This window comes from Cuculus canorus, chromosome 16 (genome assembly GCF_017976375.1).
Source record: "Cuculus canorus isolate bCucCan1 chromosome 16, bCucCan1.pri, whole genome shotgun sequence".
In the NCBI taxonomy this organism is placed as follows: Eukaryota; Metazoa; Chordata; class Aves; order Cuculiformes; family Cuculidae; genus Cuculus; species Cuculus canorus.
In genome coordinates this window covers 13986736-14130914 of record NC_071416.1, presented here as the reverse complement: position 1 = coordinate 14130914, position 144179 = coordinate 13986736, and the positions used below count along the sequence as shown (strand labels likewise).

The window sequence follows — 144179 nt, the reverse complement described above, 5'->3', positions numbered from 1 at the left end:
TTGTGCTTCTTCCTAAAGTCAAAAGAGTAGAGCTACTTCCTTAGCCCTAAGTGTATCCTCCCAGGCATCTCAACTCCCTTCTCTTGCAGTGCTCCTCCCTATTTACAAAACTATTATATCACATATATGTTATACTATATATTACACAAGGACTATTTACAATAACGAGTATTCAATCACAGCTGCTGAATGTGTGACACTGGTGCTCAGGGCCATGATGTTCTTCCTCTCACAAAGCTTCAGCCTGTAGTCTGAGGTCCAACAGTTACAAACTTCATCCCTAATGAAGGCAGCCCATAAGAGTACAGAAAAAGGAGCGCCTCCGGGGGACCCCTTAGCCCACCCAAACTCTGCTCTATCTAGAAAGACCCAGTTCATCTCCACTGGAGTTACAGTGCAGCCAGCGCAACACCTCAACAGTTTCCAGGGACAGGTCCTGATACACTGTCGTTGATTATCAGCAAGTTCATAGCGTGTGGTTTTGTGGTTAGTTGGATTTCCTCTTCATCCTCTCTCTCTCAAATTGCTTTCTTTCCCCAGCCATCATTGCCCGGTCCTTTTGCAGCATGCATCCCTGGCATGTTTCATTCCAAGCTCTGGTAGTAGAAAGTTGTGTTTCATTTCTTTTTTCTACCTCTCTTATTTGCAATACTGTCTGCTAAATTAGGCATTCAAAATGTGCCTTACTTTGAGTCCTCAGAGAACAGCACACACGTTTTTTCCATTTGTATTTGCTCAGTGATAATTTCAGGATACGTCTCTTCAGTATTAGTCAAGCTTGTAACGCAGCAGTAACATGAACCCAGTGTTCAGGGAGCTGAATCAGCCCATTAAAACAATCCCTAGTGCATCATCCTGACTTCGAATGAGAGAGCTGCGACTTTGTACTCCAGTGTAGCATACTGGAACGAAACCTTTGCTCGGTGAGTCTGGATCTGTGCTTTACAGAAAGGGGGATCTCCAGTGCATTTCTTCTTTGGCAACGTGGAGATAAGCTTCTTTATGGAAGAGCATCATCCGACAGCAGCTGATCCATCAAACGCATCATCCCTGCTGCTTGCACAGGGAAAGAAAAAAAAAACCATAGCTGTGAACTGCAGTCATTGTGTGAGTAGACTTTGTTGTGCTAGAATGTCCTCTCCCGTGCACCAGCCCTGAAAATCCACCAGCAGACAGCTCAGCAGGCACTCAGAAGCCTTTCACACCTGCCTTTTCAGCTCACGTTCAGCCCAGATCAATAAAAACCACTAGTTGGATCAGGAATTCTTTTCACAGTGATTTTGCAAATCTCTATGAATCTGTGTGTTAGGGAAAGGAAACCTTACATGGGCTTATCCAAGATGTGATTTAAGTAAAATACTAAAATTTGGGCATGGGAGTGTTGTTTGTGATGTGTTCTGGGTTTGGACAGCCCTGACAGAGCGAAAAGGCAAAAAACCTTATCGTAGTTGAATGAAACTTATAATTTCCTTTTACAATAAATGAAATGACAAGCTGCGCTTCACTCAGCAGCATTGTCCAGGGGAATACAAGCCCCGGGGCAACTTGTCGGGGTGGCAGGTGAACTACTGGCTTGCACAGATGCCTCGTGGTAGAGCCTGATGGCTGCTTAAGGGGTCGGACCTTCTGTGACCATAGTTTGTCTACGAAGACTTTTAAGCCCAACCTGAGAGCATTTTGAAGAGCAGCAGCTGAATACAGTCAGAAATACTTTACTCCTCAGGTCATTCCAGTTTCCAAAGTAAATGTTGGGCTTGCTGACAAGCTGACTTATTTATTAAAGAAACTTTTTTCCTCCTTGGAGAGAAAAGCCAAGAAGTGGCATAAGAAAACATAGACAACAGATCCTTCAATTGCCTGTATTTTCTTCTGGTGGCTTTGAAATATTTGTCATCAAAACACTGATTTGATTACACGGTGCCACTAATGACATAACTAAAGATTTACACATGTAAGCAAGGCTTTAGTGAGATTAAACTCAGTGTTAACATTAGAAATGTGGTGTGACTACAGCCAGAGAGTTACAGGTGGAAAAACTATTAATTGTTTATTCATTCAATGATCCATTCCTTTGGATAGAAACAGAATTTAATCAGCCTTTCCATGGGGATTTTGTTTGTAAACATGCCTTTTCCTTATTCTCTGTATGAATATTAGAAAACGAACATAGAGCAAAATAAGCGGATTCCTTCAAACGTCTTGGAAATCGATTTTTTTTTTTTTTTTTTGAGTTGTATCTCCATACATTGATCCTTCTGTGGTCCTTTGCTGCTGCCTTCCATTTCAGCAATACCTATAAGCCCTGCAGACCAAAGCTGTGGTGGGAAAGGGGCCTTTCCCCTCTGCACTGGTGATTGGAGAGGAATGATCTAAGACCTGTTCATCAGCATTAGCAGGTGAACTGCTGCCACTGCCCAGAACCAGCGGGCAAACGAGCACAGAGGTGGAGGAGCCCGTTCCTGTGCTTCAAGCAGGGAGAGTTTGGAGTGAAGCAGTGTCTTTCTCTGAAACTCTAAATTCCTCCAGTGATGCTTTGTGAGCCAGCATAGCTGTATAAATGATACGAAGCAAATTAAGCAAGTGATTTAAATAGAGAAAGCAGTTTAGGTCTAGGAGATGGAAATTTTATGGTCTCTGTTTAGGAAGGCATCTCATCCACTGAAGGTTTTGTTACTTCAAATGGTGTGTTGGCACTCTGACGAGAAACAGAAGCGATGGTGTGGCACAGATAACACGGGGCTCCTTGAGGAGGATGTCAATAAGGAACCTTCCCCTGCAGTTGCAGAGGCTACAGCAGAGGAGAGAGAATTCACATAAGGCTGTTTCTCTGTAGTCAATAGGGGGAAAAAAAAGCTTTAGGATGTGGATTCCTAGCATTCAAGGAGACAACATTTCACAAAGGATTTGAGGCAGACCAATCCAAAGCTGCCTCAGGTCTGCACTCCCCACTGCCAGCTGAGTGCATGAGGAGTTCAGAGCACGGGGAAGGGAGAAAGACCTGTGGAGATTACGGTACCTAGCTGAGCTATATTTGTCCAGTTCATTTAGTTTGCTGTGTTTTCCTTTTTTTTTTTTTCTTCTCTGTTAAAATTTATCCCACTTCTCAGGCTCAATCTCTGTAGGCATTTGAGGATGACATTCAACAAACTTTGGAAATTCAACCATCTGATGATAGACTTGCACTAATAGCGACTATTCCGTGCTGCTGACAGCAGCGTCTGGTACTAGGGCATAATAGAATAGTTTGGGTTGGAAGGGACCTTAAAGATCATCCAGTTCCAACCCCCCTGCCATGGGCAGGGACACCTCCCACCGGATCAGGCTGCCCAAGGCCCATCCAACAGGGTAAAGGGATGCAGATCAAGATCCATCACCTATCGGTGATGTTCTCTTAGCAGTCCAATACAACTCCAGATCCCACTGTTTGTGATCACCTGAGTTTATGTATGAGTATTCATTTGTGTTTATCATTTTATCAGTTTAAAGTTCCTTTTCCAGCTGTCCTTGATACTTCAAATTGCACTTGGAGACCAGTGTCTGACACAAACACAGATCACTGCCTCCAAGAGGGGACAAGTAGCTGGCAAAGAACGCAATAAAACAATTTGCTCTGGTGATTTTATTGGAGTATGTAAGTAAAAGGGTTTTAATTCACCTCAGTAAATGCATTTTTATGATCTGTATCCCTGAAATCATACCGGTGATTAAAAGAAATTATTGAAAAATATATTCTCCTCTCTTCATTGTATTTATGATTAACAAAGTAAATGAAAATTCAGCCTTTTATCTGACATCAAATGGTATTGTACTTTGGAGTTAAATTGTGCATTCATCTTTTTCCAGTGAGTTTTTAAAGCTTAAATATACCTTTCTTTTCCTCCCTTTCCTTCCTCCTTGTGTTTCTGAATACTGGTAAATTAAAGATGACTAGAAACTGGAAATGCTTTCAGAAAAGGTCTTGAAACTCATACACATGCACACAAAAGAGGAAGAAAGAGAGAAAAAGAAATAAGTCCTGATCTTTCGTATTAGCATCACAATCAAGCAATTATTTGGAATACATCATGCATGTTCCTGCAATCTTTTTTTCCAGTCTGCATTAAATGACTTATTTCATGCTAATCTCAATTTACGGAATTACGCAGTAGTATTGTTTTACTTCTCTCTAGATTGAGAAACAACTAATTTGGCAAATAACAAGTTCCCTACTCCATAAACCCTCACGAGTAGTTTCTATACAGGAAGTCACTTAAAGGTTAGCATTTTCTAACAGAAAACAACTTCAAAGAGAAGGCAGTAGGAAATAATAGCATGTCACAGAAAATTTAACACTTGCAAATTTTAATGAGAGAATTATACAAAATATGGTAATTCTCATGTTCTTCTGTGTTCTTTTATAGTATGCAAAGGAATTACCTGAGTAACTGAGAAGAATCTAATTCTATTTCTCCAAATGACAGATTGCCCTTGGCCAGATTTTGTCACTGATGCAGACAGGAGCAAGATTTCCCCCCGACTGCATAGATGGCACATAGTGCGGAGTTAGGCACAGGACATAACTGTAGAAGGGAAGATGGGTAAGCAGAAAAGGGTGATATGACCTACTTGATCCTTGTGCCTTCTAATTCATGGATCCGTTTTTTTGCGACATTGGTTGTTCTGTGCTGATTTTGTACTCTTTTCATTCTTTGACAGACAGCCAACATAAAACTGACAAAATTGGGCTCTTGGCACTTTGTATGTGTCAAGTGTTTGACAGCACCATTTTGCTTGTAGTCTACCAACACCTACCTCGGAGATCAGCCGACTGCATATTGCTGTAATCCATCTTGTGCTAAAATGAATGAATTAAATCTCTGAAGATATCTGGTCAAGATGAGAATTCAAAGAATTCTTCTGGAACTTCCTGGGTGCTAAAAAGTGCGTGTTTTTGAGAAGGGAGGGCTGCAGCGTGGAGAACTGTGTGGCTGCAGAACAACACCTCAAGCAATAGGGCAAGCTTTACCTAAGACTATTTCTTACTCTGAGAAGCAACAGGCAGTTGCCTACATAAAAGCTGAGTAAAGATGTGGAAAAGCAGCCCCGTGTGCTTTCTATCATTTTGTCTTTGCAGTAGAAAAGATAGTATAACCAATGGAAATGCAGTGGGTAAACACTTCCGTGGTTTCTACTAACATCACAAAAGTTGACCTGCAGCCAGTCAGCCTTTCCTGAGGGCATCTCAACCCGTAGGTCTTTGGTTTTGTGACTGTAAGCTGACACAGTGCCGATACGTTGCAGAACAGGCCTTTGTCCTTGGTGCCTGACCTTGCCTTTTCACCGTTACTCCTCAGTACGCGGCTCTGCATTTCTTTGTGTGCAGTTTAGATTGTGCCGTGAGCACTGCCTCCCAAGTTCCTCGCTCATCTCATTAGCACAACTCGTGTCTTTGCCGGTGTTGTTAATGTAGTTAGTTGCTGATATTAAACAAGGTCAGTCCTGGGATATTTTTTTCCCCTTAAAATTTTGTTCTATAACCTTGTCTACGTCTGAAACTGGAATTACAGTCCTTTAATTGCCTGAATAACTTTATTGCGCTTTCATAAATTTAGGGACTACTCTCTCTGCTCTGGAGTAGTTCATTCAGAGTTCTGCAGTGGGGGGTTCCAGTCTTCCTGACATAAGCATTTTTTACTTGTAAATGCATCTATCAGAAAATATTTTGCACTTCCTACTCCATGGAACAGTTTTATATTTCAACTTCTTCTTCCTCTTCTGAGATTAGTACCAAGTAGGTCAAGTAGGTGCTTCATAATGATAAAATATTTTTCTTGAAAATATATACCTATATGTTTAAAATTATGCCCACGCATCTCACTTTTATAAGGAGGGTTGAATAATGAAGAAAAATGGAAGACAACAAAGACAACTGATTGGGTTTTTTTCTGTTGTTCTTTTGATGCAGTATGTAAAAAAAGAAAAAAGAAAAAAAAAAAAGAAAAAAATGAAGCCATGACTTCAAGTCAACTTCAAGTTGTTTCATTTTTCCTTAATAAAGAAATTTGTGAAGTTCTTTAAATAAGGAATCTGGGCTGCAGGTTTGCCATGCAGACTTTCCAGCATGCAATTAAAGCTCAACATTTACAGTTCGTTAGATGAACCAGATGTACCGTTGGCAAGGGAGGGCTTGAAAAGCAACAGATTTTGAAGTAGTATATTGACAGTCTTTAATCTTCAGACAGAAAAGCTCTGCTTAGGAGGCCCTCCAGTAAGTAAATTATTTAGTTCATCATATGTTACTTAGCTGTTCTGTTATTTAGACTTTTGATTGTTGGGGACTTCCTAAAAGAGTAAGAAAGCCCAATCTATTTTCAGCAGAAGAGAAGGGAAAAGTTCCCAGGGAATTAGATTAAGTCTTTAAGAACAACACAAACTGTTTTCTTCTCCTACCCTATTTTAAACCAAATGGCTGGGTTGCTCTTTTTTCTCTCTCTTAATGGCAGTAGATCTCCTATAATGTAGAGACACTCAGCAAAGTAATGTAGTGGGATTCTGCTAATGTGATTTGGCCAAAAGCAATCAGTATATGTTAGGTATTGTAGACAAGAAGGCAAGAAAATATTTTCTTTATAGCAGCTCCAAAATCAGGAGAAAAAAAATTGATCTTTCATGATGTAAGTGATAGATACTCATTCCTATTTTGAAGGAAAACATAAAAGAACATGAGCATTAACAAAATGAGGGAGTTGCGATGGACAGTGCAGGGATGTTTTGAGTCAGGGGAATCTTTACTGTAACAAAAGCATTTTCTGAGATGCAAGGCTGACGGCTCACAACCGTTCATCAGAGCATAAGACTTCCTGGTTTTAAATGTTAAATGGATCCAGCCTTTAGCCTGATGCAGGCATGGGTGTGACACTGTCTCCTCACTTGCTTAACACCCACTTCGGTGGTACCTTTGACTTTAGCGATCCTGGCTGGGTATAACCTCTGTGAACTGTTATCTCCTAACCTTGACTGTGAAATGGATAGGAACCATCAGCTTCACAGAGAGGAGGGTCTAAATATCTCTTGACCAAGACCAATCTTAGTTTTTTTCAGCAGGGATTATGTATTGCCAAGGAAAATATCAACAACAAAGTCCAGAGAATATCCTGAATAAAGCTGCCATATTTTCTGGGCTTGCTTCATAGACAACCAAAACTTATTTCAGTTTTCATTATTTTACTGTACTTTATAATATAAAAGTTATCAGTTTGCCTTGCCACAAGATATCCATTCATCATTCTGCTTTTGCCCAAAATAATTGGCATGCCCAGTGCCTTACTTTGGTTGCCATTGTTTACTAGAAGCAGTGTAGCTGAGGCACAGAAATGCAATCACACTCTTCCTGATCCTGCATCAGATACGACAGAGCAACGAACAGGCCAGAGTTATTTTTTCATTTCCATTTATATTTCTTTAGCTTTTTTTGTGATTAAACTCTGCTTTCGGTATTTTAGGGCATGAGTGCATCTCCCCCACCATACACCAAAGATCTGGGGAAAAAAACTCTTTCTCTACTGGACGGTTTGCTCGAGGAGTAGCGAGGGTCCCCCAGGAACAAGCTACAGCGATGTCAAAACCCGCTGATCTGCAGTAACCTGAACCTTTCCAGCCACTTCATATCTGATTAAAAATGAATCTTTGGCTAGGTCACTTTGATGAAGGAGGGCATTGGGAACTCATTTTCCACTGCTACGCCTGAAAAATTATTTAATGCAGACATTTCTTATTTCATAGGTGGAGAAGTCCATTTGGCTTAAAACTTCCAGTTATTTTGCAACTATTGTTGCAGAAAAAAATAGGCTTGTTTTCAAGAACAGTCTCAATTTGAGAGTGTATTTTGCTGTATAATGAATTCTCTGATTTGTGGCAGCCTCAGAGGCTGTAGAAACTCTTCCAGCTTGCAAACCTGAAGTGCTATAAAAGTTTTAAGACGTTAGATATTATTTAGTGAATTATTGAAAATGGTATTGTTTGAAAGGCTTGCAAGCTTAGTAGAAAGGGAGAGAAACAAAGTTTGAATTTGAAAACAAAAAGAAAGAAACTGCCGGGGGGTTGTCACCGAGCCAGGGAAGAAAGAGTTATCCCGGAGAGCACTGCATGCTGCTCCAACACCTTTTTAATGTGCACAACAACTACTACACAACTCTTTCTTTGTAGGGAAAATCAAGAGTGGGCACACATACAAGAGTCATACTGAATAAGTAAGTTTCATATTTAATGCTTTTTGTCTCTGGGGATGCAAAGTCCGTGTTGATGCTATTCAAATAATTAGAGATGAACCGAATACCTGCCTGCCACGGGATTTTGTCGAGAGACACTTTTTTTTTTTTTTTTAGGACACATTTATCAAAAACCTGTCTTTTTATCTGTGACTTTTACCTCTGACAGACTTGAGTTATAAATCTATTCAACTAATTAATCTACCTGGTCTTAGTTTAGTGCTTGCTATTGATCGTTGTAGGCAGCTCTCGGCTCTGCAAGCCGGGGTTTTGAAGTGCCCTTTGGAAGCACTTATCTTCCCCGTCCGTGTAAGAGGTCTAGAAGTCTTGCCTAGGTTTGGAGTGATCTCCGGTGTAAAGTCTGCAGCGCCTCTGTGATGGGTATTCAATTACTTTACTTATTCTGGCTGTTTGTCTCTTTAACATCACACGTGCTGTAGTACCTTAGATCTTGGGTAGCAATTTCAAATAATCCTATTCCTCAGCGATCTGAAGCACTATCCCCTTCACTAGTTTTCCCCTAGTGATTTTGACTTGTGTTTTCTTCTGCAAGTCAATGAAGATATGACAATTACTGACCTGAAGCAGACTTCTGTGTCAAGAATCAAGAAGCCGCCAACACCATTACTGTATTAGCATTGCAAGTGTAAAGCTTATAATTAAAAAAAGAAGTAGAAGAACTAATATTTAATCTTGTTCTTATTTCACCTAAGCTGTTTGAATTCAAAATGTGACTGAAAATTATTTTCACTGAAAATTTTCTGATGGAAAAATTACAATAACCAGAGGGAAGTGTTTAGATTTTAAATGAATTGAGTATAGCAGAGATAAAGAGTAAAGTATCCACTTGCTACATAATGCAAACATAACTTTAAATGAGACAAAGTAGTTCTTTTGATTAATAAAGGCAAAGAACTTTCTTGTCTTAGGGCTAATAATTCATTTAAGCTGACAGTTACTTCAGAGGGTTTGGATGACTGAAAATGGAGGTTTCCGGGGGATGCTCTGCACAGACAGATTTTTTGTACTTGGCAGCTACTATAGCATTTTATTCCTGAAGAAAAGATTTTGTACTCCAGGCATACAATTAGATACAAAGCACTGCATTTATCATCTCTTTCCCAACTTACTATCATTATTTGTCAAAATCTTTTCTGTAATCTTTTTGAGGCCTTTCAAAACTGGATTACTTTCCTTTTCGAAAAGTGTGTGATTTGGCTGAACTTAAATTAGGAGGAACGTTTTTTTTTCTGGACCACATTTAGGATTAGCACTGCCGGTCCTGGTTTTACTGAAACAAACTGGAGAACTCACAACTATTTCAGTGGGGCGAGTTTTAATATGTCATCTCTTTTGAGATACTTTTTGTCTTTTGTTTCTTTCTCCTACTGCCAGCTATAAAATATTTCTATTTTGTTAGTTGATATGAAATAGTATTCTGAAGACATGTTACAAATATGCTGCTGTTTGCTAAGATCAAGTGGCATGACAAAGCACTTTGTAATTCTTTTTCATTCCATAGCTCCGTACAACTTATATTTATCCTGTGATGCTGATTTACACTTAAAAAAAAAAAGAAGTTACTGATATCCTTATAATAGCTGACAGAATAACATACTGGCAAGGGAAAATTTTTAACTAGAGAATTATTTCCTTCTATTTTAACTCTGCGTGGGTACTTATCAGAAAAGTTAGACTGAGTGAACTGCAAGACTGATTTTATTTTTTTTTCCCTCTTTAACTGATCAATTAATTGTGTGAGTATTGTGATTTAATAGGAGGAAGGTTGCTAGTCTCTAAGCAGAGATTACTGACATCTATAAATGCATTTAATTTTTCAGCCTTGGGATTTCACTGAGAGCAGTTCAGTACAATAGCAACAGAGAGAGAAAGGAATGTCCTGATAATTTTCCGTAGCAAATTCCAGCAGAATCATTGCACATAATAAACTGCCAGGAAACAATAGTAAATCTGAGAATGGGGGAAATACAGCCATATTACCTCACTTCAGAGGAGATGGAAATATTCTCCATAAATACTTCTGGATATAATGTATCGATTCTTAGCTGAAATTTACTGTTCAACATAATCATATTTATTCACTGCTCAGACATGAATTATAAAATTTGTAGCTGATGATAACCAAAGGAGAGGAAAAAGTCCATTTCAGCCAGAAAACTTCAAGGATTCCATCATCCATAAAATCAATGGAGAAAAAGTAATAATCTTTAGGGTGTTTTCAGTAATGAAGGTTTTACAGTGGAATGAATTCCCAGTGTGAATTAGACTAATTCAGAGACTGATTGCTTATAGAAAATGCTGTGAGGCTTTCACTGTAGATTAATGTTATATTCAAAATCTATTTGCAATAATCTCAGGGGTGGGAGGAAATCCCATATTGTGCAAAGACAGCTTAAACACTGGCAAAAAGGAGGCTGAACAGTACCACTGCCATCAAAGAGGGTGAAATCCTGCCACCTCTTCCTGAGGAATTTTTGGCAATGACCTAACTAGATATTAAATTGACTTATCTAAAATCCTCCCATTTCAGTTACGCATATGAGGCTGGGTGGACTATCGGTATGAGGCGGAGTGGCCCGTGAACCCCTCTCCCAGCTGCCAGGATGCCGTGTTTGGGGCAGGCAGCCATCAGCTGTTGGCAAGCTGCTCCCAGACCAGCTTCTCCTTCTGGGTGTCCCATGCACTCAGCGCAATCGCAATGACTTGTGCTGCAGAGGCAGGATGCGCAAATCCAGCTGTCGGGCACAGAGTGAGAGGAGAGCCAGGGCAGGGCTGTTCCATCTCCGGTTAGGGATGCCTTTGCCCTTAGCTGCTTCCTCTGAGGATTGAATTTTATACGTGCCTCTTGAGCTCACGTTATAGTTAATGTGTTAAAATGGTCCGATCTGCAGAGGGTGCAGTTTTGATTGTACCAGCTCTGCTGTACCATTGTTAAGCCAAGGATCCCCAAAGGACACAGCTGGGCTGCTGCCAGATGGTAAACAGAAATGCAGAGTCTCTGCAAAGAAGCACAGCCCAGCGCCAAAGGAGAAAACTGCCCGGTTAGCCCAAGAATGTTTACTCTGTGCAAGCAGTCTGGTGCCAAATACACAGAGGGCAGAGGTGCACACTGCAGATAATATCAATATATTCCCATTTATCCCATGTTTCCAATTACAGTGGAGCAAATTTCTTTCCAACGGCTCTTAATCCAGAGCATGAGCGTTTGCTTTTGCCTTTTTAGTGGTAAGAACAATTGGTTATTTTTAAAATTCAGTGCTATGATTCACAGCAGTGAACGCATACTTCATACCTTCAAGATGATCTGCGCTACTCCAAATATGAGATGTAGTTAAGGTGTAGAAAATCATCCAACCCCAAATACTGGTAAAAGCTCATCTTGTACCTCCCGTATGTTACCATGCTCTTCTGAATATCCAACTATTCTAGATGGAGAAAAGCCCTTTCCTGTAGAATTATGAAATCAGTAGTGCCCCTGGCTTCTGCGAGTCCTTAAACAATGTTCAGGTTATGAGTTGTATTGATGATGAATAGTGAGCCAAAAAAAAGTGAAGTAATCCTTGAACTCTTGCTTATACCAAGTCTGCCTGTGAAACAGTGGTGGCGGCTGCTGTGTGAAGTTCTCATGGCAGTGACAATGCTGGCCCACAGAAAATCCCTGGGTCTTAAAAAGCCAATGAAATGCCTCTTGCAGAGACCTTTCCACTATAGCTTCCATCTCAGTGTAAGTGTAAATAGAAGGGTCATCACCCACTTCTTCCCAGACAAAGCTACAAAACCCTTTCCCTAACCCGACTGCTCATGGATTGTCTGTCTACAAGTCATTTGTTCCAGTTTTCTCGCCAGCGTATTTGCTCAGCTGAGGCCATACTAAGAAAGAGCTGTTGGCAGCAGTAACACAGTAATGGCTTCATGCCTGAGATAACGTTGCCCTACACTGTCTTCTCATCATGGCAGGGCTGAGGTCTCCCCACTCCACCCAGTGCTGACATCTCAGCGATGCCTGGTGGGAATGGCTGAGAGCTGGTTCTGCCGTGGTTGGAGGGAGGCACAGCTCACCAGGATGCGTCAGACCTGAGTCAGGGTGATCTCTTCAAAATGTGTTCAAAGCTGCCTAACAAGCGCTAACTCTGGTTGGTCATAAATTGCACAGCATCTGATAAATACACCCAGAGCATCCCTCCTTCATTACACACAATTGTACTATCTGTAAGGACAAAACACTAAATAATTGAACAGTATTGATCTTAAAATTGAGTTACTAGAATGAGTCTTTCCTGTATGCTTTCAAGATAAAGTCACTGCGTTCCTGTCTATAATCATTGGATGAGCCCACTGACAGGCTCAATAGTCTCAGCTTGGCAGACTTTAAAAGTCAATACAGAGAACAAGTGTGTGTGTTTTCAAATATCAAATAAATTTTAATTGTTCTTATTTAAAGCTACAAGTCCTCAATCAAATGCCCTTCTATCTTAGAGCAAAGCCTCCTGCAGTAGCACAGCCATGTGTTACCTAAATCAAGTCTAAAGACTTGCATTAACCATGAAAACTGTAGTACATCTGATTTAAAATGCCATTTCCCCTATGTCCAGTTATGTTGCCAACTTTATGAAGACAGGTTTTTTCCTTTATCTTCAGGAGATGAGCCATACAGCTTTCAAAGGTGAATATAGGCGGTGTTACACTTGGTCTACGGACTGCTAAGGACAGGTCAAATAACGTGAGTTATAAGTTAGGAGCTTTCAAAATATCACTTTACAATGGCAGATACAAGTTAGATATTTATCAACTATGTAATAAAGTAACAACAGTTACTGTTTGAAATATGGGAACCTGCCTGCATTATCAAAGATTTGGACGCCAGAGTTGGATGTGAAATTCCCTACGCTCTCACAACACTGCATCTTTAATTTTGGTTTTCGCTTGTGCCTTATCCAAGCAAATATCTGCATGTATTGCAATCACCCGATGTTATTTGCACACAATTTAGTTCTATATAGAAATACAGAACATGCAGAGGGCCTTATATTTTTTCTACAACAAATTTCCTGCCTTTCTGAGAACTTCGGAGCAGGCCATGGATTTTTTTTTTTTGCATGGATTGCAAAGAAGGTCAAGGCAGCTACTGGCAAACGTGTAGACTGCGCCTCTTTTTTGCTACTAAGTCAAGGTTCCTTAAAACACAAAACTGAAGAAAACCATAAGCTTGAAGTTATTGTTCCTTTCTGGGTGGCTCTGTACACACATAGCACTAGTAAAGCTCGTGACTGCTCAGATGAATCCTTCTCTGATCTCTAATATTCTTACTGTCCTTCAGCTATGTTATTCTATTGGAATATGAGTGGGAATATGAATAGGAAGAGGTGTGCAGCCAGATGAAATAGCTATGGTCAGGACTTCCATTTTTGCTGATGTCCAAACTTTTTCAAAGAGTAATTCAGTTTCCAGATAAACTTTATTGTTGGGCTTTTTTTTTTTTTATCTACAGGATAAAATAACTCCTTTTATGGTAAAACGTTAACTTTCACTGTAGAAATCTCTAGACTGAAGTGATAAAAAAAAATACAACTTTGAATTGTTCCAAACATTTCTTACTTTAGTTTTGTTTGGGATCGGTGTTGAAAGGTTTTGTTGAATGGTGGTTTCAGTATGGTTAAGATCTTCTGTCAGGAGTTGAAAGCGGAAGGGCAGGTGCTTTTGGTTTGTTTTTTTTTTTAAGCTATAGCATTAAAAAGCACTGACACCTCAATAATTGCCAGATTTTGGACAGGTTTTTTATGTATTAAGGGCAATAACTTTGGCAGGTGAAAAGCAACATAGAGATGTGTATGTCAGATGAGAGGTATCAACTTATTCTAAGTGTTGTGTTGTAGCCCCAAACCTTAACTTTGTGTTTAATTATTCTCACTTGTAGATTTAATATAGGAAAGAAAACCCACACATACCAATGCGAGAGTAGTAACCTGGACTGCAGTTTCTTCAAGGTTACGGACAAAGGGAAATTACTGCGCAGTAAAACCGTCGCAAGGGTGCAGCTTTTCTAACTGTTACGGAGAATCTGCTGCTAAACTTGAAATGACAGGCTCATTGCCAGCTTGGGAGAAGTCTACACGAGTTTATTGGGAAGTAAACCTTGTAAGAAGCATCTCCAGATTCATTTTGATACAGAAATGTTTTACAGATTAAAATCTTTTAAATGTGAAAATAGAATTTGCCACGTCAATCATCGGCAATTGAGAAAAGCCCAAACCTAGGGAAATAACTTCTAATGAAATCAGTCTCTTACAGACTTTTGAGAGTGGCATTCTAGGGCAGTTTTACCTTTTATGCTCTCATAATTCCCTATTTGACTTTTACTGCCAATTGCTTTAGCTATTGATTAGAAAAGAAAGAATGTGAATGCATTTTTGAGTTATAGTTACACAATGCTGTTAAATATGACTTGGAAATATCAGCAGTCGGGATTCATCCACCTAAGGAACATTGTACCATATGAAAAACCCTCACCATCAGGAAATGTCAGAGAAATGTGATGCCAAACAGGAAATTCTTAAATTATCACATGCACCATTCAGGAAACTGATAGACAGATAATCCAGGCAGTATTAATTTCTCCCTATGTAGCTTAATAATATTTTGTGTTTCCCACTAACATATCATCTCTGGGCAATCTCTTGACCAGATGTAAAGTCATGCTAAGGTTCTGTGATAGTGTTGATGGCTCTCTTGAACAACAACAAAGGCTTTTATGCCTTAAAATCTAACACAAAAAAAAGTCTAATCTCAGCTTTCTACATTCTCCAATTTTGTCTCCCTCATCTCTCTATCACGCATTCCTTAACTTGATCCCTTGGAGTCATTTGGAGGGAAGGCAAAGCTGTTTTTACTTTAGAAAGATATTGAGGAGACAGGGACTGGAGGCAAAGGAGTTAAAATTTAGAGGTTTGAAATGAACAAGATGATCATAAGAGTACAGGAAAGGAAAGAAAAACTCATGAAGGGCTGGGATTTTGGATGATTTGTTAGCAGCATTTTTTCTCCGAGTTATCTTAGCGTGTGTAAATAGTTTTCTCTGAAGATATTACTAAAAGATGGACCTGGAAAAATTATAAAGGTGCATAGAGAGACTCATAGGCATGATTATTCAAATAATAATATCTAATCAAGAAAGAGGTACAATGGACACATCTTTTTTTAAGACTGAAAGGAAATATCCATAAAAGGAGGAGTAATTTTATATGTTCATATTTATCTATATCAGAAGCAGAAGGATGTAATTTATCCCATGGTGGTTTTTTGCTATGAATGGTTTATAGGTAAGGGTCAGCCAAAAGAGACGATGGTCAGCTAATAATAGTATGAATTCTCTAAATGAAATATAATGCAAGTTGGTCCTCATAAGAGAACAAAATAATACTGATCCAACTGGTAAGTGGATCACTGAACAAGTCAGTGCTTTTTGGTACAGGGCAAAAAGCAAGAGGCTTAGCAAACGCTGCTCTTCTCTGGTGCACTCAAGGTGCTTATTCCTCAAATATTAAAAAGTGTGAGCTAGGCAGTGTGGGGTTTAGGGATTCTGAAATTCCTTTCTTCTGAGGAAGCTTAGCCCACTAATGAGATGGGAGCCGTGCGTGGGGGCAGAAGTACCTGAATGCTTGGGGAACATCTTGCCCTGCAGACAGTGGCGCAGCCCCCAGTCACTGCCTGTTGTGACCTCAGCGGCACCAACTCAACCAACCTTAGCACCAGTCGCGCAGGATGCGTAGAAATGTCTTTTCTCATTCTTTTAGAAATTAAATTTAAATATTTGGCGTTGTCATGTCTTTGTCTCAGAAATGAAACCACCTCCTTGTGCTTGTTCTATTCAACTTTCCCCTTGTAACAGTGCATTCCACCTTAAAAAAAAAGAAAAAAAAAAAATCTGTTTGTTAATCATATGGAGACTTGTTTTGACGAGTTTTTGGTTGATAACCATTTTACTACTTTTCATACTGTTATTCAATATCCGTATTGCAGTCTATTTCTCATCCAATAAGCTGCTTCAAAGATGAAGGGAGAAGCAGTTCAATAACCACAAATAATTCAAAATTATGTATTATAAGGATTAGGACAGTTGGAGAAAAGGGAATAAAAGCTGTGAAGTTTCAGGTCTGTTTCCAAGCAAAATTTCTCATGGGAGAAGGAAAAAATTACACTGCAGCTAAAAATGAAAATGGCAAAATAAAATATACAAGAAGGTGAGAATCGGGTATTAACTTTGAAATTTGATTTTGTGCTTTCCCAGCTAGAGAACTGGAGCTTTTTGGAAGCAGATTACAAACCAAAACATGAGGGGGAGAGGGGGGAGAGAAGAGAAAAGTAGAAGAGGAGGTGATTGATATAAAAGATTCAGTATACAGTTTTTTTATGAGATATCTCCATTTATGATGTGAGACTTAGATACATGGTACCATTTAAGTATTGTGTATATTGTACTGTCTCGGGCAGCTTGGTTTTGATTAATTCCTCATATCCCACAGACCATTTCTGATATGTTTGACTGAATCTTTGCATAAAACAACCATAGAGGGGCAACAGTAGCAGCAATGCTCTGGATTTTACTGTGGAGAACGTAGAGTGTAGTGCTTTATTTACCTTTTTCATGACTTATGCCAATATTTACTTTATTTCTCAGTAGATGACAAGGCTATGCTAATAAGCACTTTAATGAAGCGGTAGAAAATGACACCAAAGAGAAACAAGAATAAATACGAAATCATTGTGTCCATTTATTTTCTCCTTCATGCCACATTCTGTGTGAATCCAAGCCCTAAATTGTCAAAGATTTTTGCAACAGAGGGTCCTGTGGAGAACTGGAAGAAAATTAATCAGGAAAACTCATATTGCTAATGTTCAGCATACACTCAAATACTTTGCTGATATGGGGTGTGAGCAAAACTGTTGGGTGAAGACTTCCTCAAAGAAAGTTGTGAACATCAGTAGAAGAATCTTCCTCCCAATCCTACAGTTTCTGTCTCAGTTGTGACCCGTAAAATCTAGAACAGGCCTCTCTGCTGAGGCTTTCAATGAGGTTGTCGAATGTACCAAGATATTTTAGGTTGTAGGTACTCTTTCCTTTTTGAACTGAGCTCCTTTCATGAAGAACACCAAAGAGGCCTCAGATGACAGCAATGTGCCATTATACTCAGTCTATTTTAACAGCTACTTGGAAATCTAAACTCAATCACTTGAAACTGAGTTTTCTATTCACTGTAAAAGCCCGAGATAGTGAAATTCCTTTATAATCTGTGCAGGAGAAATAAAACTATTATAACCCTTAAAGCAAAAGCTTTTGGACTTTTCCCTTCTCCTCTCTGACTTGCTTTGTATCTTGGGTTCTGGATCTGTTAATATTAGTGTGGGAATTGATCGAGTTGCAGCTATTCAGGTGTCAGGGATGTTGCAATGAAGAGGTTGTAACAGAGCACAATTACCAGCAGTGACTATTTCACTGCTTTCATCCGCGCACCGGGCACTGGTGGACTAGGGCAGAAAGGGCTAACTTTGTTTGGTGGACAACTCTCTGCAGTTTTAATATGAAGTTACGATTACACTCTTTTATCCCTAGGGAGGAGATGACGCATGCTTACTACGTGCAAATTATGGTCCCTTAATATTTAACATGATTTAATAAAATAATGATACTAATTGGGTTAACTCATAACTTGGCTTAAGATCTACTAGCAAAGATCTGGAGTAGACACTCTTAAGGGACTAATCCTGATTCTCTGGACTACCAAAGTCCAGAGCACCTTTCCCTGACTCTATAAATAAAAGTGGACAAAGGCAGGATTTCAGACAGTGTGCCACCAAGCTACATGCAAGATGAGGGCATTTTACCCTCTAACAATTTCTCTTCAGGGTATATGTGTAATTCCAGTTGTTCACATAGGAGTGCAACATGAGCAAAGTGGAGTTTGGTTACATGCTTGTAGTATACATTTGTGGTTTTCTGCATTTAAAAGGGTATAACAGCCAGACCTTACCGTGGAAATCTCTCACTCCTAAGTACTTAAAGAGGCCAGAGTCTCCCTGATAACAAAGTTTAGTGTTAAAAGATGAAGTGGTTTTATGTACAGAAAATGGAGACAGAAGAAAGCAATTTCTAATGATGTATTTTGGCCTATTTTCTGAATTCTGATTGTCTCCCATCCTGCTCCATCCTTTTCTGGACAAAGGCTGCCAACAGAAGTGTTGAGGGCTTCTGTGATCTTTGCATGTGTCTGCACAAATTGCGGTGGCATCCCCAGTGCTGGCTGCAGAGTCTGGCACTGCAGCTGGCAGATGCTGCCTACAACACACTGATCACTAATGCCCTATGCTCCAGCCCCAGCTTCGTCAGCAGGAGTTTATGCCACTTCATCACCAAGCAACCCAGTCCCTACCACAAACCGATGGTTGCGCTGCTTTCTGCATTACCATTTGCACAATTTCTATAATAAGGACTAATCATGTGTCTTGTATGCAGAAAAAATATATGTTGGAGGTTTCTATTTCATAATTTACCATTAAAGAGGAAAAAAAGGAAAAAGTAAATACAAAACAAACAAAAAGCCCTACTTGTAATGCCGCTTCCAATTGCTTAATGCCAACAGAAAACTTGTAGTTTACATCCAGTTGATGTTAATGTAATTTTGAAATTTAATTTGTTCTTGAGTAAGACTGAAAGGAGAGCTGTCCCATGGGGTGGATGAGTAAGAAAAGCATGAGAGGCACTTGAGATTTCTGGCTTGTATTTATCCTCTCAAACATACTCGATACAAATATATGATTTCCTGGATAACTTCTTCAAAGGCCATCTGGTTCAGAGGCACTGGGCCCACTCCTAACTTTGCCAAATTCCCTCCTTAGAGGATAAATATCAGTAATTGTAATTTATATGTGAAGCCGGCATAACAGTGCAATTGCCCTGGCTCTCCATAGGAAGTCTGCCCTTGTGAGATCCGGGAGCCACGCTGTGCCATATGTACCTATCAATTGGATCCTACTCTTGGCATTTAACTGCCACCAGAAATTGTAATTGCTGGAAGAATGTGGAAAGTGTTTGAAACTGGTGAAGGCCATCTAGGCAAGGTCAAAATGTACATAGCGGGAAGCTGCTGCCTGCACATAATTGGGAAAGGGAGAGTCTCTTGTAGAGAAGATTCTCATGAGCAAACAGGCAGACAGCAGCAGGCAGGGAACAGGCTGAATATTCACCCTCAGATGTTGGTTATAAACTACCTGGACATGCTCTCTGACTGGTTATTAGGTTATACACCATTTTCTGTCCTAAAGCAACCGTCATGTTTCATGCTTCCCCATGAAAAATCTTGTGCAGACAGACAGGGAGAAGCTCTGCTGGGCCTGGGATCCACATGGAGCTGCCCTGGACTCATCCTGAGCCAGCTGGATATTGTGATGCTGAGCTGGTACTGGAGAGCAAGCCCTGGTCCTCAGTCCCATGGCATTGTCACTGATCGGTTTTCCCTTTGGATCAGGTGTATATTTAATATTTCAATGCAAACCAAGGCTCCCAGGCAACCTCTCACACACCATCAGGCAGATTTACCCCGATTTGAAAGACCTATTTCAACAGATAGAGGGTCATCTACTCCTGTAGTTGAAATAGAAACTGTAAGAGACTTTTACGGTTATGAGTAACCCAATCCACAGATCGCGTTGCTTTGTATTATATCACCAGGTAATGCCTGCAGCTCAAAATCGAGCTCATCAAAGCTGTTAGGTTTTTCAGTTTTTCCCTTACACTATCAAATCTTTATCTAAAGCCAGAAGAAAAAATTCTTACCCATTTTGTCTCGCATATCATTAACACTTATTAGGAGTTTTCAGGGCTGTAAACAAGCCCTCTGGCCCTGCTACAGCTTTGTCACCATTACCTGCATGCAACAGAGCACATAAACATATCATCCTCTTGGTAGGCACAGACGAATGTCATACATAGAGTAACAGATATCTCTTAACATGTGCAGGCACAATTCCTTGAAAAATAATAAAGAAAAATTAGTAAGTCGATCTGCAAAACAGTGTTCAGCAGAGTCCAATGGCAGGCAGCACGTCTGAGTATTTCCAGAAACTCTTGGATGGACTGCCAGCGTGTTGCAAATCTCACCTCAAAGCTGCTCGTGTATTTACATCAGAATTTTGTAATACTGTTGATATTTTCTTGGTGTCATTTTTCTACCAGCTGTGGTGTAATGGCAGCTCAGGCAGAGTAGACCCAAACCATGAAAGTTACATGGACGTCATTTTGTCAAATGTAATGAGACAGAAATGCTGTTCAGTGTGTTTTGTTCTGCGGTTACTGTCAAGACGGCTGCAGCCTGAGTTGGGTCTTCAAGGCAGATCCAGTGTCAAAGGGGTTCGTTGCCTGTAACCGGTTATGGAAGGGACTTGGCTTCTTAGTGTAATGATCTAATCCTACATCTCTACCAAACGATATTTTGATGGAGCCGTTATATACAATTTCTTGCAGAGTAGAGGGTCTTACCCTTCCTTAGCAGAGCAGACTATGGACATCTTGTGAGAGGATGGTTGGAATTCAGGTTGAAGTCATAGCCCATAAATCTGATGTCTCTGGGGAAAATTGTGTGTTTTCTACTCTACTGTTTGTGTCATATGGCTTCAGAGTACGCTGCAGACTTCAAAAATTAGGCTGAGATTTTGGTCAGGAAATGTTTGCTGTTATTCAGATTCTCGGTGGGAAAAGAAACTTGGGTGTGAGTGGTGGGGAGGGATTTCAGTATTGTTAGTAACTGCTCGGAGGAGACTTAAACTCCCTCAAAGATACACTTTCCTTTAAACAATATATTATTTCAGAGTAAGCAAGGAAAGCCTTTTGTTTTAGAACTCTGCAGATACCACTAAAAGCTATGTGGTATCCCAGGATAATCAAAGAAATACCCTTCTATGTACTATAATCCGTACAGTATTTGAAGCTGAGGGATTTGTAAGCCATCCTTTTTCGCTGGCACATTTTGAAATGGAATTTCACTGTATACTCACAAATAAAATGTTGTTAAGAAGACATCAGAATGGTTCCCAGTCAACAATTTTTCTTTTCTTTGGGTGAAGTTATGGATAAAAACTTGAACAGAAACATTGACTTCAATTTATTGTTCCTCTTAAGGCAGTTAAGTATTCCATTAACTGTAAGCTAAGGCGTAATACAGGAGGTGAGTGATGGAAGATTAATGACCCAGTTTAAAGGTACACATTAAGTCATTTTATTTCAGCAGAGCAGAGTGAGAAGTTTGCAATTGAACTAAGTCCATGTAAGGAAAAAAAAACTTGACCCTTAGGAGGGAAAATGTTTTTCACTGTTAAACAAACCGGGTTATAGTCTGAGCCACGCTGCATTTCTCGAAAGAGCCATTAGGTTTATTGCCTCACTTAATATTTTTGTGAACTGGTACCCAGCCACCTCGCCCAAGGTCACCGACTACCCCACTGCAGCGACTGCCCTGCAATCAGATCTGAATTTCAGATTTTCTGTTTTAAGTGCTTTGCTTCGGCTTACCAGTGCAAGGAATTCTGTAAACTATAACTACTTGCCTGTAGTTCTTGTTGATCATTTAATGAAGTGAATTGTTATTGCTCTTTGTCAGTGACTTATAGCAACTGCAGTTAATTGAGGTCCCTTCAGGTGAGCAAAGAGAGGACGGCACAAATGTGCCCACGCGGGGTACAGGTGAGAGGGTTCAGGCTATGCTGAGAGTGACAAGTCTAGAGCTCAGCTCGGAGTGTAGGCTTCTTCTCAAGGCAGGAGGGAAAGCAGAATCTCCACTGACATTAGACCCCCCCTGAAGACTGTGCAATTGCTACCAAGAGGTTTGTGTTTCCCTCTCTCAGCTCTGGAAGGAGACGAGCTGCCTGGCTTTCCCTACAGATGGATTTGTCTTCCCAGGGTTGAAATTCAAGGAGCCAAATCACAACCTAAATGTCTAGACCAGGGGAACAATAGTCTAGTTGAAATGGATTATGGCAAGGCACACAGCAGAGAATCTGCATGATAGGGCTGCGAAATAATTCTGCTTAGAGTGAATTATGATTTAACGTAGACACCGCATCTTTGTAAACAAGCCTTCCGTTGCAATAGTGTGTTAGACCGGGCAGCTTTGGGAGGGGAGAGGAGAGGGGAGCAGGAGGTCACTCATAAATCTTCACAGTGTTTTTTATTTATAGGCTGTGAATCTAGGAAAGAAGAGTGCTTTTGGGTGCATTTTCATCCTGTTTGGTAAAGCTGGGTGGTATTTCAATAGTAGTTTGTTATGCAGAACTGGGAGAACATGGCAACTGTGGGGAATTATGGAGGCACTGGGGGCAAACTTTGTTACTATGTAGTGCTGAGCTTGTTTTACAAAAGAAAATGTTGATTTTAAATAACAATCTTTAGGCTGTGAAACATTATTTTCTGTTAAGTAAGGCATCGTAACTTCTGTGAAATATGAAAGATAAGTCATGCACTCTTGCCAGTAGGTTCTACACCACAAGCTTTATTTTAGTAGCAGTATAGAGCATAATATTTACTTTAAGGCCTAAATTGAGCACAGAATCTGCAATAAAAATATTTTTAAGTGCACCAACAGTAAACAAAGCAACCGAAAAGAAAAAGGAAAACGAGTCTGCAGTAGTGTATTGGGTTTTTATCATCAAGGCAAATATACTGCCAGAAATACTCTTAAAAAATAAAGAAGTTCACACTATTCCTGGATCCTTCCTTAATAACATTAGAATAAACAATGAAGAACTTTGTAGGGCTGCAGCTTCTAGTGATGCAGCTTTTCTGGAAGCATAAATATCCACACAAAAAGCAAAGATATCTTTTTCAACGGCATTTTAACAAGAAATAGTGAGTTCTGGAGACATTTCGGAGATTTGTCTTTCCCAGCTCCTGCATAAATGCCTCCTGCTGTGAGGTTGTTAACCTGCCTCAGTTTATTCCATGGGCAGGTCACGCCTGCGAATAACACAAGTTAGTCTGACACACCTTACGTGGAATAATGTAGCAGAGCATATCTCCTGTACGGAATGAGGACATACTTGGATTGTACTGGTGGTTACGGAGGTAGAGGACTTGCATATGGCATGTGTAGGTTCCTTCCAGGAAAGGAAGATTTAAGATTCTTTAAGAAATCAGCATTGCATTAATCATAGAAATATCACATTTAATGTGAAGTCAGTTTGCGTTCTGTAAGCTTGAACTTTGAGAACTAGCAGGGAACTCTTTTCTTAGGGATGATTTCAAAATGTCTCTTTGATCTGTAGACCTCAAAGGTAAAGATAGTCATTATCAATATACAGATCGGTAAGTGAGGACATATTGTCATCAAAGGCTAAAGGGTCAGAGATATTTCCATCCCTTCAAATTCACATAAATGTCAAATGTCACTTTTAAAAGTGTCGAAGCCAGAAAAGTCCAAAGACAACTTGAAACGAGCTTGACTTAGACTGTTGCTCTTCTCTAGTGTTATATCGAGATATTATTGCTCCTTATTAAAAAAGTAAGGAAATGCCATATCTGATTGATTTCATAGTATCCTAGCTTTTTAATAGCATGTGGTAGATATACTCTGACTACACCTTTCTTTGATTGCATTCCTCAATAGATCTAGTCAAAGGAAAACTTTGTTTCTGGATCAATATCAAGTCTCTGGCAGAAGCTGAGAACTGATTAATCAGCAGGGACTGGTCATCACCCTACCTTTGCTAAAAAGTCTTGTTGAGCATCTGCCATCCAAAGGTTCACCCATGTAAATTAATTATTTTGTCATACAACATGATCAATAAATTAGTAGGAAGAAAACAATTACCCAGGAAAACTGGGTATCTCACAAAAAAATGCCTACCCCAGCAAGGTTCCTCTGGCTCTTCCAGATATTGGGTGCTAAACCTTTAGCTAAATGCTAATGATAACATTTTTCCTGTAAACTTAACAGGACAGTACAGGAATGAAAAATTTTGCTTGTAGATATTCCCCATTAGGATGACCACAGTTGTGAATATGCAAAAGAGATTTTCAACAGGTTTCTGTACAGATATATGGAAGCTGAAGATACTGTTTGTCCCTCAGTGACAATAATGTCTCAAAGAACATTTTCTCCCCTAAATTTATTGATTTGCTATTAACAATAAATCAGTGGAAGGTTTCATATTTCATCAGTCATTTGAGTTTAAAGCTCCCAAGAGGAGCACAGGACAGAGAGAGCGTTTAAGTGTTTATATCAATAAAGTGGTGTGCTTTTTAACACTTTAAGATATGGTATATATCTTCTGGTATATGTGCATTTTTGTATATATAACCTATAAATTTTTACATACTGATGAATCTCTACTGATACATATATTTGGACAAGCAGTGAGGAGTAGGCATTTTATTCCCACAAACTGGAAACAGAATTTTGACGCAGGATTCTGAGCAGGATTAATCCTCATTGATATCAATACAGAACTGTTGGGATTGAAATTTCTCCATGGCTGCAATTAGCCACATATTACCTTCAGCGCTGCATGACTTATATTCATTAAATAGTGGTGTTTGACTGGGAGTAGTAAATGATATCTGTTAGACACTGAATCAGGAGCAGGCAGAGAACGTACCACATTTGGGGGCTGGGGTAATGCTTTGAATTTGCTGTTCCACTCAGCAAAAGCCAAGCACGGACCTGCAATGAGACCACACCAAGAACCAGATATTCTTTAGCTCCGTTTCAAGCTCTGAGGACCAAAGGGAGAGTTTGCCTTTGGGCTTGATCTGTCAGAAGATTGTAAAAGATAAATAGCTTCACTGTTACACAGATTGAGTGCAAAATTTTACCGACCAAAGCTTTTGAGGAAGATTCGCTTTGTAATCTGGACCTCGATGTTTCAAATATTGTAAGCAGAGGTGCCTCTGAGGAAAGGCTCATGTTTTGCCCAGCACTTATTTTGTATGGATGTGTGCATGACTGTGCACGTATGGTGTTAACCATATTTTTAACAGTTTTAATTGAGTAAAACTTTAGATGAGTGAAGTCTCCAAGGTTCTGAGCCAGTTTCAGCACACGTCGTAACTACTAATTTACAAAATCTTTCATTTCTCTAGTTTTCAGCTATACAGTGAAGTCTGAAATTAGCCTGATTCAGCAGATGGAGTGGCTGAAAATTAAATGGCAGAAGCCTAAAAGATTAAATGATATTGTTTCCTTTTTTCTCTGTCTTTTTCTTGCTCTCTCACTCACACACAAGTTCTATATTAAAAGACCAAAGCCTAAAGTTTCAGATCTATTTAACACTTCATTACATTCTATTTAATTACTTGGCACCAACTAAATGCAACCTTATTAATTTCTAATATTGTTCTGATAAGACAGCAGATATGGTTATATTGACTTGCCCTCCGGGAGATATCTCAGTAACGTGACTGTCTAGGGTTTTGTCCAGTGTTTGCAGTGACATAGAATGTGGACAAATAATGGGGAAGGTCATTTATGCTCTCACCCTGTAGGTCCTATGAGTATTTACATCTGAGTAACATCACAGAGCAAAAAACTAATCTTATTCCTAAAATCTTGTGATGCCAGAGTAATTTAATGTAAAATCATTTAGGATTCACAAAACTATTGCTGAAGTGAGTACTCATCAAAGAAAATGGGGTTTTGCTTGTATGATGACTGACTTTTTCAATTGATACGGAGATTCCTGTGGATTTCAAATCAAGCAGGGCTGGGCCCGTGGATGGTACATGGTAAATGGCACACGGTGTCTGGAAGAGCTTCAGTAACAAATGAAAAAAAGATCCATGAGTAAAAATATTTGCTAATGAAAAATGTGAGGTATAACGAGTCTTCAAGTTTAATCAGCCTTTTAATTAAATGATTCATTTGGTTTCCTTTTATTACTTTACCTTCACACTCTCACCTCCTGTTTTTTCTTCATGCTCCTAATCATATAACCAGCAAAAACTTTGCATTTTAATAATCCTACCTTCAGACTTCCTTTCTAATGTGCTGATGTAATTAGAGAGGAATATTTGATCCGTTCAGACTTGCATGTTATTTTGAAATTCTTCTCATACTATAGCTATTACAAAGTATATGAGGCTCTGGTTATTCCTGAATTCAATAGATTGATTGGCTAGGGATTGATTAGTCATCAGTCTACATTTGGGAATACTTAAATACTTCAGCTAGTAGATAAAAATGTGCATTTTATAGAGTTTAAAGCGCATAAGGGAATTGTTTCATTGACCCTGTGAATACATTGTGATTTGTTTTTCCTAGAGGTTTGAAGAGGATGTTTTCTAGTGTGGGTTTGGGTTTTGTCCTTATTCTAGGGTTATTTGGTTTTCTTTAAGCGGGCTGCTAGATGGGCTTCTGATGAGAATAAGAAACTGGAGTGTCATTAAACCAAGGCCATGCTGTCTGGGTCTGTCACTTGTTTGATCAGTGATTTCAGAAAACACACTACATCTGACATTGTCTCCGCTTATCCATTTCAGTTAATCCATCTCTATAAAGGAGAACTGACCAATGCACCATAGAAAACTCCTTCTGTATGCAAATACGGGAAGAAAAGTGGCTTCTTGTTCCAGGCTAGCTAATCTGTGGAGGGGGATCTGGGGCCCACATCTCCTCCTTCTCAAGAAAATATCCTCTGCTGTAACATTGATGGATCTAGGGTGTCTTTTTATTTGTTTAGCTGAATGAACACCCTCCATCTGTTTTGTGAATTGAGGTCTTGCTTTGTCAGTCCTTTGAAGAGGTGGCTCTGGACATGCCATTCATCAGGCAGGTAGGAGCAGTGCTGGTGAAAGCCAGGGCTCTAAGAACCATAAGCCAGTCTACAGTCAGACCATCTAAATTTAACATCAAATCCTGTCAGGGGTGTTAGCTCTACTGTGCTTCTATTATTCCAGCCCATAGTCATACAATATTACAAGTATTTTAGTAGAGAAAAGCCTGTAAGTTGCACACAAATCTGGATAGAAAATGCCCACTCTGTTCGCAAGCCAACAGATATCCTGCTGACTAGCTCACAAAATTAATTGCAAGTAACTGGCGTATTTCCAAACAAGCACTATTCATCCCTTTATTATCACAAATCTTTGCTGTCACTTCTTAATCAACCCTTCATTCATAATTCTACTGCTTCTATTTTGTTTTCGTTCCTAGAATGATTGATGTAAACACACTTTATGCTCAGCAGTTATTTTGCATTAAGATTAAAACTGTAGCAAGCAGTTTGTAAGATATTGAGTCTTGACATAAAAGGAGATCAAAAGGCAAAAGTCTGTAGCAAGACAGGGAACACAGAAGTAAACCTCCTTCATCCAAATTGTCTTTTTTCCTGCCTGATTCCTTGGAACCAAATTTAAACCAAGTTTTCTTGCTTTTAAAAGGCCAGCATTACTAATTTTTTTCTGCCTTCTGCATATAAAGGAAAATTTGTCCCATGTCTTAGCCCGGAAAAGGAAAAGTAAAGGAATTTTTCTAAATAAGCAAGGAGAAGCAAGCAAGCAAGATGACGGCAGGAAAATTAACTGCCAGCATTTTAGCATGGTTCAGTTATTTCCCTGTATCTTTTTATTAGTTGTCAAGTAGGCAAATTCCTGTTGCTACTTGTTGTGTTATCAAGCTAATGGCAAGGAGTTCTCCTTCATGTGTCATGCAAATGAACACAAGACTATGTGTATCTGAAGACCTGGCCATGATGCATGCATAGTGTTTAATGCCGCCTTTTCCAATTCTTGTGTGATTAGCTTCTTAATTTTGTAACTTCTAGTTAAATTAAAGCCTTCATTCTTCTGGTTAATTATTTACTTTTATTTTACAGCTTTTGGCTTCAGTTTTTGTCTCCAGAGCCCATTACAGCTTTCCTTTAGCTCCCTAGAATCTAAGGGTTTTCATTCCTAGCAGCCAAAAACCCTCCCCTGACTTCTGCTGGACTTAATTGTGCTTTCAGCACTTCCAAAATTCAAATTGCTCGATGTGAGGAAATCCATTGGAACAGTAGCTCTTTAAGCTGTACCAGTCAAAGTCCTCAAGTCAAAAATCCCTAATTTTAACCTGCAGATCCACAGAACTGCAGTAATGTTAACTTATGCAAATATTGAAGCGTTTTCTTGATCAATGTTGAGACTTCATTCGTTTCACTTTGTCAAATTTGCTTAAGATCCATATGTGTCATAGTAATCAAAGTGTGTATAGTGGAGAGGGGGATAAAGGAGAGTGTCTAAAGAGACCGTTACAGAATAGATCAAGAAACAGAGCTGCGTTTTTGTGCCGTCACTTTTAATATACTCAGAAGCTCTGATATTGCCAAATCTGTTAACGTAAATTGAAAAAAGTCATGATAGCAAAAATGAATAAGGAAGGAGTGCACCAGGAGGCAGAAGGATAATTAAAAAAGCTCTCTTTATCTAAAAATTTCATTAAAAACAAAGAAACACTCAAACACACAAAGATAAACAGGACATAAGTTTTTATTAAAAGTGTAGCTGTTAACTTTGCAGTCTCGGTGTAGAGCGCACACTTGTTTCTTCTGACAACTACTGTCTGGCTCTAATATTTCACCCAGGTGCCTCTGGGTCTGACGTTGCCAGAAAATTTCACAATGGGGTACAAAACCAATTAAAGCACTGAGCCAGGGGTGCAGGAGAGGGACTGCAGCACAGTGCTCCTCCCTCAAATCAGAGTGAAGGCTAAGCATCCTCACCCACACCACACGTCCTGATGTTCTGCCACAACCGGGACAACTCTGAGCCAGCGTCTGGAACCACAGTAATGCCAACGCTATGGATTTTTAATCTGGAGTTTCTGAGGATTATTTTCCAGATGACGCATGAGCTATTAAGCTAATGAAAAGCCATACAGCAATATAAACTCACCAATTCAGTATTTAACAGAAACAGAACCGTTTTCTTAAACTGACTCTTTTGGGGTGAATTTGTTTGAGTTAAATCCCTATGGAATGCAGAAGTATAAATGCTTCAGCTTTGAACAGAATTTGGAAGGCAAGGTAAGAGTGCAGAGGCATGTGAGGGCTCTTTCCCAAATAGAATACTTTTAGAGCAAGAATAAGGAGTTACACTGAAGTGGAAACTTTAGAACTAACTACTCCATTGGTTTGGGTAAGACCACAGAGAGTCTTGACCCAGTTCTGTGTGCATCCTGCTCTGGTACAGTAAAAATATTTGCAAGCTTCAGTCATTTTAGACAAAGTTTTCTGACTTAAACTAAGCATGGTTTCTTCCAGCTCTGCCTTTCAGATTTACTTCATGACGTAATATTTTATTTATTTCCCCTATCTGTATGAGAAATATCAAATCAGATTGAGATACTCACATGTTGTCTAGTTATAGACTCTTTAAATAACCTCTTCCTCTTAAAGGTCACATGTCTTACGGCAAAAATCACCCATCAGTAAAATTAAGGACTCGATGATGATTTGCCTTTGCAAACTGAGAAGCTCTGCTTTTGGAATAAGCTTCTTCAAGAAGCTTTGCACACTCCCTTTCTCAGCTAAGACGGCAAACATATTTCCAGGTCAGACTGCAGCGATTTTCCCCTTCACTGGACCAAAACAAGATCCAATGTAGTATTTACATCTTCAGAGGGGAAGCAGGATAAGGCTTCACGCTGATGTTTGCCATAGAGATGACACTCATCAGTATTTCACTGTTACTTTCGCTAGACAAACTTAGGAGAAACTTTACAAAATACTGGAGCAGCTGCAAAATCGTAGGATGTCAATTTGGAGTGAGATTAATTTTACCTCTTTGGTTACTTTCACACTTTAAATTGGTCTCTTGTCTCATTCCAGATCATTTGATTAATGCACAAGCAGAGCACTGGAAGATATTCATGCATTGTTAGGAACTTGCTTAGAGATGGATCAGAAGGGCTTTGGGATATTTTCAAATTTTAATTTTGCATTTATTTATTTATTTTAATGCTGTGTATTGATTTTCCTTCTTGAGTTTTCGCAGACCTGTCACAAGTGTCCTTCATAAATCCTCATGTCTGGTTTCTCACATAAATTCAAGCCAAAGATTTATTAAGAAAATATTAATTTACACTTCTGCCAAGGATCTTAACCTTCCCTTTTCATATACAGCACAAATATGTCAAGGAAAATTCCAAAATAAAGGCAGCATGTTAAAAAAATATATTACCTGCTGCCAATAGACAATCTTGATGGGATAAAAATGAATCGTATCTCCCTGTTATATCTTATGTAGCAAATTTTTCACAGTGAGAGCCAAGGTTAGTGTTCACTGGTCTTGTATTAAGGTCTCTATCCTTGGCACTGAGACGGACAGAGACGCCAGTGTGAAAAGTATAAAGCAAGTAAACATGACTAATTCTGTGAAATTCAGGAGACTCCTCGCTATGGTAACTGCTGCAGGACTGGGAAGATGCTATGACTTTCACTGAGATGAGCACCTTGCAGGGGTGCAATACCAGTGCCGTGGCAGCGTCGCAGGGACTCCTGGGGTTCGATACCATCATGGCAGTGGCTATCGGGACAGCTGTCAGTGTTCAGTATGATATAAGCTTCCAAAAGGAGTTATTTGTTGCTAGTGCCATCCGCATGACTTTCACACAAACAAAAAAAAAGCATTTTACAAAATTGGTTTCCATAATTAACGACAGAATAAGGTTTCCATTCCCATATTCTAATCCCTTCTTTGCCCTTATTTGCCCTCTTATTTGAAACAGTAAGCACTTCTATGCATCTGAGGCGTTTTTGATGCTCATCTGAGCCAAGGGAATGCTGTTCCTGCTGCTGGTTTGGCACCTCAAAGCCCCACCTGTGTCTCCAATTTAGAAACCAACCCACAGCATTTGCTTGGAGCACAGTCTTACTGCCAGCCCTTGAGTGAAACGCTAGATTTTATTTGGATTTGTATTTCTTCGACACAGAGATGTCTATGCTGCATGTCAGGCTGGGAGGTGACCCTTAATGTATGCAATATCCAGAGGACGTTCTGTAAGCATCAGAGAGAGCAGCTCTTTTCCTTTCCTCTATTAGCCTCCAGTGTGCAGTGCGTTATATGAAGTTCTTCAAATCATGGCTTAATATAAGCCTCAGAGTTATGTTTGTGTCTTCACATCTTGGCCAGTAAACCCAATTTAATCTAATTTATCTGTTCTAGTTGATCTGAGGAGCTTCAAAAAATGAGCGTTGGTGAATACAGTCGCAGAAAGAAAGTAATAAAAGTTAATTTTGTTGTTAACAAATATCACTGTTGGTGAACAAGGGTTTATGGAGGTCATTTGGGAATCTGATACATATTATTTCAGTGCTTCAGTAGTTTGATAGGGATCTTGCTGGTTTACAGTTGCTATTCTGGCTGAGCTTCATAGCAGTCACGTATTATTAAACTGCAAGTAAAAGAGTACAGTATTATACATAATGGACATTTTTAGCTGAAATAAACAAGTGAGGGTGCAGAGGCTGCACTCCATCAGTGGAATAAAGCATCCTCTCTTTCAAGTCTTTCCCAGCTAACATCTGATTGAGTTTGGTGTATACATTTGGTGCAGGAGAATTTTAAATTGGGTCCTGAAGCCACTGTACGGTTTCAGGAGGTCTCATCGGAAAGCTGAGCAATAAGGCAGGATAACAAAGTTACCTGAGCATCTCGCCAAGTGTGAGGGCCAAATGAGGAGCTGCTTCTGAGCCTGCAGGTTGGGTAGAGGCAAAGACAACCCACCAGGTCAGTGATGCTGCCAGCTACCCACGGGGAGGGCTTTCAGGTTGTGGAAAGTGCTGTTATAGGATGTATTGACATACTTCAGTGTCATGGATGATGTCAAGGAAAAGCACCCCAGCTGGGGTTGCTGTACACATAACCACAGCGTTGGGAGGATTCAGATGCCCTTAAGTGCAATTGCTGAGAGTCTCTGTGTCTCAGGCTGCTGTCTCCCTAATTCCAACCTCTGTGCAGGGATTGCTCTGCAGTTCAAGTCGCCTCTCAGTCACAACCAGAACTAACCGATAGATCTTATGAGATACTTTAAAAACTCCCATTTTCGCACAATTTATTTTTTCTTGAGATACTGCCATAAAAGCTCTGTACAACTCCTTACTTAAAGAAGCATCAATACTTGGTATCCAAGGAAAAATCCCAGTCTGTTCATTACCCGTGCCAAAGCATGGGTGGCAGATAGGGCATTGCAGGTGCTGTTTGAAAGGGACTTGGCTTCTGAATTTCCAGCTGTTTGAGCTTGTGTTTTAAGTTCCATCTTTGCAAATTATAAAGTTCATATCAAACTGTGAGTCACTGCATTTATCGCTTTAGTTCTCATGTCTGAGGTATTTTTCTTTATAGATGAATACTGTATAATTAGATAACCCATATGGCAGCTGAGTTATGACACTTGAAAGCGGTTGCAGTATGGATGCATAAGTTAATGACTTTCATGAAAAATGATCAGTAAGATATTGCAGTAGTCAGAATGTTTACAATTAATGATAATCAATAATAAATAAATAGAAATAGACAGGTAAATGGTTTTTCAACAAGTTTGGATTGTTGACCATGGAGGTTTGCTTCCTAATCATTAACTGCATCTACCTCACAACCTTATTTTATACCCACATGCTGTGGGAATATAAGTCTTCAACAGTTTTGAAAATATTGGCTTCTAGTGCAAATAGTGCTTGTTTGACATCTGCCCAGATCTTCTCTTTCCTTAAATTTAGCAGTAATGACCACATCCAGCTTCTCAAATTTCTGTGGCTCTGCCTAAATGAAGGGACTCTTCTAGTGGATTCTAATGAGAACGTAAAAATACCCAGGCAGATTCCAAAAAACAGACGGACTGAAAGTTCCTTTAAACAAGGCTTCAGTGTGTTTAATCTTAGTTATTCAGCTATTCCCTGTGGAGATATTTTTGAAGTGTATGCCTGGAGTGGGTTCGCAGGGTTGTTCCTAACACGCTGTTTCCCGTGCGCTCACTGCAACGCAGAGGTGGTTACAAACCAAAACTTCAGGCAAAACCTCCTGAAACTGTTGGTAAAATACAGAACTTGGAAATCTTCAGGCACGGGTGCATGATTTTCCTTCTCTTTAAGAACAGGATCGACTCTCAAATCTGTGCTTTAGGCCCTAAAAATTGCATTCAGGAAGTTTCTACCCATTTTGTTGTTGGGTTTTTTTGGATCAATCCAAATCTAATAAACACACTCCCATTTATTTGAACTAACTTTTGTGCAGCAAAAATGCTACCCATCAGCTTTGTCTTGTAATTTATGCACTGCATGTTTTCCAACCTATCCAAACAGATTAATCACAGAGATAGCTGAAGTTGTCAGTTAGTTACTGGGTGACTATCACTGTATCTTTCTTTTATTTTCTTTTTCTCTTTTTTTTTTAAAGAAAATATTATTTGAATGATGGGAAAAGTGGCTGTACGTTTAATGGAGTGAAAGTGAATTTTAAATCAGAGCCTAATAATTTTGTTCAGAAGAATATGTTAATGACTTAACACTCACGGTAATGTTAATTAGATTATTCTGAAATAGAAACGCATGTTTCTAACAGTTGGCACACTTTGTCAGTATTCGAACAACAATGTTTATCTCCTTGCTAGTTTCCTGATCTTTCAGTATGAATAATTGAAACATTTTAGTAATGGAAACTCAGTATTTCATCTCAAGCCAAACTTAACACTTTTCCTTTTTATTTTCAAATGCAGCAATACATCAAAACAATGAGAGTTTGGAAATCCATGGGTATGCTTCTATGATTGCAGCTGAAAGTATTTGTAGGAAGAAAGCCGTGCCATCCTTTCTGTGCTATCTTATTAAATGGGTCTTTCTACGCATATTCCATCTAGGCTCTTCTTTTATTTAAAGCTACTGAATGGGGTAATTCATTGTTTATATTCTACAAAGACGCAGAGCTGTGATCAGTAGAAACTGAGGGCACTCAGTATCTTTCAAATGCTTGTAGACTATATATTGTATATAGAATTTGCTGCTTCAAAGGAGGTTCCCAAGTGATCAAGTTATCAACCAAAAGGATATATTTGTATTGTTTTTCTTTCTCGGTAATCTGCAATACTTGTCAGATACCCACTTTACAGTTTAAAGTTCAAGCCTCACCAATATATGCCATCGTGCAGACATGTTCGAATTTTCCATACTTCATTTGAATTTTTTTTTCCTCTGCCAGTCCTGAGTGGTTCGTTTCCTGTAACTTGCTGATTAGGTACAGAAGTAAAATGCTCCTGCTGATATCTAATGATCTGCAGGCCATATTTACAAATAAGGCTGAACTGGAGATGCTTTGACGCAACTCAACTGTCTCTTGGGTTTGAAAGAAAGTATGTGGGAAAAGCCTCTTTGGTCACACGGGTTGACTGGGGTGACCTCTTTCAGCTGTAACAACACCTTCAACAAAACTGCATTTAGTGGGTTATTTATTGGGCTGAAAGCCAGGAATGGCTCGCCAATCCAATTGGCGGCAGGATTTCCTTATTTCCAGACTAATTCCTCAGGCAACACACAATTTTAGGCACATGTATTTTGTATTTGAAGTGCAAACCCCTCGGTCAGACTTGAACATACTTCTTACCTGCGCTGTGCGGACGGGAGGACAAGTTTGAGTTAGGAGAAAATATAGAAGAGCCAAGAGGGGAAAGCTCAACCCCAGGCTGTTTGTCAAAATCAGCTGAACAAGATCTGTGGGCAATGGGTCTGCAGAAAGCTGGATCAGAAAGGACTGCAGTCTCTTAACCGTGTTGTAGTCCATGGTCAGGACCCACCACAAACCTACAAACGAGAGTCAATGCAAAAGCTGTGTTTCCAGACCAAGCCATTCAAAGCAGAATTACTGAACTACAGATATTTTACTTCTCAATGTGCCAGATAGTCTATAAAGGACCTTCAGAAAACAGGGAAAAAATGCAAAATCCCTTTAATTTAAGGAATTCATAAATTTTATCTGACTTTCTCTGAAATGTCATATTACTTTAACAGACCTGAACTGGAGCTGTACTCGGATCTTTTTTGGATCAAAGGCTCAGGTTTGCTTTCAGCGTAAGGGTTTTATGTGAAACCTCAAAGAGAAAGTCAAAAGCTACAACTTGAAAACCATGGCCATTTTCTCCCTTCAAACCGTGTTCTTAATTCACAATGACCCTTAAAATAAGAGGAAAGGCCAAAAAAACGGAGAGGCAGGCATTTTTATTGAAAGCTGTGGGAAACAGTTGGGGAGAAGGTATGCGAGACTTTCCAAAATGAGGCATTATATACACGGCCCCAAATGGGAACTGTCAGGTTGAAAAATAGAGAACAACCTCAGTGTATTTCTGCTTACTCTACTCTTAGATTATGCTGAATCCAAGCATTGTGCTTCCAATCCGGGTTGTTTTGTTACCTCTGTCTCAGGAGACAGAATTAAAATTGGGATAAGTTTACTTCCCAGCTACTTTCTCGACTGAATGCCAACATTTTCATTCTTGTCCAGGGATGTTTAAATTCCTTTTCCATATAGAGATGAACAATGTCAGAGAACATTTTTTTAAGCTTAAGTTTTTTTCAGGATTCTTAAGGGAAGAGCTACTGTGTTCTAAATTTCCAAGCAAAAAAATCAGAAACCAGTCCAACACCTTCGGAGAATTAGATGGTGATTATGAGTGAACTTCTGCTTTCTTTGACGAGGCAAAGGGAAATTGCCTATCTCCCATTTTCTGCGTTAGAAATTTCCACTTAGTGCAATCCTAAATTTTGTTACTGAGCACTGCCTCATACAGATCTAACAGTTAGTTTGTAATTGTTTTCTTTTATCTGTGTGATTAATGAAATGTACATGATAAAGGACTGTACTAAGAGGCAAATGAGGATATTAGGAGTGAGTTTTTCTATGTTATGAGTTTTATATATTGTATGTGGAAATTAAATTAGGCTTCAGTCTCCTAGAAATTTATGTCTTGGCCTTTGTTATACTTCATACATTTAATTAAAATGATAATATATTTGGCTGCAGTTGTAAAATTATTTTAAAAGAAAGCAATTTCTTCTGGGGCCTTATTTGGGTTGTGAATTAAAAGATGTAGAGATGCAGAAATAATAACAAGATCTGTTGGGAAAGCGGTCAGAGTCTATTACTGAGAGTTTATTTAGGCTTCCAGTAAATTCAGATTAAAATGCCTCTAGAAATTAAGGTTTCCTATAATTGTGGCTATTGCATTAACGTTAGAAACAGAGACATTTTCCTGATGCTTTTCCCTTGCTTAGCTGTTACAATTACAGTCCCAGAACCATGCTTGGGATTTCATAAATCCCAGAACAACACTCTAATGTATCCATTTCCTTCATCTTTTAGTGTAGTTAAAAGTAGAGCTGTCTTTTCAAAGACACTGTGATTGGAGTGACTTATGCTGACCAGTTCCAATTTTCTCTCCTTGTAAACTCTATTTAGTGTTACAAAAACAATTCAAAGGCAGATTGTAGGTGCCACACATCTCCCCTGACCTTTAAATCAAATTTAGTATTTCACTCTGTAGTGGGCCACCAAGCAAAACTTGACAGCTTAATAAAGTAGAAATTTTAGGCAATAAATCTGAGAATTCTTCCATCATTCATGAGACCAGAGATCAAAGCTTTGCCTTATTGTTGAATATTTCCCAAACAAGAGCTTCTGAAACTTGGGTAGAATAAAAACTTGTATTGTCAAAAGTGAATTTTCCTGCCCTAAATAAAAGAACATCCTACAGTCTAGTTTAGCTCTGGAACAGCCTGCATGACAATCAGTGGTTGTCTGGGTAAGATAAATGATTGCAATGCTGTTATTACATAACCAATGATAAGCTGTGCATTTCAACGCATAACAATCCTGAAAGAACTCTCTTTCTCAAAAAAATAAAGGGTAGGATATACTTCAGAAAGATATTTGGTTGAACACCCAATAATCTGGGTCAAACTATGGAATAATGTCACTCCCCCGAACTAATGTAAAATGATATTTCCCTGCCTTGGACTCAGTGAGAGGAGTTCCTGTCAGTCCTTGTCAGGAGTGACATGATGCAGATATTTATGAAAACAGCTGCACTTTTTTTTCACTGACAAAGCAGTTTTACTGAAATACCTTTTTTTTGACATGATATATATGCCCGAGGTTAAGGGCATCATGAAAGGCACTTGAGGTAATGACAATGGGAAATGCAGCTTTGGGGTTAAAGGCAGAACAAAACCTAAGGAGAACAATTAAAATGTTTGAGACTGCATTACAAACAAATATCACTTCTGAGCAGAAAAAAAAAAGCCCTTCAGGTAGAAAACTACTAGGTCAGAGAAGGTCTGGCTTTTATTCAAGGAAGTCTGTGGTTATATGATTTGCCTGAATCGTGTTCTTCAGTGAATCGCTAAAGCAAGACCTGATGCACCATAGAACAGGAAAGAATGACGGCCAGCTGTGCAAACCCACGCTCTATATACCTGCCTCGCACAAAGGCAGGGCTTTCCCTTGAATCCTTCCAGGGATTTGCCATGATTTGTTGCTGTGTTACTACAGCCACTGTATATTTATTATATTGCATATTTATTATATTGCATGTGCTATATCCCATTTAATTTCTCCCCAAACGTTACCGCCCTTGCTCTGCAGATCCCATAAGAGGTTTTGCACTTTTACCTTTGTCATTCCCCAATCACAGGCTGAACTAGCCTGGAAGAGACATTTCTCAGCAATTTACTGAAGGTACAAAAGAAACTGAAGTGCTAGAGGTAGGCCACTGAGGAACTGTACTAAATGAACCACTGTCTGACATAGCTTTAAATAACATTTGTCAGCAAACGCTTTTGAAGATCAGGTCTGTCTTGACTAAATATAGGGGTTTCCAGGATTAAATCTTTCTTTTCTATAAGATTTGGCACTTAAAAAAAAAAACAAATCCAAAAAATCAGGTGATGCACACAGCAATGGACAGATGTGCATGAGAGGGTGGGCTGAGCGCAGTGGTGCTGTTTGTCTTTGCGGCTGAGAGGACTGTATGTAGTTGTTGGTATTTAGAAGTCCTCCCCAAAGAAAGACAGATTTAAGCTCCTTGATTTCAGAAATCATATTTGTCTAGGAATAGATATTTTGTAAAATACTGGGAGTTCTGAAGTAGATTTTTTTTGTTATGAGATAGAATGAAACTCCAATCTCTTGAAATTGTTCAGGAAAGACTGTGAGATCAGCCCCAGATACCCAGAGCTCTGCACTTAATACGTTTACCTGGACAGAATCAGATGGGTTGGGACGTGACCTCAGATTTTCTGTGTCTTGTGTAAGTTCTTCTCATGGTTTTGTTAGAATTTTTACTTTGAACTTGGAAAATGTTCTTATTTCAAAGAGTCAACATGTTCTAATGGAAGGGATAAGGGGCTATTTCACTTTCCACACAAAATTCTTGTCTTTAACTCTTGGGTGAAGTAGTCTAGTGGTACAGAGAGTGTGATTTTTCAGAACCAAGGGATCCTTCCGTGTTTGTTTTATCTGCTATGTATCTGTTTGACCTGTGTTTCCCTGGAAAATCCTGCTTAGCTTAGAAAGGAATGTAGAAGGATGATGTCTGCACTCCTCCTCTTGTAGAAGTCACTTAATGGGGCTTTCAAGAATTTACAGAGGATGTAAACCAGGGCTGGAAACCCTGTTTTTTTGAAAAGAATGGCAATGCTGCCACACTCATTCCCATTATTCTAAGTTCTTAAAGCAGAGTTTAAACAAGTCCCAGGACCGTTTTGCAGATCCTCTGTCTCAGGATGAGTTTTGTAGTCAGAGAGAACATATGCTTCCCGTTTGCTTGCCAGGCTCCTTTTTATCTCTTTTGAGATAAATCATTAAGTTCTTGTGTAATACTAGAACTGTGAATGAGCCTAGAAGTACCACCTCTCTGTGTCTCCTCTAAAGAATCAAACCAGGCTTCAAACATTACAAATACATTCTCTATAAACCCATGGACATTACTAAGGTGTTAATCTTCCAGTGAAGATGAGAAACCATTGTCCACCATATGAGTCACTTACAGTGACTGTCTCTGATAAAAATAGCAAAGGAATTGGAATTTGCTTTTATCAGTTAAGTGTAAGTGAGAATTCTGATGGGATCCATTGTTACGGAATTCATTTATTGTCTATTATTAGCAAAAAATCCATTACCTCAACAGAAATATCAGGAGAGCTATGTGTAATTACATTTCTTTTCTCCTTTTTTTTGCATGCATGAAAGGGGGACACTTACACTAAAGGACAGTAAAATCTGCACACAGGAAGGGAAGGTGATCTGCAGGGAGAAGCCAAACGATTCACACCCACTATATTTGTAGGAACTGTTAAAGAGAATAAACAGTTAAAGCTGAGAGGATGAGTCCATTAAACATTTCCAGCAACGGAGGATCCCAAACCTTTCCAAACCATAGTAGAGTTTGCACTGATTTTTTTTGTGTGAGCCTGGAAGGAGAATGTGTAGGGGAAGAGGATGAGGAAAAGCAGGTGGCTTGAAGGAGCCACTGAGAGCCACAGCCTCTCCTGATTGACTGTGTCTGTTCCCTTACTCTCCCACACTGGTGGGAACGCAGTTGCTAACATCTGTTTTCAAGCCCAAGTACTATCAGTCCCACCGCATGGAGGTGTTTTTGCAGCTATAATCAGATGCATGGACGAAAACGAGTGCCAGCGTGATGAGCAGGTTATTTCAGATGCGCGTTATAAAGCAATACGTTTTTACAGGAGCACGGGTCAGAGGCTGAACTGGGAACCGATCCAAAACAGTTATCCAAATCAAAAGATTGACATCTGCTTTTATTGTAGTAAGGGTTGTCTGAGAGGGATTGCTGGTTAAGGAGCAAAGGGGGTGGAGGAACATACCTACCTCCATCCCTCCATAGGGTACTGTGGCCCCAAATTCAAGGTTTAAAATGTTGTCTACTTTTCACATAGATCATTGAAGCGGACAGTCAGTGTAGGTGTTAGACTTTGTAGGATTCTTCAGTTTTTCCGACCATTGCTTTAAGCAACCACAGAAAATCAAATAAAGAAAACAACCAAAAGCACCCTATTATATTACAGAAAATACAATTTTTTTTGTCAACCTTGCAAATAGGAGAAAGAGGCTTAAGTTCTTTCTTTTGAATATTATTAATAAAATAATAAAAGATTAATTTGCTCCCAAAGTAAAGATATATTATTTCAAATTGGTCCTATATTTAAATATGAAATGAGCTAGCATTTTGTCATGTCAGCTAATGAAACTGCTGGGGAAAATCTGAGAATGAAAAATAGACAATTAAATGGTTTCTTTGAAAACAAAAGAGGGATTTGCATATCTCTTCATAATGATGAGTATGCAGTTCTTTTCTTCCAGGGTGCCAACAAAGTGTAAATGTAAATCTGTAATGCGTCTGAGATCCAGAGCCCTTCAGGTTAGTGGGATATGAATGTTTTGTGTTATTGCCGTCATCTGCAAAGACAGATGCCCCAGGCTGGGAAACACTGAAAAAGTAACAGATAACCCTTCCCTTTTACAACGCTCGAATTCTAATTCCATCAAATATTTGGCTTGCGAAAAAAGAACTATAAGAAGTGAACACAATGGGTACTGTTAAAAGCTCAGAAGTCATTGCCTTAGGTGTTTGCAGCAATTGTAACACATACCTATACTTTAAAAAGGAGATATTGCAATTTAGGAGATTTTAACAGCTCCCATGGCATGTTTCAGTGTAGGCGGGTCTAGGAAATAGTGGTTTGGTCCAGACTGCTGATCGGTCTGATCCTCTGCACAACAAAATTTCAGCAAGACCAGGAGACTGGATTATGGCAGATGGGCTGTGATTTAGGTGAAATGATGTCTATGGGAGGGGGGAAAGATTTTTAAGGAAATCAGTAGGGGAAAAAAAGTGTTTGCATGGTTTAATGCTACACTCCAATGTTCCAGATAACCGTAATCGGGGACTACCTACAGTAGGGACGAAGAGGCACAGGATAACAGACAGCCCTGACACTTAAATTCTAATAAAAAGAAATCTAGTGGAAGAAGATCACGTATAAGATGATGCAGTGGCTTGCCGTGGCCAATACAGTAGGAGCATGGCTGGGAATAAAGACCAGATCCAAGGCCCTGTCCCCTGAACCGTTCACTTTCACAGTTTCAGAAGGGATTTGCTGACAGTTTTGTGTCTTGGATATAAAAATCTACTGTCTTACTGTCATAGCAGTACTAATACCTGAGATACGTTCTCATACAGCCGTACAGATGATGGATATTATGTGTCTTCACAAGTTTGCCTTGCTAATCTTTCACGGTTTCCTAGGCAATGAAAAGGTATTGTACAATGGACCACAGATTTTCATTTAGTTTGTATTCAACAGTAATGGAAGTGTCTGTATTGGCAATAAAAGGAAGAATGTAGAATCAGAAAAATAAATAAGATACATAAGAAAATAAGCCAGCACTGATGGCCAGAAAACATAATGTTTATTTCATTTTTAATATGGATTGAAAACAAACAACCACAAAAATAAAACACACAGTAACCCTTTCCCAAACAAACTGAAATCTCACCAATTTTCCAGCCAACATTTTTTCCAGGAAAAAAAAAAAAAAAAAAAGGAGAGAAAGAGTTCAAATGCACATTTTGGCATCTGGTTTTCACATTTTCCTGGAAGGGATTATGATGCCAGATGCATCATTTGGACTCTTTTGATGAAAATTACATTTTCTCAGAGAAAATGCTGAGTTTGAAACCACCATTCTTATTGAAAAGTCCTGACTGCCTTCATCTTTATGTTCCATCTTCTTGCATAAAATTCCATGGAATACAACACTGACTGTATTTGAAGGACCATTTTAAAGCACTAGTTTTACTCAGTGTTGTTTGACCAAGCCCTCTCAGATCTGTGGAAAAAAGAGCTCAAATGTGAGCTGATATCCAAAAGACCTTTAAGAATACACTCTTGGTGCTTTCTGGTGAACCTGCTGATAAGCCTAACCATTCACAATATAGTCCGATAGACAGGGGTTTAGAAAAGGAAAGTAAGTAGTCTCAATAGTTTGACTCTCATAGTGTGTTTTGTGAAAGGATTTGTGCTAAATTCATGTTACATTTACCATCAAGAATGTGCTTCCGTGCGCTCTTACAGTGCTTAGTCCTTTAAGGTTGCTTCTAAACCATTGCTGTTCCACTGACCCCAATGGCATTGTTTCTGATTTATCCAGGAGAAGTGTAATAAATTAAAATCAAAGATATGAGACCGAACCTGGGATTTGGGGAATCGTCTAAATTCAAAGTCTTTGAAAAATCTGCGTATCCTGGGTGGTTTTGTACAGGACTTGATAAATTTAGAAGCTTACCAGCATCTTGCACGGCACAGTCCCACGTGCCATCTTATACTGTAGGCCAAGAATGAGAACTGTTTTTGAACTAATGAGACCTCGCAAATCACTCACAAGCGGCATCACCCCTGCATAAGGTGCTTGCACACACAAATACATTGTTATGCTGGTTTTCCATCCCAAAATAAGCATTAAACATTACCAAAAGTATGAAATATCCAACTTGGTGAGTTGGCAAAATTCCCCTGAGTTTGCCTACAACTCAAGGTTACAGACCATTAATTATAATGAAGTTTTATCTACATACATGCAATAAGCATATCTCAGACACGGAATACAACTACCTGCAGGTTTGGTGGTGCACGCCTACTACTGCCTCCCACTCTACACGGCAAGCAGACTCTGGAGATACACACAAGTCTTGGCAATACATGGTAGTCTCCCAATTATAGGTGTTAACATGAAAACTTTATGCAAATAAATATTTTTTTAACATTAGGGTGAAAGATGGGGATTCCAAAAGTACTGTCAGTTAAGAACATCTGTTCCTGGCTGGTTGTTTCCTGTCTTGGGCCTTTCTTCAGTCTTTAACAAACTCAAATTGGGGAATATTGCAACCAGCAAACGGATAGGCTTTCTTTTTTAGACATGAGGTATCATCTCTGATTTTGCAAAATATCATAAGTAATTATAGTTAGTCGGGTTGTGTCACAGTTGGCATTCTTGGCACATTTGAGAAATGTCTGTTATCACAGTGAAAAAATGCTTTAGTCTGACTGAAACTGAAAGTTCTTTACATTTATTTTCTAAACCATTGCTCTGGGCTGACAGTTTTTCAAAAAAATATTCTGTGTATTGACTCCTTGGAATGACTGTCTCGTGTACTGAGCGGTGAAACCATAGTTTCTTGGAAATGTTAGTAAAGTCTAGCGTAAGCACAGCAGGTGAGATCTGTTGGACCGGCAGCTATAGCAAAATGCCAGACTATCTGAGCTATGTGAAGAGACACGAATGTTAAGCCTCAGAGCTACAGGAAGGCCTTGACCCTCATGGTTTGCCCAGAGTCACCTAGAGAGGAAATAGGACAATTAGGGAGGGGGTCTGGCACCCCTATCAAGCCTTTGAGCACCCCCATCGTCATCCTCCCTGGTGGGAAAAGGAAGCATCGCAAGCTTTTTCCATCAAGACTTTCCTGATTTAATAATTAATCTCTACAGAAGCCGAGATCCCTTTTTTTTTTTTCACCTATGCTATCTTCCCAGGGAGTGCAGCCCTGGTCTCTTTGAACCAATTGTTTGGCTCCGTGGAGGCTGTGATCTCCAGCTAATTTGCTGCCAGTGCTGTAGAGAGGAGGCTTCTTGCCTGCTGCCAACTGTGCCTGTTGGCAGGAAAACCCCATTCCCTGAAAAAAATGCACACGCATCAAAAGAGGGAAAGAGATGATAGTGGGGTAATATTGTCAAGAATTTTCCTTGTATACTCAGTCGTGAGCCAGATAGTCAATCAACCTTTACTGATCCTTGGGAAACTCCAGGTGAGTGCACAACTGACAGTTCCTGATGCTGACAAGTCAAGTAGATGAGCCCTAACCATCTGTATGAGCTGTGGAAGAGAACCTCTCCAGCTTCAGAAGCGGTTTTCAGTAGCACAGTCTCAGCAGGACCTTCTTTAAGCACTGGCAGAAATTCAGACAGTGTCTGAGTATGCAAAAGGCATTTCTGCACCTGGCATATCTAATCAACCCATTCTCAACACAAAAAAAAAGGCTCTGGCTACACACTTCGAAAGCAGTGTCTATAACAGATTAGCACATGGTAGCTTAATAAAATCTCGAATATGTATTTTTTGCTGCTGACATTTGCTGAAGGATTGTTCTGCTCTTCAGTGTCTTTTATAGCAGAAAGAGAAAAGCTCATTCTGCTAAAAATGCTTGAATGTTGTATTGAGCTGGATAACTACTACAAATTCCTTCACTGTATGTTATACCTTTAAATCTCTAAGGAATCCTCTGGCTTTCGAGGTAGACATCCATTTTTGTATTCAAGGCTGCACAGCCTCTTGCAGAGATATACAAACACTGGGAGTTTTCTTAGGTATATTTTCTCTCATTTTTAGCCTGGTTCCCTAAGGAAAACCTCATGTTTTGGGGGTGGGTGGGAGGTTTATGTATCTGTTCTTCTGTGTTCTCTTCTAAAAACTCCCATTGTGTGATTTCAGTTTTCTCAGGCAAACAAGCAGGAGGGAAAAGCTGCAGCGGGCGTTTGCAGCTTATTAGACACCAGAGAACCTATACCACCCAGCAGCATTATAAGCACTTAAAGTTTCAAAATACGGAAAAAGCTTTACCATCTCAAGCTTCAAAAATCAACCTGGGGGAATTTGTGACCTGGGGGAAAACAGCTTTCAGACTCCAAACACACCAGGCATCAGGCAAGTGCTACACTCAAGGCGATGTAAAGTCCTTAACCAGTGAGTCTGGGGACTTCAGTGCTTGGAGCTGGTGGGATTGGAAGGAAGGAAGAGATAGTGGATTGCTTTAGTCCTTAGCATTCAGAAACCACTATTTGCAGGGATTTAGGAGAGGCTGTGTAAAGCCAGGCGGCTCAAGACTCCTCTGTAAGCGTAGCAACTCCAGGCTCCAGGGGTTTGTCTATGCTAGAAAATATTGCACAGAATCAATATGTATCAATATAACTAACTTGGGAGATGGTAGTATATGCAGAAACCAGTAGATGTGGATGAAGGGAAACCTTAGTAGAATTCAGGCAGAATTAGTTAATCAGACAACACAAATCCATAAGAATCAGAATTCATTAGTTCTTGTGCTCAGCAGCCTACTTATTTTTCTCATTTTCTCTTGTTCAGACCAGTTTTAAGAAGTTGCTTCTCAAGGAGGGAAACCCACAAACCCTCTATTCTAGATTTAAAGCATGTCCCGAATCCTTTCAAGTTACAAGTTTGTTTAGCTCTTATAAAATATACGTTTAGAGCCACAACATATTTCTCGGTCGTACTCCCTGATCTTTCGAGAGGCCAGGTAATAATTATTTTCAAACAAGTTTCCTTGCTACACGATCGTAGCAGGCTCTGAGTTTCTGTGCCAGTATCAGGAAAGTTGAAATCTACAGGCTTTTGTCCTTAGCTTTGTATGAGTGAGATCCTTTCGTTAATACCTACAAGTGGATCCCCTGGGTATCTAAGCTGCAGCCTTCTGGGCTCTATTCAGCAATCTCGCCTTGTGGCCTCCCTCACGCTGGGATGAAGAGAGGGAGCCAAGGTTTTTACAGCCCTTCCTACCCTTGGGACAAAATCAAAGTGCAAGGAGAGAGCTTCCATGTCCACTGGTACTTGGATGACTTGGTAGAGCTGGAGCGCGGTGCACGTGGTGTGTAGCGTAGGGAGCAGAGCTGAGTCCTCAGTGTTAACCGCAGGAGCTGTGGGAAACAAGGGCGATTAGCAACTCTTGACTGTTTATTCATAAAGCTGACAAAATGAATGGCTATTAGGAGCTTTTTAAAAGTTTATTAGGAAGAAAATTAATTGCAAATTGGGTTTAGCTGCCTTTTCCCTAACGAAACAGAGTAAAAAAATCTATTCCCACAGTGTCAGGTAGAGGAAGGGAAACTTTTTTCTTTTCTTATCTTTTATCCCTTCTGCTTTCATAGGTCTGGCTTCACCTGATTTTCTGACTTCTTTCATTGTCATCATCCCAGGGCACCAATCCATGATTATTGGCAGATTGCAAGACAAAAGCTCAATAATTTCTCTTGATACATTCCCCCTCTCTACCATCTGCTTCAGTATTAGTACTTTTTATCATGAAAATACCAAATCCTCATCCTGTGTCTGAGTTTCACTTATGAGAGTTTCAATTGGAACTGTGTGCACGGGGGTAAGGGATTTAGAAGGTGGTAGGCATTGGTTGATGCTACCCAGGGCTTCATCCAGCCCTACCCAATCAGCGCTCATTGGCCCCCTCACACTGACCTGAACAGGTTTAGTATCTCCTTTAGTAAGAGTCTTCTGGCAAGCTTTGGTAAGGTAGTAAATACATAGAGAAGAGTATCAGAGCCACTATATGAGAGACTGGTGGATTACCAGTTGAATAAATAATTCAATCAAGGGTTCACTCCTGTCTGTACAACTTAGCGGAAACCTCTGTCCAGAGGCTGAGTGAAGATAAAATAACCTGACACTGACACTGGCACACTAGGAGAAAGCTTTTTGTATCCTTCCTGGATTATCCATTTAGGACCCTGGAAATAGCAGTAAGAAAATAAGATAATATTAACTATTGTAGATTAAGAGAATGCATTAGAATTACCCTTGTTTTCTATTAATGTATCTGTGTTTGACTGAAAAGATATTCATATTTAAACACATATATCTTTTTATTCTGGAGTCTAAGGTGAAAAAGATATAAAAGCAGAATTCACACCCTATTCCCTGTTATCTGTGGAAGTTGGTTTACAGGCTTCTCAGGAGTGAGAAGGTAGAAATATTTTAATTATTTTATCTAAAAACGGCAGAAAAACAAAAGCTATTGTAGGCTGACGAATACTTGAAACAAATTATCACTCTGAATATGATATGAAGAAAGGCTTTTCAGAGCTTAATCAGAATAAAAATGAATAAGACTGAAAATTAAGGGGAAAATATAAGAAAAGAGACCAAAACAATTTCTGGGAGAAGCCAGGAAAAAGAACTTGAGGGGAATTAAGGAGTTCTGAGTTGTATGATAAGATTCTGTGTTACAGCTAAGTATTCCTTTAATTGAAAGGTTATACTGAAACTAAGTACCACACTTTACATACTGAGAAAAAACACCATAGTTTTGCTACCCAAACCACACTGTATTACATTTCTGAGCCTCCGATCTAGGAATCGGTATACTTTGCATCCATTTTTCCATGAATAAAAAAGTTGAGTGATAAAATGAAAATTATATTCTTGGACTGAGAATGTCAAGGACAGACACCTGCACGTATGGTGGCTGCACACCACTGCACGTCCCCTGTTGCCTGTTTGTTCACCAGTGCTTCTGTTAGTCATTTATTACTTGTTTACGGACCTTCACACCTCAGCTGGATGGTCTGCTTTCTCCAGCATACTCCAAACATCCTCTGCCTTCTGTAAGATATATCCCATTAACTTAATACTGCAAGATTTGAGTAGAGGCCTTCAGCACCTGGTCCTGTTTCTTGCTCTCATTCCCAGCCTAATCACATCATTTTAATCATCTCTAAGAAATACTATCCTATTCCAACACCGATAACCTAACGGCACAAGCAATACGATGAACACTTTGACATAGGTGATTCATAGCTGGGAAATGTAGCAGTACCTGATGTGCATTCACTGAGCAGCGTTTGCACATTGCACACAAAAGCATTGCTGAAATCGGTGCTTGGTGAATTTGGAGTGAGATGAGCAGTGAGATTGCAGGGAATCCTCTAATTTAGCAAAACTGTGAGTTGCAGCTCACATTGATAAAGTCCAACTTTGGCATTGGTAAAGTCCAACTTTATCGACAAAGTAACAAACGTGCACTTTACACCCACCGAATGCAATGAGAGTTGATCATATTCTTCTAATTAATCACATTGGAAATGAGTTTTTTTTTCAAATCAGGATATTTATTCACAGGGAGAAGAATAGTGCAGGTTTTGCTGCTTCTCTTTTGGACCTCGAGAGAGAAAAGCAGAAGGGAGTTCATTTGCTTTCTCTGCAAGTGCTGCTGTGTCAGAGCAGAGTGATCTCAGCTTCTTCCTGCCTTCAGCACGACTTGTGCAGTACTCCCACTGCTGAAAACCAGCCAGGCTCCAGTTTCTGATACCTACAGAAACGTAGCTGAGAAAGTTTAATCTCTAGGCCAAGGTGAAAACTTTCATACTGACTTTAGAAAAGTGAAAAGAAATTGAGTTTTGCTGACTGAAATGCTTTCTGAATTAGCAAAGGCAAAAGCTGAGGGAGCTCTAGATACTGTTCTGGGTGTTATGACTCTCCGTTCTGCCTAACAGCCGGCTGAAACCAAGGGGAGAAAATAGTTTCAGGGTGATTTCTTTTAGTTTCTTAAAACTTGATACTGCAAATAGCACCTCTGAAGTCAATAGCATTGCTTTTACAGAAAATACCTATTCAGCAAGGATAAGGGTATAAGAGTCCATCCCAAGGTACTCGGAAAAGGCTGCTCAATACAGTATTTGTATCTAGTGTGTAATTTGAAAAATATCAGCGTTTCAACAGCGCCACAAGTGTGCAAATGTTTCAATAGGCTTCTTATAATTGCCTGGAGTTGCACAAGGCAGTTTTCACGCAGTCAAAATTGCATTTCCTGTTGATTAGCAACATTTTCTCTCTGTAGCTGAAAAAGTGGAAAAGAAACTCGGGGCTATAGCTGCTTTGCTTTAACACAACTTTTGCATCTTTCTGTTAAATTGAATGCTAGGAGTTAGAAATGCAAAGTGGAAGAATCTGTCACAGCTCAGTTTGAGTCCAGGAAAAAAGAATTCAAGCATAGCACCTTGATTTCAGGTGGACTGAACTAATTGAATTAACCACCATGAAATTATTTAAGTAAGATCTAGTAAATTGTCAGAGCTGCAGTCAAAAGGATACTAATAAGTCGATTCTATTTGGGTAAGCGTGGACCCTTGGTCTGGTGGGCTTCGCCTCTCCCTTCTCTCTGGCTTGTGCCCAGGAGAAAGGTCGCGCTTGGTGCTCCCATAGCCACAACCAGTCTCGTTGACTCCCACCTCCATCCAGCTCTTTCTCATCGCTCACCCATCGTGCCTGGTGGGAGCTTTGTTTGGGGTTTTATCTCTTTGGGATACCTGTCAATGACAGCCCATATCGAAGACATCCAAAATGGGATCTCAGTGTATCTGCATAACTCTTAAAGTATTTACTATATAGTGTAGAAATACAGAGGTGCAATTAAAATCATAAGATGTTAATATTAGTTACCTGCTTCAACAACGATCTGTGGCTTTATTTAGGCTTCGATCAGTGCTATAGGCTCCTCCTGTCCCTTCCTCCTACCTGAATGTTTCCGAAGCAGCAGAACCACCAGGGATGCAGGCAACGCTCCTCCTCCTGTGCTGCAGACCAGGGCACGCTGCACGTTGTCCTGAGCAATCCTTGAACCCTTGCACAAGTGTGGCAGGCTCTTTTGAACACCGTCTGCTCAGGGGCGTTGCTGCTACTGAGGTGACAGCAGGCAAATGCTCTAACATCAAAGGAAACAAAAAAAAAATTCAAGGATTTTTTAATATAAAAATTTTGAGAACGTTTTTAGGATACTTCTACATTACCAGCATGGGAGGCAGAGCTCTCATAAATATATTTAGACTATCTGTGTTGGCCTTGTCCAGTCTTGGGAGGTTTAAAACCAGCTTTACTTATCACCTTTTGTCCAATGTAAAATATGAGTCATGGTCAGTGCCTTTTATGCATATTGAAAGGATTCTTATCCACATCATTGAGAGCAGTATTTTGCCTCGGGCTTGCGGACAGAGTGAAAGTCATTTTGTTACAATACAAAATTCAGAGTTACTGAGGTCTTGTTTTATTATAGTAACCTCTCTTTGCATAAGGTCCAGAAAAGTTTTAAAGTTTAGCAGTTTAATTTTTAAAAAAATCTTTTTCTATTCAATCTCTTCCATGGAGTTGATAAAATACTCATAGACTTTTAAACAAAGTAGGTTTCACGTAAATATCTTCCTTGTGAGAAGCTTCTTTGTACTGTGTTGGTACTATTTGGATCAGCTCTTGACTTCAGCAGGACCAGAATTTCATCCTAAAGATTTAGGACTCAATCCAGAAAGCTTTTACTCATACGGGTCTGTGTCCCAATGACTTATGCCAGCTTGACAGTAGTTCTCGTGGAAGTACTATTTTCTCTGCTTTTGTATATATATTCACAACTGGGCTGCAAGGAATTCTTAGGCCAAGTGATGGTTCGTATCTGTACCGGAAACACAGTTACTGCCACACATCATCTGGAATTTGCTGTGATTGTTCAAGCCATTAATAATAAAATTAGAAGAATCACATTATAATTACGTCCTGTATTTAACACCACTGGTTAGCATTAGCACATGACAATAGACTTTGCTGTGAGAAAGGCACAGTGCATTGCTGTCTGCTGGAAAAATAAGATGCTGTTAATTTCAGTACCTCGGGAAATATATGAAGCAGCCTAAGTTTGTCATAATTACAGTACGTAATAAAGATACATTTTAATAGAAGAAACTAATAGTGGATGACATTTTTACAGATGATGTATAGCTGTGTTCTGCATATTTTTTGTAAAGTAGGATGGTAAAACATTTTATTTGGGGCACTAAATAAGTTATGAGAATGTAATAAAAGACTGACTGTGGCTTTAAAAATATTTGTCCTTTTAAAATACCTCCTACAAACGATACAGAAATAAATAGATTGTGGGAGATAATAAACGCTAGCTCTCCACTCCAGCAGGTATTTAGTTTTCTTTCTTTCCTTAGTAGCCCATCAGAACAGAACCACATTTGAATTCTGGTTGCTCATAAACCAGTCAGTCTGGTGCTCCCGGTCGTGTTATAGTTTCTCTGGTGAGCAAATATACAGTGCAGGTTGGTGATGAAGCATGCTCCAAGCAGTGAGTTTATCAAAGGCGTGTTCATCTCCTATTGCTGGAGACACAGAATCACAACAATAGCCCTGGTAGGGCTCTGCTCATGAGGATCACCAAAAGGCATTGGAAGAAAAGGAACATAAAAATTATTAACTCTCTCTGCTATAAGATCTTGTAGCTAAGCTTATATTTGAGGAGAATAAAGAAAATCAACCAAAAAAACCCCCCAAGAGCTCATTAAGGTGCCCAGCTGTGCTCCAAACGTGTATTAACCTAGAAGGAAAGCAGCCTCTGAGAGTGGAGATGACATAATTTGACTTGCAGGAAGAAGCAGCAGCATTCAACACTGGCAGTGACGAGTGCAGGACAATATCAACTTCTTGAAAAAAAATCTAAGTTCCTTTATTACAAGGGCTACTTTCTCATGAAAATGGTGAGAAAAATATCTATTTTTAACAAATCTAGAAAAAAGTTATACTCCAGGATTAACTATATTTAATCGTACCTCTTGTTCTTACATAGAGACAGATTGCCTTAAGGAATGAAATGGCACCATTCCATAAAAAGTTAATGCAGATTTTGTCAGTTCATACCTTCTAAGAGTTTAATCCATAAAAATATAACATAATTTCAGAAATCATTAAAAGTGAAAGGCATTTCTGGCTCTTCATCCCAAACCATTCTACACAGGGAAACTGTCAACACTGTTCTTATTCAAAGAGATTTCTAAGTTGAAGTGATAATTAACAGCACTTAATGTGTTTATTCTGCAATGCATTCATGCTACTTCCATTAACACTGATGTGGCTGATGCATTTCCTATGTCCGATACATAGACTCCTTTAAAGATGATGCTCTTTGTTTTTTCTGTCCATAAAGACTGACTTGGTAAAATGAGAAATGTAGAAAAGTCTCCTGGATCTTTGATCAATGTTAGTTCAGAGTCTTGTGCATTAGGCTGATGATGGAAAGGGTGGGAACTTGACTTCTGCCTATGTGTGTGAAAGGTGATGCTAAAGCTCAATAACACTCATAACGGTCAATTTTTCCTTAATTTTTTTTTTTTCTCTAATAAACAAGGGAATCTGGGCCACAGTTCCTTTGGGATGGAGCACACTCACCCAGCTCATTTCCACCCTCTGCCTGGAAAGCCAAGACAGAGCCTGGGAATGTGACCTTGTTCCCAGGTCAGTGCTCGTCTCACTCTCCCTGTTGAAGACACTCAGACTTCAAAAAGGGATAAAGACTTAACACTCCCATGGGGTGGAGTGAAATCTTACCTTCAGCAGAGGAGTTCTACTTCCAAATCCTGTTCAAACCACCTACTCTTTGTTTGTCTCCAAGCAGTTTGGGGCAGGTGCGGTTGAGGCCTTAGGTGATAAAACAAACAGATGATTAATAATTAATTCATTAAAAAAAAAAGGAGGAATCTGAAAAAAACAATAAGAGAGTGCAGTAGAGGAAGAGAAGGCCACAGACGTGAAAAGAATGAGAAACAAAGAAAGTTATATTCTATTATTTTTCTATTAGCTTCCTACGTAAACATTCAATTTTCCTCACAAACTTTATATTTTACTGTCATCAGTGGTAGACAAGAAATAACTGGATCAGTGTGTGTTCTTTTAGCTTTATTAATTACATGAGAGATTTATCTAAAGCCCCTCCAGAAACTGTTTGATTAATTATCTCAGTTTAAAGTGAAAAATTTACATTATTCGTTCTGAATGAGGAATGGCCAACATCCACTTTAAATACAACAATGTGAAATGTATTACAAAAGTCAGATAAAATAAAGACCTGGAGGTCTGATTCTCAGATTGTCCCTCTAAGATGTAAAATAGTGCTCTTAGTTTTCATGCACAGTAATTGTACATGCCAACTGGATGACAGAAGATATGCAAATGGTTATTTAAGTCTGCAATTACCTGATTGGGATGCACAGCCATGGGAATTGCTTAATCAGTTTAGGAAAGCAATTACATACGCATTTTTAGAAGTGCATGGCTTAACTTCACAGAGATCAGTCTCTTGAATGATCAAATCTGGGCCCAGTGACCATTCTGTGATACACGCATTATTAGTTCATACTTTTAAGACTCTTGTATTTTTTCTACATATTTAATATTTTTCATCCCCAGAAATTTTCCAGCTGCGCTTTTAAATATGAAAGAACAAAGCTATGGGAAGATGATCATATCAACCATATTATTCTGTCTCCAAAGTCTGTAATACACGATTATAAAATGGCTGGAGCTATTTGTGAAGAAAAAAAGCCCTATCGTAGTCATTTATTCAGAAATTCTAAGTCATGTTTGTGTTTTGCATTGCTCAAGGCAGATCCAGGAAGACCTGGAGGAGTAAACATTTGTCATCCACAGATCAGCTGCTCTCTCTAATTTGGATGGGTTTGATACTTTCTAATTTTTTCGAGCCCTGTTTCTTCTCTGAGATTAGAGGGATTTGGTGCACAGCATTGTTTAAATGAACTCAGCTGGCACCGCTTCAGGAGGTAGCAAGGTAATTGTATCGATAAGCTACCAATCCAAAGGAAGACCGTTTCTATTCACAACGGGGAAATATAAAAGACAGAGCTTTTTTCTTCAGGGCTTTTTAAAGTGGAAAGCATTTAAAATGTCTGAAGATGCAGCAGTGGAAGAAATCTCTGCTCATATTCCTTTTTCAAATGCGATTCAAGTATATAAGAAGTTAGGGACCCACTGACTCAGCCCTAGTGGCTACCTCCTCTTTAAATTTCATGTAGGAATATTTTATAATGTTGTTAGGATAACATTTCCATGTTTATTATTATGGCAGTGAAATATATATATTTGGGTGTTGCTATGGCTTTCTGAATATAGATGCTATGTAACAAATACAAATTTTTTCCTGGTGTAAAAGGAATGTATGTATGTTTATTTACTAGACGCTAATTCCTTGGCCAGCTAGGTTTGTGCAATGTTTTACACTTAAGTGGAACTATTAATATGAAATAGTTCAGGCTACTGGAAAATGTTCATCTTTTTTTATTTAGTAATGTTGCCTTTTTCAGAATACTTAAAAGCATTTTCATCAAATCACTATGATTATAAATAACTTAGCGTTAGCTAATATATCAGTGTAAATAGATAAAACCTGAATGAGTCTCACTTCAAAGATTTAGATATTTTTCACTGAGGCAAATTTACCCTATCTTAATGTGTTTTCGAGTCCATTTTACTTCTACTAAATGCAAACATATTGAAGGGAGAGCATTTTTATTCAAAACTCGAGGATTTGTTCACTGATTTATCCCAATGGAATTTAGGAGCAATTCCAGCTCCACTCTAGGAAGTCAAACAACACGGCTCCTTCTGGGGCCAGGGTAATCATGCCTTTCATAGGTTACATTAAAGAAAATTATAGGACTATATCATCACTATTAATAATCTTGCCAAAGCAGAGCTATAGTTGTATAAAAACCTCTCTGAATACTTTGCTGGTACTTCAGGACATGAGCACTCCATCGCTCTCCAAAACCACTAAAATAGATCAGTAACTGAGTTTCTGTAAGTTCATCTTCTCTGTGGACTCTAACAATTTAATACATTTTCTAGTGCCAGCCTGAACCCTCCTTCCAGCTGCAGCTGATACAGCTGAGAGCTCTTCTGATTTTTCTAATGGCTAAATCAATTTCTTTAGTCTTTGCAATACCGTTAGCTCGCTCCGCGTGACAGTTTAGAGAAGGAAACCTGAAGAGCAGATGCCACAAGGAAACCCAGTTCTTCGCCTTCTCCCTGCCGTTCTCTGCCGGTAAATAGAATTGATTTGGCAACGCTTGTTGTCGTGGGTTACCTGGGTCTGCCCACAGAACTGAGGACATCTGGGAGCTTCGCCAAATTCCTCCTCCAGCACAGCCGAACATCTGGAAAGGTGTGTGGAGTTCCTCTGTGGTCCAGCGCAGCTCGGGAAGGTCCCAGCAGCCCCGCGCTGGCTGGCACCGCTCAGACTCCTGCCAAGGCCACGGTAGCTTTTAGAACTGTAGATCACAATGTGACAGTTTTAGGCAAAACTCACCTAATTCTAAAATTTACTCACGACTATCCCTAAATACTTACACCTCGATATGTTCTGATTTTCTCAGTGAAAGCACGCCTTCTTCCTCTTCCCCAGAAGATGCACCTCATGTCACTTTCTAAAACTGTGAAAAGCTATTACCATATACACAATAAAAAAATCAGAGACTTCTCAGGAAAGCCTGATAAGAAAAATACATGTTCTACCTCCTCCCCTTTCTCTCGGTGAGCTCAAATGAGATAGTTTCCTCTGTCATATTGTGAAAGAGTCAATATGTAATCATAGGAAAGTCCTAATGCAATATTATTCTTACAGAGCTCGCAGGAAATGTAAAGTCCTTTTCTACATACTGAATCCACAACATTACCCACCAGAACATCATCGGCATCTCAGGAAGGCAGTGTTTCTCACAAAGGGATATCCGCTGCTGACTTTGGAGGTGCGGTTGCTCAGCCTGTGGGCTAGGCTATTTCTGTTCCCTGACAGAGGCAGAAGTTAATTTCCTTTCTACAAGTTAGGCAACAAATCCTCAAATGACATAAATTGTCCTGGTTCTGCTGAAGCCAGTTCAACATTTTGCACCACCTGTGATGTGCATGAAATTGAAATCATTTATTCCAATCTGCCTCCATCCTTAATCCAGGATTCCACTATACTCAGCCAGGATAGAAATTTAACCCAAGAGTAGAAGACATCAAGATGGGATGAATGCCTGATTTATTAAATAGATTTTTTTTTAAATTGATGATTATGGGGGAGTTAAGATTATAATAATATCCAAAATTTTGCTCTTTATCAATTTGCCTGCAAGAGGAAAGAATAAAACGACCTTCTCTGTCAATATGTATTATACCAAATATTTAACAACTATTTCTTAGAACCTAGTATGTAAATCAGGACTGTTGCTCTCGAATCAAATTGTTTGTATTATTAGACTACAAGTGAAATCTGCAAATGGCAAAAAATATGCTTAAACAACAGGAAAATTTATGCAGCAATTGCTGTATAATGAGGAAGCTCAATAGTAGATAATTGCATATAAAGCACTTTAACGTTAACAACCTACTTGAAAAAATTGTTGCGAAATTGGGTTCATAATTAAATTATAATTACAAGCAAACATGAAGTGGTGATTATTGTTAGAAATTTGTATGTTTTACTTTCAAAGTTCTGTAGCTTCTTTTTCCTGTGTGACTCACCTGGGTGAGGGTTACTGTGCTCCTTGTTTTGCATGGAATATGCTACCTATTATATTGATTTATAATCTAGTATTTATTTCAAGTAATGTACATTTCTCCTCAGACATGTTTCTCCTTCCTTCCCTTCCAGACAATACAAAACCAACTCATCATTCCTTTCTTGAAACAGTCGCATAGCCAGCAATATGTTACTAGTTGTGTCCTTTTCCTTTTTTACCTTCTCTTTTTTTTGTAGAAATACAACATCACAGCAATTCCACTCACTCTGAATAAAAGGCATCTCTTGTATTAATATTATTTGGGAACTGAGTTCCAATTTAGCTACTTTCTGCCATAAAACCAGAAATGGGTAGCCCTGATACAGGTGCAAGCAATCTCAGTTTTATTTATAGATAATCTGGTTTACTCATTTACTATCCCCGATTTTTAAAGGTAAAACATTTTTGGTTGTGGAAGAGAAAAAACACAATGCCTTGTGGAAGACAATAAACGTAATGAATTGAATCAGTGTTCAATTAAAACATCCTTTGGTTATATGCTCTTTTATTTGCATCCTTATGATACGTATCTTTGTCTTTCTGCGCTGACAAAAGACAATTTCATTTTCTCTCTCTCTTTTTTTTTTTCCCCCTCTTCCTCCTACACACTCTCCATTAGCACTATCCAAATCCCTCACATTGCATTAGAGGCTCATTTTATTGATAATTAAGCAGTGATGCAGTCATATGTATTGTTGCATTTGAAAGATGCTCTCAGCTATGTTGGAAAGCTGGAGATTCTGAGCAGGGTGCATTAAGGTTAATTACCTAATAATTTACAGTATAAAATGCATCTGCAGGCACTTTGATTTTCACTAATTGTGGCACTGAACAAAGTAAAGAAGAATTTGCTTATATTCAGCAATGCGACCGTGGAAAAAAATAATAAAACCAAACCCCTTTATGGCATTTATGATGTCCTTTCTTTCCCCTTGCCTTCAGTGGCCCATGAGCAGCCTTCAGTAGAGCATCATCCAGAGTGCTGGAATCTCACCATATTCGTTTTATAATGATTTTCCTTTCAGATGTCAAATATAAACCAGCTGACTTTTATTGCATTATAGGATATCAAACATGTTACGCTATAGAAGCAATACTAATAGGGTTTGACAGTGTTGGAAAGACAATTTTGAGGGTCTCAGGACAAAATGGAAGGACGTGAAGCCATGAGCATGAATCTTGAAAGTCAGAGAAACTCCTCACTACAGGATATTTGTCTTTTTTCTGAGACTATACAACAGCATATGGTCCCAGGTCTCCAGGTGGTATGAATCTGTGTAGCTTTGCTGAAGCCATAAAACCAGGCAGAACATTAAATGTGAAAGGAAACATGTTTAATTGTTCTAATGTGTAAATGCCATTCACGCTGTAAGTCTGCTGTCACCACTGCGTGTGGTTTGTGATAACTGGGACCTAAAGCACAGACCTTGCTCACAGTCGTCCCCTTGAAGACATTCCCAAATCAAGAGTATGGACAGGTGACATTTCCAACTCCTACTTTATGTCTCACTAACAGCATCTTTTAGAGATTCTAAGCTGAATAAAATGAGCTCAGCTCTACATAGGGCAACGTAGAGCAAAAGGACTGGGAAAAAGCACACCAAGCAAAACCAAATATCTGCAAGGGAAAGAACAACTTAGGGACCGGCCTCTGTACCTCTCCCAGCTTATCTCCAGCAAAAATACGCAGTATCTCATGTTGCCACAATAATTCATTAATATCTTACTTTGACAGAAATAAATACTCTGGTTCTTTTGGGAGTTTTTATATTAGAAGTATCATTTGGAGTTTAAATGTTCCACGACATCTAGCAGCATCATTTCTTGTACACTTTTTCAACTCCTGATAAAGTTTCCTCTTAATTCTCTTATGAATTTTACCCCTTTGCATAGCAGCAATGCAAGGATTTTGTGTCTCTGAATCCCCAGTTCCCTACCCCTCAGTACAGGACTGAACTTCATTCACGGGGCCTGGAAAGACCTTCTTGGATTCTTATAGCTTCTTTTTTTCTGGTGCTGACTATGCAGAGCAGGTGAGAAAGAAATTAGTGTATTTTTTGATACTATAAATAAATGCATTTCACACATCGTGGCAAGCTGACTGTTATTTTCTATTTGGTGTAAACTGTGTGCAAAAGCATTAATTGCATTTAATAAATATTAATGTTTCAGAATGAGCCTCACCAGCTTTCCAGATTTCTATGCTCAAGCAAAACCAGCACAAAGTACTGAACAGCAGAAACTGAGAAATACCACTCCTGAGGAGACATCAGCTTTTCCTTACAGAAAGGATAAAGAGCAAACTTCAACATTTCATACCGCAAATGGTCAAATGCTTTGCTTTCTTTTTCCTAGAATTCTTTTTGGTGTTGAAAACCCATTCAGAAATTTTCCATTAAAGGTTTCTCAAGAGTTTTAACTCAGGATGAAATAGGCATTCTTCTTTCAGCTGGATTCCAGACTAATAATCTGAATTAAAAATTTGGATCATTTCAATTTCTTACATAGGAAAATGGGACTTATTTGAGGAATAGATTCCCCTCACTACTACCACTATAACATCTCTTAAATCATTTTTAAGGAAGATGTAGCAAAGTGAAACAGGAAAAATATAAAGATATTTTTCTTTTTTTTTTGGTCTTCATTTACCGTAGGAAAAACTCGATTAAAAACAGAAAAGGGATGAGGAACTGGGGCTGGCTATGAATACATGCTTAGTTATTAATGTTTTTAAGTACTTCAAATGTAAACACTCAACAGACAAGAGGATGAGTGTTGAGTTTTTTTGGAGCTTACTTGCTTTAGACCTTTTCCTCTAAAACTTTTGATGAAAAAGACTTAGAAAAGTGAAGAAAGGAGGAGCTTTTAATTGTCTTTAGTTGTTGATAGGCTCTTAATTGTTCATAATTCAATCAAACATAGAAAGCAGAAAGGGGAGAGTATTTTAAAAGAACAGGATAGGAGAAGCAAATCCAAAGCAGCCCAGGAATTCCAGATCATGGCTTTTCTAAGACAAAACAAAAGAAAAAAAAATCAAACAAAAAAAAAATAGCAAACCAGAAACCCCATCACTAAACGCTATAGATATTCATTTTGAATGGCCAGGAAATGAGGGGATCAGAGCAAAACATTGAAACCCCAAATTTATTGTCTAAAGGTAGTTTAAAAGTAGTTTAGCTGTTATTTCCTGTTCCACCTGTTATCATAACATTGTTATGGCAACAATCTCAGCATCCTGCAGCCCAGCCTGAGCGCCTGGAAGCCAGGGCTGCTCCCTGGGTCCAGCCTGGCCCCGCAGCAGCCGCACTCCCTCAACCCAACCGCTGGTATTTATACACGTAGCAGTGAACCAGATTCCATTCAAACACTCTGAGAAGCGCTTACACACCCAGTGAGCCCAAGATGACACAAATCCAACTCAGGACAAAGTGGTGATGATTAGGGCTTGCTGATATGCACATAAAACTAATTTGCCACTATGGTAATTTACTTAAATAAAACTTAATTAGAAAAAAATAACCCAGAGTGTGCAGAGGGGGCCTTGGAAACTGATAAAGCCTTGATTTTAAAGCATAAAAAGCTTTCACTATTAAGGATGGAAAGCCTTATGTTCACGAAGATTCATTCTAAACAAAATTGTTAAACAAATATATTGTGAAGAGACCTCAACGAACCAGGCAGTCACTTCACGTTTAAAATACTGTTGTTGCATCCAGTGTTGAACTGTGCAATCTTTATATTTAAAGGGAAATCAATATCATTGATTAAACAAAATAAAAGCTGCTCCATAAGAAACTATTCCTAAATTTGGCTGTTGGAAAAATATATTATTTTTAAATCAAACTGATAAAAATCAGTGTGAGTCTGTTATAGATAAACACAATGACTAAAATGCACAATGAGAAGCAGAGAATTACACACTTCATCATGAAAATATATGCCACTAGACTGAAAAAGCTTCCTATGTCCTTGCTTCTTTCTCATGCAAACAGCTCTCTGCAGCAAACAATTTGCTGGGGGCTTTTATTTAAGTGTAACATTTTAATGGATTTTTTTTCCCTCTTCCAGAAGATGCATACAGCAGTCAATCATTAGTGTCAAAACCTAACAGCAATAAAATAGCGAGCTTAGTACAATTCTTGAAGGTACAGCTCTCATATTTATCTCTAAGTCTCCATAATATGATCACGGGCTTCCATTCAGCAATACTTACACCAAACACCTTTTCTGTTGGAAGGAAATTTAGCCGTGCCAGGACTGCTGACAGAACTAAAGGGCTATTTTTCAATTTTAGTAGCACGTTTCCACTCTAGCACTGAATTTAGGTTTTAATAGTTTTATCAGTCTTACTGAAGCTGACATTAGATAATTAAACTGGCATCCAGATCACCAATGTAAATGGACAATGGTATATTTAAAGGAGCAGAATAAAGTAAATTATGATCTAAGCTGACATAAACCAAAATTTTATATGCAAAGTAGTTTCTCATAAATTTATTTAAAGCATCATTAAAGCAGCACAGTTCCTTGAAAAAAAAAAACCTGTCTGTCAAAGATACTTCAAATATCTTTTATTTTACATTGTTTTTCTTCTAGAAATAATAGAAATAAGGTGCTCTGAATGCTTTTATCTGAAGCAATAAACCTTCAGAATGCTCAAGTATAATTAATTCCATTGCTTAAAAGTAAGGGCTCCTAGCAGAATATACGGGCCTTGACATTTTTGTTATGCACGAACTCTACTAGGCTTATGCCATAATTAAGCATCAGGATTATATTTTCATTACATTCTTAAAATTTTCATTAAAACTAGAATAAGGAAAACGTACAACAAACGCTGACACTTGAATAAAAGTCATGACTCATTCCAAGATTGAGGTATATGAGAACTGAGATGATAGTGTCGTTAATACAATTATTTCTCATTTGTCAGAAGAGCTATTAACTTGAAGTTTTAAAAAGACAGTAAATGCTCCAAAAAGCAAGCAGAGGTTTTGTGTGTTGCAAGAAATAATAGCAAAGTCTCCTTTTATAACACAGTTAAATCAACACAATTTGCTTCTGAGTTATAAAGCAATTAAATGTTATTAGGCAGCTGCATAGATGGACTTGGTTATGGCCTAGTTTATGGCACTGCAAGGCAAAAAAAGATATCGTCAGGTTTTCACGGGAGAGTTTATGTATTAACAAACCTCTCTCTGCATCTTACAGAGGGGCAAGATAGCACCAGGTGAAAAATGCTGCGACACAACACACACCGGAGTGTGTTTCGCCAGATGTTGCTGCTCTTTCTCCGCTTCATAAAAGACAATAAGATGTGGTTTATTTTTACCTGAATTGACACAGACTGAGGATTCAAACAGGGGCCTGAACCCTAAAGACCCTACCCAGCAATAATCCCTACGTGCTGGTGAGGACAGGAGGAAAACCGGTGAGAACTTAAGCGTTTAACTGAACAAATGACTTGCAAAGAACTCACATTTCCAGGTTCTTGCTCAATGGTGTTTTTCAAACGCTGATTTGAAGATGTTTAGCGATCTGGATCACACCCGAGGTTTTTATAGAAACTGCCTACACCTCTGAACTGTTCTTAATAAAGGGTTTTAGCTGCTTAGCCTGAAATGTTATTCTTCTACCTTTAATCTTCTATTTTGACCTTCAATCTATCCGTTTAGATCGAGACTACACACAGGTTGTGATCCAACATTATGGTTTCTGTTAACAATAGGATTTTTTTCCTAATAATAGATCAGTACCAATTTTTCCTGTTACATGAGTTCTCTCTCTGTTCATAGTCCTTACAACACTTACAATCTCTTACTAACAAGACAATATCTGTTCACACAAGTGAGTAGAGTCATTTATAAACTACCTTGGCCTCAATTACGTGCTGCCAGGCATGTGGTATGGCCCTGTTGACTGAACCCAAACATGCACCTATGTGCCCACCTGTGGTTTTACTTCAGCCATTGAAGACACCGAGCAATGAGCTGATGGGAATAGGGAAGCAAGGTGGATTCCCAGGGTCCCGTACAGAATGCTCTTTGTCTTTTTCTGCTCTTTATTCCCACTCCTTTCTTCTTTAGCGTGCAACTCCATATGAGCAAATAGGCCTAAGATTACCTGGATCGCAGTCTGCTGTTTGTTTAGGATCGTACTATCTATGCATACACAATAAATTCAGAAAACCTTGGCAGACAGCAGAACTTTAGAAAAGCAGTTGGTAAGATACAAGGGGGATGCTGAGCTCATTAGTGACTCAATATATCTTTGTTAACAATTAGGACTAATTTTGTTCCTGTGCTTTCTTCATGTTGGAGAATGCGGAATTATTGACCAAGTTCCTTGGAGTACAGCTTTTCTAAGCTATGCCCGCATACTAAGTGCCTGAAGTATTCAAAAAGGATGAGGCAAATAGGTTTGTTACCACCACACAAAGAAAGCAAGTGCCAGTCTGCTCAGACAGAAATGTCCTGTTAGAAAATACGTCTCCATGTCCTTGTTTTTAAGCCTGTTAATTTGACTTCGGTTGCATAGGCTCATAATGCTTCTCATCAAGAAAAGGTCTTATCTGTGATGCTGAAATGTCATCAAATCTAGGTTTGGAGAAAGCAAACACAGTTCAGTTCCAGGGTAGGAATAGGCTGAGTCTATACAGGTTTAGATCAAAACTCAATGCAAAGTATCGCGGACACTTCCTAAGAAACTGCAAACCGAGTAAATGAAAGGTTTGAGTCAAAGCCACATGAAAGCAAGTAAGATGGATTTTAGCCATGTCAAACGGAAAGCAGAAACAGGCAGAGCTGGCCCAGCTCACAGATCAGCAAGTCAGATTCTTGTGAATCAGCCTCTCTATTTGCAAATATATCTTGCATTTAAAAGGGTTGAACAGGTATCATGAGGTAGCCAGCTGCTGGCCTGCAAAGGAGCCAGAGATGTGGTTCAGTCACAGCATTCACGCCTTGCTGGCCACAGCGATCGCTTGCTCTCTGCCCCTGACCGCTGCTCCCCAAGGTCAAACTTGCTCAGCCCACGGACCACAACACACCACTGCCCAAATGGTCGATGCAAAACGCAACCAAAGACATAAAGTATATAAGTTAGGAGTACGCTAAAAATGATTAATGCTCAGGAGTCAAGTATCATAAGTATTGGACAGCATAAACCTCCCAGACCCTCCTCAGAAATTTATCTACATTCATCTAAGGTTATTTTACCCCTGACCAGAGCATTCACACTGAGACCCTAACATGCTGCTTCACAATAAAGGCATGGGTTGCATAAAGCAGTGTAAATGGACATCCATATTATTGTCTCAAATACACGTAGCTGCTGACAAATGCTATATATATCAAGACAAATCATCCGGTCCACCCTGAGAGCCTTGAAAAGCTGTAAATATGCAGAAACAGGAATAAGAATGAGTCAAGTTGAAGTCCCAGTATGAAATATGCATGATTTTTTTCCCACAATTTCTGTAAAAGTAATTTCATTTTGGGTTTGGATATGACTTTTACTAAAAAGCTCAAGGGTGAATTAGGACTCTATGCATTTAATTCAGCACTCCCATCCCTAGAAATCTGAAATTCAATATTGCCACTTGGAACTCTTCAGACATCACTCTGCAATACATACCACTTTCTAGAGGGAGTTTCCTGTATCAGGAAAGAACATTGTATTTTAAGGCTCTGTTAAGCACAGAGATCATCTGTTGAGTAGATCAGTTCTGCGAAGTCCACTGTGAAAAAGCATAGGGTTTCCTACTTTTGTGTGTTTGTGGCCATAATACAAAAAAAAAAAACCCACACCAGTAGCTAGCACTCATGTCAACTCATTCATGAACTTCTTTATCCTGTTCCTTTTATAACAATAAACACTCCAAGGTTGGCAAATTAAGTAGCCAAGGTGAGTCTGAGTGTATCCCTCAGCTTGAACCGTCCCTCCTCCAGCTCCTCTTGCGCTGACAGCTCTTGTAGCCATCCCTCCCCTAACTATGAGCTGATCTGGACTGAAGTAGAAGCAAGTTTTAAGGACTTTGAGCTCTGACCCTTAGTGCATTGATCTGCTTATGCAGTTCATAAGCATTTCTGCAGCCTAAAGAACGATAGTAATGAGCACAGAGCAAAGAAAAACTTTGCCAAACTGCACTGTTTAATTCTGTAATGTTTTTGTAAGATAGCTGGGAACAAAGCTGGGAGTAAAGAAACAGCCCTGGGCTCCCTGGTTCTCAATTTCTCTGTGACCAAGAGATTTTAATTTAGAGTCTAGCCATAAATTAAGATGATTTAATCCTGTTTCATTTCAGGTCCTCAGTGCTGGTTTTTGCTTAGGTGGCCAACAAGAATATGTAGCCTTCTCCTATCAAAACCTCATGTTGCAGGTGAATTAAATGCAGTCATATGGCCAATACTGAAAGCCATTCATAATTGTCTCTCAAGTACTGCTTTTACTGCATTTTAACCACAATTCAAGGCCAGTGACCCGGCAGCTCATTGCCACATAAATCAATCTTGCTTACAAAACAGTTCCTAGCAGCAATAGTCATATTCTGCAGTATTACAACATCACCCAGGCTTACATCTATAAGTCTAAACTGGGACTCCTTTTCTGTCTGTAAAGAATAAGCATCTAAAAACCACGATGCATAAATACATAAATAATCCAGTTTCTAATCATTTCAAAGATAAATGCCAACCATTCGCCTCAATCTGTGTAGACAACTTCAGACAGAATGCCAAAGCGCATTTGTGTATACCCAATGCCAGTATAAATTTTGAGAAAGCATCTTTAACACATTAAAGCGTAATGTCTTTTGTAACCCACTCCATGCTGGTACTTCTGCATTGGCGATAATCTTGGTTACTTGGGGGAATAAAAATGTTTGAAATGTTTAGGGGTAGATTTCCAAAACTTATATAATGACTCAGATGTATCAAGTCTAGTGTTTCTCTCTAGAAAACACAGTCCTAGACTGCACAGGAAGGATTAAATTGTAGACTCCCACTCCTGCAGGACATAACAATAACCTGCTTCATCCTCTGAATCATGCTCCATCCACAAAAGATATTAAAAAACCCATCTTGGTGAATTTGCAGGAGGCCAGATTTGACTGCCCAGGCAGATTTTGTGCTCTGTTCCTCTAGATGTTTTCTGGCATGCCCCTATGCAATAGAAATGCTTTTTCCCCCCCCCAAGTCATGACCCTGCTCATCTTCCAACTGCATTTTTTCACCTGTGTAACTCCCTGTTTTCCCTTCTTTACTCCAGAGATCACAGTGAAGATCATTGTTTAAAATAGTTCTAATTACTAAAGACAAAAGAATTATTAGAGCTGAGGGAAAAGGGGGAATTTGGGAAACCTGAGTTCTGTGTCTCTTTCTGATAACCATTCCCTGAGTGACTGGGGTTAAACCAAACAAATAAATTGTCTATGACTCAGTTTCTTTTTCTCTGCAGTGTTAGATTATTTTGAGATAAGAGAGGCTCCACAGATGGAGAAAGTGGTATAAAATGTCATTATTATTACCATGACTCATTCAAAGAATAGGAAAAATCTTTTGTAAAACTTCTCCACTTTCTTGCAATAATACGAAGGAAGAAATAATAGTGAATTTTGCTGGTGGAAAACCCTTCTGAATCTTTGTTTTCACCCTTTCTTTCTTTGAACAAAATAGTTTGGCTTTTATAAATTTGTAGGGGCTCATTTTACAGTGCTTTGCCAGAGCAAACTTTCTTGTCACAGACCGCAGAGAGAAAAGCAGGGTGGCAGTCGTTAGCCCAGCATCGCTCTGCCTACCCAGGCCAACGGGAGGAGCCTGTTGGTGCAGGGATGCACACCAGGACCAAACTCAGTTCTTAGAGCACCTAGAAACAGGTCTTTTCAAGAGCACCCGAAGTGATTTAGGAGCATTCCAGGAAAAGCCATTAGGCATGATCTAATGTGATCTAGAAAAACAAAATCTAACTGCAGTCTTCTTGAAAACTGGAGAAGGGATGAAAAGGCAAAGCTAAAGCAAAGAGAAATTCTGTGGGGCTTACCTTCCTATCAGATGGGCACCAAGGAACACTCCCAAATGAGGGAGAGCTCACCAGTGCTGACTGGACGAGGACAGCCTCTGGAGTTGGGTACGATGATGCTCAAGAGAAAGAAACAATCCCTGGTGAGAACAGCTTTAAGAGAAGAAACAGCCATGAGCCTCATCCTGGGCGTTGTTCCTCTTCCCAGCTGAGCCCCCAGGTGGGGCTGGGGTTTGGGCAGCTCTGATGAAGCCAAAGCAACACCTGCTCCCACCAGCCCACCTGGGCTAAAGACGGTGTGGTTTTAATATTTCTTATTTTGTCACATCCCTTCCTTTGCCAGAAAACAGCAGATTTTTGAACTATATGTGAATCATCTTAACTCGGTCCTTCTCTGAAGGCAGGGTCCAGTGCTCTGTTTTACAGGTTTTTTTCTTTTTACAGTTCAATCAGAGACTCCTGAAAGAAGGGAGATTCTATCTTTGAGCTATGTCCTTAGTTTAGCACAGCAGGAAAAATGTGGTTGGTTGAATACATGTCAAATGACTCTTTAAAGCATTAACTATCCCTGTAAACTCTTTCCTGTCGGCTGCAACAAAAAATCAAGGAGACACAGAACTTTAGACGTGGAAGCATGTATATCAAAATCTGTGGAACCACTTCAGCTTTCAGCATCATATGTGTGTTTAACCGTCTGCTGGATCTTGTCCTGCTTACGTGTGTAATGATTATGTAAAGACTACTCAAGCTCTGGCTTACAATTATAAATAGCTATGGATCTTTTTTAAAGTCTTTATTTTTCCAGTACCAGAAAGACTATGATACTCAAGAATTTCTCCAGTAGATTGGTCTGCCTCTTGCAATTCAGGAGACATAAATAACGCCTATAGTTTTCAAGTTCATTTAAGTTGGATTCGGTGTGCCATCAGTCTAAATCTCACCCCAAAATTGAATCAATCTTTAGTCAGTTTCAGAATGTGCTAAATTGTTCAGATATTCTAAAACTCTTCTTCCTTAAGGCTTCTGAGTGAAATTCTACATTTATTTAATAAAGCAGTTAGGATTTACTACACCAGTAGTGGTAAGCACTTTTTGCTTTCCTCAAGACAGATTAGAGTTGACTGTATACTTTTTTTGCTACAACTGCACAAGTTTACAAGTCACAATTGAATTACCAAACTGAGGAAAAGAAAGATTATTCCTGTGGGTGCAATGCAGGTTGCAGACTTGTTTTCTTTTAAAGAAGGGTTTAAAGAATTAGCAATAAATGTTATCAACTGCAGCTAGAAAATGATGCTGACTTATTACTTTCTGGGGACCCTGAGGGGCGTCATGAAAACCAAATTCCTTAGCAGAGCTTTCCAGAAGAAAATAGAAAAAAAAAAATCTAACGATGCATTTGAACACCTTTAACTCAGATTTACTGTAGAGGAAAGGACTAAGCCTATAGGCGTCCCTAGCTTGCCCCTAAAGTTACACAACTCTACAGTGCTTAAATGGTTACTGATTTATTTAATGCTTAAACACTGTGTTCCCATTGTCACTAACAATGTATAAGATGACGATGTTTCTGTTGACAATCATCATAACAGGGGAAGGCAGACAGCTTTCTCTCCTTCAGTGGAAACCTCCAGCAAAGCATATGCTCTCCTGGCAGAAAGGAGCACCAGGAAGGGCTGTAACTGTATTTCATATCACACTTAGGTGAATGCTCTGCAGATTTGGACAGACATCACTCCTCTGAAGACATTCCCCTTGTTACCTATCACCAAATAACCCAGTGGCTTTAAGGATATATTTGAGATCTGGAAGAAAACTGCCAGAAATTAGACCTGACTCTTCCATGTATCAGCTGGGTGGCCCTAACTTCAGGTGATATCACTATGTTCCAAGTGCAAAGGTGTTACTCAAAAGGCTTTTTGGATGTTATTTTGGGATTTTTTTTCAGGTGCTGTTGCACATCAGGGGTTTCTTTCTTGTATCAGAAGGAAAACAATACTGTGAGCCTTCTTTCTTTTTTTTTTTTCTCAATGAAAGGTACTTGCTACATTTTGTCCAGCTCTGCTGAGCAGTCTTTCATTTTAAAACTCTTTGACTATGTGCTCAGTAAAATTTCTCATCTCAGGGTGAGTTTTTGACAAATTTTGATATTCAATACAGCTTACATAAATTTGAGACTTGGATTGCAGCCTACAAGTGAGAATTTTAAACTCAACATATTTTCTGTTTCTAACATTGTTATTCCATCAAAGTTATATACACTCAGCTGTCTGTCAGAGACCTAAAGAAAAGTGTCTTCTAAACTCATTCAGTTAAGTAATTCCTGTACAAAAAGTACACGACAGCTGAATCATGCCCAGTGAATCACTGTTTCCAACAGACTAAACCTTTACTATCTTACTTAACCTGTATTGAGTTCAAGTCAGCTAAGATAGATGGTCTTGGAGTTATCTTCTTCAGAAAGCTTTATTATTTTTGTAGGAATCCATTTAATCCATCCACAAAAGCTAGAAGAGGATGCCACTGCAGAATTCATTTCTCTTATACAGCTGTGACTGCCTTAACATTCCTGTGGTTCAGATATTCATTCTTCAAGCCTTTTCATTATTTGGATCACATTTTTGCATTCTAGAGATGATGCAGAGCTTATTTCTCTCATAACCATGAGAAATGAGGTGTCTTTAAACAGGCTACACGTACATCAGGTTATCTTCTCCCTCTCTAGCTCAAAATCTGCATTGCATTGGGTACTTCCACCTGTACACTGAGGACTACACCTGCTCTGTATGACTTTTTGGCAGTTGCCAAGCCTGGAGTTGAATGCCTTGTTAAGCAGCTGGTTACGGTCTTTCTTCAGTCCCTACAGAGGCTGTCTTATTTAAAAAAAAAAGAAAAGAAAAATAAAAAAGATTGTCCAACAGGACCAAATTGTGTAGTGGTTGTTTGGTACTAACAAACACCTCTACCAATAGCCACTGAATTAAGCCAAGATATTTATCAATATTTCAATAATGATATTGATTACAATATCAATGTTTCTGTTTGGCCACAAGTCCACAGAGAGTAAAGGTTCATGGGCAGCATGACGCCCGCCATGCAAAGGGTGAAAGGACAAATGTCCCTCTCACTAAGCTTTGCAAGGACTGCTAATGGTTCTTGGCCAGACACCGCGACACTTCTGAGCATCCAGCAAGACAATCAGAACTTGAATCTTTGAAAAAGCTTAAACAAATAAAATAGATTGGCCACCAAGATCACATTAGGAAGTATAGCTGAGGGTGAAGGTGGAGTCGGGTTGTAGACACAAAGAAAAGTGATTTTTATGTGAAACCTGCACCCCTTCTACAGCCTGACCTTGAAGCGTCAAAGGTCTTCCTGAAAATTTCACTGAACTCAAATACTAATATGAGCCTCTAGTGAAATCTTTAAGCCAGGCGTGCTTAATGTGAGTTGGGTTTTCTCAACAGAGGAAAGCTGCAGTGTTTGATCCTCCCTGAAGATGAAAACGGTGTTCCCCACGGCATCAAAGATATATTCTGAAATAAAAAAAAAAAAAAGTTTATGAAATCTTTGTGCAGACCTCTCGGGAGACAGTTTTGTATGCTTTAGGAAATCAATTATCAAGATGAAAGAAAAGGGAAAACCTTTACTTTCTGCTAAAAATAAATAAAGGAGAGAGATTTGGAAATACATTAATCAAAAAAATCTGAACAACCTTCCAAGATTATATCATTTTTACCCAAATGAAATTCTGGTGACAAAAATCATTTTAGAGCAGCCTAATGTTTTCTTTTCAAACACTTATTTCAAAAGTTCAAATATTTCATTCCAGCTTTACATCTTTCCCTTTTCTATTTGAACCAATGTAATCTTTCAAGTAAGGAGTGACTTCAAAATTAAATACAGAAGCTTTCTGATCCAAAACAATTCTCTCCTTTTATTTGGAAAAAAAAATAGTTTCTTGTAATGCATCTGCTTTTTCAAAACAGTAATTGATTTCAAATGGCATTTCCTGGTAGGGAGTTGTATCATATATTGTAAAATTTTGCAGCCTGCTGTAGATCGGAGCATTTTCGATGCTGGTCAGGTCTGCCAGGGTGCTTGAGAGGCTCTGGAGGAGCCGCATTGAGCCCTGATGTTCTCGGAAAACGCTCTGGCACCGGCGTTAACCTTCCTCTCATGGCAATGCACCTCATTATACCCGCGGCATCAGCACTGCCAGGTGAGGCTGTGCCCGGTGGCTGTTTCTACTGCTGCACAGTGGGAACAGTCAGCATAATGAGTTGTTATACCGTTGTACTGAGCTTCCGAGCTGTTTTCAAGGTACGTGGGATAGATGCCAGTATGAATTTTGCTCCTTTATGTTTAGCTGTGTAGTACAGCACAGATGTATCCTTATTTTCATTTGCTTTGCTACCTAATTGCATGCCTTCCACTTAAGAGAAATTTAGCCTTACTATATACTTAGAACTTTCTCTTAAATTCATTCTCAGACGGTGTTAATTTTAAAGACTGCCTTTGTTTGAGAATCCCATATGTTCACTGTAAATAGACCTTCATTTGCAAAGAAAGGGATAAAATAAAACCCCAAACATTGATGAGTAAAACTCCAGGACAGATAGCAGCAGGTCTGACAGTCACAACACTGCTCTAAGGCTTCTGCAGAGCCCCCAACACTTGGGTCAACACCACCCCTCCACCTCTCCACGTGCCATGAAGATCGCCTCCTTTCAGCATTAGGACCATACAGCACATACAAATGTCCTCACAATGAGACTAGAGTACATTTTTTTCCCTGTGCAGAAATCTCCATCCTCTCAGCTTGTTTTCGAGTGTGTCAAGGTTCGTACACACATTTGCCCTTTGCACCAAACTGCCCCAGGGATGACAAACCTGCTTTATAGGAGTAAATCCAGGCACACGTATAAGTACAGAGATAAAGCTGTTTTATTTGCCAATCTCCAGTGCTCTGCACTACACTTCTACATCTAGTTTCCTCCAGTGGGATTAAAAGTCATCAGATTACAATATGGTGGCCTCAACAGATGGGTCAGTATCATGCATTGTAGAAAAGTATTACGCATATAAGCAGAACATATTTAAGCAATTCACTGAGCTGGATGATAGGTCAAGGATGTATTTCATTACGTCAAGCTTGTCATTTTCCTCCCCTCTCCCACTCGCTTTTTCCCCCACATGAGATACCAGGGAAAAGAAAAAAAAAGGCCAAACAAAAAACAAAAAAAAAACAAACCCTCCTCCATCCCTATTCAGAAATGAACTTTCCTTTGATCATTTCTGATCGCATTTTTTTGGCACCTAAGAACCACAAGGCAGAAGAGGGGGAGGGGGGAAAGGGGGGAGGAGGGGAACCTGTTAAAAATTATGCAACTGCCTTTTTCCCTTCCCTCAAACTGTGAAGATTAAAATAGTGATTGCTTCCATCAAATGACTTAGATCCCAAGTTCCACTAAACAGACTATTCAAGCCACATTTCCATTATTTCATCATCACTTATATAACGGTGACTGATTTTATCATTATTTTTGTATGCATTCCCCTTAGTCCTCTAGGGTAAGAGATATTCCTCTCCTTCATTCCTAACCAGCAACAGATAAATAACTTTAGCTCAGTGTCTAAGACAGTGTCTTTTCTCACAGGAGCCTTTTCTGTCTGGACAGCAATAATACAAAAAAAAATATGTTGTTGTGGCACATGCCAACCAATAAATTCTGTCACTGAGGATCTTCATTTATTTATATTGCGTCATCTGGTTAACATTGTCTTTAAAAGACAAAGAGTTTGACTATTATAAAGAGATCTTACAATACGAAGGGCAATTGTAATGAATAGCTAAGGCAAAACATGTAATCAACTCAGAAACCCTTATAAAAGGAGGAGAACATATATCTGCTTCTAAGCTTCAGCCCATATTTCTTGTTAATGGTCCAGCTTCCTTGTGATTATGACATACCGCTTCTTGCATTTATCTTCTCTATTCGAAAACCTGCTTGTAAAAATACTATATATACTGCAGATGTGTTCCTTTGGGGGGTTGCAAAAAAAGAAAAAGATGGAGTTGACAGCTAATTGCAAAATTCTTAAGGCATTTAAAACTGTCCTGTTTCACTGCATTCATCTTTCTAGATGTAGACATCTAAATAGTACAGAAAAGGCAATACAGCAGTATGCCATTTACTCCAAAACCATCTTTTGTTTTAAAAAAATGCCTTGTATCAGAAAAAACAATTAATCCAGCAAGCTGAACAGGATCAAGCCCCAATGGTGGATGAGCTGACACTCCGAGTATGGCTTCAGTCGCTTCCCAAACCCTGTCTCCACTTTCTCAGTAATAACACTGAGGTTTCAATACATACTGTGCCATGACCTGCCCAAAGTAACCTAATTAACACTCAGAAAATATTCAAACACTACTAGCAAAGGACACAACACAAGACAAATACAAAATGTTGCTTAAAAACAAAGAAATATGTTTTCCTTCTTTATGCTTCAAAGTTAGTTTTTTCTTTTCTAAGTAAAGACAAAACTGCTGGTGAAATTTTCAAAGCTACCTCAGGGCCCCTTCCAAAAACACTTCCATTACTCAGGCTCTTTTGAGCCATATCTTTTTTGGCTCTGCAGTTATTTGGCATATGTAGCCTAAATTCTTCATAGCAAATAGGATTCAACAGGACAGCGCAGCTTTCTACACTGGACAAATCTACGAGACCAGGGTACTCCTGGCTCTATCAAAAACATTTACATCACCTGAGAAGGACTAGTTCTTTTTTTTCCTTGGTTTCGTAATAAACCATGGACAAAATATAAACATAAATAAATCACAGATAAGAAGGTAAAAATACTGATCTCCTTTGTAAAGAGATCACAGATAATAATATACATATTATTGTCAGAAAGTAACATTTATCTTTTATCTTTCCCACACATGGTCAGAAAGTTTTCTTGCACAATCAATCTTTGTGAGCTACAAAGTTGACTGCAAAGTGGGTATACGTTGAAGAATCCAGGTATGGATCCTCAACATGTTCTGCAGCAAGAGCTGTGCACAGACTGGGAAATTCTGCCCTCACCAAAATCGATCAGAACAGCATCATCGAATTCAGCGGGATCAGAAATTCAGCTCTAACCTTTACAGTGCAGCTCAATGGAAGTTTAAGTTCTCTAAAAAAAAAAATCAAACCTCTAATCTTAAAAACCCTTTGAAATCTGAAGTGTATTCTGAGCTGTTGCTTCTGAAGAAGCAAACTGCTGTAGCAGTAACACTGGAAGACACAAGGGAAAGGAACGAGGCAAGAGAGAAGAAAACCAGTAGTTTCCAGACCCAACTCCACCTAGGCCAGCTTATCCCACCCCTTCTGGGAGAAACTTCTACTGATAGAACTGAAGTGTGGGACAACACAACGAAAATAAGCTCAAGATCTGGAAAGTAGCTCAAATTGAAGTTTAAAAACCTTGGTTACTTGTTTAAACATCTAAATGTGACCTAAGGGAACTGCCCATCTCCAGAGGGCACCTCCGAGAGGAGTCAGTGCCCACTGTTGTGTGAAGAGAACACAAGCTGCTTTACAGAGACTTCTCTGAAACTTTTCCTAGTAGCAGAATAATTAGTTAGTAATTCTGATTGTAGAGGCCGAGAAGGAAAATTTACGATATTGCCGTCAAAACATATCTCCTTAATTGAATAACTTCCTAGACTCTCTAGATAAAGTTTCAATAACTGTTAATGACTCCGAAGCAATCAGAATGGTTTTGCCAAAGGGAAATCAACAGTATATTAGGATAGTTCACTATTATTGCTGAATGCTACAGGCAGCTTTTAAAGATCATATGTTTACACAATAAAGAAATTAGATACCTTTAATCATTGTGAAAATTATATTGGCACCTTTAATGCTATTTTTCTTCTGTCTCTTTAGGAACAATGTTTCCTTTACATTACACATAATTCAATAGGTAAGGTGAGCTTTCAGATTTTACTAACTTTATACAAAATACTGATGTTCTCCTCTAAAATAAACTCTTATGACAAATACTTTTTTGTAATATCATGCATAATATGTGCTGCAATCCCAGGGAGTGTTGGATATACATATATATACACACAGACATATTTTGGGGTACAGTGGGGATAAACTTTGATTAGTCATAATGGAAAACTTTTTTATATTTTTCAGTTATATAAATCATTCACTTTCTTGCCATGTCTTTCCACTTCCTCCCAAACCACACTGCTCTGTACAGAAACAATACTCTAAAAAATTACCTCCTCATCTGACTTATCTCATAGGAGTGCAAATGTGTCCACTTATCCTCCTGAAATTGCTGAAAAACACCGTATGTTGGTTCTAGAAAAAAATGGAATTTGGGCACAATTCTGAGCTACCGATTCCCTGACATTTTTATCAAGAGCATCAACCAGCCACGCATTAGAGTTTAAATCAATGAAATACCCATTTAGAGCAGTTAAAGTAATATGACACACTACACTTGGCTAACAAGTGAAGAAATTGGAAACAGATTACCTAAAACAGTAAATCCAAGCCTAAACTGGCTTTTAGAGAAGGTCCCAGATTGCTGGATATCCACAAACACTCTCAAGTATACAGTAGTTTTTAATTTAGAACCATATCCTTCATGATATGGAAGGCACAAATATCCATAAAATTCAGTGTGTGTTTTGGGCATGAGGGATGAAGGTCCAATTAGCAGTACACGTGAAAAACATTTTTAACTGATATCCAATTTGATGGCACTGGAGTTTAATGCCAATGGCAAAACTTAAAGCACAGGTCTCATCCAAAATCCTTTGGAATCAATTTGGTTCTTAATGCTAACTTCAGTGAAGACAGGATTTCTGTCTGAATGTTTTTGAAATAAAATGCATAGGTTATTTCTAGATCATTCTGATTACCTCTAGGTTTCTGCCAGACTAAATTATGACAGTGTGCCTGCCTCCCGGGACAGATTCTCTGAGGCCCAAAAGCTTACACTTTGCATATAATAATTATATCCAATAAAAAAATAGCATGAAGCAACTTCCAAAATCCACAGGTCAAAAATTCAGCTAACATATATTAATCTTTATTATTTAACAATGACATAATAAATAAGTTTATGAATTCATATGACCTGTACAAAAGCCAAAAAGATATTGCACCAAGTTAGGTACCAGCTATTTGGATTTAATATTTGCTAAACATATGATCTAAAATTATATACAGTTTGGGACTTAAGGCAAAACCAGATGATACCTTTAACACAATGGAAGGTTTGAAAAATAGACATAATTACAAACAAGGGGATCTCATTTCCAGCTAATAAAGTGGTTGTGTCTAAGGAAGGAATCCCATAGGTTTTTAATAAAGCAGTTATTATCAATCATGTTAATTATACCGAAGAACAAGTGTGAGATTTCCTGCAGGGCAAAGCTGTTTTTCAAAGTTGTGTCTCAATGGTCACCTTTAACCCTGGTAAGAATATTTTTCTCAATGGTTATGATCTGCTCTCCTTTTTAGAAAACAGCACATGGAAAAGAGGAATATCTTACACATCCAACTAAAATACAACCGTAACCTCTTAGCTTTATGTAGGCTAGACTTGATTGTGACCGGTGACAGAGTATAAATATACGGGTGAACCATCTAACACACTACACGCAGAGGAGAATTAAAGTCAACCACTTATCAATAATAATTACCTTTCTCAAGACAATGGAATAGGTCATGTCAGTTAAGTCCCAATGACAAAAACATTTATGACCAATATATCAATATACAGTTCTTTGGCAGCAACACACTAACTCTTGATTGAAGTCTGAACTCAAACTCTCCTAAATTATAGACCTGGTTGCCAGTCTTTTCATAATTAAAGAAAATCCACTTCTCCCATGAATCCAATAAGTCCAGTAAATGAAATCTGAATAAATCTTGCAGGCAGCTTTAGACTGTAACATTAAGCATAGATATTTATTGTCTCCTTTAGTCTCAATCCAAGTATATTTTATTTAAACACGCAAAATTCTGTGAAACTTCTGAGTAGTTCAGATGGTGCCAAAATCCATAAAGGGAATCCATATCCACACATGAAAAACCAATAAAGAAACATCAATCCCATGATGATAAAATGATCTTCATGTAACAGAAGCAATGATGAGTCCACACCTGGATGAATGTCACAGGAAAATTGACTTTACAGGGGAAAGACCAGAAAGCCAGAAAACGTAGAATACTGCCATCCACCGACCAGATTACCTTTCTCCAATTTCAAGTAAACCTTATCCTCCTTGTCTAGATAGAGCAGGACTCCATTAGTGGCAGCTTCACGTGTGACATCCTTGTCCCCAGCAAAAGCAGAAATTACTGGCTTCCCATTTAACATCAAATTAACCTAAAAGAGAAAAAAACACTGAAAAGCTCTAATTAATAGAAAAACATCAAAAACTATCACTGAACACTAACTGCGGTGTAAGAGGTCCGCTAGGTTTCAGCTTCACTGCTTTGTTTGTTTGTTTTAAACTACGTATTTGGAGTGTAGAAGCACATCCGTGTTTCATGAGCTTGACCTGCAGCTGAATGAAGTGTGTGGGACCCTGTCCACTAACTCCCAGGGTCCAGGCTCAGGAATGGGATCTTGCTTTCACCTGCTGCTTTGGCACATTGATTGTTGTAACTCTCTGGTAATATGGAACTGTGAGCTATTACCTTGTTTCTTTCCACTCTGCCTACCTCACAGGTTATTTAAACACGCACTAGCAAGAAGGCATTTTCAACAAACTTGGGCACCCAGAGATGCAATATAGGCACCAGATAAGCTGTAAAATGTACTGCAGTAGGGTGGGAGCTTACAACTCAAAATGTGTCCCTTCCATTACTGAGAGCAGCTTAGTTTTAAAGCTTTATGAACTATTGCACTGTGTTTTGGTACTGAATCCATTTTTCTCTAAAAAACACCTCTAGAAGTCAGCGCAGCCTCTGCTCTGAAAGCAACATCACATAGACGCTCTGTGAATAAAGACGGGCGGGGGTTGGAGGAACGGACAGATCCAGGCATTTTTCATGTCCCCAATGGCAAACTAGTAGCTTTCTTTTCCTTTTTCTTTTTAAGTGGCTATAATGCAGTCACAGAGGAGAGAATTACGAAATGCTTATTCATATCGAGTATGCTGGCCTTGCACATGCTCCCATTAATTTTAATGGGAGTCACCATGGAATAAATTAGTGCTCAGCATAAGCCAGGGCAGCAGAATTTGGCCCTGATTTGGGATTCGCGTATCTAGGAAATCACTTAATCAAACGTTCCCCAGGGAATCAATTTCAGTTTAATGATATTTAATGGCAATAACAGATGTTCCTGGGGCATAGTAATATCACTTACGTAGGAAGCCTTCAGGTGATTTAGTGGTGTTTAAGTCTGCACGTAGCTAAGACTCAAGCTGGTTTGCCTCACTGCAATGGCTTTTGGTCCTCCCCCTTACTTATCACACGTGGGGGCATCAGAAGTCTGCTCATTGCTTGTTTTTTGCCTACCTCATTCTTTCTGCACCATCTCTCCAGTCAGGTAGCCCTGGATTATTTTACAGCTAGTTTAATCACAACAGAAGACACATCACAGGTTTGCACCGGGTGGTCTCACGTTAACTGTGACAAAATGGAGTCAACCAAACCCATCCATCATTTTAGAAATTCTCGATCTATAAAAATTTCAGGCCATGTCACAGGTTGAAACTTTCCCTGTTAGGAGCCCCAACCTCTCAGGCCGGCGTATCTGGTATGTGAGACACGAAAGTCTGCACTGGACTTCCAGAATCCAAACCTTGACGTCTTTCTTGGCAAGATGTATTTTAAATCCAATGAAGCTGGCTGACATATAGTTATTTTAGGCCATGTCAACCTTCAGCATTTAAAAGAATGTAAGGGAGAACGTTGGAGCGTATTAAATAGCTTATAAGCTCATTATAGAAATTTTCATGAGGTCAGTATTTCATTTAAGACTTTTGTCATTGACCCGGATGGAACCTGTTGTAAACTGAAGGTGACTTTCACCAGGGCTGTGAATGTGTCTTGCAGCGGCTTTCTCTGCCATCCCCAGAGTTTACACTTTTCTCAGCAGCTTTACTGGCAACCCAAAGCCAGAGCTGCCACAAAGAAATGGCTGATTGCTCCTCCTGAAGAAAGCCATTTCATATCAGCTTTCTACGCTGAAAACCAAATTCAGGAACAAGACAGATCGGGGGAAAGCTTCAGGTACTTCTATGAATCTGGTGGTCTCATGGGTGGAAAAAAGGGAAGCCTTCTTATTCCAGATCTAGAAAGCCAGTATGTATGGCACAGAAATTGCATGACTTGGCACGAAGATTAAGGAATGTACTTTAAGGAATCTACTGTTGGCTCAGCAAGGGGATGTTCAGGAACTTAGAGGCTTTTCATCTAAGCTAGTACATACTTGTAGTAGTTAGGTAGTTCAGCTGCTATTAAGCTACAGAAGAAAGTGCAGAATCACTCTTTTTTTCAATATACGACACACTTCTGTGTATTATATAGTGAAAAAAAAAAAGTTTAAACTGCTATAAAGGTTCCCTAGAAGACATCCCTATAGAGGTATAACATTTAAGTGTAGTTACAGAACAAGCAGACCACCTTAACTAACCTCGATACACAGCAGACTGATGCCATAAACAGACACTTGGCATCATGAGCTGTCAGCCAGGTCACAAAAGGTTAGAAAAAATAGTCAAATTTGGCACATATCCCCAGAACTTCTGTGTTCAAGACAGTGAGCTTAACTTGTAGCAAAATATGACTCTTCATGGTGTTTATGCAGTTCAGTGAAATTTAGAACTCTATTGTATTCTTGGATGTTAAATTCTGTTTAATACTTTGTATCATCCCAGATATTCAGTTCTTATGGTATGGAAGTGAAGCTATGGCAATTTATCCGAGGTGAGCATCCTACCTTATTACAGCTATTCAGTTGCAGTATCCACTCTACTGCTAGGAACTCTACACCACAGGTTGCTCTAAGCTAAGGTATTTTTCCTTGAAAGTGTGCTAAATACTCCTGAGTTCAGTCAAGATCCTATTCTAAATAAACAATTTAAGTAAAAGATATTATAATCATACTTGATCAACATACCTGAATTGTTTGACTCTGATAGACTTTAATTACATGAAAACTGAAACTGTAAATTCCTTTTCTTGGTGCTACAAAGACAGACTCCAACGTGAAAAAATTGCCCACATTTACTAGGATCTACAAACAAAAAATATAGCATGGGAATTAGTACAGGTATTCAGCGATAAATAGAAAATACAGACCATTAACTTTAGAAAACATTCACCCATGAAAATGTCTTAATCTACATCTATTCTATTTTAGTCAATGTTCTCTCAATTAATATGGAGCATTACTCAATAAATGGATATTTAGTTGTATTTATAGTACAACTTTACTGTAAACTAACTAGGGTGAAAAATATTTCTTACTCTGCTACTAGATCATAACTTCAAGACCTTTCCTCTATACATGTTTAGAGGTAATTAAAATAAGGCATTTTTGATCATCATTCCCCAAAAATGACATCAAAAATGCCATCAGGGAGTGGCGTACTGCTTTGGGCTAAAAAGCAATGGTCAACACCATCTCCCTGAAAGTATGAAGCTGTCAGGAAGGATGTATGCAAATGATGCAATTCATTCACCAGTTTACAGCCAGACTGAGCTACAAAATACCTGGCTGTGAGCCTGTGCTGCTTTATTTGGTTTTGTAAGCATAAATAATAATCTAGGTTTGAGACAATTAACAGGAGGAAACATTAAAGGACTGCATCATCCATATGCTAAATATCTTCTTTAATGACCACATTTTGCTCTTTCCACCCAGTTATGCTTTATTTTTAATTGATCTTTTCAGGCTCCTTTATGCCAGACACAGCCCTAGAAAGCCACAAGGAAATTCCACAAACTTAGAGTGATTTGGACTACTAGCGCTAAGCTGCGTGACACGTCTGGCTTCGCTTGTCACAATTTCCCATTCATTATGCTATAACATCAAAAGTGAAATAACCATCAGTCTCAATCCCTTCAGGTTCGCCCCTGGACAGGAGGCGGCTTGTGCAGTGCAGGCACCTGTATTTTAGCAGTGACCGAGACGAGCGGGGCTCTACTATGGACCTGTGGCTGTTATAGAAAAGTTACATCATTTTTCCTTACGATTCCTTCTCCTTTCCCTCCTCAAAGGCTGCACCCTCCATCTAAACACCTTATTGTGTTGGAGAACACCCATCCCCGCTCAGCGCCCACCGCGGGCTCTGGTCCCGCTGCCTCCCCATCCATCACTCAGACCCATCCACCGCATCCCTTCCTCGGACCCCTCCACCTCAAGGCGTGAGATGCTCTCAGTGGGGAGAGGCTCCCTCGGGCTCCCCCCCCTCCTCTCCCCGCTGGCCCCCACCCCCTGCACCCCAACTTTTCTGCCGGAATTGCAGAACTGGAAGAAGCGTGGGAACCCGCTGCGGGGCGTGAGAAGCTCCCCGCAGGGAGGGTCCCCCCAGTGCCCTGCCCGACCCCGGCCTTTCTCCAGCTTTGGGGGGTGCAGGGGCACCCCAGCTTTTTGCTGGAATTAAGGAACTGGGCAAAGCAGGGGCGCTGGGAGTGGGGAGAGGGACGGACCCCGTGGGACCCCACCTGTTGATCGCGCCCGGCTGCATCCCGGGTACCCCATCACAGGATCACAGAAAAAACCTCTTGGATCATCGAGTCCAACCGTTCCCATCTGCCACTAAACCACGTCCCTGAGCACCTCGTCTACCTGTCCTTTAGACCCCTCCAGAGATGGGGACTCGACTGCCTCCCTAAGCAGCCTCTGCCAGGGCCCCAGGACCTTTTCCATGAAAAATTCTTTCCTGATATCCAGCCTGACCTTTCCCAGGTGGAGCTTGAGGCCATTCCCCCTTGTCCTGTCCCCGGTCACTTGGGAGAAGAGCACAGCTCCCTCCTCTCCACACCCTCCTGTCAGGCAGTTGTAAAGAGCAATGAGGTTCCCCCTCAGCCTCCTCTTCTCCTAAACAACTCCAGGCTGTGCTACTCGTTCTCCAGCCCCTTCGCAGCCCGTTCCCAGCCCCTTCCCGGCCCCGCCGCTCACCTGGTCGAAGTAGATGATGCGCGTCTTGTTGCTCATCTCGGAAGGTTCGTGGTTGGTGCTCCTCACGGCCGAGAAGGCGACCTTGGAGTTGGCCGCCCGCACGGAGATCCCCAGCGGGGAGGAGGAGGACGAGCCCTTGGCGTCGGTGGCCGGGTTGGAATCGCAGACCACCAAGCACTTGCCTTCCAGGACGATGGGCTCGGTGTCGTTCTGCGCCCGCGCCAGGGCGAGCAGGACGGGCAGCAGCCGCCAGCCCATGGTCCGGGCGGCTCCCGCAGCCCCGGCAGCGCCGCTGCTCCCCGCCGGCTCTTCCCTCTGCCTCTTTCTTCCTCTCTTCTCCTCCTCCCCACCACCCCCCGACGCCGACACCACTTTGAGCCTTTGGTTTGGTTGGTTTTGTTGGTTTTTTTTTCTTTCTTCCTTTCTTTCCCCTTTCAAAACACGCCACAAAAAGCTGCCGAACAAAATAAACACTTTCCAGCGCTCCCTTTTCTCCCCTCTCTCCACATCAAAAAAAAAAAAAAAGAGTGAGAAGGAGGGGGGGAGGGTGGATAGAGGGGGAATAAAAAAAAAAAAAAAAAAAATAAAAGCCCTCAGGTGGATTATTGATGAGAGAGAGGAGAAGAGAGAGGTCATGAAGAAATAAAACCATTTGATGTTGCCATGATTGCTGCTGCTGGCTCGCTCTCCCCTTCGCACTGGAGATCCGGGATGCTCTGAGTGGTGGAGTGGCGAGGCGGTAGCTTACCCCAAAGCTGCCAGATCCTGTGTCTGATATCACTGCCAGGGCTCCGCAGGCTCCACTTTCTCTCTCTCTCTTTTCCCCTCGTCTCTCTGCCACAACCCCCAAAGAGTTATGTCGTAACAAACCTGCCCAGCTCTCACCTAGCTGGGCAGATCCGATGCCTCGTTATTAGAGACCCTCCTCTTGGAATTACCCCCTGCGCAGACACACACGCTTGTCTTCCTGGACAACTTTTTAAGCAGCTACAAAGCCAAAGGGAAAACAACAAATCATCACAATGTTCTGTGTTAAAGGAGGAGAGGGAAAGAACTGCAGCCTGATCGAAAGGCAGCATCTAAACCTGGAGAAGTCTCCCCGCACACAGAACTCCTGCGCGTGGATTTGCAGCTTGCATTTGGGCATAACACCGCAGCCCTGCGCGCGCTGCCACTGATTCCCTGTTACGCAGCCAGGAGGGAAGCAGCCCTCATCAAAGCCAGTCGCTCAGACCCTTAGATCACGGATAGGGCTTTACTCACTGCTCTTTGAGGATTAATGTTGACCTCATGATGCTGCCAAATGGCTGCTTCTGGTAATGTTTTGATGAGACACCTCTGTCTAGTATTTCTTTTTATTTTTTTTTTATGCGGGCCAAAAGGATTGGAAGGCTGAGCAGGTACCTGAGCTTTGTACTTCCATGTATTTCAAGATAATTGAAAACATCACTGGTTTGGTGCTGCTGATGGCTTCTAGAGAAGATCTCTCCCATCCGTTGAAATAGTCTCACGGTGAAATCAAAGCCTTCTGCAGGGTCTAGTAAAAATGATGCAGTGCTTCCAGAAGCAGAACTGGCTAAATGGATTTCCATCCAAAACAACAACATGCCAATAGTTTGTAAGAAATTGGGCGTGTGATTTTTAGATAGACACCTTTCAATGCACCAATCTTTCTGTGCCTAAAACAGCTTTGCAACAAACACGTCCCACATCAGCTGTTACCCACCAGCAGCTTTCATTCACTCCTTGGCCAGAGGCACCTCTGTCTGGGTGCAGCTTTTCTACCTTTCAAACCCAGCTGGGAAATGTGCTGATCTATTCTGGAAGGACAAAACGCCGGCACACCTTGCTGCCTCCCATTCTGTAGAAGGAGCAGCCTGAGATACAGAGAGCTCACACCGCACCTCACCTCTGTGTGCTAACAAATGCTGCCATAAATCTGGATGCTAACAGAAAAAAAAGACATTAAAGAAGCAACAGGAAACCAGGAGGAGTAACATAAAGCACTGAAACCCACTCTCTACTGAACGCCAAGGCTTTCTGCAGGCAAATGGGACCTGGGGCTACTTTTCCCTTGATATGGAGAACCAAGGGTGAAGAATTAAGTCTGTAGAACTCAGCAAAGTCTTCAAGAAGCCATAAAGCAGCTAGAAGTCCTCTTAACTGGCAACAAATAGAATACTTTCTCAAATTCAGAAAGCCAGACTCAAATTTTAAGGAATCCTATTGGTCAGGCAAGAAGTAAGATGAAATTTCACTATTTTCTAGTAATGCACCCCTATCCTTTTATTCACTGGCACCAACCTGGGCAGAAGAGTCAAGCTGAGGAATACCACTTTCTGTAAACAATGGAAGGAATGGGAAATAAAGTAAATACTCGCAGCACAACTTTGTCTCTTTTGTAGAAATTGGATCTGTAGTTTAAAAGATTTTTGCCAATGCATAGGGACACCTGTCTGGAGGATTCTTGCAAAACAAAGCTGAATGAAAACAGGAAAAGATTTTGTGCCACAATATTTTGTAAATAAATACAAACGTATAAATAATTCCACACTATTTTGACATCTTGTGTTTAAAAACTGTTCTGTAACTCACGCTACTGAGTAGCCTTTTACAGTGCACAAATAAAAGCAAATAAACTTATAACGCACATAAATTTAGATTGAAATTTGAAACTGCTGGTGATTTTGAAAGATCAGCCACTTGGTAGAGATTTAAAAGTTTACAATAATTTCAGACAAGTTGTTTTCGTTTCATTTTGTTGTGGACAATGACATCAGCTGTCTCTGTGGTGGGTAAAAAAAAAAATGGAAAAGCACGAAAATAGCCAAAACTCAAATTAAGAATCTGAAAAAAAAAAAAGGAAAGTAACATCAGAAACCAAACTGGTCAGTAAGACAAGGCATAAACTGAATCAGATTTTTCAGAAGTTGACTTTCCTTGCCTGCAGGTGCAGGCACCTGCAGAGTCTGGCCCGGCAACAGCCTTTTCCCCTTCCACTTCTCTCACTTGAATACCGAAGGACTTGTTTTGCACAGAGCAGATGTAAAAGTGCAGACAAAGTCATGAGAAGCACCTCTCATTCGTGTCCTTGTCTCCCAGAGCTGTGCATACATCTCTGTGCATGCAGGTTGCTTTAGCTGTGTGAACAAATTAGTAAGTAAGGATGCAGCTAACTAATTACAGCCATTTGTGAACACAGCTACTTAATTTCAGAGCTCTGTCGAGATTAAGTTCAGCGCAAGCTAGGAACAAATCTGCACACACATTTCGCATGTAGTTATAAACCTTTTGAGATCACAGTCTGCAAAAGCTAAGTGCTCCTCATCTCTTATGATCTATTCTGGCAAAGTCAGAAAATATAACAAAAATTCTATTAGAAGTACTTGTCAGTCTGCACAGATAACACAAGACATACACTAATGATTAACATCCTATTTCTCATCAGCTATGAAAGGAGACTGAAGTGGACTCTGTCCTGCAGAATGGATTACACTTTCAGAAATGTCAACAATTTCCAAAAATATTTTGGCAGATGGCACATAATTTTCACATCGGGGGTACCTAATTTGAAGGAAGTCCAATTAAATGAGGCTGCTAATGTAACATGAAGAAGGAAGCAGATTCTTCCCCTGTATTTTACCCACGTTCATGCTGCAAACACCCAAATGGATGGTTCCAGTCTGAAATTCCTATTTTATTTGAAAGACCTTTTGAATTGTGGTATTGGAGAGGGGAAAAATCTCGGACACGAGGGCTCCTCTTCCTATCTTGGTGCCTTTGTCTTGGGGCATTTCTTCCTATTTACAAAAGAGTATGGACAAACCTTTTTCATCATTTAATTGTTTTCCACCTCTCGAACACATTTCTAGAGTACTACAGACTGATGTGTTTCTGGCTTGGTTATATCTCAGTAAAATTAATAACTGCTGTGGAGTTGGAGGAACGGGACTGAGCAGAGGCAGCACAGCAGCACTGGCCCTTGTCCGCAGCAGCTCGTACACACCGGAGGACGGCAGAGAACCCTCCCCTGTGGAAACCAGCTCGATTTTCCTCCATGCTTGGAACTGGAAGGCGCTATGTTTCAGTAAAGTATTCTTTTCCCTGAGGGGTAACTGGTGTTGAGATTTCAGGTGACAGTTATTAACAATATGAATTGAAGAGATGAATAAGACTGCTAAAACTTTTCCTTAGCAATAAGCAATTTGCAGGATGGAGCGAAGGTAGCAGAATAACGGGATGAGCAAAATTCGATAGAGTAATCATGATTTAACAGCCAACTCCTACAAGCGCAGTGGAAATCTCTGGGAAAAGGAAAGCAAAATAGAGGCCATCAGGGAAAGTGTACCTTAGGGAGGAGAAGAGCTGAACTGAAAGTAAAAATTGATTTCCTCCTGGAAATAAAATTAATGCAACCTACAATAAAGTTAGCATTGTCAGACATTCAAAAGCAAAGCACTGCAATCAACACTGTAGATGTCTTCTCCCAAGTAAGAAGTGATAGGACAAGAGGAAATGGCCTCAAGTTGTGCCAGGGGAGGTTTTGATTGGATATTAGGAAAAATTTCTTTACTGAAAGAGTGGTGAAGCATTAGAACAGGCTGCCCAGGGAAGCGGTGGAGTCACCGTCCCTGGAGGGGTTCAAAAAACATGTATATGTGGCACTTCAGGACATGGTTTAGCAGGCACGGTGGTGCGTTGATGCTTGGTCTGGATGATCTTAGAGGTCATTCCAACCTTAACGATCCAATGATTCTAGACAAAGCCCTATTTGCCACCATGGCACCAAATCACAAGTCAGAGTAACGTAGTGATTAGAACAAATTCTTGGTGGCAACAGATCAAGCCCTTAAATGGAGACCAGCACCTGCTATCAATAATTTCTAAACTAATACCAGGGTTGTTACGGCTGCTCCTGCAGCCAGGTCCATGAAGAAGGCAAGGCTTGGGCTTGGCCAGAGGGAGCCCACGCATCGACCACAGCAGCGCTGCTGGCGCAGCCGTGAACTTTGTTTATATGACACTTCCAGGGGGATTGGATCTATAAATAATACACATAATTCAGCCTCAAATCCACGCCTAAGTCAACAGACTGAAGAGTCCCCGTAAGCAAAATACCTGAAACTCCTTTTTTCCCACCCACACAGCAGGAGGAGAGCTTAAAGTTTATTAGCAACAGCATTTGTTTAGGTGATTGGCCGAGTTTTAATTGCTGAACAAAATGAAGAAAGTTTGCTGGGGATGCTGTGGTAAAGCCGAGTGGAAAACTGAAGTTTGCTTTTAATTTATAAGCAGCAAGGTTAATGATCGTTCTTATTTTATCCGACAAAGAATTTCTTAGTATTGATCCAGCTCCCTCTAACAGGATTTTTTTTTTCTTCCTTTGAAGGAAAAATGAGTAAAATAAATAGCAACAAAGCTCAAAATGGAAATTCAGTTAGATTAAGCTGTTTCCTTCCCTTTCTAGACACATACTGTGGAAGCCTAAAACTGTCTCCAGCTGAAAGTATTTTGCCCTTTCACAGGGAAATTTCTGCAGGTGTGCTAGGCATCTTTCTGACAAAGGGAACAGAGGGAGACTAGGAGACAGGGAGAATAAGGAGAAAATACCATGTTTATATTTACATTTTCTTTTACCTCTTGGCTTGTAAACATGCATTAAATACAATTTCTGCATCAATATTTCATGACACGTTTCTAATCTCTTAAGGAAAAAAAAAATCTTGCTCTGTATAATTAGTTATTTGCCTTACAAAAGGGAGAAATAATCTGCCTCAGACTTCCTCTCCTGCTTTTGAGCTTCTTCCTCATGTCTAGAGGCCTTATGAATTCTCCCAACCCCTCCATAAGAGGAACCCTCCTTCCTCTCCTTTTTTTTTTTTCTTTATCCTAATTATATTTCCCTTCTGTCAAGCTGAGCTTTCTGCTTGCTGAATGTGTAACACAGTTTTGTAGTGAGCTGGCTGAGCACCCATCACCCTCCTCTTAGGATGAAACCCCAGCTCTGGTGCTGCTCAACTTGGCTTTTGGCTGAACTCATCCTAACGAGGATGCATGAGGTCACCCAGTGCGGGAGGAGAAGGGGGCAGAAAGGCTGCAATCAAAGGCAGAATACTGAAGACAATTCAAACTTGCACTTATGGAACTCGGTGGTCAGACTTTTGCTGTCTTTTGACTTTCTTTCAGGCTAAATATTGTATTTCCTAAGGTGGCTATCGTCTCCATCTGGCTGTTGGCTCCTGTACAGACTATCTTGTCTTCTAGACAGCTGGCCCTGTAGCTCTCAGCTAGTTACACAGTTTGTTGGCCAAATCCAACATTAATTCACCTGCCTAATGAGCTTAATGGTTCTTTAGAAGATTCTGAAAATATTTTATAAAGTAAATTTCACTTCATTTATTTAAGCATAAAATGTAAAGAGATACTGTAGGAATATAATAAAACCTTCAGCCACACACAAAAATATGTCTGGAATGACTAAAATGAACAAGAGGTTTTGCTATTTTGTTCAGACAGATACAGAATCAGAGCTACATTTTCCGTGCTATATTTTAATCTGTATCATACATACATACATATATTTGTGTGTGTGTGTGTGCTTCATCTCTGGCACCTTGCTTGCCTTTTTAATTAAGCTTTTTCTGTATATTTACCTCTCTTGTACCTCTCTTCATTCCAGTCCATCTACCTGTATTTTTTTAAGCTTTCTGCAGCAGCAGAACAAAGAAACCAGTGAAAAACAACCGTCTGCTTATATTTGTTGGGCTTCTTTAGCATCCTTGCTGTAATAAGTTTGTGTTTTGATGGCCAACTTAGGAAACAGAATTCTAAAATTCTGGGTGAATTTTAGAGGTGATTAAGAACACAAAGTCAGCAGGATGCCTGCATGTGTGTAAAGGTAAAACTGTTCAGATATGCTGACAGCATTGGCATATGAGGTCTTTATTCAGCATTTCTTACACAGCCAGACCTCTATGCGGCCAACACGGCAAAGCTGAGCGCACTTCGGGCCCAAAACCAAAGTGCAACTCAAGGTTTGAAATGCTCTTGTCCAGATTCTACAATTCCTTACAGCAGCGTGTTTCTGCTGTTACTCCCTGATGGGTGTCTAGAAATATTCCACAGTTATACGGTTATATTGAGTCCAATAGGCTTAGTCCAGATTTACCTGTATGCTCTTTCTACTTCTTCATAGATCCTAGGTAGGAGCCAATTGTTTGCAAGATCAACAGGACAATAAATTTCATCATTAATCTTGGCTGGGCTATCCACAAATAGCTTAATATTTCTTGTTTCCAGTAAATCTCTTTCTAAATTACACATTTAATCATCTTGTAAAAACAAGGCTTTGGTGGATTGAGAACATAAAAATCAACTTACATACATTAACTGTCTTTATAGCAGGTACTTGCAACTTGTTAAAAAGTAACATTTAATTCTTTTTTTTCTACTGCATTTCAGTTCACGTCTAGATAAAAAATCCACAAACCTGTTCTTTTCATTTTTTCAACTAGTTTACCCGATATATATTTGTGCAATTTTATGAAATAAATAATTTTGCAAAGCGCTGTGCTGACCTATTCAATGATCTTAGATTTTTTCCCATTGTATTTTAATGAGGCAAGAAGTGAGATTTTTGCCCAGATGGAAGAAAAATCAGATGACATGGAGAGAAAACCAGAAAAATAGCCTAGCAGGAAAATCTTCCCATTTTAGCAGGAGGAAGGAACATGATTTGTTACTTGCTCTGAGCTTCAGCGCCCGTTTCACTGAGCAGAGTGGTTACAGTGAACCCAGGATGGAGTTTGTGAAGGCTGCAGCAATCTGCTGGCAGTCAATTTAGCTTAAACTGTTGAATACATTTTGTAGGTATACTTTGCTAATTTGATGTCAAGGAAACCACAGAAAAATTAGATCATGAAGTGGTGAAATTTAGTTCATCTTCTTTGACATCAATCGAGGTACACAGATTACTTCCCCTCAGGAGAAATTGTCCCCGATAAGTGTCTCACTTAGTGGTTTTCATAGCGAGGACCAATGGAAAACTAAAACCAGCATTGCTGAGGGAATAATTTGCATTAAAAGAAGTGTGTAAGGTAGAGAATTAAGAGACTGATGGTAATGCTTGTTTGATATTTAAAGAGAGTGGATTGACGGGAAGGCTTGTGATGATATTCAGGGAAGAAGCCACAGGGAATGGCTTCGCATTAAGATTTTTAGTGTCATCTAGTGAGATGTGCCAACTTTAACAGAAGGAAAAAAACTGATTTTTTTCAGATATTATAGGTTTGGGGTTTTGACTTACCACCTTTCATTGCATCTCTTTGCTCCTCAGACTAGTTTCCAGCCTCCTTGCACCATGAGTCCTGCTACAGTCACTCACAATTAGGAAACATGGAAAAATCACAGTATGGTATCTTCAAGTAGCTGGTTTCTCTCCTCTCATTTGAAAATAAATACCATAAAAACAGGTCTTGAAAGCAAATCTCTAGTAACATCTTGGAAACTGAGACAGAAATATGCCACAGCATTTTTTTTTTCCATTTCTCCCCAGTATTTGGCTTCCAACAAGTATTCTCTACTCCTCCAACAGGTGTTTTAACCTCTCTTCAGCAGGTCAAAGCACGTTGGGATGGCAAAGGAGTGCAACAGCCACAGGAAAGCTCCATATGGAGAGCCCTAAATGAGCAAAACTAAGTGAATGAATTATTTCTTTAAAATGAATTAACGAAAGAAAAGGTTTAAAGGAATAAAACTATCTGGGGATCAAGCCCCAGAAGTGTACTTTCCACGTCAAAGAAAGAAATTATCTTAGGCCAAATGAATCCCTTCTTTGAGAAAAGTAGGGAGGTTTGTTTTGTCTACAGAGTTCATGATGGTTAATGTCTGAAGAGTGAACTGCCGAGGAAAATCTTGACTTTTGTTTTATTATGGTAGGTTTAACATTTCTACTTTCCTTCCTTTTCCTTTTATTTTTTTTCTTTGCTTTTTCATTTGTTCTGCTAGGGACCAGCAGCACTGGAGGGAAAAGAGAAAATTTGACCCGAGTTCTAGAAATTTCCTCTAAAAACTTGACATATCCAAAAATTATTTGTGACTGCGAATGTGCAAAATTGCCTCAAAGTATCTAAATTTTACAGTCTTTCAGAGGCAGAACACAGTGTATCTCAAACCTTATTTCTGCTGTTTTCCCCAGAGCGCATATCTTTTAAAACCAACATGTCATTTTCTCAACTTAATATTTTGCTTAATAGATTTGGAGAGCAAATACTGTAATCTCAATAATAACATAATCATTTTCTTCTACAACGTGTGGGGCTAACTTAAGGAGTGCGTGTAATTTGTGTAACTTAAATCTTTAAAACCTTTAACATCAAGTGTCTATTCAGTTCTAATATTTGCAGTTCACAGTTGGTAGTGGGTTAGAAAATTAGTCTTTCAATCAGAGAAAGGAAATACTAGTACGTATCTTACCCAACTACTGAGGCATCTTATAAGTAAGTCTTTTACTGTAGCTATGTCTCTTGCTTGCCTGCTTGAGGATTCAGGACCAAATTTCACTTTCTCTTGCATTTGTACCATTACCTAAAGTAGCCTAGAAGTAAAGCTAAACAGACAATTTTAGAAGGAACGATGCTTGATTTGGGTTTTTTAAATCTATCTCCGGCTTCATTATTTGCTGTAATAATTTTTAGCTATAAGTAAGTAACATAATTATAGATACACATAAAGTATGATTAGCCTAAGCTTTGTAGCAGATGGGAATTGATTAGTTAAATATTGTGATGACTTTTATCAAAGCAAAGTGATGCAAGACTTTCTTCCAAGGTTTACTTGCCTCCAGCAACCCTAACTAGTGCTTCTCCTGCACCTCTCTAAAATTGAATCCTAACAGAAAAGCATTTTTCTCCTTGGCAAAGTATTTAGAATGTATTTTAAATTATTTCAAGTTTGACTTTTCTGTTTGTGTGTCCCCATAAATGTTTAAATCTGCTCTTGCCACAGAAATTATGGGGCAAGAAAAACAGCAGAGATTACAATATTTTGGTTTGTTATTTTTTGTTTGTTTGGGGTTTTTTTTGCAAGAGACAGCCATATGTAAGCAGTCGTGCCCCAGATGTTGATACTAGACTCCTCCAAGTATACCTGTTGAAGTATCATATATGCATAAGGACAAAAAGATTCCCAAATCCTCAAGTTTGAAAGAAATATTAAGATTCCTTCTTTTACAGCACTCTGAATGCTCTGTAAAGCTTGACATCACAGTGCATCTGCTGTGCTGTGCATCGCTACGACAATACAGAAACATTAAATTAGGGTTTCCATCTTCTATACTTCCATCTTTTTGTAATCTGAAAATTGTACCCGCAGAATAAAGAGTAAAACATATTCCCTATGTGTCCTGCAAGGCTTGTCCATGAATCTAAAAGGTAAATTCTCAGAGTTGCTCATTAATAGCACTTTTCTCTATTACTTGTAAGCGTATGCAATACTTTACAAACCGCACCTGCAGAAAGTATCCTGGAAATCGTGCATTTACCATTGGGGGCCAAACAAGGCAAAGCCACTGAGGATTATCAGCCAGGGCATGGGAAACCCAACAGCACTGCAAAAGCTGAGTTAGAAGTCTTCCTTCAAATCCCCTCTAACCTTTCTAAGGAAAGGAAATTCATCTCAGAGGACCCCAACATTGTATGATTAACTATAGTTAATCTAGAACTCCTTATAGATGAACCACAGCCACCTCTGGGATGGAAAAAGGATCAAACTTTTTAAAAGCAGTTTTCCATTAAGTTTGAATAATTTCCTGGAGGTGTTACTGAGTAATTTTTAACCAGACCTTTCTGATTCTACCCAAGCAAAGCTGTCAAAAGCTACAAATATCTATTTTCTATTTTTGTAGTAGCGAATGCTTTAAAAAGATGCAAGAAAGAAAACAATACATATATTTCACAGCTAAAGAGTCAATTCTCTTTTTCAGCTGGTAGATGTCTTTCCCAAGTGATAATCTGTTGTCATTTCTTAAATGCTCTTTCTTCAGGAAATGAGGCTCCTGAGCTCACGTTTTGCTTTTCTGTTGTCCTCAGCTAATAACCTCTAGAAACCTTAAACTCACCGATAAATTGTGAAACGTCCATCTTCTCCATCGGCAGAGATTCTCAGAAACGTACTGGACATGGTCTTGGGCACCCTGCTCTGGACTAGATTACTTCCAGAGGTATCTTCCAGCCTCCACCATTCTGTGATTCTGTTAAAACTCCCCCCCCCTTTTTTTTTTCCAATGAAGTTACCAAAATACATAAAAGAAATTCTAGACAAAACACAAAGAAAATGGAAAAAAAGTCCGAACACTAAATAATTCTGAAGAGATGATAGTATTCAATAGTCACTCCAAAGTCAAAATACTAAACGTGGGTGTCCTTCCCTGATGCTACCATTCCAAAGTCATTTCTTTATATGCAGTATCTTGCTTTGCAGCTTTCAACCAATCCCAGTCTATGGGATTTTCAGCTTGAATCATTGGCATTCTTGCAGCAGGTAAAGAGTTAACCTTTCTCTATGGCTGCTCAAAGTTCTTCCACAGGCTGACTTCATCAAGATGATTGCTAATAAGTAATTATCTGAGTCTCAAAGGATTCAGATAAAAAAGCTTTAACACAAAAGCTATTTTTTGCATGTATTCCAACCCTTTGAGGGAGGTGTCAGAACAGCCTTCCTTCCTTGCAGAAAGGGAGAGGCATATTGATAGAAAGTATTTAAACACCTAAAACGCAGGCTCTGCATAACTTTTGTGCATTTGGTCCCAAGAACTGGATCCAAAAAGCCAAGTGTAGTCACTATGATCATAGAAATCAGGCTCTAGGGGTTCTACTCCTCAGTCCATGTGCTACAGCCTTGTCCTGAAGAGAGAAATGTGAGGTCAGACCTCTGTACCAACAGTGGTTCTTTATTTTAACCAATGAAATTTCAATATAGAAAATATACAAACATATCTTGAAATAGTGATTGGCACTTAGGTTTCCTCCTTCCTCCCGACTGTCCAAATCTCCAGACAGTCATTTCCTATGTGCACCTCAAAAGCACTCGATGGCTTTTGCACAGCTGCAAGAGAAGATGTGGGAGGGAATTAAATTAATCGCAACTGTTTTCTAAATTTCATTGCCTGAAATGTCTACTTTCCACAGAACACCCGCACGGATACGGTACAATCAGTGCCTTTAAATGAGAAGCTGTGAGAGCAGGAGGAGTGCCCATCAGCTCGGCACGCTGCGGGCTGCTTGCGCAGCGCTGTTTCCTAAAATGCAGCCGGAGCTGTGCTTTGGAGAGCAGAGTCATCACAGCTGGGTTGTCCTTCTGCAGGGCAAGTTCAGTAAATCCATAATCAAAAGGATTTTGGTTGGTTTTAATTTTCCTAATCAGCTTAATTCCTGACAACAAAGTGAGACATCAGATTGTTTTAAATGGCAGGATTCCAAAGAACAAACTTCAATTTAATCATTAGCGACAGCAAGTTGGGATATTATCTGGGAATTATCTTCTGGCTGAGAAAAGTTACTGTTTTGAAATTGAGTCAAGGAAATTTCTGTTTTTATAATTACAGCATTTCAGGCCAAGTCCTACAAAGCGCGTTCAGGAAAATATCTAGGAGCTACAAGAAGAATTTTGGAATAAATATGCTCATCAGTACTTTATGGACAATAACCTTTGGGGTTATTTGCTTTTTTTAGTTCAATGCTCATGAGCAAATGATGCCACCAAAGCCTATATCGCCAGCTATTTATCCTTGCACAAGAAAAAGAGTGTCAGTTATTTGTTTCAAAACACATTACAGCATTTTTAAATTGCATTCAGGGACTTAAAATCCACATCTGAAGCCTTTTGTTTCAAATGTCTTATTTGTAAAATGACCTTAAAGCAATATTTACCTTCTTTGTAGCTTTCCGTTGTGTAATTACTGGTGGCTGTCCTTGATTAAAACATTCTTAAGGGGTAGAATTCATCCTTGGGTACACAGGCAGCGAGCATAAGGCTTAAGCATGTTTAGCAATTCCTGCAATCATTTCAACATATACCCAGGAAAGCACAGTCTGCTGCTCAGATGTATCACATCAGCTGCAGTAATATGCTGACATGAAATACTCAAGTTAATGCTAAATAAAATCTTATTTGCACCAGGTATTTATATCCTCATGAACCTGAGTTAGAGTTTTCATTGGAAGGCTCTCCCTTGCTTTTTTTTACTCTGGGAATAAAGTAGACAGTGCGGCTTGTAGTGCATTCTACTTGGGTACTGAGCAGTAACAGTGGGGGAGGAAAAAAAGGATATTTGTATTTAGTTTGGTGAGAAAACTGAATAGTTGAGCATTTTGGCAGTCTGAAAATGTCTCAAATCAGGGAATGAAATCTTGAGTTTGTGAATATCCACAGCAAAACTTCTGTGATCAATGCAGGAACGGATCTCATCAAGGGCTTTCTGAGTCCCTGTTTGAGTCAGAGCACCTCAGCACTTCGTCAGAGCAGACCCTCAGTCTGAGGTTTTTAATGTATTCTTCTTTAAGGCAAGCAGCTTGAAATTTGTTTGTGCTTCTTCTGAGTCATCATTAGCAGCTACTTCTTAAGCACAGGAGTAAGTAGTTTCTAAGAATACTTCAGGCTTTGGTTGTTGTACACCGACTGCCCACCAGGTTCCCTTTTAGAGACTTCATGTTTTCATTCTCTTTGTCTAACACGATTTTTTTTCAATTGGTATTTGTATTTGAAAAGCATTAATTCAAACTAGAAGACCGGCATACATAAGTGACTACAAAGCTTTTTTGCACAGAACACCTTCTAAGTGACCACCACGTTCAATTATACAAATTAGCAGGCGCACCCTGCCTGCCGCTGGCAGCTCAAAGAGAAAAGAGAAGAAAACTGGAAAGCAAAGTTCAGCCACTGTCCTGGGATATAATTGTCCATTTATGGAAATTAATTTTTTTTCCACTCTGTTTAGTGTTGAATAATCTCAGCTCTTTACATTTTTGTTTTGAGGCAACTGTAGGAAATTTCCCTGGGGAAAGATATTTGTGAATTCTCTTGTAAAACCCTTGAGAGTGGTGGTACACATGCAACGCTGGCACCTCTGGGAGCTCAAGTCAATTCTGTGACCAGTGCCTATATAAGCTCCATTTCTTATAGCATTTCTTGGGGCACCTTTGAATACACAGAGACACTGGACAGGCAGATAAAGTCAGGGTTTTTTTATCAGAAGCTCCAATCCCAGAGTGCAGGGCTGCTCTCAGTCACAATTTTGCTGAAGGCAACTAATGTCTAATACGAGATCCAGCAGTAATCTTTCCTGCTCTGACTAAAGTCCTGGACATACTACCAGCAGTGTGCATTTCAAGGAAATAAACTATCAAAGGAGATCTTGATTTCCTTCTGGAGCGAGCAGTTCTTACAGAGCTGAGTTGTCATGAAGCGTTTGACCCACAGCCTTACTTCGTACAACTGAATATCGTGATGAATATTACTGGGCAGAACTACTTATATAGCATCACTATTAACCTACCAGATTTCATCCTACGGCAAATGTCAGCTTTGTGGATTTTGTAGGGAAACAAATAACCCAGGGGTAGAAATACTACAGTTCTTATAGGTTACTGCTTGTCAGAGTGCTCCCAATTGTGTTAGTTTTCACAAACAGAAGGCTCATTCGATGTTTTGGGTTTAATGACTACAGGTCTGCCGGATAAAACTGTCAGTGCTAAGGAGGAATTCCAAAGGCATTATCCACATAGAGACTTAGAGCTTGTCTATATAATTACAAATAAATGTTAAAGTATAGCACTGTTATTTTTTATATCACTAAAACTTAGTAATACGGTTGACTCTAAAAGACCTGAAAACCCCAGTCTTATGCAAAACACCACTTGGGGGAAAAAGAATGAGGTAGGGAAAAAGCTCTATTTATTTATTTTTACATGTAAATCAGGTGGTCTCTGAAATTCACAGGCACTGAAGAAATAGCTTGTTTAATAAAATTGAAACGTCTCCTCAGTAAGCTCCCACTCGATAGGAGAGCTTCGTGCTCTCTGAAGGGACTAGAACTTCTTGCCAAGAAGGATATTTGGACATTAATTTTTTAAATTAATGCTCCTGGATATTCACACAAAGACACAGATATCGACTACTGTGTAGAATATATTTTTAATTGGAAAAGGCCATGCCAGCTGAGCTATAAAACAAGAACAAGCTGTTAGGTATAATAATAGAGAAAAAAGACTGGGGGAAAAAAGTGAGTCATGGAAAAAAAAAATTAAAAAAACCCCTACTTAGTTAAAAGAGACTTCCCAGGACTCCTGAGCTAAGGTAATAGTAGAAAAACATGAAACTTATCATGACCATCACGAATGCTGTTCAGGGATGCAGGGATCTTGATACCATGGAAATGGCACTTGTATTCAGGTCTATCTTACACGATTCACATATAAATGAAGATGGCTCAGATTTTGAAGCACTAACGGCACATCAAGAACTGTGTTATTTACAGTGCATCTACACGCACTGTGTAAGCCAATGTGATCCAGAGATGCAAGAAATTAAAAGGAATTTAATTTTTCAATCAAAAATGTATGATGTAAGCTATAGCTCCCGATACATAGGTAGGCACCACTGACTTCAGTGGCAACCAGATGTCTCTGTCCTGATGCTGACCTGAGGCAAATATGACAAATATGTTTCCTATAAAATTAAATCTCTTTATTGGCTTCTGTAAATAATTTTCTGTGAAGCAAGTATCAGGGGTACAAATTTTGCTATTCGGTTTTTATTTTTAAATAAATTATTAGTGTCTAATAAATTAATAAATGTCTATTTTTATTTTATTGGTTTTTTATTTTTTATTTTGGCTCTGGAAAACATGACTGCATGTTCTTAACTAGAAGCACAGTCCTAAGAAGACTGTTGAAAAGCCCAAATCATGAACTTTGCCGGAGCTTATGGATGGCAGCAACACCGGTGATGCAAAGCTGAGCGGACCCACTGGCTACTTCGCTGCTGACCTCTAGCTCAGGCATCCTCTGCCTCATGCAAGGCAGTTTCTATACGTGGTAGATAGGTGCCGGGAAGGGGATATTAAGCATGCTAAATAAAGAGTATGTTGAGCCTCGTCCTCAAAGGGTTTTTTTCAGACATCTGCTACAATGAGGCTTTGATTTAAGGTGGAGAAGTAGTGAGTCCCACTGGCATTCACAGCTGGTGTCAGGTTTAGTCCTCACAAAGCTGGAAGAGTGGTTGTTTCTTTGCTCCTCAGCACACTTGCTCAGCACCTGATGCCCGCTGTTAAAGACATTTCCCTAGCATTATTGCTCACTGACCAGGAATGAGATGCTGCCTGTTTAGCACATCTTTTGGCCAGAACAGTCCTCTAGGAGGAGGATTAGAAGGATTTGAATCCTTCAGGGAAGGATTCCACTTCCTCAGTGGCTCCTCACAATAGAGGTGGGAACCATCATTTTAAAACAGCATTTATGATCCCTGCTCGTTTCTTTGAAAAAAAAATTGTGTGCACCTGTCCTCAGGAGCAGATTTGACTTCCAAACAGGAGCACCCGTGGAGCACAGGGATTCAGCTGCATCCCCTTCCCTCGGCAGATTGATGGAGGCTGGTGTGAAGTGATGCCCTTGCCTTTTGTGATGGACGCATTAGTTGCAGGAATGCTTTTCTGCCTTTTCACATAAGGGTGCAATGAGAGTCATGGCATATCAGAAGCAAAAGCCCTAAGCTCTCCAGAACGCCAGACTGCAGTTGCCCTTTAAAGTCCTGAAGCCAAGACAGGAGAAAAAAAAAAAAAACCCTTGGACTTCTTTTAATTCTGCTTTCCATACCGTGTCCAAGTGTTTCTGTATTCCTGCTGATAGCCCTTTTGTGCCTGACATGAGCAGCACAAAAAATCTCGGTAGTGCAGCACCGAGCTGGGGGTGCCCGGGCTCTTTACTGGACCTTTCTCTAAATACACAGATGTTCAGCAGTGGTCGCATCCAGAACAGCAAATTAAATGCTGGGCATAAAGAAATTCTGTATGCCAGCTGAGGGAGGGTTGTGATAAAGTGATTTTTAGATCTAAGTGCATTGAAACCTTTCAGAGAGTGAGTTAGCCCTGGCTCCTTTTAGCACTGAGGGCGGGGAGACTGTACAGTATTTCTATCAAAGCCCAAACACTGTGAGACCTGAGCAGTCAGTCCTAAACTAAGTCAGGTAAAACACTTCTTCTCAAACAACACTGTTTGCAAAACTGGTAGAGAAAATACCAAATTTTATCGATGACCTTTTAGAACTGTTAAATACACCCATTTTGTCTTTGCATTCATAGTCCTCCTTTTCTTCTTGCATATTTGAGCTCCAGATAATTATTCTAATTAAAAATATGTAAAAGCCAACAAATACAACAGAAGTATTTTCTCTTTTGAAAACCATGGATAATTACCTCCAGCATCCATTACTTAGATGCCTCACGACATGTTTTTATTCTGCTTCTCTGATATTTTTCTCTTCTTCCCATTGCAAATCTCACATATTGATTCACTTCTACGGTATTTCACCTGAATACATGATATTAGCCATAAAAAGCACATTTTATTGCACTACTCTGGAGGGGGAAAAAAACCAAACCACCCAACCAGACACTTTCTTCATTACAGACTAAAGCTACAATGCTTTAGTAGCAGAAAGACAAACAAGAATTTTTCCTAAATATTCTCCTCTGAGTAACAACTTCCCGTTCCATTTGAAAACCTGTAAAGTATTATTTATAAAACTACAATAGAAATAACTAAAAATTAGATCCCCACACAGAATCTTATTCATTGAAAGCAATAGTTAAAACTGAGTCGGAAGACTGGATATCAAAGGAAAATATTAAAAAGAAATAATAAAATGTCAAAAACGTCTCCTTTCTAAATAAAGAGGCACCTCAAGATATAAAAGCACGTGTCAGAAAAAAATGAAGAAGAGGCTTTGTAAGTGATCTGTGATCCTACAAGTCAAACGCCACTTACAACTTACACATTTTAAATTGAATAAAATGAAGATATACTGCTGTACAGCCTATGTATTGTCCATGTGCTACTTATCGGTACAGAAGCTTTTAAACCAATTAACTTAAATGTTTTTCCTGAACTTCTCTTTCCCTCACCTCTGTATAAGATTTCTGTTGTCCTTATGGCATGACTTCAGCACAGGCCTTCCTAAACTCACTAATGAATGAAGATATCCATCCAAATAGTTCCTCAGAGTCTAGGTCTTGAGGCTCCCCAAATTTTACCTGTAAATTTGAAAGAGAAGAATATTTAACATTAGTATATCATGTAATCACAGAATGGTTTATGTTGTAAAGGACCTTAAGGATCATCTAGTTCCAACCCCTTAAAAGAGCAAAAGAAAAGTTAAATATCTTCATTATCACTATTAGAAAACTTAGAGCTGGCTAAAATCGCCAATAAACTGAGATCTAAAACATCCCAAGTAAATTAGCCCCATGAGTTGTCATTGAATTACCTCAGTAACCTGAGTTTTTGTATAACCTAGTATATCTCTGGCTAGACTATAGATTTCCAGCTGAAGAGGAGAAAAATCAGTAAATCATGAGGCTTCCTGGCTCTGTAGTTTGTTAGATGAACCTGTTCATTAAAGAAAATGTGTACATTAGGAAAAAAGTTAATATTCCATGGTGGGTATGGTAGCAGCATGTTCAAGCCAAAAAGTCTTCCTATAGTGTCATTTGGCTTTGCAAACGAGCAAAAATATTCATAAGGAAGCAGACATTTTGGGGAGAAAAAGTAATTTATCAGAGAGACACCTTTCCCTATTCTTTTCTTTCCTTCACCTGAAAAAGGTGAACAGATAGAAAGTATTTTACGGAAGACATGAGCAATATTGTCATCATGACTGCTCTGGTATAAAACAAGAGGTGATGGTCAGTCATGCTACAAAGCTCAGTACTAGGAGAGGGATTCCTGTGTTAACTCAAATTGCTTCCATATAGGTTCTCCAGTTCTAGGATAGGAAAGGGGTTTGGGTATTAAATCTCTCACTAAGGAGAGATGTTTAATTCAAGAGGTTTGTCATCATTTTCAAAAGATTCCTCCTTAATGGGATCAATGAGTTAAAGAACACAACTCTGCCTGCCGTGGTTTTCTAATTGAGGAGACCAAATCGAGAGAATGTGCTCCAAAGGCTTCATCAAAAAGCATAAAAAGGCATCCTGTGTTGCTACAACTTCTTGGCTGTAACTGAAGCTACTCTGTCATTGGGGATAAAGCTCTCCCAGGGCTGAACGGCACTGTATGTGTACTTCATTATTTCAGATTGCAGCTGAAATATACGGAAAGGTTTGGAGTGGTATCTGTCATGATCCACACATGTTCACCTGGACATCATTTAACGTGTTCTTAGGAGCAAACACTCTGCGTGGAAATCAGAAATACAGTCAATGAAACCACTCACATATAATTCACAAAAACTTTAACATTAACCAGTGACACCTGATTAATAGTTTTGCCTGTTGTGCTCCTAATTGCACCTCCTGGGTGCTCCAAGCCTTTGATCTTTGGCACGCCTGGCCACTCACCCACGGTGTACCATCAGTTAAACAGTAATGAGAGAGGCATTTCCTGGAGGTAATGACCATCTGTGAGAAGCTGATAGCCCATAGCTATACCACAGGCAGTTATCCCCAATTTATTGTTTGTTCTATGGAAGTGTCACATGCCAAGGTCATTATTGATTTTATAAGCAGTATATAAAATGATAAGAGTAGGCCTGTGGATTATTGTTTCATGTGCAACATGATTTCCATGGCTACCTACACACATATTTCCAGATCAGACATTTCCCCAGGAAATCTGGACTATTCCTTCCTAGTGCTGTTGAGATTATAGCCTGGTCTTTGATCACTCATCCTATTTTTATATTTGCTTTACATTTTTGCTGCTTTATAAATATGCAAAAAGATCTGCCTAGCAATAACATTATTGAAAAGAATAAAAAATTCATTCTAAGAGAGAGAAATATATCAAACACTCAACTTTAGAGAACAACGGGGAAGGGAGGGCAAAAAGCAGCTGGATTAAAACTTAAGGAAACTTCCAGCTACATGCAAAATTAAAAGTGCTTCAGATGCAAATAAGAGTCTCATCTGAGAGTTTCCAGTGTGAGAAAGGAAAGTAAAGAGCCTTACATATATATCTAGCAGAGCATCACATGTGTAGTTCCTCCTGGCTGAATGTACACAGGTGGAGAGAACAATATCTGTGCAACAGAGTACACACACGCAGGAGGGCACTATTTACACTGTTTTTTTCCCCCTTATTCTTTCCTGTATCATCCATCAGCCTTTTAAGAGACCTGGGACAGAGTTCACCCATGTGCTACCATTCAGATTTGGATTGTTACCCTACACTGAGGTGGCACTCATCTTCAATGTCTGTTCAGATGGGTCCCCAAAAGTCTTCCTGTGCTGCATCTTCTGTGTAACATTTGCCTATTATAAAAATCCTCGACTTCTAACCCCTCCCCTCATGGGAAAAAAAAAAGGGGGGGAAGGGGGGAAAAACCCAGCCACCCAACAGCACGTCTTAAAACTGTAGCCTAATCCCAAAACTGGGAAGCCATTTCAGTTTCAGAGATTAGACCTGCATTTCAGCAAACCTGTCCCTTTCTTTAAAACCTACCAGTGTGACTATTCTGCCAGAGAACACGTAGACCGCCTGAATTTCCATCACACTCCAAGAACATTGCGCTAAATGAGGAATCTACATGCTATGTTGTTAAAGACTGCAGCTTGGAGCTTTGATCATTCCTTCTGGTGTGACCTTCTGACCCAGAAAGATCCTCTAGTCTATTGAAACTAGATGGGTTGGTTCTGCTCAGAGGAAACTATGGTTGAGAAAATTAGGTGCTCCTCCGATGGAAGTATGGATGAATATAATAGGAACAAACAAGAACAGACAGTTTCTTTATCAGAACCCTTCTGCCCACGGAGCTTCCTGCTCTCCTCATTTTTAGAGCTGTGCTGCTACTCAATCCCTATCCCTGTCTCTCTCACGCTCTAATATCAGTCACTACATCAATGCCCTGGACTGTAAGCTTGCGACTCGCAAAAAAACCTCAGCCCAAGTAACAGATGATTTGCAGCTGCCTACCGGCCAAAAACACCATTGCCGGTAGGTGCCAGAAATTATTTTGTTTTCTATAATATGTTTTCTGTAACATAATTAAAACGTTCAACAGTTAAACTCATCAAATTTATGAAGTTAGTAAACGTTTACTTTTCTTTTTCATACTCGAGTCATAGACTCTTAAAAGCGAGCTGTAAGCCCTCAAGAAAATTTAAAGCCAGATTTTCATTCAAAATATTCCACCACTGTTAGATGTGATTTTTTTTTTTTCAGTTTCTGTGGACACTATAACTATAAAGCATGTGGAATTATGGGAACATCTTGCTGCTCTTTATTCTCTTTTTTTTAATAAAGAAATGTAGATTTCTTTTCATTGCATTTTAATATGATATATACCAGTATGTTGCTATAAAGCTTCTTCATTTCATCACATCTTTTTGACAGCTGGGATAGATCCCCTTCATATTTTTGAATTAAATCCTGTAATAAAATAAAACTTCTTAATTTGGTATAGGAGCATAATAATAAAGCAGAAATTAAACAGCAGTGAAAACAAGATAATTCAAGTCAAAATTTTCATGTCACAAAAATTTCACATTTCACAAAAGATAAGCATACATCAAGCACACAGATTTCCTTCCAAGTATTAAGACATCAAAGGCAAAAAAAAAAAAAAAACGAAACATCAGCATTAGAGAATTTTTACTGTATCATCCAATGACACTACCTAAATCTATTAAAATTGACCAAATGAGATAAGCATCATAAGGTCCTAATTTTCACCCACATTTGGCACAGTCTAGCTTTTTTGCATGTGAAGGAAAACCTCCGAGATGCTGGTTGTCAAGCAGACAGAAAGAAGGCCTTAGAAACTTAATTTTTAAAATAAAATGTCTTGATCGCAGATCCTTTGTAATGTATAAATTTATATACATATACAAGACAACTTAATATGTAGTCAAGAGGCATAAAATTGAGCTGTGTTCCAAGAGCAAAGGAAAAGTACGGGCTTAGCAAATGCCAACAGTACTCGGCGAAGCACAGCATGAAGATATCGAGGACAGCAGAGATGAACCTGTCCACACCACAGCACTGGGGAAAGCCCAGATTCAAAGTAGCCCTGTTCATTACTAGCACGAGAATTTTGAGAGTTAATTAAGTTCTTTGACCCTAAGCTAATAAGCCCTGTGCTGGGCTCTGGACGCTCCTAGCCAGAACTGGGCTCCTTCCAGCCTGCTCAAGTCTCCTCTCTGTTGCAACTTCCAGCTCATTTCATTCTGCCAATAACATGGATCTGGATATTGGATTCTGCCAATAACCACGCATCTTAGATTAACTCGTGCTCACAACGTAGGCATGCCCTTGGAAGATGTTTCTCTATGCTATTTTCCCTTCTGTCCAAGGGCAGAGGAAGTTACTACAAATTCAGCTATGATCTAAAACTGATGTTATTCCAAAGTGCTTATCGTGGGCATATCGTGGAGTCGGCTAACCACTCCGGCCCATTTGCCAGTGAAACAAAAGCAGAAGAAACTTTGAAAAGCCCTTCCTATTACGGTATGAGAAACTATTAGAGGTGAATAAAAGACCACTTTCCCTCAAATATTCTTGCCCAGCCTCGCCGGGCCAGGAGACAGCAAAAACTAAGCAGATTACTCATCTTTTACATCCAGCCCACAATATGGTTGTAATAATGTTACCTTCAGTTCCTTGCAGAACTGTGACTCCTGGGGTGTTGCCTTGCTTGTCTTGGGTTTAATAAGTCGCCTGCACTGAATAATGTTTTCCAATTCTTTTCTTAAAACTAGCAAAAGAGAAAGAAAACGAGAAATTTCACAGGCATGCAGTTGCGTCCTAAGAACAGCAAAGGTTGAATTTAGTACACATGGTTAATTTAAGATAACATCAGTCTATAATGTGTTCATCTAGCAATATTATCTCTGTTTTGAAATAGAAATCCTAAAAAAGGCATGAGACTTATGGAAAAAAAAAAAAGTAGTATGTGAGCAGTTCACAAGCAACTGCAGAATAATGAAGAGGTCAATAGTATGGTTATGCAGTAGCTGTAAATCTGACCTTTCCTGGCTTTGAGCATTGGGATTAGCAATGAAAATAATGTTCTTCAATCCTATGTTTTCATGTAGAAAGTTCAGGGTTTCTTTAAAGATATAAGAATAAAAACTCCACTCCATATAACAGTAAAATATCTTGTCAGTTGGCACAAAGTACTACATCAGACTTCTACAGTGGGACCCCTCATGGTGTGAAATTGGGTGAGAGGAGGGTACAGACTTGGCTCTAGAGACTCAGTCCTGAACTGATCCAGGCTGCAGTATCTTCCTCCCCCTGTACTCATGCAATAATTGCAGCAGACAAGCCCCAGGATGTGCCTTGAACTACATGGTAAGAAAGGCTGGTTGAGTGGCATTTGGACCATCTCTTTCCCTCTCTGCCCTGGAGAATGGGACTCAGAAGATAGGAGTGATCTACACTGGGCCTATCAGGAATCCATGGAGGGAAGAGGTCAGTCAATCTCTTCCACTTCCCATAATTCGCCTCCTTCAATAGCCCCCAACGGTTTCTGGTACTGTGTCTATTGCACCACATTTTACCCATGACATTCCAAAACTGTCCTTAAAATATTTAGTGATTTTTAATTGCTACCAACATCATCCCTGAAGAACACAAGTGACTGAAGGTAAATAGCGCTATTTTAGTTATGTATGTCTCCCAAGAAGTTAATTGGAATTTCTTGGAACAGAATAAAAACACGCTTTGGTAGCTTTAAGCTACACGCCTGGCTGATTCCCAAAGCCCAGCGGAACGGGAGCAAGGGTTTCTCAAACCAAAAGCTGAGAGCGAGTATCATTCAGGTATGTTATCAAAGTCTAAAATAGGATACGTTGGTCTGTAGTTGAAGTGAACACCTATGCCACATTTTCAAAAGAAAGATTTATTTTTTTTTAAATAAACTTTCAACACAATACAAGTAATTTTCACCACCTCAGACGCTTTCCCTGTCAGCTCTCAAAGGGGTCAATCTAAAATCCATTGACTTCACTGGTCACTTTGTGATACTGTTCAATGGTAAGTTGTAAATGTCTCCCAAAGTCTATCTTACATTTGAACAACCTTATCCTATTCCCTCCTGCCAACTTCACTGGTGTTGGACCTCTTTCTAGAGAAAGACAGCGGTTTGGTTCAAAGAAATTCTTGAACTTCAGGCCTGAACTACAGGAAGTTCTCTCCTGCTGCACGTCCTCTCCCAGAGACTCTGCTACAGCAGTGACTTTGACAGGGCACTTGTATCACTTACAAATCTGTAGTTTATGATAAACTCTATTTACCACGGGCAGTATGTTTTTTATATTTCTAAACTACATGGACACACTTTAATATCTCTTTTTTAAAAACATTCTTCACACCAACATGACACATTAAGTGTCACCATAGCAACACTTTACCTCAATGTTTTGAACCTTTACCTCTCTTTACAAACTACAGAAGCACAATGAAAACCTGTTCCAAATGACTGCACAATGCATATAAATCTTTCTCTGACTTTAGAAACCACATTTACATACCATCAACTTCAGCACTGAGGCCTTTCACAGAAGCTGGAAACAAAGACAGAGGGAAGAAATGTTAATACAAGTATCATTCAAATTGTGAGGATGGGAGCTTCCACAAAAGTTGAAGGACTACATTTTTCTATTCGCTGATTTTTTTCCCCCTCCATCCTCTTACCATCAGAAACAGCTTCAAATTCTGTCAACTCCTGAGAAAATTTAGCCAAATCAGGCTCATGTAAGAAGATCTGTTCCACAAGGGCATGAAGCAAGGTGAACGTCCTGTCCTTACCCCGCAACAGAGGTAACTGCAAAGAGAATACAGCAATAATTGACAGATCAAGCTATTATACTTAAAGAACGAAAAAAAAAAAGAAAGAAAGAAAAACAGAAAAAAAGGAACAGCAGGGATTCCGATAGCTCCTAGGTACGTTTGACAAGAATAGAAAATACAATGAAATTAAACATCTCCTTTTCAATCTGCCATTTCAGACATTCTTGATTAAGATCAGCTCTACATTTTCATATCCATTGACCTTCCTCGGTCTTTCGTATCTTCTCATTCAGAGGTTTCTTTGTCAGTTAAGGTATCCTAACTGATTACAACTGATTTTGGACCTCCAAACACAGCCGTTATTCCTTTCCACTTAAAAGCAGTGTGCCATGTTTGTAGAGGTAGTAAAGTTAATTGAATCTGGGAAGATGGTCTGTGGTAGAAAATGACTTTGTAGGCATTTTTCATTATGATAGATGTAGTATCAAAACCATTATATACATTTAGGAAAAAAAAAAAAGAAAAGAAAAAAAGAGAGAGAGAGAGAGAGAGAGAGAAAAAAGCGTTGTCCAAATCGTTACCGAGTTATAAATCACTCACTCATACATTAAAGTCTCCAGATGGGAAAGATGCCTAACAAAAAACAAATAAAAATTCTTTCTCTTCTATTTACAGATCAGACATAATCTCACAGTAGTATTAAAGGTACAAGGCAGCTCAGGAAATTTGTATCTGTTTCTTACTTTTTGAGATAAGAGCATGATGCTCTGCCACTGTTGGGGGGAGGGGCGAGAACTCTGCTCAGTAGCAGCATTTTCTGATGGCAAATTCTGATGAAGGGAGGAAAGCAGTTCCTTGAAAACTAATGGAAAAAGCCTAATGTCACACAAGTGGTAGGTCAGTGAAGAGACAATTAAAGAACTAAGAGCTAGGACACGCTTCTTGTAGAGCAGATCTCTAGCAGGAAAGAGTGAAGATCATAACTGCCACCTTCGTCCCCCATTAAATCATCCAGCAGAGCAATGGGGGAAACCACTGAAGTCAAATTACACTCCTTTTGAATTTATTAATTTATTTACATTCTACTTTTGAAACTTTACTTTAAAATGGCATTGTAATACTTTTTGCAAAAGACCTTTACACTGGAGTAAAATGAAGCACTAAGATATTGTTCCAGTGCCATAGAAGTATATCTACCGCGGAAGAAATGCCGTAGGTACAGAATCTGACCACAGTGAAATGAAGAGTCCCTACAACAGTGTTCTACACAAACCCACAAAATACTATTTATCTGAACTTGCATCTAACCAGGGACCTGCAGCTCTTCTAGCCAGTGGATCTTAATACCAGGGCAGTCAGTGTTTTAATGTTCTACCTCATTAGAAACTCAGTGTGTTCAATACCACAGTGCTCCCATCTAGACAGTGCTGCGGTCTAAAATGGGGAAACGCATCTTGTTATAACACACATTAAAGAATACTTTGTTAAAGAGGATTTTATTTCTAGTGTGACCAAGAGCAGATGTTCAAATGTTAGCTACACATTAAATAATATTGCCTTTCCCCACATTTTGGGTAAAACTGAGTTCATATTAATGGCTTACACACCTTATAATAAGATATTTTTAATGAGAAGAAACATATTTACTCACTTTGGTCAAAGATGACAATCTAAATCCTTTAGCCTTCTGTTTTCCAGCCTTTTCATTCAAATGGTTCCCGATGGCTAAAATGTATTCCAAGACAGCAACAAATTTCTGGCTGGATTGCAGCTGCTTACTTGCTTGGATTTTCTGGTTTATTAGCTGAAACACATAAATCTTCCTTCAGCTCGAATTGGGAAGTGCGAATAAATGCCTGGTGCCTGCACCTTCCTCCACCTGAAGGAGGTCACACTTCAGCTGATGGATACCTTCCTACTCAACTTCCGTGGAGGAACAGGCCGGGGTTTTCAGGAAGGACCAGTTAAAAGTCTCCCATCAAGATAAAGCTGGTGTTGGCACAGTTCCCCTGCCCCTGATGAAGGTCACATCCTTTCTGTTTGCCAAACCTGCCCTGCCAACATGACTTCAGCCTCATTTCTTAAAAATGCTTCTGAAGAAAAAGTATTTTGTTGTTTGAACGCACCAGATTGCACCAAATGTCAGGCACCAAGGGAAGCCGATAGCCTGCAGCGCCGTATAAGGTTCCCCATCCTTCACCTCCCCTCCTTCTGTTTATACCCACTGAAGGCTGTTATCTTATCAAAATTCTTAGCACAGTTTCCCCACAAGGAAGAATAATAATATCCTGTAATCAAACTCAATATCAATTTCTGTTTTCCTGGGGAAGCCACCTCCCTTCTAGGGCTACAGACATAAGAGGTGGGTTTGGTTTAGATTAGGAAACATATTTTTTTTTAGCACCACGCCTCTCTCCATCAGTCACCAATGCTCAAGTTTAAAAACAGGGAAAGGATGAAATACGTGAGAGAGCTGAAAGCCATTGTTAAAACATTCATAGCACATCACAGGGCCAGAGGCTTCTGAAAGCCAATATTCAGATTGTCCCATAGAATTTTAGAGGTATCATCTATGGCTTACAAACATGTGTTAGCATGCATAAGTAAGAAAATACCTCGATAACTAATCAGCCCTTCAATGAACATTAAATATCCTTCAAAGAAAACAATGTATGTAATAGCTTCCAAATATTCAAATATCTGGTTTCAGTAGAGGACAGTAAAGGTGTAGCATTATACCAGGCAGGGTCAGAAATCTGCACATCTCCCCAGTGTTTTCCATCTGTTCTTTTTCTGAGTTTTGTTCCTGTTACTATGGTTTTAATCACAGCCAGACAAAGGATAACAACTTGGACTTGCAGAGAGTTCGAATTTTGTTTTCATTCCCATGCATAATAAGAGCAAAATCTTTGAAACATTTTCATAGAAACAGAATTGTGCTGAAATAATTTGTTATGAATCAAAACATATACAGGTAAGGCAACTATTTGGAAAAGGAAAATGCAGTCCATGAGACTGGAACGCTGTTTATTTGCATCACCCCACCCCTAGGTCATCCTGAAAAACACAGAAAGGGATTTGAACTCTGGTTTCCAACATTTCAATTCAGTGCTGTAATCCTTAGGGTGAACAGCCTCCTTCAGTCTCCTCAAAATAGTAAATGACTGTTGGATGCTGCCTGAATAAACTTGCTGTAAGGCTTTAGATTGATTTTTTTTCAGCTTGTGGGGCAAGAACCTCCTCACAAAAGGAACTGAATTTTAATAGCAAAATTTGCTTCCATGTTATCACTGCCCAAAGAAAGAGGATAGTTTAACAACCCCAATAAAAATTTGAAAATCCTTTCCTGATCTTTTCTCCCTCCTTCGTGGCTGTCTAGTCCACTGCCAGGCCCGTTAACAATCGCTTCTTGAACCTTAGTAGAATAAGGATAAGGTTAAATGCACATACATGCGTACACGTGCATATCACAATCCTCATTTGTCTCAATTTTTCTTTTTTTCCTGTGTTTTGGTTTGAACCAGTACTATGGAATACTTTAACAAAACACAGTCGAATTAACTGGATTCCCAAAAACATTCCAAATGCACCAGCCAATAGTGCCACTGTATTTTAAACGTAGCCTGTCTGTAACAGTTTCATGTATTTTACAATTCCTTGGCTATCAAAGTCATGACATATAGAAATGGTTTTGGTTTTTTTTAATCTTTTTGCATGTTACTTTTGACCAGTGCCGTGAATTGGTTTTTTATACACTAGTTTTATATGCTGCCTAGGATATTAGATTAGGAATTGCTCACATGGTGGATTCTGAGAGGAAAAAAAAAGGAAAAAATGAAAACAAAACTTCCTTAACAACAGCACTTTGAATTCTCCAACTACAGCACTTTGAAATGTATTCAGGCCATTTGGCCCTCTACTATCTAACAGCTAGATTTTGATTACAAACACATTGTAAAGGATTAAGGTTACTTACAGGTTCCAAATCTCTCATACTCTGGGGGAGCTCACGTATGGTGAGAAGGAGATCCAACCTCTGGCCCAAGTGGGGGATTTTGCACATCTGCATAGAATTGAATAGAAAAAGAAGCAAATCCTGTGTTTCTACCAAAACATGCACATATATCTTCATAATAGATTGAGTAATTGAGCTGCACTACAGTTTTCCTAATTTCTTTGCTTATTCATTTTCATTCTAGGCTTTAAGTCTGCAGATGTACTATGGCAAATATTAAAATCACATACCTGAATATGTGTCTTTTGCATATGCAATTCAAGAAAACACTGTGTGCTGGTAGGGCCAGACATTATTAAAATCAATTACACTAATTTCTTGTGAAGAAGAATAGTTATTGCATATAATTTTACACTAAAAAGATGTAGAAATCCAACTCATAATAAATCAGCTCCTGCTTTGGAGGAAGGGAAGGGCATGTGACTTGTGGAAGCAAAGAGATCCATACAGTTTTTTTCATATCTGCCTCAATTCTTTATCAGATAAATCCTCTTATACTGACTCTGGCTGAGATGGTACAACTCAAGTTTCAAACAACTGCTTCTTGTAGTGGTTTTACCTAGAAGAGTGCACGCTAGAAATAGCAAGTGGTGTCTTTTAATGCTATGACTTCTTACCTCTAGCATGAACTGATCAACCACATGCAGCTCTGAAGGAGACCCCTTGAATGACTGGTACCTTTCTGCATCTTTTGGTGTTGGCAAGTATCTGTAAATCAGTAAATGAAAATCAGATGTCATTTTCCTCTTCATTCAACGCATTGGAATTTCTTACTGTTTAGTATGTTCTACATATTGCATAGCTACGCTTTAACATTGGAACCTCGTAGACATTTGAGCCAACTACACAATGGAAAGCAAAAATGATCTGCAGATACATTGGATGAATGTTTCAAAAGCATCTAGAAAACTATTAGCTCTATTTGAGCAGTTATACCCCTGCTGGCTCGGCTTGTCTTCAGCAATAACCTCTTTGAAAAACTAGCACAAAAGCAGAGCAGAGTCATGCAACACTCTGACTAACAAATGCGACCCACAGACTGACTGACTCCTACCTCTAAAACTTTCCTAATTGCTGAAGAAATAGAAGTAGGCAATGGTGGTTCTGTTTCTCTACACACTGCATCACATCCAAGATCCATTCACCATTTTTGTTGTGATAGTACATAACACAGACCTCTAACTTTCAGCCTTCTGCATAAAAGAAGAGAATATTCTCCCAGAGTACTCCAGAGCTGCAGATTTTCAGAAAACTGATATCTTTAAGACATGCTTTGACTTGGAAAAACAAACTCGCACCACTACAGTTCCCTTCCTTTGGAGATCTTCCTGCCTGTCTGTCTGATACGCTACGGGAATTCATAGCATATCTTAAAGAAGAAAAATGAAATCGATGTTATAGCCAACATACAAGAAGGAGTGTTAAGAATCTTAAGCATTTGAGTCTATCTGCTCTTCTTCCTCTGCAAAGAACTTACTAAGCTTGTAGCCAGTATGATTAAACATTCATGAAGACATATATAAGTTTAAGAAAATTCATTCAAAGATGGAAAAAATAAAGCAAAGATTTGAGCATGTTAAGTAGAAGACAATAAGATATTTTTTTGCTTTTGATAATAATTTAATACGACATTGCAATTGAGTAATTGCTGGGGTTTGAATTATGAAATCTGCATTAAAGCAAATTACAAAATATTCCATTCATCATCCTTCATCATCAAGAAAAAAGAGAATTCTCATTTAAAAATAGGAGTTATCTGTTGGGAAGTGAAAGATTTTTTTATTTATCATTAGAAATGGTTTACCTTTTTAAGCTAATTCAAAAAACATTTTTGTTAAATCTGACAGAAAATATCTTCATTTAATCAGAAGTCTCATATTCCATCAAATAGTTTTAATGTATTATGTGTAAGAAACAAAACTATCAGATTATCTAGAAGGTTTAAAGCTTAAAGCACTAAACAATAGAAGCCATGGAAAAGGAAGTACAAGAATATGTGAATGTATTCCATAAATATATTTTTACATCAATGCAGCTCTAAAGGAATTTGTGCAATGAAAAAGATCTCACCCTGTTCTGAAACATTAAGTTTATAGAGACAAAGAGTTCTTTGCTATTGATTTTAAGATGTCAGGATAAGGAATCACTCCAAGAACTATGGAAAGATTTCCATATCAAAATAAGTCCTGAAGTTTTATTATAATAATATTCCTCCACCTCCACTAACCTCCACTGGATACATGAGCAGAACATTTTGCTCACTGGTCACAGTCTTGAAAACATAATCTTGGTTTTGACTTTAAATATTTTTCATTTTACAATAGTAGAATTTAGACCTCCTGCTCAGGCTTAGACAATACGACAGGAGTAATTTGCATGGAGATGAATTTTCCAGTCCCCGACTATCCTGTTTAAACTCCTGTCATAACTTCAGATTCTCAATTAACTGGAGGTCACAGTTTTCAATGATAAAATTTTCCACCATGACACCTAAATCAAGTGGAAACGTCTTCAAAGGTGTCAAGTGTCCTGCTACCTGCGTGATGGCAACTCCACTGCACTGCGTTGTATGAGAAACTTCCGACTGCTGGCGCTTCAAGAGAGGCGTTGGCCCCTTCGGTCTGAATGGGAGCTGAGAGGCACTGAACTGCCTTGGAAATCCAATCCTCAATTCCAAAAATGCATCTCATTTATTTCAGTAATATTTTAAAAACTGTTGGGATGGGAAAAAAATAAGCTTCCTTTCACTATAAGGTTTGTATGTTTATTCCTCGATTTTGGCAAGAAATAAGAATCCCGTGAACAGAACCCTTGATCCTATGCTGCATATAGCAATGCAGCATCAATATCTCTAACATATTCCTTTGCTACAAAAATATTCCCAGCATTATAACTATCAAAGGAAGACTCTGAAGTCTTCAAGGAAAAAAGTAAAATCTTTCAAGCCTTATTGCCATCGTTATTGTTACTATTATTGTCAGATTCAAAGAGCCCAGATGCTCTAAATCTGCAATCTCAGTGGTGTTACACTAATTTGAACAGCACAGAAATCCTGGACTGAATCTGTAGTGCTGTATTAGAGATTGAATAATAGAGCGTGTTCAGTGTTTTCCTTCAAACAGGGCTGTGAGTAGAGGCTGCCCTTGGAAAGGGGGACGGCCAGAGCCCACGCGCTCCGCTGTGCCGCAGGACTGAAGGCATCCCCTCACCTCCATCAGCTCCACAGATTAGTTTCCCCACAGACAGCCACACGTGTAACTGGAGAGCACTCGGTGGCCAAAACATCTCACTGCAATCATCCCCCAACCAATTCCACCACTGCAATTAGAAACTGCAGTACTGCAGTAAAATCCTTCTTTTTTTGAATGAAGCCTTTAAGATCAGCTTTTTTTGACATTTATTTCAGCTCTGGAGCCCGCTGCAACCTGCAGATTTCTGCCAGTCAGAACTACTGATATTCTTAATATCTGGTCATCCTTTGAGGCTCCTTTAACACTTGATTGCCTTCCTTCTCTCCAAACCCATTGTAAGTTCTTTTATTTCTGACCCCACAGTAGACAGTAAGGCTGTAGTAAGAACTGTTGTGAAGTTTTCTCATCAGGTTACATCTGCTCAGAACTTATTCTTTTTCTAACTCTGCTTCTTGTAACTAGTTCACAAAACCATGTCAGATTTGCTGTCATTTCTTGCAACTCTCTTTCCTACACAACGTGGGGAAAAGTCATATTTCAGGGGGATAGGCTAACATCTCAGTTGCAAGGACTGAGATTTCTGTGTGCGTCCCTAATATTCTACTCAGACTCAGGATAGATCCAATGTCTCAACAGCATCTTCCCTGAACTGAACATTATGTCCAAAGGATTATGTGGTATATAATATAAACAAAAAATTGAACTCCGAAGATTACCTTCTTAGTGCTGTAATCTGCTCATCTGTAAGTCCACCACTCTCTTCATGTATAATGTATAGTTTTTCTTTCAGCTCACTTGGTTTTATACGGAAACTTTTAAGAAAAATATCTGGAGGAAAATGATTATTAGATTATTGGGAAGAAAATCACAAAAACATTTCATATTTACTTTCCAGACTTAAAAATAAATAAATAGATAAAACAAGAAAAATATATCCTTAGTAGCTGCTAATGCTAAGACAAAAATGTAGTCTTCATATTTTCTCTAAATATACACAGCAACAGTCAAGAAAAAAAATATATTTCAGAACATAGGCAATGCTTAAGACAAAAATATCAAGATATCATTATCAGAAGGTACTCAAGTACTTGCTTGCACATTTCTCTTGTATTCAGCTCAAAGTAATTCTTTTCCAAAAGGCAATACAATGTAGTGGCATTTTATAATATTTTGAAGGCTAAAGAAATTAAATTTACCACTTGTTTTGAATTTGTTTATTGCTTTGTTTAATTTCCAGGGTTCAAAAAAAAGTAGTTAGAGTCCATGAAAGCAAAATCACTCCCAAATGAAGGCAATCAGGGAAACAGAAGTGCTCACTTCTGCCATGGTGCCTGATATTCCAAAATTTGATTTAAATATGTTTTGGGTGTGGCTCATACTGCTCACATGATAGGAAAATGAAAATAAGATTTCTCTTCCCCAAACAGGTGAAGAGCCCTTTGTAAGGCTACTTTGCCTTGCCAGCTATTCTTTAATTACTGTCTCCATCATCATTTCCAAAGGATGAAGGTAAAAAAGGAAGCACAAGTGAACAGAGGGCATCAGTGAGAAAAAGTTTAAATGCTTCTCAGTGTTGGCATGAATCTTCTCCGAGAGTCTCTGCTATAACAGAGCTCCTCTGAGCAGCACGAAGGGACTGGGATGGAAAATTCAGGAGAATGCATATGATTTACCTTTTTTTCTTCCTCTGATTGTAAAAAAGAAGAGTTTTTCAGGTTATAGGAACTTGCTGTGGCCCAAATCAGCTATTCATGGTTCTCAGGAGAGTGTTGGTCAATGGAGTGTATACCATTTATTCTCACTCTGACACACTTTCTACCCTTTTAATTTTGTTATAATATCTAGCTTTAGCATCTGGCAGAATCTTTCCTCTTTTCTTCTTTTACAGCTCATATATCTTTTGCCTCCCTATGCCTTTTGAACCATATATCTCTTCAGGTGGGATGATGTCTACGAACTGCAACAGAGTGAATAACTCATGGTAAAATGTTGATTTTAAAATTTTTCACATCCATCTACAAAGCATTTAATATTTAATTTATTATTTAAAGTTTTCAGTAGCTGAAATTAGCCATGGAATAAATTCTAATCCTCAGGCTTTGCCAAAGTATTTTACTAGGCAAAATAAGATTGTATATATGGGACACTGGGTCTCATACAGAGAAACGGGCACCAATCAAGTCAAAGAATTTGGTGGTTTGACCCCTAAGTCAGCTTTTCACCCACTAGATCCCACATTCTTGGATTAATGTATACATTGTGTGGTCTACAAAAACTTTTTCATTGAAAGCCTGAGGCTGTTTTTCTTTTCTCTCTTTCTGACACTTGTTCTCTGTATGACAGAAATATATATTGTCTACAAGAAGCCACTAGACAACTTAGCTTTCATTTGTCATTTCTCATATGTTTGGGTTAGAATTTAGGGTGTAGATCTTCTCTTAGAACTCTCATTTTCCCCTTGTGTTCAGATACCCACTCAAATTCTCAAGAAATTTTAACCTACTGGCATTTTGGAACTTCATCTTTTCATACGTTAATTTAAGAACTGTGGTTTGCAGCACTTGCAGGAAGATTAATCAGAATTCTCGGAATCAAATTAACTTTTGATCTAAGTAATGTCCATTATAATAAGTATATGCCAAAAATCTCACTGCTGGAACTTTAAAGATAAGATTAAGAAACAGATGCATAATGTCTCAATGAAAAAAGTTTTTAGAGGAATCGGATCAAAAGGAAGAATGGTGCTATTTGCAAACCAAAAGAAAGAAATTTCCTCAAAGTAACTGCAGTAATTTAGTAGATAAAAGAGCTATTACATGATTCTTTTTATCTGCAACAGCATTTTTGTATCACTCGCTTCCTTTTAACCCTTCAAATTGTTAGTCAATGAATGCAAAAACTCTGACAAGTTATCTCCATTTACAATTCCCAATTAAAAATTCACACAATCTCCAAAATATACTCCTTCTTATCAATATTCACAAAGATGAAATCATTAAATCTTCAAAATTAACTGCCTCAAATTCTTTACAGATGTAACATTGTTTAACACATAGATTATAGAAGTTTTTCAGAAAGTCATCTATGTAGTAGAAATCAGAGTAGTCTTTGAAGAGCAATTACTCTCGGTCCTTTAGCATCTACCACTTCTCATCAAAGTAACTGAAAGACCTTTACATCATTTTATTTGTAAGACCAGAACTATGTGTTGAACTACCTCATTATCTGTGAAAGGCTGTTCCAGGTCAGGCCTTCGACAGACTCATACCTGGGATACGAGAGGAAAGGATCCTGTTCATGATTATTCAAGACAGGCATTCATGGTCTAAGCTACCAGCCAGAGAAAGGCCAAAAGGATCCTGAGACCTCAGAGGCTTCTTACACCAACCCATCCACACCTACATGAATATCCTTGAACTCGGGGTAGGAGAGAGACTGAGCACAGTGCTCGAAGTTGTACTTTGTACTACTATTTGTTGTATAAAGTACTACCAAGCTGTTTCTGCTGACTTGTTTTACCCAGACAGCCCACAAAATTTGAAAAGCCTTTAAATTCAGTCTTAACATTGATTTCACAGGTTTCCTACATGATTTTACACGTCTGCCCTAAGACAACCGCACCACAGCTCAATGGCGTATCCACGTTTTGTACAAGTAGAAAAGAATCTCATTGCTTCTACTTTACATAATTAAGGACCACATTTAAAGCAACTGAGACATGAGGTCTATTTTTATAAATGAGAAGAGGGGCACTGAGTTAAAAGACTAATTAGACACAAGCTTGTTGCACTGCCTGTTGAATGGCAGGAAGTACAAATAGCAGGTAGTGCTCACACCAGCCTTTCAGACTGGAGTACACAGTTCTCATTGATATACTTACTGAAGTTATGTGCAACTTTTCGATCTAACATGATATGCTGATTCACTGAAGGTTCATTGCCCAAAAATACTGCCGTGTCCTGAATCTGGAATTGATCACAGAGTCTAGGTACATCTATTTTTTTCTTGCTCAGGTCGCATGATCCCCAGACAGATTTCTGAATCTAAAAATATAGGAGTGAGAAAGTAAACAGAAAGCCAAAAGAACAGAGGCATTTCGTTCCATTCAAACAGAGAAGGGCATCCAGATTGCTTTGTGGCATAGCTGTACTTTTATGATCATTATACATATAATACAGGCTAAGGTATGATTATTTTTGTTTCCTTCAACGGGTACCACCAGTTTCATTCTCACCTTATCGCAAGGAACAACATCCCAGTGAAAGGCTTTGGTTCTCTTTGTCAATGGAGAAAGGCTGTAGGGCTGCAGGAATGCAGGTGGGGCCGGCGGTACCTCTGCCTTACTTATGGAGAGTGGAAGAGATGGTGATGCTAGGGCTTCTTCCCCTTCAGCAGGCTTTGTTTGGGGGCTTGAAGACATGTTCAGGCTAGTTGGTGTAGAAGTCACACCAACATAGAGGGCCTCCTCTTTCTGTTCATTCAGAGGTACAGTAAAATCCTCGTAATCAGCTTCAGAGGAGGAGCATCCTTGAGATCCCTTCGGAGGCAGTGAGGCATCCTTGCACAGCTGACAGTACCTTTCTATGAGTGACACCCATTCATTCTGGAGCTTGCTAACACCCTCTGGCCTGTTATTTTGGACAGTAAAGGGTATTCGAAACCTGAAATTTAAGAATGTCATATATAAACGCAAGGAAGTGTAAATGACATGCTGACTAATGCAGCCACAGATATTCCTTATTTAAGCAGAATGATGTTCAGCAGCTTTAGTTGTCAAAGAAGCCCAGTGCTGCTGACTCTGACCTTTTCAGACAGAGTTAATTGCTTACGTGTCTAAGGTTAGAGAGCTGAAATTTTGCCATATATTGACTTTGTGGTGCAGTTACCTCATAATTCCTCTTCTCCACCTTGGGGGAAGGTGAACAATGTGCTACATCTTATTGTGCTCGTTGCTAGTTAGAGAACCTGTTCACACTTGTGTGCTATCAACCTGAATGGTATATCTCTTCTCCGGCTCCTGACATGTCAGCTAGACAAGCCTTTGTGGGCAATATTTTAATGTATTTTCTCAGTTTCTCAATGTGGTACTTCTAATTCCTTCTTAAAATACTCATCAAATCACAGTAGAGCAAAGGGAGGGGTAGTCCATATAATTCTGATGGCCTCTTTTCTACATGGTTGTAATTTTTTCTGAGACATTGCGATTCCCCGTTGCTTCACCTTGCTTTCAGTAGTTCTGCTTTAACAAATTATTAATTACTGACTATACTTACACATAATTGTGTTCTTTGGTCTGGATTGAAAAGGTACTGCATCCATTCTCCTTGCTGACACTCACATTACCACCTGACAAATCGATTGTATTTGTTACAGGGTCTGCAGTCATGTTCTTTCTTCCCAAGCCTATGCAATATAAAGTCAATTCTCCTTCCCGTAGTTGTACCAAGTATCTGAAGGACAAGGAATGGACATACAGTTCATTATTCACTGACTACTTATTTACACAATCCTCGCCTTTGTTCAAGCATTTTCTAATGTCACTTAGTTTCTACATTTTTATAGCATCTTCCATGGAACGGGTAAAATGTGTCAATAAGCATGAAACCCTTGAGATGAGGGCTTCTTATTCTCATCTGACACATGAGTAAACTGTGACATAAAATATGAACTTTCTGCCTGCCACACCTAACGAGAGAGCTAAAACTAAGACAACCTGACTATCAACTAAAAATCACACAAATTGTGTTAATTTCTTAGCTGCACTCTGTCCCTCTCCCTCTATTTATTCCTTTGGCGTGTTTGCCATGGACCTTGTCTTTTGGACTACGAGCTTTTAAAGGAACGCACTATGTGACCAAGCAGCACAAAATATAACGAGGTTTCAGCGTTTCAGCATCTTCCAGGTTTTACTGCCATCAAGCTATATATGTCACCATAATATGTTAGTTCTCAACCTTATACAGTCCAATAACTTTCTTTCTCTTGAAAATGCCTCTGTACGTGGTTTTACTCCATCAGGACTGATCTTGGTCCCTCCTCACTCCCATAATTCACTTGGCAGGGTGGGGTGAAAGTATTCTGCTCTCAAAGGCTTTCATCAGAAATGACTGTGCCACAGTGGGGATGTTGCGTATTTAAACGATAAATTAATCCTGGCACAAATTGCCTGCCCATAAACAGCTTCTATTAGAGTAAAGCATTCTCTCTTCTAGGCTTCTGCTCCGTCGCTTATAACAAATGCCCCACATTCAACAGCAAGTAGGGCTTTACTGTATATGGGTTTTATTCTTATTTAAGCATTTGCATTCTCATTTTTCTGGAGTGTTACTGCATTTCTTTATCATTCTGACAGTTCTATCAGAGCTTTCTTTCCCTCCACTCTCTCTTCAAGGTGTGGCCAGTTGATTAAGGTGTTCTATGAGGAATTTAAATAAGTTTAGCTGCTCCAGAAGAATTAAACATAAAATATAAATTGCATCTATTCCCACATAAACAGTCAAAGCGATAAGAATTGTTTAATGGAGCTGGCAGTTATATTGATCTCTCCTTTCTTTAAAGCAGGGACTTACAGTTTAATCGGATCTCCAGATGTTTCTGCCATTATTTACTTTGCCAAAAAAAGAGAGGATTAATATCAAGAAGAAAGCTACAAGGGCTTTGCTTCACAAGATAAATAAAAATCAATTTTTGTTTGTTAACGAACTTGTTAAATGTTGCAAGGCAACAAATCCTGGGATACGCTTGAGGATAGTGTTTACAAGACATACAGTGGTAGTCTTTTAAAAACAATTAAAATATTTTCCATGAACTGCGAATCCTCAGACAGTTGTCCTGCGCAGATAATTACAGTGTTAATTTTTTTATTAGTTTTTGCTTGACAGATTTTTTTTCTCTCTCTCTCTCTTTCTTTCCTTTGATAAAATAAGCAATTTCCAGGTATTTTAGGAGATGGCTCAGGGGAAGGGTGGGTTGTCTGTAGGATGGGTAGCAAACCGAGTAAAATCATTGTGGCTGCTTCACCAGTTCAGTAACAGAATAAGCAGAGGCAGAAGCCATGCTTACCTGTAACGGTTTAGGGGCTGAAAACAATGGTGGTGACCATCTGTTTCCTATTAAATGATGATTCCCATCTCTGAAACCACCACCTCATTAGGCCACTATCCTTGGCCCCCCACAGGAAAGAGTTCAGAATATTATGACAATGAATTATGAAATTTGGGGCAGCCATTTGGCCAACGTAAGTCAACGTTCTCTCTATAGACTCATATATTCCTCCTTTACTTTACCAGTCTTTTTTCTCCTTCTCCTATTCCTTGTGATGTAAAATAGAGTAACAAGTAAGGAGGTAAAGATAAAGAATTGTCATCGTTAAAATCACTCTGAGCACCATCACCACTATATATTTGTGTCAGCAGTGCACACAGCAGTTCTAGCACACACCAACACTTAATTTTGTTGGGTACCACTACTGCACTAACAGATAATTCCAATGTTTTCATCTCAGGCAGATTTGGCATCTAAGTTTTCCCTTTAAATGCCAATTAAATAATTAACTCCTTATCAGCAAATTAAAATCTTAAAGTACTTATCAGAAATTTTAACAAAATCCAGAACCCAGATGTCTATGGGAGTGCAGTTCGTACTTCACCCATTCCGTGGATGTAGAAGTGTTTTGCTGCAAATCCAGTAATCCTTCATGTATCACATCACATTCTGCAGGTCTTCCAGAGCAGGTCTCTGCTGGTCTCTTGTACAAATTGCTTTGTATTACTCTGCTCAGAAGGTATGTTATCTATATAATAAGTGGCAACATAGAGAGCATATTTTCCATGTTAATTCCCTTGAATAAGGTATTAATAGGTGGATTTTTCAAGTATAAAAATGATAGACAACAATATATGCAGCAGCCAAATAGGCAAAATAAATTAACGTAAAATAAATAGGGTCTTTCTATGATGCTAAACTACTTAGCTGCAATTTAGTTTTATGCCTACAGTTCTAAACCTGTCAGTGTAGGGAAAAGGTAATTTTATTCTGGAGGGGTTACTGTAAAACGTAATTTTAGTTCTTTATTTTGTATGCAAAGCAATCTAGGACAAAGTTTCCATTCAGCTGAGTTCAAGCCCAAGTAGTGCTTGATTGATTTAGCTTGAAATCTCAAACAAACCCAGCAGAATAATGACAGCTTGCCTACAGTTGAAAATACCATGGATTAAAGTGGGTGTGAATTTAAAATGCTGTTTATACAGGGCCACATTTGAGGGTTCTTAGCGCAGAATGTATGCACCTTTTTGAGCTCCTCTGCTAAATGCAATCTATTTTGAAAATTAAGCTCATCAACCATGAGGGGCTGATCTTCTGGAATAAAAATTTCTGTATGTGGAGTGAACCGTCCCGTTTCATGAGGGATGATTTTGCTCATTAAGGAGCAAAAAGCTCCTTAAAATTGAGCCACAGCAGAAGTCTGGACGCAAACTTTTCCATGCTTTTTGAGAGTCTTGTGTCTCAACCGAAACTGTGCAGCTGGCTCAGCAGTGGGATGACACGAACTCCAAGACGCAATCACCCCTGAACACACAGGCAAGCTGCATTCAGCTGAAAAACTAGTGCTAATGTCACAACTTGAGTTCCTCAAATTTCAGCTTAGAGTCTAATTACACTAGCTACGGGGAATGTTTAATAGAATGTAGAAGTCAAAAAAGCTTAGACCTTAAAATGAAAAGATCACACAAAATCTTGCAACACTGAATTATTTAATTAATTGAGTTTCGAGTTGCACCTAGGCTGTCTTCCTCTGATAATGTTATAATTTCAATGTATTTTGATGGTAAAGTTTGTACTACTAGGTCTTTTTTTTTCTTTCCACAGCATCAGGATGGCATCATTTGCTCTTCTTAAAAGCATGCATTTTTTAAAATATCTGATGTATAGAAAAAAAACTGCTTAGGAAACATCATTTAAGATTATCATTAGTTTTGTTTGCTCGTTCTGGTAGAATCTCAGATCAGTTACATTCAAGGTATATTTGAAGAAATGCATCCATTTTCATACCATGTCTTAAGCTGGTTTCACATTTTCAGTCCTAGCAAACTGTGGCAAAATCCTAAGGCCAAACATTATCCTGAACTCACATTCCCTTTGTTCTTTGTATGAACACATACAGAATAAAGACATATCTACTTCTGTACTTGCACAATGCAGAGCATAACAATTCCCATTTATGATTGGAACCTGCTGGGTACTACCATAACATTAGCTGTTATTTATAGCAATCTGTCTATGACATTATAAAAACTTACCTTCCTTTTATCATCAAGAGACACTGCTTCCAGCTCATAATCTTGCCGCCCATGAAACACAATGCTGAAGCGCCTCCTTTCAGTATCTTCACAGGCTTTGACTTGTGAGAAAGGGAACTGTTTCTTAATAATTCCTTTTTCAATGTTAAAAATGGTCTTTGTGTTGAAATCAATCTAGAACAGAAAGTTCTTCATTACTTGACTCCATCGCTTCTCTTCATTGGAAGGGAAAGACAGCATCCCAAATATTACCATGCAAGGGCATTTAGATAAAGGACCAGCTTAGAATATGCATCTATCTTGCCGATAAACAGAATAAAAAATTACAGTCTATCATCAAGATACTGTATTATATTTGTTTTGGTTACAAAACAAACAGATACTCATTGTAACTGTGCTTCCCTGTCTCTTCAGATGAATATGCATCCATTTATCACTCTGAAATATTATTTCTTTTTAAATTCTCCTTGTCTTCTCCAACCCAGTGCAAAAAAAACTTCCCATTCAGCAATCGTAGGAGCACAAACCAGTGGCATGACTATCTCAGCAGAGATTCAATTGCCAACCGATTCAGTCGATGCCCCAGTACTAAAATGAAGAGAAGGTGGTCATTTTTATGACAGCACTTCCATGTCACGAAAAGACAATACTGACAAGACTATTGAGAGGTTACTTTCTGATATAAATATTACTGCGTTTTGGTTTAGATCTTATCTAACACAGATTTTTTTTGTGTATATGTATATATACGCTTATATGTGTATATATAACTGAAGGGAGAGATGATAAGAGCCAATAAAGTTATTTTATTGCTGTTTCACAGCTACAACAGTTAAGTACGATTATTCTTCTTCCACTGCACAAACTATGTTTACAGCATTAAAAACTGGCATAGACAGATTCCAGTATCTCTTCTGTGTGTCAATCCCTGCTGAGCAGAAACAGTTTTTTTGATAAATAAGATGTAAATATTATCTGACTGCCCAGCTTCAATGAACGCAGCTCACAGAGAAGACAAACTCAGAAGAGCCTTAGATCTTGACTGAGTTAGATATTTACCTTTGATCAGAAATTATTCTTGGCACCTTTCCTTCCTACATTGCAGCCTATGCCAACCACAGGCTAGAACTGCGTCCTTTCCCTCTGTTCCGTAGATAGCAGGAACTCTCCAAAGCAGAACCATTGTCGCTATTATCTCTGATTTTTGAAGGCTACTGGTAACTAAATAACTGAAATTAAACTACAGCAGATTCCCAGACTGATCGCTTCCACATCTAATATAGACTTCTCCATTTTTCCATCAGCTTTATGCCTAAACAAATAAATCCTTAATTCAAAAAATTGCAGATATTGAGGGAAATAAGGAGATTATACATTCTACAATTGAGATGTAGTAAACAAAAAAAACACTCTCTAGCATCTATGACTCTGACTTGCACGTTATCAAATTTGGTCCAAACTGCAGGAAAAATACAGTGAAATTCAGGTTCTTGAAAACAACATGAAACCATTGTCACTGACTTTATGAAATCGGGAAATCACCATGAGGTGTCGTTGACAGCAGTTTTCTTTAATAGTGTTCAAATATTGTCCCATTATAACGCAGCACATCAATAAAGCCTTAAGGGTTCATAATGCCAAAACCAGAATTCACAGGACAGAGTAAGCAGAGATGAAATGCAGGGCCTGCCAAAGGAACCTCCTTTGTGTCCCCAGGAACGTTGCTTCCCAAGGTTTTAGAGATTGCAGTTAAAGTGATGTCCTGTCAAAAGGGACAGATATTTAAGTATGTCTACATAACTTGTATGCATTTACTATTGCTAACCAGTGAAAACAACTGCCAGGCAGAGCCCAGTATAATCAATCATCTTTGTGACGAATAGTGTTTTTTAGAGGTGAAACAGCCTCTTAGATAATCAAGGCCATTCTATAGTGCTGCCAGGGGCTCAGCAGAATACCGTCGATGTAAAAGGTAGAAAGTTGGTCAATATCTGGTACCTCTCCAGTAGGTCATGGAACCTCACAACCTATTAAGGTATCCCGTAATAATTACCGAGCAACATAAGCAACCTATATATATTAAATATTTCTTTTATTTATATTATATTTATATTTAAATATTTCTTCAAACGTGAGAATTGTTAAAGTTACCTGTAAAATGCGTTTCTGCCACCTGTAGTGTTTGTATTTGTAGATACTGAAGTTAAACTGTGAGCCAGTTAGCAAATCATGTGAATCCTGAAAAACAGAACAAAAACCAGCAATACGGCCACACTGTTATTTATTGTCCGCTCAAATCCAATTGCGTTATCTGATGAAATCTCTCTCAGTGAACAGTGTTCAAACAGCGCTGCAGGCTTTGCAGAAGAACTCCAGCTCAGAGAAACATGGAAGCCTGAGCTTCACAAGCACAAAATATCTGCAATTCCTGCTGAACTAGTGAAGGAATCATGGGTTAGGATGGAAGGCAAGAGAGCAGAAAGCAGGAAGATAGGGAGGGAAATAGCAGAGTCCGTGGAATTGTACTAAACGTGTTTCAACACGCAAGTACAATTGATCTATTAAGCAGATTACATTGCAAACAAGAACCACATCTGACTTTAAAGAGAAGTATGTGCAGACCCTTGAATGCTGTATAGCAAAATGGAAGATCTTTGTTCCTTCTCATTATAAGAGGGTACACAATTTGTTTTCTGATCCACTGCAGCAGCTATACTGCGTGCATGGAAAATGACCCATTTTATAATCTTCAGGAAAACACAGAGAAGGAAAGGTCATGATTCAGTTGTATTAAACATGGATTAGTTCTAATAATTACCTATCATAAAAACTTTAATGCAGCAGAAGTAGGAAAGGAACCCTTTCTCTTCTCTCTCCGAGAACATATTTCCATGTAGCCCTACAATGCTGATTTTAATATTTTTGTTGACAGCAGCCCTTCTGCAAAACTTGTGCTGCTTTTTTATCAGTATTTATTTTTGCTTCTCCTTCTTCCCAGCCAACAAGTTAATAAGCAGTTCAGAAAGTTATTTTTTAAACTTTCCAAAAGACCAGGTTTATCTCAAAATCGCTATCAGCTCTTGCAGCGCAAAAAAATTCAGATTGTGTCATCAGCACATCATAAGATGTCACTGTTTCCTGGGGATGGTCCCATAGGGAGACTGGTTCAAAAATCCAGAGCAGAAGGGGAAATAGATAGTGAAAATACCTCCAAAGAATTCTCTGCTGGCAGTTCTACATCGATGGTGGACAGAGATTGCAATGAGGGAGATACTGGACAGGAATTGCCAAGAGGATTATAAAAGGCTGATGTACCAATATACGCAATTAACGTACTCCTTATTCTCAAACCATTTCCACTTACCATTATCAACCCCTACTTTTCTCAGGAAAGAATCTCCACACTTTGTATAAAATGGAAAGATGCTAGTGATTCACTTCTGACTGTCAGTGAAGAGATGAAGGCTTTAACAGCAGAAAAATGAAATTTCTTTGTCTCAATCTGACCCTGAAGAAATCTCTGAGCTAGACCCCTTGATTTATGCCCCGCAAAACTATGTTGTTGTAGGATACAAAACCAGTTTTAAGCCACCCTTGCACTGCTTTTACTTTTGCTGATGGAAGATCAGAGCCGCCCATAGGCAATGTTAGAACTGCAGGCACACTGGCCAAGGCTTTGCACTTTGTAGACAGCCGTCCTTGTGGTCACGCATAACGCCGAGTTGTCAGACCCTCTTATGGTGACCGTTCATGCCCCAAGGATAACCCAACGCTAGGAGACCTCTCAGAGATTAGATCCATCATTTTCCTGAGGTGTGTTATGATATCAGCCCAAAGACTTTGCCCTACATTTATTATTACAGTACTTGATATTGTGTTAGAATAACAAAACTCATATGGATACATCTGATCTGGATTTAAACTACTTAATCCAGGTAACGACAACAGTGTAGCTGCAGCATCTTCATGGGATATCCATTACACAGGAGACAGCATCAGCCATTAGTAACTGATATATCTGTCTATGGAGTGCACATACATTTGCACAAGTTGGGGCTGCATCTTTGAAAGCAGCGCAGCCACGGTCCTAAAACTCAGCCAGGCTTTCCAGAACATGCTCTTATATTTGAACGTCTTGCAAAATAGATCAAAGGAGTGATGTTACCTTTTCAGCGTACACCTCTTTCTGTGCCAAATGCAGAGCTCCTTCAATGCTCACTTCTTTATTTTTCACCATGTTCATAATTTTGAGGATTTTTTCCTGGCTTAACTGGAAAATAAAAAAGTCAATCAAATATTTTTTAGAGACTGTTTTTTCATCTGGCTATTGAGGATACAGTGTGCTTGTGACAGTTACGGTTATGGCATCTGCCATAAAATTACAATTTCATTCATATTTTACATTCTATTGACAACGTGCCCAGCAAATATAATCTCCCTTTGAAACCTGATGAGGGCGCACCAGATATCAAATATACAGGGGCTTTTACAATTTTAAAAGACAGGGTGGCAATATCTCAAGATAGAACTGCCAGGAGGAAATCTTTTTTAGTTAGAAAATCTGGTAAGAAGCGAAAACATCAATTTTGCATGCTTGCCTGTGTCTTACCCTTAGTGTAGAGCGCTGCATACAGACAACATGAAAAGCAAAATCAGGACCATGCAAAATTTTCAGGGTGAAGGGGGAAAAGTGGTGTTGGTACCAGCAGGTACAGCTGTCACAAGCACTTCTCTAAACAAGTTAACAAGGCAACAGTACACTTCCCTTTTCTTTTACCGAAAAAGGAGGTTGCACTGTCAAATTTATATCACTTTTTAGGCTTACGCACAAATTTATGTCACTTTTAAGTGAACCAGGTGGGGTTTGCAATGCCAGAAATCAAGCAAAGAAAAAAGGCAACTGGAGCAACCAGGGACCCAGAACTACAGCGGCTTACACTGTTGGTAAAACTCTTTCACAGACTTTGTAGAAGGAATAAACATCCTCCTCGGAGACAAACCAAAGGGTTCCCGTGTGATATCCATTCCTCAACAGCAGCAGAACTGGAAATTTGGAAGGAGTGTGTAGGTTTTACCAGGAGAGTTGAGGTATATGTGTTATTTTTATCCAGTAGCATAGGTATTCAATTATCTACAACAGACATTTCCCATCCTCCTGGAGAAAGACCTCATCACCAGGATGTAAGGTACTACAATACAATATTTCTTTCAAATCTTTCAAAAGCATTTTAAAACTCTTCCACACGGACAACCAGATGAAGAGCCCTCCCCAGGAATGTTTCCCAGGCTGCGCAGGAGTAAGGGGAAGGGGTAGGAGTGAAGTTTGGGGGAACAGAAAGGGGACCTCCCTTGAATCCCTCTTGCTGGAGCTGCTTTGGGGACTCATGCATTCAGAGCACGGCAGCTCAAAACATCTCAGCATTACAAGCAAACCTGAACTTGGCTACTCCAAGGATGAGGCACCAAGATCTGGAGTGGGTTTTACTGTTCACACCGTAGGAAAAAGAAGGTAATCCCTAGAGAGCCAGTTTTGCTGCCTGGGAGGGCAGGTGTAGGTAGCAATTGGGGCTCCGGAGAGCTGCCAGCTTTGGTGCCCAGCACTCGTGATTGCTGCCCCCAGCAGCAGCCACCAAGGTGCTTCCCACAGCTTTGTGGCAAGCAGAGAAGGCAGCAGGGCTGCAACTGCTTCGCCACCCGCAGCACCTTCCTGTCCCAATCAGTCACTTGTTTTACCTATGCCTACAGCTTCTCACAGATACAGCAGCCTCTGTACTAAAAATTCCAGCAACACAGCCTTGCACCAGAATCCTCTCCACCCCTCCAAGCTCCACAGTCACCTGGCACAAGACTGACGGGCAATGTAAAAATAACCAGTTACATCACTGAGGTCCGGGACCAGTGAATCCACAGGTTATTTTCTTTAACACTACAGCAAACACGCTTCAGCTTACTGAATTTCTAACATCTCAACCAGTTTCTGATCAACAGACACACTGTATGTTTTTACAGCCTACAAATAAAACTGGGAGTAAAAGAAGAAGAAATATTTTGTTTTTAAAACCCTGGGATTTTCGATGCTAATATAAGAGTAACTTATGGCATAGCTCCCAGCTGCAAACAGTAATGGGAACAGCGAGGGAAGAATGAAAGCAGTCTGATAATTCATTCACACTTGCTGAGGCACAGAAGGTTCCTACAATGACCTCTATGTTCTGTATTTGAATTTTAAATGGCCATATATTTACACCACACATACGCTATATACGATTAGATCTTAACAAGATAATTCCCCACTGAACAGGCTCTGTGTAAGCAAACAAGAATATGGATATATTTGGATTGAAAAAATATGGTTTCCTTAAGGCTAAGCTGTGCCAGCTTAAAAGTACAAGATCCTATTTATACAGGATAGCAATTCTTAATAGGATGCTGGGTAGTCTTTTGCAACTGTTAGAACCTTTTGTACAGAGAAGGTTTCAATGATTTTGCAGCAGAATGGCAATAATAACATAAGGGTAACATCATAGCCTTGTGTCAAAGGCACAGTCTGATTAACATAAACAAGAAAAGTATTTCCTTCATTGCAGTACACGGGTAATTCAATGAGCAAAGGCAGTTGTCATTTCAATCTCATGGTGTTGTCCAGTTACAAGATGCATCATGCACAACTGAAGGGATACTTCCTAAGAGCAGCCAAGAAAACAAGAGTTTCAACTTCAAAAATATGAGGCTTTGAGTATATTTTTTTCCTAGGATATAGGCAATTGGGTCACCATCCCTGTTCAGGCCAAACATTCTATCTAGGACCGAGAAACCTTGTGACAACAGCTCTACCAAAACCAAGACATTTTCTTGTAATTCACTGTGTTTCTCTTTTGCATTGCTGAAAATTTTCAAAGCATTTTTGTTTCCTTTGAATTTTTGCAAAAAAAAAAAAAAAAAGCACAAGGGAACGCATAAAATGCTCTATAAAGTATTCAATTCTTGATTCTGCTTACTTTCACCAAAGTGTATTTTAGACTAGAATCAAATTCTGCCCAACGCGTGAAAACAACAGGGAACATCTCTTAACTTGCTTAATAATACATAAAGAAACAAGCTTGCCAAAGAGAAGCAAAACATTTTGTATATTACAAATTAAGGAAGGTTAGTTAGTAAGTTAAACTACTAACAGTTAATGTGTTCCCCAGAGAGCACGCAAGAGACAGTGCTCGATAGAGGTTATTTTTAACAACACCCTGTTGTTTTAACGTCTCTGTTAGCTCTCTTCCTCTCTACACATCTGTAAGCAGGCAGGGAAACATTTCAAAAGACAAGAGAGGCAAAAAAGGCACTTTCAGCTTATGAGAACTGTCAAAATTATTTGTCAGAAGTCTGTCTATCTCGCTTCGTTTTTTGACAGCCACACGTTAGCATGGTATTTTTACTTGCAAGCAAGACTCGAGTAACAGATCTTGACCTTTATCTTACTGTGTCTGTGGGGCTTTTCTCTCAGCACATCACAATTTTTGCAATGCTCATTCTCGTGTTTGTTTTGGTTATGTTTTTTTCTTAAAAAGAAACAATTTTTGTCATATTATCCACCAAAATGCCACTAAGTCAGTTCATGTTATATTGCCTAATATAACGTGACTGGTGCAATCAAACAGAATGTTATTATGCAAGGTTGGATAATGTAACTTAGAAAAAATTAAATTATTCTACTATAAAGCATGCACATTAAGGAAATACATGAGATTGTGTTAATAATGTGTTCATTTACCTGCCAGGCTAAAGCAGCTTGTTTAATACAGATAAAACTTTCATCATCCAACCAAAATTCAGTAAAACCATATAAGGGATTTGAAAGAAAAATTGAAGCTCACAATTGAAGGAAGAAGGTGGGACTGCAGGCATTCTCTGTGTGTCCATTACTCTGCAGGGTGAGGTTTTCATATTTTTGGCCTAGATGTGGTATGAAGTGCGTTTAGTGGCAAGATATGAGATTTCTGGCTTATTCTTGGGCAGCTACCAACCCAAAATGCTACCTGATCCCATCCAGGGCTTCCTGGCACTCTCTGTTTACCCAGTGCATTCTCACCACAGGCCATAAGAGGCACGGAAGCTTTTGCAAGCAGTACCCACACTTTGGAAATATTACTGTAAACTACTCCAGAAAGGTCCCCTGTCCTTCTGAGCAGCAACCAAGAAAGAGGGGTTAAAGCCACGTCATGTGAGTCCTTTACAGCTGATTGAGCAAAGCAGCACGCACAGAACATGAGTAACCATTCAAGGATAAGACAGGCTGATATCTTCCTGTGTCTCTTCTTTCTCTCTCTCATCCTCTGATACACACTGGTTCTTATTCCCCAACTGATCACAGGATTGCTGCGACTCCTGTGCAGTCCATGGAGATATCTGGGCTTCTCTAGGTGGCAATTCACCACGTGTAAGACCTGTCTCATTAGCTGACAAATCTTCCTCTCCACTACCTACAGAGGAATTTGAGCTACATTGCTTTTGCTCAGCTTATTGTTATTCTGTGGAATTCCAACCTGAATCATAATAATATGACAGCAAGGTAATGCAAAAAGACTCCTGGAACGTGTGCACATACACCCATGGAGATGCAGACCAAGAAATCTGGCTGTCAGTCAGCTATAAATATGATCTCAAGTATTATAAACACGGGCACAATTCAGCGAGATGTTATTTCAGGTTTACTTGGGTGAAGATGATAGCTAATACGCACTATCATTTCCTGTAACAACAAAACCAAGTCATGCAGAAATCCTACCCCCTGTACAAACGAGGAGAAATTTTTATTCAAGTCTAGTCAAGCTTTTCATTGTTAAGCATTCCTTACACTTGTCCTTATTAAACATTAACAGAGTTAAACATTCTCATCTGCTTGCTGCAAGGAATAAGAGACAAACCAGCTCCCGGGACCCAGAAGAGAAGATTGGACCGAGAGGGCTTCTTCCTCACCCTCTGCAGTCCACAGCAGCATCTCCCTTTTAACACTGCTAGGATCCATGCTCCAAGGGACACAGGGACTCAGTCCAAGAGGGAAGAGTCAACTACTGGGTACATATTGCTTTACAGAGGTCTGATGAATTTCTGTGCATAAATGTGACTGAATGCTAGTGTTGCCCACAAGACAAAAATATGCTATTTTAACATACGCGCCTGACATTTTTTACCTGACACTGAGTCATATTTTCATTCAATTTGGAGTCCAGAGTTCTTAATGATAGAAGATTTTGTTTCCTATCCAGAACAGTAGGATAAAGCGACTTTGAGGTAAAGCCTTCTGGGGATTTTCTGTTGATTCAATGCCTTCCAGCTACAGCGCACGGTACTTTCTGCAAAGCAAGTACTGTGTAGAAGCTTAAAAATAAGTGCCATGATATAATGTGGTGATTGACCTGTGATGAAATCTCAAGTAGCAACTTCCTTTTCCAAACTGTGCTTTTAAACAAAAGAGTTTGGGGCTTTTTTCCTTTTCTTTTTTTCCCCCTTTTTCTTTAAATCAATTGCACTGGCTTAGTTTATTATGGATATTTATATTTCTCCCAATGTGATGCTGAACTGCCCTTTGCCTGCATGTTGAACACATCATTTAAGCGATTTTTAAAGACAGAGGACACAATTCGGGTTGCCTTAAAAGTTCCAGTCTGTTGTTATCAACTTTCATCTCCTAATGCATTCACTATTACCAGAAGTGAACTTGGCCCAAAGGATACTGAATGCTCCCATAGCTTTACAAGGGAGTGGCTGTCTTCTACTATTGGGGCATCTAAAAAACCTCCACTTGTAATTTACATGAAATATCAATACCGATGACTGATGTGATATTTTTATGTGGCAAGTCCATCTTTTGTAGCCAGCCACGGAGATAGACTAATATTATTTGTCAAAGAGAGTTGCTATTCATCAAATAAATTATCCACTTGTAATAATGTTTTGCATTATTTGTTCAGATCTATATCTGGCTGAATAATATCTGCCAAAATTTATTCAAAGAAGGTGGCATTCATCAAAAAACAGCTTGATTTCCTTGAAAACATTGGAAATTGTGCCACTTTCAGTAGCAGCCAGAGAAGCCCAAAAATACGTTATTATAATTTATTTTTTATTGGTATAAAGGTATATAGTTATTAAGAACAACAACAAAAAAGTCTCAAAGAGCTGGTCTCGAAAATATTTAGGAGCCTATAATATAAACTGGTGCCTACTGACGTGTATATAGTAGAGCGTACAACACAAACTATTCTGCCTGCTTCCAGTTTTGAAAACATTTCCGTATTGAGGATTCTCAATACCTAAACATTTCTTAAAGTCCCCTCTGAAAAACTGGCAGTTTATAGGTGTTGCGTGAAGCAATTACTTAGAGTTTCCCTCAATCACCACTTAACAGACCAGCGTGTTCTCAGCAGGACCCTCCTGCTCCAACAGCACTTGGAACTTGTCAGGAAATGACACTTGCAAAGTAATTACCAGGGTTTCACCGTGAAAACTCAATGGATAAATTGAGTAGTGTCGCACAGGAGTCTGACTTCATTTTGTACTGTTCCGTGTTTTCATTAATGACCTGGTGATGGACTAGTGATTTTGTTTATTAAATCTGCAGACTTTGCCGTGAAGGTAGAAAGAACTGCAAGTGGGTTACTAGGGGGATTCAAATTCAAAACAAGCTTGACAAAGGAGAGAAGTAATTATACAAAATTCAACAATTGGGAAAAAAAAGAATCTTGAAAAAGTTCAGCAGGAATTACCAGCTCCACAAGGACTGGCCGAGGAACATATTCTCTGCAGAAAAAGTCCCAGAAGTTACAGCAGCTACAGTCAAACTGACACAGGCTAACAATATCATGCTGTTGCAATAAAAACAAATGCCCCACTGGGAGGTTATGGATAGCAGCAGAGTCTGCAAAACACGAGTAATCTTTCCGGTACTCACCACCAGTAAAGACTTCTGCTAGGATAGCATGTGAAGTTTCCCACATCTCCAGAAAGAATTGGATGTGTTGGAGGAGTCCAGATGAAGAGAACGGGAATAATCAGAGCTTTCGAAAAATGATATTTACAAGGAAAGAGAGAGAGGACTGGGATTTCACAGTCTAGAGAAGGCTGTGGGAGTTGGTGTCTTCAAGTACAGCTGCTTCAAAAAGGAAAGGAACAGTCGCTCCCTGTGTTGTAGGATAAGGAGAAATATAATTTAAAGTTCACAGAATCAGAGAATCACCAGGTTGGAAAGGACCCACTGGATCATCGAGTCCAACCATAAGGGATTCAGCTTGTAAGTTTGGAAAACAGTAAGGCTAACACTAACCACTGAGCTGTCTAAGGAGGATTATGGAATCTCCCAATACTGACCATCTTCAAGAAGAATTAAACAAAAAGCTTTATGGACATCGTGAGATGCAAAAGCCTTGGATGGTGCTTTGTCAGATGCTATGTTTGTGCCATACATAACCTCCTTCTTATTTGACCCATATTTTGCACACTTGTTTTACATCTTCATTAAGTCCAAGCCTGAGTGGAAATAACAGATAGTTTCACTGCTTTTCAAAGCATCACTTTCAGGGAAAATGGCAGTCAGAGATTTATAAGATTTTAGAAAACTACAGTGAATGGGTAGGGATAATATATATGGAAAGCTTCACGTTACAATGATATTACAAAGGCTGGAGGCAGGCACCACAATGAAAAAGCAGGAGTTCCCTATGAGAACTAATTTCCAGCTTGTACCAATGGTTTGTGTAATGAATGGCCAAAATGTTCAGGTTTCTTTTTTTGTGTGTCATTATTAAATGAGGTTTACACCCTCTTCCACTGTCACTTTGTTTTGCTACAAATGCTGGCCTCCACAAAGGCAAACCACATTAAAAATGTACAATTACATTATAAAATACAATAAAGTGAATTCTTCAAAAAATATACGATTTTTATGTGGCAAGAGAAATTTCTCGCTGAGCATTGCCGTCAGTCAAAACTAATTAAGTGAGTGCAATTTGATTTACCTAAATAGAGGTAGTTTGTCTTTGAAGTAGCTGCTATAGGAAAATTTTCATAAGCACTCAGGGAGAGTTTTACACTGGACACATTTAGTACAAGAGTAAAACACCCATGGATTTCAGTGCCCTGAAACACGCAGTATATGTCCTGAATGTACGGAACGATACTTAATTTCAAAACAATACTTAAGTCTGAATTTACCTAGTAATTTCTTGGTGTACTGAGGTATAACTTAAATGGTGTACTACAAAATGGACTGAAATAGAATAAAGAAGGTGATTCATATGGAAGTATTTTAGTTTGTTACTAAAATAATAATGTTCTACATCTTTAGTTACAGTGATTTAAATGGTCCACAGTGATAAGAACTATTGAAGATTATCAGATTTGCTTATTAACAAGATAGTCCAATTAACCTCGCAAAGAAACAAAAGATTACAAGACTACTTATCAGTGACATCTATTTTGGAGAAAAGTATGCATCTTTCTGTTCACAGGCTTACGATCTCATCTTGTGCCCTAATGTCTTGCAAAAGACTTACATATCAAACAAGAATTGGGCTGCTACGGTTATTAAATGCTGAACAAGACTCATTTCATTATACTTGAGGTTTATTAGATAATATTAGTTAATACCTGCTAAGTAAAAAGTATGATGCACAATTTAGAGAACGCAACACTGATTTCATGCGTGTTTAACTGAGAATCCAGGGTCTCCATGAATTTTACATTAATTAGCTGGAACATTTGACATACAAACTCTTCATTATGTTCTAATCAAAACAAGGTCTGAGAGTTAAGGAAAAACCTCAACGAGCACCCATCTGCTGATATATCATTCCTAACCTTCCTTCTTTTCCCCTCCAGGAATGTAGTTATTAATAAATCATCCTAGCAAGATATTTAGGTTAAAAAGTTCTATTCCTAAATTCTCTCTTCCTAAATTCTGACAGATTTGGCAGAATATAATCTTTCTTGCTATGTTCTTAATATTTCCCCACAAAAGTACACTATATTTTCAGAACAGGGATCCATTAGTTGGACATCTATCTTTGCTGGGTCTTTAAGACCTTTCTTAAACTCAGGAAATAATTTCCCTTCAGAAAGAGGCTTGGTGATATTCATTGTGCTCTCAGTTTCAGGAACTTCCTCCATATTGAGGGTGAAACAAGAGAGATGGAGCTCCAAATGACAGGAATTTTAACTGAGGGATTTCACCTTTGTTTAGGGGATGAGGAAGAAATACCTCAGGATGTACTTCATCCCTGTCCCACAATCATTTCTTATCTTTGTTGTTCTATATGCTGCTTCATATTATGCTACTTATTCTTATTATGCTACTTATTATTCTTATCTTTGTTGTTCTATATGCTACTTCCTGCTAAGTATCAAGCTTATGAAAAGTCAGCACAGCCTCCCTGGCTCTTTTGGTCTTGTCTTATACATTCTCAAGCTTTGAGGTGTTTTTTAGATGAATCAAGTAAAGGTGAGCTCCAATTCCCACACAAACGGTTTCCGTATTGATGTTTTAGTCTGCCTACAAGTAATTCTGGCTTTAAATTCTGGCGTCAAGATAATATGCGCTTACAACCTACAAACACCCCAGTTGCTGATCCGAGGAAGCTGAACTGTCTCATACGTCTTCTGCTCTGGCTGACGTTTTATGTTAACTGCAAGGAGCAGAGCGTTCTGCATCCACGTTTGCGCTGGACTGACCACTCTATATGTATAGTCAAGTCATTCAAAGCCCCAGCAGATCAGCAGAACATCAGATTTCTAATTTGTAGTCAAAAAAAGGTAACCCGTCTCAGAAGCTACAAAAGCTCCTCCTGATATTCATATTCATGAATATATATATATATAAGAAGACATGGAACCATTTGGCCTTATTTAAATTGAATTTATCCCTTGGTAAATATACAGTGAAAATCTGCCTTAAGCTATCTTGGAAAAGACAAGGGGAGAGGAGGGGGAGAAAAAAAAAAAAACGAGGCGAAAAATAAAAATTAATAACCTAAGAGAGGTGGCCTTTAATAAAAAGTCTAATGAAAATTGTATTGGAGAGCCATGGGGATAAAGCACTTTAAACACATTGATTAAAGTAAGGGAGGGTGAAAAAGCAAAAGGGCTGACAACAGTTCCACCTTGCGCTGTGATCTTATCACCTCTCAGAAGACTTCGATAAAAAGCCTCAGGAAGACATAGAGTCAAGTTTTTTAAAGGAGTTCACAAAAAGTTGAAGATACACATTTTTCTCAGGTGCAGTTTTGTTTTGCAAACATTTTGGTACAATCTGGGCTTTGCACATACGCTTTATTGCACGCCTCGGGGAGGGAAAGAAAGGGGAACGGGACACCATCTGGTTACAGTTCTCTGATTCTCACTCATACCAGTCCTTTCTGGCAGCAAACACTTGGTTTTTACCACATCTGCGCTGCCCCTGACCTCCCCAGTGGTACCTGAAGTAAGAAATAAGAGCAACGATTCATAAATTGCAACTCAGGCCATGCGTCAACACCAAGAAATAAACACAGAAAGCGTAGACAGCAAAGAAAGGTAAAATGCTTCCAGTCTGGATCTTTGCCTTTTCAGAACTGCTGTCTTCAACAGCTTCTCCAAATAGATCCCAGCAGCTCAGTACATCATTATACTGAACAGTGCCAGATGGGAGCTGCAATTTTATTATACTTCAGCTGCTATTACCTCAGGTGAAGCAGTTAATATCTGTCAAACTAAAAGACTTCATCTTTGGATCACCTGTTACAGTGCCCTCCACAAAAATCTTACAAGGCTAAGGAGACCGATGTTCTTTGGAGGTGACCAAAGGCAGCAAATTGTTCTGTGCTCTTTTTCCTCTTCAGCAAACCAAAAGCAGTAAATAGGTTTCACCCTGGTTTATGAAATTGCTCTGGCTTCGTCTAGAGCCTTGCCTAGAAAATCTGTTCTAGGCAAGATTTTGATCTAGCCTAGAACAAAATCTTGTACTCCTCGGGGGGAAATCACGCAAACAGGGTTGGATTCTGCCCAAAGCACGCGGTAATTTCTAGCCAAGCCTCCCGCAACAGCTGCCCAGGACGAACTCAGGCTACTCCACCACACCTTCTCAGCCTAAGCATAACACCATCATCCATTCTTCTAATTGCTCTTTACTCCAGGTCACACAGCAGGGAATCTCCGCCAATGCATGCTATCAGTTATCCCCACTTAGAGGGCAGTTTTCCATTGCTTAATTCTCCAGATAACAGACTTCCATACATGCAAATACTGAAACGAGCAGAATGCTACAACAACTATGTATCTGGCAGGTACTCAAACAAATTCAACAGCACTGCAAACTGATGTATATTCAATTCTGGCATATCAATCACTTCAAATTCCAGTATGATTACAAAAGACTGTATTTGCCTGTAATATAAACCACTTTTTTCCCACTCCTTATGGAAATTTTCAGAGCAGATTATATATAATATTAATAAATCCTCTCTAACGTGGTAATAGAAAGACTGATTTGCTCTTTGTCCCTTTCTTTCATTCAGGAAACCCTCACACGTTTCAACTTTCTTAAGAATAAAGCACAGAAAAAAATTGTTTTATACACGTCTTCTGCAAACACTCGCTAATATATTAGACCAGTCTGAGATCATATCACAGAATAATCAATTACATTAAGCAACCTACTGCAAATTCCTTGCCAATAAAATACAAAGCCATTTTCAGTTTCCGATATGCCATCTCTTCAGTTACACACAACAAATAGCACTTTCACACAAGCCGTAACAGTTTCTGCCTTTACCTGTGAAAAAGTGTCTTGAGTTCTTGTATTATCCATGTCTGTGAAAATTCTATTTGTTGCATCAGTATCCCATAGGGCTGCAAACTACAGTTTATTCATGAATCACACCTGCTTTCCCACAGCACAGTTCTCGTTCTTTCTCTCTGCTTCTCTCTCTCTTATGAAATCTTGCAGCCAATGGCTTTTATTAAGTGTTACTTCCTTTTATGCTGAGAACTGAAAGAAACAATAATAATGCTTTGCTTCCTTATGGCAGCTCTGTGAAAAGGTGAAAAAAAGTAAAAGCAGTTTGTTTACTTTTCCTGAACTGATATTTGTGTTCCAGTGACTTGCCAAAATCTCTGAGCCATAAATGCTGAAATTATGATTTATTACTGTAAATTGGATCTATCTGAACACCCAACATGTTGGTTACCAAAACAGGGTTCACACTAAAGGTAACAAAGTTTGCCTAAGGAATTACAAATACAATTCTTGGTTTTCACAGCAATATTTTTATGCACGGTAGCAATCCTCAACATACGCTTCAAACTGCAGCATGAATATGTGCATATTGAATGAAAGCACAAAGGCACCTGCAGGTTAATATACCAGATTCCTGTAAAGATAAACAGCATTTTAAAGTCTCCCTTTGCTCTCTGCATCTGAGGAGAGAGAGAGTAGTGATTAGAAGTGAAAGAATAGGACTTATTATTTTAATCAGTTCAAACGTAGAATTAACAGTAAGGCATTCCTGAAATCTCACCCTGGCTCTGACAAAAACCGCTCAGCAGCTACAGAAAAAACATAGCTCAGTCTCCTGACTCACATATGATGACTTCTGTTACGACACAAAAACATACGGTAATTCATTCAGAGGTTAAAAAGTTCTGAATAAACATGGCTGGAAGGTGGACTCCTCATATTTTGAAACTTCTCCTCCTCCAAACAGAGACAAAAGGAAAAAAATCAAAAAACATTAAGTACCTCCTCTAAATTTTTTAAGAAGTGACAGAAACGGAAACATTTTGTTTCAACGACAGACCTCCTTCCTCTACTGGCCTAGAAGCATCACAAGGAGAGGAAATTGAGAAGTACAGAAGATGTGTCAATGGACCACTCCTTGTGCCAGAGCAGAATGCAGAGCTCCCCAGCTTTCCATACCCATGCATATAAATCCCACCTGCTCTTTCAGCTGATGGAGTTATGGGCCTTTTGCTTAGAAGCTCAGCTGATTTATCCACCAGAGCTCAGAGCTCAGCCAAGAGACAGCGCTGCAAAAATAAGAGGCAAGTGCAAACTGCCCAAATTCAGGCTGGAAGCCAGAGACAAGCTGTGGAGAGTGACATGGTGCAGAGCTGGCCAACCCATTCACCTTGTAGACGGGTCTTCAACAAACGAGAAACAGATCTGAAACTTGTGCCTAAGAGCAGGCTCTGACAGCCATGCAGGATTCTCCAGCTTTGCAGTCAAGAGCCCTTAAGATCACGCTTGCTAAATGCTGTGGATGAGCCCAAGAGAGACCATAATAGCCAATGTATGTGAAGGGAAAGATGAGTAATAGGTTCTCCCAGGATCACTTATGGCAATAGAAATCAAAAGGAAGACAAATATACACTAATATAAACAGTTTCTAATCATTTGAACTGATTAAAATAATAAGTCCTATTCTTTCAACTAATGTTAATGTAACAGAGACTAAGTCCGGATCTTCTAAAGAAGTATTTAAGAAAAGACCATCTTTCTGTCAATGCTCTCATTTCTTGCTATTCTATATCTGGCACAACAGCATAGAAAATTTTCACTAAATTGGAAGAAGAAATGGCAGGAAGCGCGTTTCTTTGACAGCTATCTTAAATAATTTGGTTAAAATAAAATAGCAACTCATTCACTCAGAATCTAATTTCTAGTATTGGCCTATTCCCCCTTACAGTCCTCAGCCCTTGAGGAACTATGATTTTCTTTTTAAATTAAAGAATCCCAAGGAACTTTTTATAATGTGATTATAGCACCACAGAACATTTTAGAATGGGAAAATGACAGGTTTCTTTTTATAACGGTTCTGCAGAGATATTAGATGGTCTCTTCCCCTCCACTGCCTGCTGAACAGCACGTTCTGCAAGGTTACAAAGTCTGTGAGAAAGCAGTTAATCAGAACTGAGCTCAATTGCTACTTTTAGCGCAAACATTTTCAATTAATCTGAAGTCGTTAATTACACCTTCCTTTAATAAAGGCTCTGGTGTAATTTTCTTTTTTCTTTCTCAGTTAATCGATTCAAACATATGTCAGAACCACGTGCTGCAGCAAAGACATGGGAAAATTCGGCACTTTAACTCCTCTCCAGTGAAGATGAAAAAGAAAAAGAGGTTTGAACCAACACAGAAGAACAAGAACACTTTGTGTGTTGTCTGACTAATCCACAAGTAAATGTGCTGTACCGGCAATGTATATTTTATTTCAGAATAACATGAATGACTCTGACAATAAGGAAAAAAGCCTTTGTGAAAGATGACTTTGTAACCACTTTTTGCTCTTCTTTAGTGCTTGTCCTAGGTGTGTTCGCTGCCAGGCAGGGGAGAATTTTGCCTGGAGAAGCACCTTGCCCTGCCTCTCTGAAAGCACTGCGCTCACCATCCCCAAGCCTGGTCCCACCAGTGCATACCTGCTGGCCTTGCCTCATGCTTTTTAGGCTAAAAAGGCAGTTCAGGTGTCTCAGATTTACTAAAAGAGAGATTCTGAATGACTTTTTCCAAACTTATTTTGCTTCCATATCCAACAACCTCCTGGTCAACCTCCTGGTTTACGTCCTCTTGTTTCTCTTGCTCACAGTCCTGGGAGGGACTTCACACGCCCAAAATCAGAGATTTCCCTACCTGCTTCTTAAAATGTTAAATCCCCAGGATTAACACAATACAGACAACCCTTTGTGAACTTATTATTTTGTACTTTTTGTAAAAGTTTCGTCCTATGACAAGTATGTTTTCAACTAACCTGAAAGATTTAATACACAAAAGTCAAAAAAAGTCTGTGCATCTTTCTTTCATTTCATTAAAGAATTTTCTTAAACATTTTCATACGCAAGAAAAGGACATCCTTAAAGAAGACATTTCAGGTTAAAAATCATGAGAATTGGAAAGTGGAATTATTCTTTCTTTAAAAAAAAAAACCCACACATTAGCTCCATAGAAATGTTTTTGCCTCTCATTCAAGCATGAAAGTTTCAGCAGAGCTGGAACGCTCTCACAAAATATTTCAAAGTTGAAAAACAAAGCCTTTCAACCAGAAACTTGTTTCACCTCAAAATTACTGCCTAAACTTGTTTTATAAATGGGTTCTTTTTTCCTGTGGAACACTGCTGAAAAGAGAAGAAGCCACAGCTCCTAATGACTTCATTGTGTAATGTGGGGGTTTGACCTAGAATGACGGGAAGCATACCAAGGGTGTTAAATCAGCAGCAAGTGATGTGGGGAGACATGCTGAAGGTAAGTCAAGAAAAAATGGCATTATGGGGGGAAAAGATGAGTAACTGAAGAGATAACTGTTCATTTTTCTAATGGAAAGAGGAAGAAAAGGTTGGAAGGACCAGGAGGGGTAGAGTATCTACTCCAAAGGAAGTACATTGCAATTTTAAGGGTCATTACTTAGACTAGGTTAATGGGTACATCAAGGAACTGAGTGAAATACTGGATAAAACGCATCCTGACATTAAGTGTTGGCATGATAAAGGGCTTACATGTACTGTTCAGCGACTGAAGAAGAAAATGTGCCTTGAACTGCAAACACAAGTGGAAAAACGTTACCTTCAGCACAGCCCGGATCTCCACAGTGAGAAGAGACATCAGGCTGAGACATTCCCAGGTGCAAAGGAGACCAGCAGGAAAATAACCGACCTGTAGGATGATGGTCTTGTGCTTTACATCAAATGTTTGCAGTCACCATCTGTCCAAGCACTGGCGTTCAACTGTCTGTCTGTCCATCATCCCATGCACTCACTTCCCCTGCCACGGAAATTTCATGGTTTAGGGGCTCTCAATAATTTTATTTTAGTTGTTATTTTAAAGCTACCAGTTTGGCAGCTCTTAGGTACCGACACTTCCCATTTACTACATGAGCTGCCCGGCTGAGACGATCCTCTGTGCCTCTTTTGAAGTCAGAGATGGCAACAAGCAGAGCGAGGAACCACTGATCAGAGGAGGGATGAGGAGGAGTGGTCAGCCTGGTCCTTCTCACACCTGAAAGTGATAATTGTATTACATACACATTTATTTTTAAAGAGACAGAACAGTTGATGTTATATTGCAGGGATTGCTTAGGCTTTCAGGGTGAAGAGAGTCCCTTTGCTCTCCCCCAAATGACTGCAGAGAACAGCAGAAGGCTGCTGATGCATTTTTCAAGGTGTAACGTCCTGTAGCCACCAGACATCTTTACAGCTCAACAAAGAAAGTCAAGAAGGTTTCCTTATGCCTCACATTTGTGAATAGCTCATTCTTCCTCACTTTATTTTTGAAGTCCCAGTTAGACACTGGGGAAAGCCCTGATACAGATAAACGAGGCTTCCCAGTTCCCAGCTGCCTGCATGGGTGAGGTTCAGCCCTGCTCTGGAAAGAAGATGCTTTGCTGTTAAGAAATGAAGGTCATTTTATTTTTCTGTCTCTACCAGCATCTAAAATGAGTTGGTCTGGACTCGGAGCCTGTTTGGTAACCACTTGCTCCTGCCGTTATAGATTCTTGTAGTGGGACTACACTGCAGGGAGTGGGATTGATGTGTTATAGAAGCAAAGGAGGCAAGATATGACCAGGAAATCACACAGTGACTCCTCGTAAAACGCAGAGTAAAAGTCACTCTGAGAGCTGCCAGGACTCGTGACCTCCACATCACAACTTGCCTTTGAGGCTGCACCTCAAAAATAGCAGAGAGACAAACAGCAGGAGCGGTCAGTCACACATTGGACTGGATACAAGGAAATAAAGGTATTTACCAAAAAGGAAACAACAACTGGCAAGAAACAAAGGAAGTGCAGGAAGGGTTGGGGTTTTTTTTCCCCCAAGTCTTTCTGCCTGAATAAGCACAGGTGAACAAAACAAGATGAAATCAGCATTTCCCCTCAACATTCTTTGAATTCATTGAAGAAATTTATCTCAGTGAAGAGCCAAGATGTATCAAACTAGAAAAACTTCGCCACTCAAAAGAGAAAGTTATTAAGT

General features: G+C 39.3%; 2 protein-coding genes across 8 annotated transcripts; both read right to left on the bottom strand.

Annotated features, from left to right (window-relative positions):
- Positions 1-71871: 71871 nt before the first annotated feature.
- Positions 71872-82217, bottom strand: CBLN4 (cerebellin 4 precursor). Of its 2 annotated transcripts, XM_054081524.1 has the most exons (4): positions 81696-82217; positions 79689-79805; positions 76808-76943; positions 71872-76717 (listed from the first exon to the last, which is right to left on the bottom strand). In XM_054081524.1, exons 1-4 carry the CDS (start codon positions 81951-81953, stop codon positions 76557-76559), a joined length of 672 nt encoding a protein of 223 aa, XP_053937499.1. In that variant the 5' UTR covers positions 81954-82217; the 3' UTR covers positions 71872-76556. The 2 variants fall into 2 exon arrangements, with proteins under 2 accessions (XP_053937499.1, XP_009557022.2); XM_009558727.2 differs by having other exon boundaries at positions 76575-76943.
- Positions 82218-82254: 37 nt separating this feature from the next.
- On the bottom strand, positions 82255-139171 carry LOC104057393 (formin-F). Of its 6 annotated transcripts, none has more exons than XM_054081518.1 (18): positions 138995-139171; positions 127367-127471; positions 125353-125439; positions 123202-123375; positions 121546-121694; positions 119176-119352; positions 118137-118563; positions 117783-117945; positions 114619-114730; positions 111329-111419; positions 110673-110759; positions 108348-108500; positions 106601-106730; positions 106438-106470; positions 104554-104657; positions 103250-103333; positions 99871-99999; positions 82255-84542 (listed from the first exon to the last, which is right to left on the bottom strand). In XM_054081518.1, exons 1-17 carry the CDS (start codon positions 139028-139030, stop codon positions 99895-99897), a joined length of 2217 nt encoding a protein of 738 aa, XP_053937493.1. In that variant the 5' UTR covers positions 139031-139171; the 3' UTR covers positions 82255-84542; positions 99871-99894. The 6 variants fall into 6 exon arrangements, with proteins under 6 accessions (XP_053937493.1, XP_053937494.1, XP_053937497.1 ...); XM_054081519.1 differs by having other exon boundaries at positions 82258-83232; XM_054081522.1 differs by lacking the exon at positions 82255-84542 and adding an exon at positions 93713-93797.
- Positions 139172-144179: the final 5008 nt, after the last annotated feature.

Excerpts from the sequence above, each read along its gene's own strand:
- CBLN4 (XM_054081524.1), bottom strand. The coding sequence starts at position 81,953 with ATGGGCTGGCGGCTGCTGCCCGTCCTGCTCGCCCTGGCGCGGGCGCAG. Across the intron at positions 79,806-81,695 it reads GCATCATCTACTTCGACCAG|ATCCTAGTAAATGTGGGCAA; the intron begins GTGAGCGGCGGG and ends TTTTGTTTGTAG. Across the intron at positions 76,944-79,688 it reads ATCAGAGTCAAACAATTCAG|GTTAATTTGATGTTAAATGG; the intron begins GTATGTTGATCA and ends TTTCTCTTTTAG.
- LOC104057393 (XM_054081518.1), bottom strand. The coding sequence starts at position 139,030 with ATGGATAATACAAGAACTCAAGACACTTTTTCACAG. Across the intron at positions 121,695-123,201 it reads CTCTTGATGATAAAAGGAAG|ATAACATACCTTCTGAGCAG; the intron begins GTAAGTTTTTAT and ends CTTATTATATAG. Across the intron at positions 114,731-117,782 it reads AAAAGTTGCACATAACTTCA|ATATTTTTCTTAAAAGTTTC; the intron begins GTAAGTATATCA and ends ATTTTCCTCCAG.